The sequence below is a fragment of the Perca flavescens genome, chromosome 1, assembly GCF_004354835.1.
Source record: "Perca flavescens isolate YP-PL-M2 chromosome 1, PFLA_1.0, whole genome shotgun sequence".
Classification (NCBI taxonomy): domain Eukaryota; kingdom Metazoa; phylum Chordata; class Actinopteri; order Perciformes; family Percidae; genus Perca; species Perca flavescens.
In genome coordinates, this window is record NC_041331.1 from 6,139,101 (window position 1) to 6,257,670 (window position 118,570).

General features: G+C 40.8%; 3 protein-coding genes and 1 pseudogene across 6 annotated transcripts; all 4 read right to left on the reverse strand.

The window, feature by feature from the left end:
• Positions 1 to 4,257: 4,257 nt before the first annotated feature.
• LOC114559187 (pleckstrin homology domain-containing family F member 2-like) lies at positions 4,258 to 5,844 on the reverse strand (annotated as a pseudogene).
• A 3,235-nt stretch (positions 5,845 to 9,079) lies between these two features.
• Positions 9,080 to 21,975, reverse strand: pop4 (POP4 homolog, ribonuclease P/MRP subunit). The gene is made up of 7 exons (XM_028576735.1): positions 21,831 to 21,975; positions 16,858 to 16,913; positions 14,394 to 14,623; positions 13,204 to 13,281; positions 13,018 to 13,079; positions 11,522 to 11,623; positions 9,080 to 10,453 (listed from the first exon to the last, which is right to left on the reverse strand). The coding sequence occupies exons 1-7, from the start codon at positions 21,841 to 21,843 to the stop codon at positions 10,317 to 10,319; spliced, it is 678 nt and encodes a 225-aa protein (XP_028432536.1). The 5' UTR covers positions 21,844 to 21,975; the 3' UTR covers positions 9,080 to 10,316.
• A 4,714-nt stretch (positions 21,976 to 26,689) lies between these two features.
• On the reverse strand, positions 26,690 to 75,515 carry tpcn2 (two pore segment channel 2). Its single transcript, XM_028584223.1, has 25 exons — positions 75,115 to 75,515; positions 62,475 to 62,530; positions 61,446 to 61,522; positions 60,816 to 60,993; positions 60,515 to 60,631; positions 59,254 to 59,360; positions 50,044 to 50,116; positions 48,195 to 48,294; positions 48,029 to 48,094; positions 46,707 to 46,771; positions 40,988 to 41,079; positions 40,733 to 40,814; positions 39,629 to 39,718; positions 39,202 to 39,321; positions 39,018 to 39,077; positions 37,944 to 38,072; positions 36,826 to 36,875; positions 35,585 to 35,684; positions 34,119 to 34,190; positions 33,135 to 33,208; positions 32,279 to 32,378; positions 30,819 to 30,901; positions 30,656 to 30,737; positions 29,244 to 29,335; positions 26,690 to 29,144 (listed from the first exon to the last, which is right to left on the reverse strand). The coding sequence occupies exons 1-25, from the start codon at positions 75,263 to 75,265 to the stop codon at positions 29,066 to 29,068; spliced, it is 2,295 nt and encodes a 764-aa protein (XP_028440024.1). The 5' UTR covers positions 75,266 to 75,515; the 3' UTR covers positions 26,690 to 29,065.
• A 5,595-nt stretch (positions 75,516 to 81,110) lies between these two features.
• On the reverse strand, positions 81,111 to 114,126 carry nadsyn1 (NAD synthetase 1). Of its 4 annotated transcripts, XM_028579268.1 has the most exons (22): positions 113,773 to 114,126; positions 111,296 to 111,356; positions 108,574 to 108,690; positions 108,181 to 108,234; positions 107,867 to 107,956; positions 104,968 to 105,019; positions 104,729 to 104,817; positions 103,515 to 103,632; positions 102,933 to 103,004; positions 102,704 to 102,835; positions 100,348 to 100,419; positions 96,575 to 96,699; positions 95,517 to 95,565; positions 94,535 to 94,637; positions 92,269 to 92,437; positions 90,602 to 90,737; positions 90,248 to 90,354; positions 89,221 to 89,352; positions 88,089 to 88,158; positions 83,558 to 83,686; positions 82,642 to 82,815; positions 81,111 to 81,373 (listed from the first exon to the last, which is right to left on the reverse strand). In XM_028579268.1, the coding sequence occupies exons 1-22, from the start codon at positions 113,855 to 113,857 to the stop codon at positions 81,338 to 81,340; spliced, it is 2,172 nt and encodes a 723-aa protein (XP_028435069.1). In that variant the 5' UTR covers positions 113,858 to 114,126; the 3' UTR covers positions 81,111 to 81,337. The 4 variants fall into 4 exon arrangements, with proteins under 4 accessions (XP_028435069.1, XP_028435075.1, XP_028435082.1 ...); XM_028579274.1 differs by lacking the exon at positions 102,933 to 103,004; XM_028579281.1 differs by lacking the exon at positions 111,296 to 111,356 and having other exon boundaries at positions 113,773 to 113,854.
• Positions 114,127 to 118,570: the final 4,444 nt, after the last annotated feature.

A 118,570-nucleotide genomic window follows, 5' to 3' on the forward strand; every position in this document is an offset into this window, starting at 1 on the left:
GCATTTGTGGGATGAGCAGCAGCGCTGAGTATGTGGGTTGCGCCCATGAAGAATTTGCCACACAGTCCAGACCTCAACCCCATTGAACAATTATGGGATCAGCTTGGGCGTGCTGTTCGTGCCAGAGTGACCAACACAACCACGTTGGCTGACTTGCGACAAATGCTGGTTGAAGAATGGGATGCCATCCCACAGCAGTGTGTGACCAGGCTGGTGACCAACATGAGGAGGAGGTACCAGGCTGTCGTGGCTGTGTATGGTTCTTCCACACGCTACTGAGGCTCTTGTTTGTGAAATGAATAAATTGTTAAATTGCCAATATGTCTTGTTTCTTCAAACTCCAATCATCCAATCCACCAAACACCAAACAAGTCAATGGCAGAATAACCTGTTTGGCACTGGCAGAGAAGATTTAGCAAATCATTCATGGGCGCAACCCACATACTCAGCGCTGCTGCTCATCCCACAAATGCATGTTCCTTACAAATTGGGCACCATTTGAAAGGGAACTAAACAAAAAATGTCCTTACTTTTTGTGCTAAGCTTATAAGCGAACAGAGTTTGAGAACGGCAACACACAGAGAGCGGAAGAAGAGGAATATGTACTTTACGTTGATCCAGACTAATGCATCAATAATAGCTCTCCAATGCTCCAATGCTATGAAAGAGGGTATTTTTCATAATGAGTACTTAACTTTTGATGGCTGATAGTATTTCTGTACATCAGTAAAGTTTTGGATGCAAGGCTTTTACTTTAAACAGAGCAACTTATATCTGAATACTGTCCCACCACTGAAAAAAAACTTAAAAATGTGAACATAGAGTGTTTATTAGAAACTGCCGAGGGAAAAGCCAGCATCACTTAGTGTCAACCTCTAAGGTTTCAGATAAACGAGAAGGAAGCGAAGCGTGTGTTAAACTATCACACTCGAAATCTTGTGGTTGACTTCTACAGTGCAATAGTTCCTCTTTATTCGAAATGGTTTTTCAAGGAAATGAAGCTGGACACCAACCTTTGTCCAGCAATACACCGAAGCTTCCCTCCACCTATGTTTTGCTTCTTGCTTCTAGTTGGGTTGAGAAAAAGGTCTGCATTGGCTTTTACGAAGAAGTATAAATCAAGCTTTAAGCGTGATATTGTACGAGTCTGTTCATGACAATGGGTTGTTTTGGTGCATTTTTTTTTTCAGTGTCAAATAAAAGAAAAAGAAGAAGAAAGTCCCCTTCCTAAAACTGCTTTAAAAACATGATATGATTAACCAACGTTGCCAACTTGAAAAAAAGTTTGGTGGAAAATCAATCAATCTGGTGGAAAATAGTAAAACTACAATTTTGAACCGCAATTATGTAAAAATATTGCTTATGGACAAATTGAGCAAAAATAGATTTTTGAATACATTCAAACTAAAACTTGTTTTATTAGACTATTACATACTGTGGGCATTCAGTGGCACACTGTGGGCTCAATGGTGCATGCAGTGGTTAGTTACACTGTGGCCACACAGTCTGGTTTGTCATTTATTACCAACATTTTGATGCATTTTTATTTTTTGAGCAGATTTTGTGTCAGAAAAAAACGTCTTTTGTCACGTCTGTTACATTCAAGACCTACACCTACACATTCAGCAGAAGAACTAAAATCCCCCCCAAAAAAGTGACAGACTGACCACATTTCTGTTGCATAAAGATTACAAGATAATTACCTCTTCTGAAGAGTCCATCATGATTTGACAGGATAAACAGTACTAGAAACTGTGTAGAGAAGTTGCGCAATCACCGAAGGCTTGCGTTATGTGGATACAACAACAGTGTTGTCGTCATTTCTTTGAATTCCTCATGGGGCTACAAAAACTATGCACATGCATAGCTTTAAAAAAAACTGCTTTAGAAATATGATATATTGATATTATATTCCACTTTTGTTAAGTTAGAATTTTAACTAACATTGGACCTGATTATAACTACCAAATGTGGTGATTTTTCTTTCCACAGTCTGGGGATACAGTACGTCAATGACTAGCAACAACATTGATTTTGATGCATCAAACACTGCAGTGCTCCATAATGCAGCAGCAATAACCCGAGTGGAAACCAGGAACATAGCATTTAACACACAACATGAGAGAATGTCTCAATCTGGTGGAAAATAGTAAAAATTACAATGTTGAAGCCAGTGCTCTACATTAAAAGTCTGATATAATAGAATATGATTTTATCCTGCAGTGATGATGGGATCAAAAAATGTGACATTAATGGGTTTCTACGAGGACAAATTGTCCTTAAGGGTCTGAGTTTCTGTATATTGGCTACAGTTTATTATAGACTTATCAGAGGAACTAAGGTTGCACCAAAATTCAATAAAAACACACATCCAGATTTAGGCCATCTGCAGTAACACAGCCAAAATTATCAAAAAAATAAAAAGCCAAAGATGTGTTTAGTGATGCACAAGGGTTTAAAATGTGAGTGACTTATTGACAGTGGAGTCACCGACAGCTTACACAACTGTCCTCATTAATGAGAGCACGCTACAGCATGTAACGCATAGCACTGGCACACACAGATTTTTGGCTTCACACAATGTAACAGATACAAACACTAAAAGGCTGGATTCTGCAGTGTTATTAATCTGATCCAAGTGAAACCTCTGCCTGCTGCAGGCCTGTCAGGTGTCTGCAATTCTGCGCTGCCAAAGCACAGACTCCTTTAGCTCAGCAGTGTCAATACGGGTTCTCTAACAAGGCGCCCTTGGGAGCAGGACTGTGGGAAAGGCAAAGTAGCATGTTTTGTACTGCTGTTTTATACACATCAACAGTTTAATCAGAGCAAACATTGGGCACACTATTGGCTCATTTGGTATACCGTGGGCACACTGTGGGCTCATTGGGTACACCGTGGGCACACTGTGGGCTCATTGGGTATACCCATAGACTGTATAATATTAATGGACAGAACATGTGTGACATCACCCATTGGTTTGTGGAGATCTGCTATGAGTCGTCGAGTTTGCCGTTACGGGCGCAGCCATCCTGGTTGCGGATGTCACGATTTTCGACGAGAGGGAGGAGTGAGGGAGGAGCCCTTACACTCTACGTTATGTTACACACTTCACTGGCAATCACATCATAGCCACGCCCTAAAACACCCCCTGCTTTATCGCCAATATTAAAATCAACGAGACCATAATTCAAAAAATGAACATCATTCTGTGTTGCAGAAGACTTGAAACGAGCGATTGAGACCATAAACTCAGTATTAATGTTTACTGAGGTAATAAATCAAGTGAGAAGTGGGTCACTTTCTCATAGACTTGGAATTCAGATAGAATGCAGGTTTAAGGCACTTCCGCATTTGCAGCACTTCGCTGAACCGGATGCTTTGTCCATTAATATTATACAGTCTATGGGTATACCATGGGCACACTTCGACCTCATTGGGAATACAGTTTGGGCATAATGTGGGCTCATTGGGTAAGAAATTACAGTAACTGCTCCTTTAGGTTGCAATACAAACAGACATGTCATTTACATATCAGAACGTCAACATTGTTCAAATCCAGCAGTTCTACTAGAACTTAAAAGGAAAAGCTAACATTACTAGCTATTTAGCATTACTGGCTTTTCCTTTCTAGTTCGCTAGCAAACTAGCATTAGCATGAGTAGGCTACATGATGATTAGATTAGCTCAGCATCTCCAAAACAGTCTCAATAAAAACAAAAACTGACTGCGCAGCTCCATGTGCTGAACAGCGCACTGGCATTATTTCAACAAAAGCGAGCACTGGTAACTGCCTTTCTAACATGTTCCAACATCGGCTGATAACACTCCAATCATCACAGGCAAATATGCATTTTCCAAGTGCTTTATTTTTCATAATTCCAAAGACAAATGTGAGGCTCATGTTAAGTCCAAATGCTCATATGTACACAAACACTGACATATCCTTCTGACACCCAGAAGAAAAAGGTTCATTAAAAAAATGATGTAAGAAACTAATAAACATATTATTTATCAAAAATGTTATTTTTAAATAACTTAACACTTGTAGTTGACATCGGGTCAATCTTTTCCACAAAATGCACAGCACAGCACAGCACAGCACATTTACATAATATAAATTCAATGAGTTTAGATTAATTAATTCAATTTGCTGCAGAAGAAGTGTTCTGTTGGCCACACCCCCATGTGTGTGACATCACTAGAAAGCCCAGGATGTCCTTTCCACAGGAGGTAGTCTTAAATTAAAACTAGTCAGACTAAGGCAGACTGAGGCCTAGCTTTAGTGTTCTACTCCAAATCCTCTGACCACATGGTCAGAGCAAATCAAGGACTTCACAGCAGCAGTGTTCCCACAAACAGCACAATGTGAACAGACAAAGTATTCACATCAATAAATAAAGTATGTACAAAATAGTTTAACTTAATACATTATTGTCTTGTTATGTTCATGACCGACTGCACAAAGCTGCATCAGTGTTGTGTCCATGTTATAGAAAGTCCAACGCCAGGTGCGTTCTGAGTGGCTGCAGCACTCTTGGTGTGCTTCATGTTTGGGGCCTCAAATGGTCTGGTTTAAGGTAGACCAGGGGTCCATCTGGGTCTCCATCCACCTGCTGGGATCATGGTCCTCCATCTGCTCCTCTGCCTCCTCTTCCACACTGGATCCCTCCAGTTCATCTTCATCCGAGCCGATCTTCTCTGTGCTGTCTCCCCTCTGACGAGACCTCTCTTGGGTTTTTGCGTCCGTCGTGGAAAGACTCGAGTGACATGTGGTGCAGACCCTCAACTGCTTAGTCGGGTGAATGTGTTGGATTACCGCTCGCTTCTTGGAGCACGCACCGCAGACCACGAAACCGCATCTCCGGCAGTGGTGTCGCCGCTGGGCCACGGTGAACTTGTCGGAGCAGCGCATGCAGACCGCAGAGGCGTGGTCGGGGATCCAGGTGACGGCGAAGGTGGAGCCGGGCCTGCAGCCACCGCTCTGCACCAGTCTGGACCGCCAGTCCTCGATGTGTTCCATCCAGGCTCGCTTCTCCTCGTCTGAGACGGCTGACACGTAGAAGGACTTGCGTGGTGTGCGGATCAACCATTGGTTCCTCATTGTCACGCTGTCCTCCAAGTCCTCCAGCTGGATGTCCTCTGAAATTATGAAAGAATAGTTTAAGACAAGGTAACAAAGGAACATTATCAGATGGTCACCAAGCATGTGAGCCAGCAGTTACAACCATCCCTTGTTTCAAAATGTCATCTAAACATTGTCACTGCCTGTAGCTGCAGAGATGTAGGCCGATCAGACCGACCACCAATTGTCTCTCAGTGTAAACCTGTTGCTTCTGAATGTTTTGGCCCTTTGTTCTCATTCTTCACCTTTTACTCTGTGAGTCTGAGGATCACTTTTAACTGTCAAAGCATTTCAAAACCCTAAAAATGATGGAGCAATCAAGCCTAATCTTCCTCAGGGAGTTTTTGTCTAGTTGGATCAAGTGTTGAGGAGAAGCAGATGAGTTGCTCACCTAGAGGAATGATCTTCTGTTTTTGTTCCAACGGCCGTTCAGAATGATGCTGCCGTACACCAGCACATCGTTGAAGAGGAAGAAGACTTTAGGCTGTGGCCCCCGGCGGCTCAGCTTCATCAGCCGGCCCTCTCCAATCAGGACCCGACCCGGCTTGGACAAGGGCTTCCCTTTTGGCCCAAATGAGTTCTCCACAGCGTGGATCCGGTCCCGATTATCCTGAGTAAACATGAGCTGTACAGCCATGGTGTCTTAGTTTCTAGTTAACAAGTCAACAAGAGTCCTGTTGTCAGTGTCTTTTCTCTGATAGTTTGTCTTGTCTTTCTGAGGAGACAAGCTGCTGTGTTTAAGTACTTAAAGCTTTGTGGCGCAATGGGAGTTTCCAAAGTAAGTCCAGCTTTAAGACCAGCCCATTCTTCAAGAGGTGACGGGGAGGGAGCTACATTTTAAGTGTGACACAAAACCTTCTACAGAAGGGAATGCCAGCATTTACAGAATGGAAACATTTTGAGAACTGAAATTCTTCATCATGCTTCGTCATGCCTGTTGATTTAATCTATAATCATTTTTCCTCCTCCACTTCCAGCTATCAGTTGAATTTAAAATGAAATTAGCATTCTACACCTTTTAAACATCTATATGATATATATATATATATACACACACACTACCAGTCAAAAGTTTGGGTTCACTTAGAAATTTTCATTCCACTCCATTATAGACAGAATACCAGCTGAGATCAGTTGCATTGTTTTTTTTAACCAGGGCAGCAGTTTTCAGATTACGTTATGTGCTTACATAATTGCTTATGGGTTCTACAATGTTTTCTCAGTTAGCCTTTTAAAATGATATCAGATTATTACACAGAATATGCCTTTGGAACACTGGATGAATGGTTTCTGATAACGGGCAATGTAGATATTGCATTAAAGATCAGGTACTTTCTACAGCAGTCGAGAACCCTTTCGCAATCTACTACATCAACAGAGAGTGAAATCTCTGAGCTGATGATATCTCACGTTTCACAATCAGTTTCAGTGTTGTCTGACTGCTGCAGTAAAAAAACAAGATGACAAACTGACACGCTGCCAACTCGTTTGTCATTTCATGCACGTTAAATTGCTCTTTTCAGAAGTCGGCTTGATCAAGTGATCAAACACAAACGTGTTTGTGCTTCTAGTCCTCACGCCCGAGTCACATCCAAGTCACAGTAAGTGCACACGAGAACATTTTAATCACAATGACTTTATTAACATAGGCTGAGGGGAATTCTATTCTTCCACTGTGCAGTTGAGATAGAGTAGTAGGCATTTTACACAGAAGACAGTTTGACTTGTCATAAAGGGAGAAGCACAGGTGTTGCTAATTACATAAATGCTGGTTCCATTCTATTTAAGTGTCCCAGTCAGTCCTGACAGTAAGACAGTACTGTATGCAGGACCCCGAAACTAATGGAATTCAGCCATCACTCATTTTATTATTTTCACTGCTCTTACATGTCCAAATGTCTGCTGTGAAAAAGACATATAGCTTGGCCAGTGCATTTCAACCAGGAGAGACTTCGTTGCAGACAGTGTTGGGAAGGATACTTTCAAAACGTATTTCGTTACAGAATACAGAATACATGCCCACAAATGTAATTTGTAACGTATTCCGTTACGTTACTCAATCTGAGTAACGTATTCTGAATACTTGGATTACTTCAGGATTACTTCCACATTGAATTGCGTTTTATAAGTGTAGGAATGCGACCATCACATCCAGCTTACTAAACAGGCATATTATGGTGTGTTCTTTTCATTCCAACTGGCTGAATGTGTACCTGAAGAAGCAGATAGATTATTGTAATATGTAATGTACAGTCTTTGGAGATTAGACTCCATCGTTTTATAAAAATAATTTTTATAGGGGTAGAGAAGCCTAGACATATCCCCATCCTCACCCGATGGAGTCTAGACAGTGCCGTCGATGACTGGAGCTGGTAGGGGAGGAGGAGGGTTGCACGCTTTGCCTGAAATAATAACTGCCAGCAGCAGAGAAGAACAGATTTAAAGCAGGGATGTCATGCTGTGATTGGCTCGTGAAATTCACGGCCAATTCTGGTTGGTTTGACTGAAAATTGAACGCCTCGAAACAGCTGATCAGTTTTAGGAAGAGAGAGAAGTGTTTAGTTTAGAAGTCTTCCTGGAAGAATTTACGCTGAGCTTCATTAGTTGGCATTATACACAATACAAAAATATTTAAAAAAAAGTTGCATTTAGAAGTCCTTAGAGGACGTAAATGTCCGTAAAACAAACTGCCATCAAATTACACATTCATATTTTTGACCACTTTTACGGAGTTAAAACTTCAGTGCTGATCATCACGACCAAATATTTGGTCAAATATATTTTCACAATTTTAACCCTTTAAATGCCACTGTTGTTATGGACAAAAACTAAAATAAAAAGATTTTCTTTATACCAAATGATAATGGGACTTTTTTCACAGCCTGGGATATGTCAATGATTATCAACATTGATTTTGTTGCATTTTAATTTTTTTGTGCAGTGTCAGATTTAAAAAAATAAAATAAAGTCCCCTTCCTAAAACTGCTATAAAAATATGATATAGTAATAATGTTCCACTTTTACGGAGTTTGAATTTTAACTACATTGGTCCTGATTAGAACTACCAAATATTCATTCATTTTCAGAATGTTAACTCTTTAAATGCCTGTTTGGTTTTTTGTGGTGATTTTTAATTTTCTTTCCACAGTCTGGGGATACGTCAATGACTAGCAACAACATTGATTTTGATGCATCAAATGCTGCAGTGCTCCATAATGCAGCAGCAATAACCCAAGTGGAAACATAGCATTTACTTGCCTCATAGGATTGAGACAAAAATGTCTCAGTCTGGTGGAAAATAGCAAAAACTACAATGTTAAAGCCAGTGCTCTACATTAAAAGTCTGATATGATTTTATCCTGCAGTGATGATGGGATTAAAAAAATGTAATTTTAATGGGTTTCTACGAGGACAAATTGTCCTTAAGGATCTGAGTTTCTGTAGATTGGCTACAGTTTATTATAGACTTATCATAGGAGCTAAGGTTGCACTTCCAAAATTCGATAAAATAAACTCACATCCAGATTTGTAGTAACACAGCCATAATTATCGGAAAAAAAGACAAAGATGTGCCTAGTTTGAATGTGAATGACTTGACAGTGGAGTCACAAACAGCTTACACAACTGTCCTCATTAACGCTACAGCACTGGGACACACCGATGTTTAGCTTCACACAATGTACCAGATACAAACCTGAAAGTCTGGATTCTGCAGTGTTATTAATCTTGATCTGTAATCTGATCTGAGTGAAACCTCTGCCTGCTGCAGGCCTCTCAGGTGCCCTTAAATAGCACGCTGACGAAAAGTGTTTGTGTCTACTACAATACTGCACTGTGGAAGCACAGACTCCTTCAGCTCAGCTCTGTCAATATGTGGCTATAGACGAGTTCTCTAACAAGGAAACGTGTGAGAGGCAAAGTGTTAGACATCTCCAGGAGCAGGAAAGTACACAGACAAAGAGTTGTATTTGTATTCCAGTAAAGCGTACAGCCAACCATGTTTGACATGTTCGGTTATAAAAAGGGTGCACTGTCCTCTACTGTACAATAAACATCACATAATCAAACTGAATTAGTTAAACAAACTGAATACTGCTGTTAAACAGTGGACATTTTCTCCATCTTGCTCATAATATGACATATTTGAAATGTAATCAATCAGTTCAAGGACTCCCGAGAAAGAAAAAAAAAAAAAGGGATGCAATAAAGTCTCCGGTTTGTTTTTTCACTCCACTGTGAGCAAACTTCTGAAAAAGACTTATTACTGGTTTACTGCTGTTTTGTACTCAACAGTTTAATCAGTGCACACCAATATAAGTTACTCAACAGGGCTGGCATTTTATTACGTATAGCTGGGCTAGGGTTGATTTTTTTTTACTAAAAAAAAAAAAAAAAAGCATGTGTTTAAATCCACATACATCTGATCAAAGATTAGGTTAACAACTACAACCAGGAACAAGAAATCCACTCTGTGTTGTCTGCAGCCGCTGTCTGTACTCAGCCAAAGATCTGTTTTAAAGGAAGAAGCTCCACTCTGTACGATGGTGAGTGGACCGAGTGTTTCTGTAGTTCACGCAACTCCAACAGAGTGACACGTCTTCTCTTTGCAGTTTCAGGGGCCACATTCTCCAGTTCCTCTTTCATTCACATCATATCAATACATTCAGGTTATTAACTTAACGTTTTTGAACCAGGACCTTCAGTATTCGGATCAAGTAGCTCATGAAAAATAAGGCGTGTCAGATTAAGTAGTCTACATCTGTATTACAGTGCGTCAGATACGTATTTGATCAACATTTCATACCCATTTGTGAAAGTTGTCAATATTCAGCAAGGTGAAAACTGAACCAAAAGGTGTAAAATGATCTTTAAGATGTGGTTTTACAGTATGTGGTATGAAAAATAAAGTCAAAAATATGTTTTTGCCTATTTGCTGGGGACCTCCTGGAACCCCCCCATGACCCCACTTTAAGAACCACTTCCATAGACAATAAATAACCACAATGCACCAGCTACACGTTGGTCATTGTTGTGGCAGTTCCTTCCGACTGCCTATAAAGGTCAGTAGAAGTCTGAGAGTCTAATGTCTCTTTCATTGAGGCACACAGCTTCCTGTAGTGATGGCACACAGCTTCCTGTAGTGATGGAAAACAGCTTCCTGTAGTGATGGAAAACAGCTTCCTGTAGTGATGCATCACAGGTCGATGGTTCCTCTCACTTTAAACTTCTTGGCGGAGCGTTCACTGGCTCGCTGCTCAAACTTGCTTCCATAGATGTGGGAGACGAAGCCGTTGACCTCCACTGCAAACACGCTGTTCCTCTTAGGGATCACTGTCCCACAGCATGTGGAGGGAGAGAAAAGAACAGAGGAACTAATGTGTTAACCTCATAATGTATGGATCATCATCACTTAGGGCTACTCGATTATGGAAAAAATAATCATGATTATTTTGGTCAATATTGAAATCACGATTATTTAACACGATTACTCATTAACAGTTGGATATAATGGATAGTGTCCAGGGTATAATCGGTTAGTGTCCTTTATCTCACAGAGTCCTTGGATCAGAATAAAATCTGTTTTACTACTGTGAGTCGGTGCAGCTTTACAGATATCACACAAAACGTTACACAGCTAATGAACAGTTCCACATCACATGTTCACTCACTATGACCACTACTACTCATTACTAAACATTCTGCCAAAATATCAACAATAATGTCGCTGTCAGTGGGCTTATTTGCTAGCTAAGCTTAGGAAAAATCCAGCACATAGACGGTACCTTAGAGTAACGTTACGTGAAACAGGTGATTTAACATCCCTGCTCATTTACATACAGTTTAACAACTAAACTAAAATGATGAGGAACATTACTATGTTTTTTCATGTTGGTTTTAGCAGTATGCCTATGCACCCCCACTAAGCTGGAAAAAGTTTTAAACAGTAAGCGAATACAGTGTGTCAGGGGAATACAACGTCTACTACAGCGGGGGGGCAGAGGGACCGCAGGGTTAGTCACGTTAGCTGTTCTGTTGAGGACAACTGAGTTGGTTTTGCCTTTTTTTGCTCACCAAACGCTGCTGCCATCTTTACTTGTGCTGAGTTTTTAAATTCCAGCGGATGACATGTACACGACTTGCCTCCCTGACTGGCTTTGGGAAGGAGGGGCGGATGTGCGCGTGTCATTCAAAACACAAGACAAAATAAGAGTGTTCTTGCAAATTTTTCGATTATACTATTTTGGTGATCATTGGGAGCCAAAATCGAAATTGAAATCGAAATTCAATTAATTGCACAGCCCTAAAGGTAACCCAGGAAACCCAGTTATCTGACCCACCTATTGACCACCAAGAGCTAAAGGTGGGTTTTAGTGAGTGAGACACATCCAGCTGTCTCACCTTTCAGTTTGTTTTCTTTGGTGATGATTTTGAAGATGTGTTTGAACTCTTGGACCAGAATCCCTGTAGTTCCTACATATGATGGGCACTTAGATCGGACCACTGTGAGAGAGAAAAGGAACAAACCATTAGTAGTAGTAGGTAAACAGCAGTGTTGCGGGATCAACAAAGAGTCTTAATATCACATTAACACTGTACATTAGAGTTGTTTGAATGCCAGCATTGGAAAAGCCTCGGATACCACCTAAAATGCTGGTATCGGTGAGTACACAACGCAAAGCACCGATACCACGTAATTTAGCCACAAACAAAACTGATAAAACAGCTGTTTGCTAACGTAAGCTCTCTGCTAGCTCTCCGCTTGCAGACCAACCACAAATTCTTCTTTGCTGCTGTAAGTGTCGCCCACAGAGCAAGTTGTGCTGGCAGCGACAGTTTTTAGAGGCGACCACATGTGGTCTGCTATAATGCTTTGGTCAATATCCGTTCCACCGAATTTAGGAGGAAAAGAAATTCCCTGGATTACATCTGTGGGAATTGGGAGCTAATGGTCCGTGTCTACAGGCAGCGTCTCAAAAACTCTCAAAAATCTTTTAAAGTGGCATTTGTCGATCTGAAATGAAGACCGATTCAGCAGCTGCATAGCCTATTTCTTACACTAAAATGTTTTCAGAAACACATTTCAGTGAACTATTTTTTATAGTTTCCAAACGAGCCGCCATGTGGGTCAATTTTGAAATCCAGGAGCAGACAGCCCCATGAGTTAAGCGTTGGTCCAATCAGGTGCAGCCATCGCAGCAAGTGTCCATTGCTGGAGGCGGGGTGACCCCTGCTGTGGAGAAACGCCCCCGTGGACACGTCACGTTAAGGGTAACAAAGAGCCTCCATTAGATCTGTGCCACAGCCACGGCTGCTGACCGTGATGGTGAGCAGCCAAATCAGCAGACAAACTACAAACGACTAACTTCTGTTGTTTTTACGACACCTGCACGCACCTGACCCTTTCCCCGGTATCTTTATCTATAACTTCAACCACTGGATAGTAGAGGTGTGAATCTTCACTGATCTCCCGATTCGATTATGATTATCATGTCAGCGATTCAATTCGATATCTCGATGCATCACGATGCGTCAAATGCATTTTTCTATTAAAGCCACGTAGGATATTTAATTCATAGCTTTTGAAGCTTCAAAAAACAAAACATTCTGCAGTGCTCTAATACTAAATAAATTGGATACATAAAACTACCGCACTGAGCACATGGCACTTCCTGAATGTGCAAAACATAACAGAATATGTCAACAGAAATGTTGTTAGGCCTACATAAAATTGTAAACAGAAATAATTGATTATGAGCCTGCCGATTATCGATGCAGCATCGTCCATGTCCTCGATTCGATGCATCGATTATTTGATTCATTTCAACACCTCTACTGCATAGTGATACTGAATAAAGTCATTGTGATGCTCATTTTGGAGAAAACTCGACATGTACCTGTGATGATGGCACCGTGGAAGTCTGCCTTCAGAAGCTTCTGTTGCACTAACTGTGGATTGCTGTAAACACACATGAGACTGAGTGCACGGGTGAAAGTACCAAGAACTTCTGTTGTTTCATTAAATGAGCTCTTGTTGAGGAAGGCCAGGGTTCACGTCTGTGTGGCGCTCCAAACTGACTTACCTCGTTGGTTTCAAACCACCGCACAGGTCGATGACGTACTGTCTCCAGAGTTCATGCAGAGGCAGGAAAAGTTCGTATCTACAATGACAATAATAAAGGACGGTGAGTACACTATTATTCCAGTATTATTCCACTATTATTCCGAATATACATTCCAAATTTGATACAGGTCATGTAATCAGCATATTCTGTTTTAGATATTTAGTCTTCTTTGACTTAAACAGTTGCCGATTAAGTTTGGTATGCTGTTTTTAGAAGCATTCTTTGGACATGTATACAGCGCATTGGGAATATGCGTCTCAACCCGGGTTTCCACCGCAGTTTACAGCCTGTTTTCCGTTTGTGGTCAGCTCTGTGCGTTGCTATGGTTGCTGTACACAAACCAACCAGCCGACAGTTTGCAGGGCTGCGATAGCGATGCATGACCAAAAGAAAACAAGGAGCTACTTTTGGACATTATGAAAGACTTGGATATAAACAGGTTTTTAAAAAAAAAATGAGCAAACATCGCTACGCCAACCTTTTCTAGAAGCTGGATGAAGGAATGAAAGAGGGACGCTGTGTGTTCACACAGTCCAACAAGTCTACCACCAGTGGAACACTTTAGAAAAACATCCTATTTTGCACGGCTACATGTAAACAGGAATATTAGTGGACTAGTCACTTTGATTAGCCATTTAAACAGCTTAGAGGAATATTGTCTATATTGTCGGAATATTATATGCTATATAACGTGTATCACTATCAATTTTGACAATAATATTTGTGATGCCACCATGTACATCACTGTTCCAATCACATTTCTTTCCATATGAAGATCCTTCAGATTGCTCCTCAATGGGCAACATATCGATATATCTATATTGTGATGCGAGACTAGATATCGTCTTAGATTTTGGATATTGTAAAATCCTAATATATCAAGTGTGGTCTTTTCCTGGTTTTGAAGGCTGCATTAGAGTAAAATGATGTAATTTTCTGAACTCAGACTGTTCTAGCTGTTCTGTTATTTGCCTTTACACACTTGTCATTAAATCGACATTTCTGATGATTATTTATCAAAAATCTCATTGTGTAAATAATATTTTGTTGAAGCACCAATTGTCAAGCCTACAACATATCGTCGCAATATCGACATTGAGGTATTTGGTCAAGAATATCCACATTGCCCAGCCCTACACCTCACCTACCTCTGGTGCTCGGGCTTGATCTGGAAGATCTTCCTTTCCCTCTTCTGCCGAGCATTCAGCCCCTTGGCTTTCTTGCTGTTCCTCTTGGACTTGTCCTTCTTGGGCCTGGCGTAGCCCAGGATCAACGCCTTGCGCTTCAACATGTCCTTCATCTCATGGTGTCTGTGCTGCCGAATGCTATTCTTCAGGAAGGCCTGGGCGAAGGCCTGGGCATGAGTCCTGGACAGAGACTGGAAAGGAAGGATGTTTACAGAGATGTAAATTGGGTTGTTTTTCCTCTACAGCTTTGACATAAGCTGTCTAATGATTGTTGAGTGGAAAAAGCAATATAATCTGTCTATCATCCTTTTTCATATTGAATGAAGAAATTCAAAATCGGAAAATTAAGAAACGATTCGTTATTTCGTTATTCCTTTAATGCGTCCAATTTGTGTGAGCAGGAAGCTGCTGACTTATTTGTGTCTTGCACTTGATTAACTTGCAGTAGATACACTACTACACGCTACCTGATTTCATGCAATTTATAATAATAATTTGTGCAGTGCAGGTATACGTCATCATTGCTTCTGGTTTTAGTTGCGGCTTGAAAGATCAGCAGTAATGAGGCCAAAGCTGAAATAATATTTAAGCGCAGCGCTTGGCAGCAATTCTGAGCGCTGCGCTTTGCCAAGGGTAGCACTTCCTCTGTCTCCGGCGCTCTCCCCGTAGGAAAACAATGGCACAGCCAGCGCAGAGCGGTTTTGCCGCCGATCATGTGTCGGCAGCTTGACGTGTGCGGGGACGGCAGGGAGACGTCGCCTCTGCAACATGCTCTGCAACTTAATCAGTTAACATGGATAGCAATGCCGATGAAGAGGTTGCAACTGTGATTACTTTCAAAACACGCCATGCAGACATCGCTCGCTGCAGTTGCAAGTTCGCTGCAACATAATATAATGACGAGCTGAGAGCAGCCGCTCTGAGACATATGTATCATGTAAAGACAGAAAGAAAACAAATTAAAACAATATGTAGCAAAGTTCATGGGAGCTACTGGCGGCCGCTTCTGCAGAAAACGGCAAGTGTGAAAATACCCTAACATTTTAAAGTGCACGTATTATGAAAAAAAGATTTGGGATTTGGGGTGTTATTTTGTGTCTCTGGTGCTTCCACAGGCATACAAACTTGAGAAAAAAAAAAAACATCCATGCTGATTTGAGTGAGATGCGAGTTTCTGAATGTAACCTGCCTTCAGTCTCCAGGTGATCTGTTCAAAATCGCAAGGGCCGTCTACGTCATTGGCCCAAACATTTGGTGTATGCTAACCACTTTAGCTAACACCACATCAGCTGGCTGTTTCTCCAACTTCGGCCTGTACAAGGCAGGATGAGCCGGAAGACTTCTTCTAAACGAGGGCGCACTTCCAAGTTTGCGTGGAATACCTGCAGACGAGGGACATGGAACTCCTCATTTCCACAGCATGCGCAACGGCTGCGGACCGGCTCCGCTGCGTGTCTGCTGCGTGCTCCGCCGTCCGTCAATACCCACCGGGTCCGGATTTGTTGCGGAACGGCTGCGGCCGTGACTGACAGCTGTAGTCATGAGACCCACAAGTTCTCGCGAATTCACGTAGAATATAGCCACAAAACAGTTCATTTCCATCCAGAGGAGTAGAGGGGAAACAACTCCGTGCTGTGTTTTCAAGGTGTAGTGCAGGAAAATATGATCCGCCGTGAGCACGGTGTATTTTATTTTGAAAATTAACCGGATATTTATTTTGTTTCTGTGCTCGACTTCCTGTCACGCACTATCTGCCGTGTGCTGAATTGCTGCGGAGCTCTCCGTCGTCCGTCAAAAGTAGAAGCTCTGCGTATCTGCTGTGGAGGGCTGCGGACTGACGGAACTGGGACGGAGTAGAGACGCAGACGTTCCGCAATCTGCGGAAATGCACACACTGACTTTAATGGAAACCTAATGACTCCGTCGACGTTCCGGAGACGTTCTGCATCCAGTGGAAATTGCCGGTAAGTAGTTCTATACAATTTCTTTTGTAGATTAGGGTGAACTCGTGTGTGTTGTAGCAGTGTTTTGCCATTGAGAACGAGGTGGCTAACCGCTAGCATGCTAGCTACAACCGGCAAAACACAACACACTACAACACACACGAGTTCACCCTAATCTACAAAAGACCTACTTACATGCATAGACGGTAAAAGAAATGGACAATGTGACCCTGTTGTTGCCTAAAAAGTATCAAATTCCCTACTCTCATCCTCATAATGGATTTTTTCATTTTTTCCTGAAAAATGAGAAGAACAATAAACTGATTATCAAAAAGGTTGCAGATTATTTACTATTGACTAATCGACGCATAAAAAAAAGTTTCAGCACTAGATCTAATCTCACTTTCTTCTCAGGAAAGTGTTTGCACAATATGATGGGAAACTGTGTCCGAGTGACGCATCTGGAATACATAGTGACTCACCTCCACACCCAGATCCTTCACCAGATCCTGGGGAATCTTGGCTTGAACAAGCGCTTCTGTTGAACAGGAAAAACAAAAAACTAGTGTTACACACAAGACCTTAGTAACCGGACCAGGATACAGGAGGTGTTGCTGGGCCAACGTGGACCCCCGCCGCCAGCCACAGAGACACATGAAAGGTTCTAGCTTCATCGACAACGTCTATCTTGTTGCTACCAACAATGCTATTACTGCCTCCAAAGCAAAAAGTACAGTTTGGCTGAAACTATTATTTTCCATTATCGATTACAAAAAGTCTATTATTTTTTTCCTATCAATTGATTAATCATGGAGTCGCAGGTTCAAGCTATGTTATACTACAATATAACAAGGAGAGAAACTGCATATTTAAGAAGCAGGGGGCTGACACTGTTTGGCATATGTGCTTAATAAATTTCTTACACAATAAATTATCAAAAATAGGGCTGAAAGGGGGTTAAAATGATCAATTCTCCAATTAAAATCCAATTTTTGTGTGATCTGATATTGAAAATCCATCTTTTTAATACATGCCTTTTCACCATGGATGTGTGTTTTGTGACAGTTAATATTACTAATAATAATGTATACTTTATTAATCCCGCAAGGGGAAATTACAGTGTTTTCACTCTTCTTGTTATTAGATCACATACAGGCCTGAATACACACACACACACACACACACACACACACACACACACACACACACACACACACACACACACACACACACACACACACACACACACACACACACACACACACACACACACACACACACACACACACACACACACACACACACACACACACACACACACACACACACACACACACCCCTAATGGAGTGATGTCAGAGTGAGGGAGCTGCCCATGAAAAGGCGCCCCAAGCAGTTTGGGGGTTCGGTGCCTTGCTCAAGAGCACCTTGGCAGTGCCCTGGAGGTGAACTGGCACCTCTCCAGCTACCAGTCCACCACCACACTTTGGTCCGTATGGGGACTCGACCCAAACCAACTCCCTACAGACTGAGCTACTGCCACCATATCAGTCATTTACAATCATAATTTTGCTGCACATGCAAAACCTCTTCAGGTTAAGCCATTGCATCTGAGGATTTGGGTTTAAAAAACCCAACTATTTTCATCATCATCTAACCAGTTGACTTTGGGGTCGGATTTCCATGTTTCAGAATAAGCCATTGCACGAAAAGCAAACTTGACAATGAGAATGACCTGGGGCCTGTTTCACAAAAGCAGAATATATAAATCCAGGATAACTGATAAAGCGAGGCTTGACCTAGTCTAATCGGTGCATCCTGGCTTGGTGCGTTTCACGAAGGCCGAGCCAGGCTGAGGAGGAGCGACGAGGTCGAGTCAGGCTGAACTAATTCAGATAGATGCGCGTCCACGGCTTTCCTCAAAAGACTGCAAGGTCGATCACAGATTTACTGATGCCAAAATGGAGAATACGCATTGCACATACTTTATACAGAGTGAGCAGCAGCTTCGTGTGGAAGTAGGATGACGTGAAACATATTATTTGTATAAAAAGAAAAGAAACATGGCCGCTGTAATGAAACAGCAAGAGAAAGCGAGGCAGACTATCACGGACCGACTGAATGCGTAATTGTAGCCTAAACATATAAATTTACTGACCACTACTCTGAATTGAAACAGTCATAATCATACCATTCAAGGATTAGGCTACTAATCATTTTCACAAATTAACAGTTGTACTCTTTGCCTTAAAAGTAAGCAGAAGATAACGTTACTCAGGAAATTTACAATGAAGATCAATTTTCTACAACGCTAGAATATGATGCGTTAATATGTCTTTCACTCTGATCCTCCCGCTCTCTCATGGGCTAAAATATAAATTTCCTAAGTTGTATTAACTTCCACTGCTCGCATTTAATGCAAAATGTACAACTGTTGGTTTTTGCAAATGACAGTGACTCATTGAAATGTTTCAGTTAAGAGCAGTATTTCATAAATGTATATTTTTAGACTATCATTCAGTCGGTCTGCTATTATCTGCCACGCTTTTTCTCGCGTTTCATTTTTTTATTTTTATAGAGGCCGAGTTTCCTTCTCTACATATTATATGCCTTGCTCCCTGTATATATGGACATAGAAAATGAAGACACTGAAGAAATTGGACTCCAAAATCTAGAAACTATGAAGATAATTAAGTGATAAAGTCCATGCACACTGTAAACATGAATGGAACATAGTATATTCATCAGTTATTTCCCCCCAAAATATAAGGTCAACAACCATTGAGATGACCTCTCCCTGTTGTTACATGAATGTACAGTAGCCTACATCACTAGATAGTTACTGGTCCAGTGTACTAAGACTATAATTTGGGAGGATTGTACAGTTAGGATATGTTCTTAAATGTTACAATCCTCCCAAATTATAGTCCCAGTTTACTGGACAACATCAATTTTGTGCTGAGAATGCCAAATACAATGCACATGGAAGTGGAACATACATGATCCTTTATTGTTAAAGAATTAAAAATAAAAAAATCAACTAAAATAATTCAAGGTGCATTGGTCAACTATAGAAATGTACAGCATTGTATGTATTGCCCTTAGTAACAGACTTCATTTAAAACACATTTGAAATTGTATCAGCCTTTTCTAATTATCTCAACAACTGCCATAATATATTCATCAAACTTCTAACAACAATATGAACAGCAGTCTTCATACAATATAACAGTAACAATGACTGTCACATGAATAATTATAAATAAAAATATATTTATTTAATAGTCACAACTTTAAATAATAACCGTACTTAAATACACAGCAATAAGCACCTGTTGTATTTTAATCTAGGCTGATAACAATAGGGTAAAACCACTGCTGAGTGATGAGAAAAGACTCCAGGATTAAATAAATCCTGGCTGTTAGCCTGGTCAGGAGCAGGCTAGCTTTACAGAATAAATCTCCTTGGTGATTTATGTGCCTCCGCTTTCGTGAAACCGAATCAAGGCTTAATTCATCCAGGATAACTGGGAAATCCCGGCTTAATCCCTTATCTTGGTTTTGTGAAACAGGCCCCAGAATAGCTAAATGTCAAAATATCAGGTGTCAGGGGGTTGGCAATAAAAACTTTTTGTGCTAACTGACAACAAGGGCCGTTTTTTGAAGGTGGGAAATGTTCTGTGACAATGATGAACGAGCCTTTGCAAAAGCAGACTAAAGAGAGGACAACAGAGACCTTTTATAGAGTAGACAGACGTGTCTGACTAGCTTCTGTCTGTACACACACAGTCAGAGTAGTTCAGAGTCATTTCTACTACTCCACCGATAACAGCAACAAATATCAGGCAACAACAATTTAACCTGCGTCTAGGGCTGGGCTTTATATATGGATATATGAGGCTAGAAATGGTCTATTACAGTAAAGTGATATCCTTTTCTGAAGCTACCAGACTGTTCTAGCTGTTCTATTATTTGCCTTTACCCACTTAAAGGCATGCTATGCAACTTTTCCAGCTTCGATCCCCCTACAGGTTTTCTCATTGGTACTGCAGCTCGCAAGCTGTAGTTCCAAGTAATTATATCCACATTACTGATGACTATTTATCAAAAATCTCATTGTGTAAATATTTGGTCAAAGCACCAATAGTCAACCCTACAATATCGCTGCAATATTGATCTCAATGTAAAAGGTAAAAAATATTGTGATAATTATATTGTAAGTATTGTAAATACTTATAAATATAAATAAAATAACATAATACATATTTATTCCAGCATCCTTTGCACTATGCTCTATAATTAAAATAATTTATCATAAAAATAATTTACTCCTGCACACTTTGCACTCTTCATTGCACTCCTCAACCTGTCTATATTGTTTTCTGTTTATTAGAGCTAGATATCGTCTTAGATTTTGGATAGCGTAATATGACATAAGTGTTGTCTTTTCCTGGTTTTAAAGGCTGCATTACAGTAGAGTGATGTCGTTTTCTGACCTTACCAGACTGTTGTAACTGTTCTATTATTTGCCTTTACCCACTTAGACATTATATCCACATTACTGATGATTATTTATCAAAAATCTCAGTGTGTAAATATTTTGTGAAAGCACCAAAAGTCAACACTACAATATCGTTACGGTATCTATATCGAGGTATTTGGTCAAAAATATTGTGATATTTGATTTTCTCCATATCGCCCAGCCCTACTTTTTATAGTGTGTATATATTGTTTGTTTTTGTTGTTTGTTTTGTATAAGTAAGCATATTGTGAGCAATGTATAATCCAAAGCAAAAAAAAATTGTCCTCATACCTGACAAATAAAGCTGATTCTGATTTGTCAAAGATGTAAAAGCACAGGTGGAAAGAATACCATTAATTTATTTGAAAAGCAATTATCAAATACTTATCCATAGATCTATTAATTATTGTTATAATTTATAGAAAAATGATAAAGTACTAGTAGTATTTGAGCCTTCCACTTTTTTTTCTTTTTTTTTTTAATCTAGTAGTACATTTTGATATCACATCTTAATAAGCCAGGCGTTCTAAAAATGTAAATGAGGTGCTTTCTGCAACTCTTTTACCTGTATTGCAAGGTTTGTCGTGATTACATTGCAACGTTATGTAGCTAACGTTATTGTATATTAACCTTATTGCTCTTTTACCAGCAGTCCAGTATGAAGGTTATACAGATAGCTTTTGGTTAACTTTTGAATGCAGTCTTTGAATTTGACGTTTCTCTGAACGGTATTGCTACTTTTCTTTTCGGAGAGCTTCTTCCTAACAGCATCCCTCCACAGATATAAGATATAGAGTCAAAGTAACGTAGATATATTGTTGGATATGAAACGAGGTTTTAACACGAGGTTGAAGAATGTCGCGTTTATGGCTCAACAACACTCATGAGCTCCTAAAACTGCAACTTTACTTCCCCTCGTGGAAAGTTAAACTCACCGCTCACTGGCATGTTTTCGCAGAATTCAACAGCAGAAAAACTGCTAGCTATCAGCTAGCTATATATCTAATAAGACGGTTGGGATGGAAGCAATCATGAAAACAACACGAGCTCGCTTGATTTTCTTCTTCTTCCGGTGCAAGGTTAGGATAGCTGATTGGTCAGGGTATAGGAGGCGGTCGCAAAATTACGAATCCCACTATGGCCACGCCAAGAACCGCCCTACGAAGCAGCTCGATTGGTTGGGGTTAGGCATTTCACCTCGAGTGGTTAAGGATAGGGTTAGGGGATTGGTCAGGGGATAGGACATGTACATGTAAGCATGGAGCCTGGCCAATAGTAGTGTGTGAACGCAATTGAAGGGCGGGTCTTGGCGTGGCCATAGTGGGATTCGTAATATCGCAGGCGGGTATGGCTGTAGACTGCAGCGTCCCATGTTATGGAAAGCCAAAAGGGTCACAATTCGCACGGCGTTTTGAACGGCGTTTGTGGCTCCACCTGGCGTTTATTAAACGCCACTACATGTCTAATAAACGCCACCTGGTGTTTAATAAACGTCACCACGTGTGTGACGTCAACAGGCGTTTAATTAACGCCACCAGATGCTTATTAGGCCGGTTACACACTGCACGGGTCTCGCGAGCGTGGCGTTTCTGTTGCGTCCCAGCTGCGTGGATTTTTCTGTGTCCTACACACCAGAAGCGTGTCTGACGCAGCGCTGCTCCTACTGCTAGATACAGGGAGGGCTGATCTCGGGACATAGTGCTGACAGATTCAAACTCTGAAAAATGGGTAAGTGGGCTGTCTGTGTAGCTGTAAAGAGCCTATACAGCCTATCTGATGTTGGAACGTCACTCACGTTATCGTAGCCTATCCTACTACCCTTTATATATAGCCTACTGATTTGATTAAAGCAAAACAACATCGGCAGTATTGACTGCAAAATATTTTACATAATATTTCGTACTGTATGACCAGTGCAACATTTGAAAATATTTTCTCTGAAATTTTGTATTACATTTATATCTACATTGATGTCAAAACCTAGACTTCATCATCAACATCAAGATGTCATTTATTAATATGCATTTGTGTCTAAATGACATATAAACATATTTTCCTATTCTATTTTGCCTGGAAACGCTTCCAACACGCTCGCGTCTCGCGTGAAAAATAGGCGTTGGTTCTATTTCTAGCAGGCACGTCTCGAGCCGCGCATTAGACGTGCGTCTCACGCCGGCAGTGTGTAAGCTCTAACCTGTTAACATGGGAGCCGAAATATAAACGGACACGTGGCAGACGCGTGCAGTGTGTAACCTGGTGGCGTTTTGATAATCAACTCCGTCCTGTGGTTTTCACAGCCAATAGATTTGAACTCTAATCACCCAATCAGTAAAGAAGAAGGTCAGGCAACACTAATCAAGCATGGATCTCCTTTGCAGCTTGTTTGAATAGCCCAAAGAAAGTGCACAACTTTGTAGTATGTTAGTTTTGTATTGCCAGACATCAGTAGGCACTGGCTGCTCATACTTTATTTAATTAATCAATCCAAATCATCCTCCCAAAAATGTAATGAAAAGTGGTGAGGAGCTATTTTCAACATTACCTGCTTAAATTTAAGAAGCGCTGTCACACTAAAAACTGACTAAACGCGGTCACACTATGAACATGGCATCACATTTGCCTTTTATTGTACATTTTATCTGGGTCTATTGTTAAAAGGGTTTCAGATATGGTGGTATTTAATTGCTGTAAATACCTGTCTACTACGAGACCAAGAGAGGGGTTAACATGAAGAGTAAGCAGATTTTCAAAAATACTGTACTCTTAATTCAACTACTAGGAACCAAAGAGTAGTTTACCAGAAAATCTGACAACTCTGAAAATCTTGACAAAAAGGATTAATAGTTTCTGTAAAGTGCATGCAACAATCAAACCAAAATAACAGTTTGTCTTATTTCCAAACTACAAAAACATGTTAGTTTGGTAGCTACAATTTTAGACAGTCACAGCTGTCTTGCATACAGTCAGTTAATAAGAATTAGTTATATCTCAATAAAAACTAAATTAGAATTAGAATGGCAGCATAAGGCACTATCACCATTTATTTTAAATCCAGTAAGCACAGTTGGCCCAAAGATGGCTAGATATATGAATTCTGACATCTTTACTCTACTTTCATATCTTTATGCAAAAAACACCCACTGGCGCTAAATTAAACATGCGTCTCATACTTCATTTGACTTATATCATTGGGTGGGATTTAAACACGTCACCTTTCAGGAGACTTACCTTGACACTGGAACAGCAGGTGTTAGATCCCTTAACACATTCAAATACTATGGTTTATGATCTTGACTCAATTGGACATTAAGTTGTAATAATAAATCATTATAAACATTGTAAACATTTTTATTTATTTTTATTCCATGCATTACTAAAAATGTCAAGCTGAAAAATGTACTGACAAACACAAAAGCATGACAGATATAAAAAATGAGATTTATTAAATAACATCAAAAATTCTACACACATCACACGCACTTTACAATGAATGCCATTACATTAAAAAGGTACAATATGCAACATTTCTGCTTTAAAATGTCTAAAAACGACCATACCTATGTTATATATTTTTATAAGTTGTGTTCTTACACTATCCCAAATGTTTCCACCAAATGTCAAACCCAGAGATATCAGTTATTTTATTTTCAGACACGGGACATTTCCTTTAGTCGCCAGTCAGTGGCATCATATAACCTTTCACTGTCTAGTTACTCTAACTTCCGTCAGAACACTGGCACCAAGATGATATGTTCAGGAGTAATTGTAAATCATACAATGTCACAGAAAAAAATTACTCGTAACCGTAATACTGCTTTTTTGCCATACAGCATCATTTTGTGATTAATAACATCCCACTTTTTATCACAGTAATACAACCGAGACTTTATTTATTTTGAAAGTTCAATATCGATACCAGCTGAAAGTTACTACAATGTGCTGGTTGGCAAGTAGCTAACGTTGATGCTAATGCTTTGTGGGTAACATTATGAGGTTACAACATCGTTCAACACGCTAATAAAGTTATTTTTAGTATGACTGTTTCGACCACAGTTAAGAGGACTGGGCTAACCCACGAATAACGTCACTAGTAACGTTAGCTGTATAGATAGACGATTAATCTAATGCTAATTTAGCCAGCTAGCACACCCCGGTCTGTCTGCCTCACTCCCCCGGCGCAAAGACTGCTACTACTTGGAGGGTAGTCTCGCATTGCCAGACCTTCCTCCACAAAGCTGTGAAGGAGGGTCTGGCTAGTCCACACAGCATTCTGGGATGGGAGAAAAGCGTGCTCTGGTTTATTGGCATTTCTTTAAATCAATCACAATCGTCTTGGGCGGTGCTAAGCGCCGGACAGAGCAACAGTGCCTCTACAAAATAGCCTCGGGAAGGAACCTGTTTTGGTGGAACATGTGTACGTTCAAAAGTTGTTTTAGCCGTGCAACAGAAAACTCAGATTGGTCAGATAGTCCAGCTAGCTTCTGGATTTACCCTGAAGAGATTTGAGGAGCAGTTAACCATAGTCCTCATAAATCCACCGGAGTTTAGAACGCCATACAAAGGAAGAGTAAGGTACCGGACATCCAGCCTAAATTTTTTTTTTAAAAACACATCCGGCGGAATTTCCGGCAGCACCGCAGCAATCCCAGAAGTGGAACATCGTTGATTAAGACTACCGAATGAATGTTTTAATTGTTTGTCCATTAGTTTTAGCTAATCATTTGAACTGTTTAATCATCTATGTTGAAGATATATTAATTACTTTTAGCATCTGTGCTGGCTTGCTAACTAGTTTTTGCCAGGCTGACTTAATGTTAATATGTGGATATATTCTTTTTTAATCAAATCATATTTTCTATATTTTTTTTCAAATTAGTTGAGCTCTTAAATTTTCCACGTACCCCATAGCAACAGCAGAAGTAGCTCCCTCCCCGGTTGGGAATCACTGAATCAGGCCACAGGTCAATAAGGAACAAGTGGTTGTTTTTTTGTTTTTTGGCGTGGATCCGGCAAAAAAGTAAATCTTATCATCGTGAGATGATACATTTTGAACATTTCCTTGTGAAATTCTGCATTTAAATGGGTGAAAAGAAAACTGGCACATACATATATGTAGTAACTGTGTATTAGAATGTGCAGTAATGTGCAGAACACCAGGAAAAAGAGTGCAGGAGTGCCAGTGACAAGTGTGTTTCCTGGTGGATGTTTTTCTTGTGTGAGCAGAAATGTACTCTGATAATCGCATTACCCACATTCTACACATGCGGAACAAAAGTCCCACAACAAGTGTTGATTAAATAACAGCCAGCGTTATCTTTTACACTTTGGCCATTTTTTTGGGGAGTTTTTCCGGTAACTACTTAATGACATGACACTGTCATGACACATGAACCCTAACTTGTCATGACAAAAACCGAATGACACTAAAAGAAGCGTTATGTCATAAACGTTTATGACTTGTTTATAATGTTTATGACATCATGTCACTCTTATGTAGATACCTTCAAGTAAAGTGTAACCGTTTTTTACTATCTGAATCGAGGTTCTTAAGACAGAGGTTGTTGTATCTAGCACAGATTGTAAAAACCTCCATGAGCAAAATTTGTGATATTGGGCTATATCAATAAAAAAAACCTGAAAATAAACGTATAGGAGCACCAAGTTCCATGGAAGGAAGTAGGTCTTCGTGGTGAATGTGTCGAACAAGCAGGACTTTCACTCAGGAGACCGGGGGTTTGTGTCTCGTCTGAAATCAAAAGTCAAGGGTCACTTGTTGAAATGAACCGTTTTTTACGGACCTTAGTCCGTAATGAGGACGCAGTTTCACGTTACTCATTTTAAGCCAATCCCTGATTAAGTACTTGGTTACCTAATCTTAACACGTTCTGTTTCACAATGTCGACTACGTGTTTTAAAACTGCCACCGTTACGTTAAATAGAGCGGTCACGTGATTAAAAATGCCACCGCGGTCACTTGTTAAGGCCACATGTTTAAAACGGCCACCGTGCAGCAGTAAGTACAACGGTCATATATGTTGTTTTGGGAGTCATTGACAGTCAACCTATTCTGACGTTTATGTATGAGGACATTGTGACATTGTTTAACCCTCATGTTGTCCTTGGGTCAAATTTGACTCTTTTTCAAAGTTTCTACATGAGAAATTTGGTTTTCTTTCAAGAAAATGCACAGAGGAAACAACCGGTTTGTGTTTCCCCCCCACCAAATAATGTGAACACAGCTTGGTGCTTTCAGACCAGCACCACGGCCGACAGCAGCTGTGCCCTGCAGGAAGGGCACGTTCAGACCAACGATAAAGCGACAGCGATCCGGCGATTTTCCGCAGGGTTGTGCGGCCGGGGGGAGTTTCACTTTAACGGCCCATTTGTGTGACGTCCAGTTGTGTTCTCTAACCCTCGCCAATGTAGCACAAGTAGACTTTATATTTCACACTTACTGTTTTCCGTCAGATCGTTTGTAGATCTCAACATTTCCGAGCGCACTTGAAGGCAGCCTTATTGCCCAGAGAAAGAGAGAAATTAAAGAGACGGAGGGACTGAGGAAACTCCCGGGTAGTTCGCAAATTTTTTTTTGCAGGATGGTAGGGGAAGACTCATCCCTGATTGGCTCGCCCTAACATTCTTACCCTAACCATAACCAATCCCACTGCTCTTGCATAAACCTAACCCTCCTCTTGCCTAAACCTAACCAACCCAACCAGTGCAGGCAATGAGTACTAGCCATTCAGGGTTGAGTTCCCTAATGAATATTCATGAGTCTTCCGCTACCATCCTGCAAAAAAAAACATTTCACGGGCAGTTCTGAACTTGTGTTTGGTGTTCTTTGGCTTTCTTGTGGCAGCGATAGAGGCAGTGATGTTTCCTGTTTACTGTACAGGGCTCCAGCTACATGATTGGCTACTGCAGGGTGAAGTGGGGTTGCGGTTTTACAGGGTGTCAGCGGCAAGGAAAAGGGGAAACTGCTGTTGTGCAACTGCTGTTATTTTACTTCTTTACTTCTTACTTTTCTGTGACACTATACGTACACTCCTGCAGTGCAGAGGAGAAAAGACACCAACCCATCTGGGATGGTCCCTCAAAAAGACAACTTACTGTAAATGTGTTCCACATAGCAAATCACATTGGAAAAATGTTGTAGGTTCCCCGTGTGAGTGGGAGTGCCCTTATAATATTAAGCCTACAGGGGCCTATATTATGCCTATATTGTGCCCTCCTGAAATTGTAATTATTGATTGGTAGTGATAATTGAAATGTACATTAACACTGAATGAGTGTTCTTGTTTTCATTGTTATATAGTCTGGCTCAACAGATATACATTGCTGCGATGAAGCCTGGACATCTGGCACCCCCTCTCACCCACGCCCAGAAAGGTTGTTGATTGGTTTAAAGAAATACAAACAAGCCACAGCCTTTTTTCTCCCTTTCCCAGAATGATAAGCAGTAGCCAGACCTTACGGATGGGTCTGACAATGCCAGGCTAATTATCATAGTGTAGTTCATGGGAGAACCAGACCTTGTGCTTAATATACTGTATTTGGTACCCCTAAAATCGCATTAATGTTTTTAGAACCGCCACTGGAAGCCCTTCCCAAACTCCGTTCAGTTGTTTTCACTCTAGTGAAACTCTCGAGGACGTTGGTGCCACAGCTTGGCAAACAAATCATCAAGTAGTTACATTCGGAAATTTGGATATGCTTATTCTATGTGGCGTTCCTTTAATTTAAAATTGGCAGGAGCTTTTTGTTGTCGCAGTTTGATTCATTTCTTGTGCAGTTATTGCAAATATACTGTATAGTATTACAGTATGGATTTGGCCCACAACCTGTGGTTCTTTAGCTCCGCCCAATCATGTTGATCTCAACCAATGACATGACGTCTGCCTCCACAAGAGCCTCTGCCAGGTAGAAACCTGTGTAGGCTACAGCTTGCAGTGGTTCATGAACAACATGACAAATCATAACATGTGCTTCCTACTTGTTTCAGTAGTAATAAAAATTAAAATACACTAGTATTAGAATGCTGTAATATTGACGCTTTCAGTGCTTCTACCACACAATAGACTCATTTAGTAACAATAAATGATACTGTGTGTGTGTGTGTGTGTGTGTGTGTGTGTGTGTGTGTGTGTGTGTGTGTGAGTGTGTGAGTGTGTCACCAGTGTAGGTGTAAATGGGGGTGTTGGTGTAGTTGACATAGCAATTCCTCTTCAGTTGGCTCCTGGATCTGCTCTCTGCAGAGAACAGATAAATGATTGGACAAAGAGTTAGCTATAGCTTGAGAGCTACATATGTGAGTTATATGACTTAAACCAAAAATAGTGTCAACCTACCTAAACATGAGCTGAACAGAGGTTTCATATCGGATCCTCTCCACATCTGTAACGGAGCATCTGTGACTACGGTCCCACTTATAGATGAAGTTCTGTTAAAAAAAAAGAGTATTTCTGCAGTTTGCAAATTTGAATATGTAGTTTATATCAAAAGATAAGACTGGCATTATTCAAGTGTTTTCTTCAGGTCACCCAAACCAACAATCCCTTTCTTATGTCCATACCCTGTCTGTGTCATTAAAGATGTAAATCTTTAAAACAAATCACCTCACAAATACTTTCATTTAAAAATAAAGGTCAAATAAAATAAAAATGTAGTCTCGCATAGCCAGGCCTATCTCCTCAGCGCTGTGGAGTAAGGTCTGGCTGCACCACAGATACATTCTGGGATAGGAGAAATAAACTTTGGGTTGTTTGCATTTCCTGAAATCAATCACAATCGTCTTGGGAGGCGTTAAGCTCCAAACCCAATAAGTTCTCACTCCGAACTTGGGCAGCGGCTCTCAGCGTCAGATACGACGCAAAAAAAGCACCCTTCGAGGAACCCACCGGGCAGAGCGAGCAGCTACACGACGCTTGAGCAATGGAAGTATAGAAAATGTTTGAAGACCGGAACAAAAGGCAACAATTCAACAAGGTGTGGCTGGACATACTGTATATGAAGCCTTGTAAACTTAATGGCTAAGAAATAAGGACTAAGTATGGTGACTGAGAGCTGGAAAGTGAGTGTGGTTTAAGATCCGGTGGAGGAATACTGTTACTAGTAGGAGTTGTACTCTGATTGTAGTATGAAATTACACAGTATGCTGGTATATGTATTACTTCTTGATGGAAATAATAAAAATTATTATAAAAAAAAAAAAAAAGCTAGGCGGCGCTTGAAGATGACGTAGTATTGAGAGCGACAATGGTAGCGAGTAGTATGAAAGGTGGATGGTTCAGACAACATCGTCAGCAAAAAAGTTCCTTAGCCATCATAGAAAAAGTAACAAAAAGGTTGAAAAAAGCACAAAAACATGTCAACAGCAGCAGCAGCAGAGACGAGAAGCCAACAGGCAAGTGTTATTTACATAAACTTCTGGTGTACTTACAAACTTTCCAATCCATCGTTTTATGAGTAAATAACCTATTTGTAGTTTGGTATCATTTCTGGCATTATTAGTGGGGTCATTTAAGAGATACAAACCTGGGTCCATTAGCCCCTGCGCTAAGCTATTCAGCTGATAACGCTACTCTACGCTAACTCTCCCAATGTTCGACCCAGCTGAAAAAAGCTTCTGGGTTTTTTTTTGGCTCGTGGTCATGGTGCAAAGGACCCTAGGGTGAAATTACTCCGAACCATCACTTTAAGTCTTTTTCTGTAACCGTGTTATGAATGAATGCGTCTGTCCGTGTTGTCCAAGTAAACTGACCTCTAAGATGAGCGCCACAAACAGGTTGACCCACATGACAGAGGAGGTGAGCCACCAACACACAAAGTAGATCTTCGACCACCTGGGGGAAAAAACAAAACCCGTTCATCAACAATCATCCGCGGCATTAGCTGCTGCGCCCGTCAAAGGTTTCCTTTCTTACTCAGTGGTGTATCTGCTGTACGCATCCATGAAGGCCTGCCAGTTGTTGACTACCATGACATCATACAGCAGAATGAGGGATGCCTGACACAGAGGGAGGGAAAGACACGCTTTTTTTACTCTTCTGCACTTTTTTACATCCCAGCAGTCTTCAGCAGCACACAAATATGAAATCGCAGTCCCTAAATCATCACAAAAGTACATCATACTCTTCGTCATCATCATCATCAAATGTCAAACTAACAAATGTCAAAAATTACTTTCAAAAGTGTGACATATTAAAGTAGCTACAAGGAACTTTTAAATGTTTCTGAAACTGTGTAATGTTCCATCTGATGATCATAAATGACCTGTAACTAACAGTGAAAAGAACGCTGGTTTTATATAGTTTTTATTAGTGCCTTTGCTAGAGCAGGGCTGTATATTGATATTATATCGATATCATGATATGAGACTAGATATCGTCTTAGATTTTGGATATCGTAATATGGCATTAGTGTTGTCTTTTCCTGGTTTTAAAGGCTGCATTACAGTAAAGTGATGTCATTTTCTTACCAGACTGTTGTAACTGTTCTATTATTTGCCTTTACCCACTTACTCATTATTTCCAAATTACTGATGATTATTTATCAAAAATCTCATGGTGTAAATATTTTGTGAAAGCACCAATAGTCAACACTACAATATGGTTGCGATATCAATATCGATGATTTACGGCATACCGTGGGTGCTCCGGAGCTCGAGCACCCACGGAAAATACTGAGCACCCACGTGTACCAGACTGCCAGTAGGCTACATTCATTTAAAATTAAACATTGCCGTTGGTGCAAAGTGGAGCGTCTGTCATAGTGTGACTCTTAATTTCCCACGAAGCTGATCGCGGTTACGTGTCAGTTAAACTTTTCATCTCCAATCTGTATTTATGAGAAGTGGCGCTGTCCTGAGTTGAAATATTGCCTACTTTATTATTGATCTGTCCATTTCCTAAGGTTCTGAAATGCAAAATTTTTTTTACAAAGGGCGAGCGCCCGTGAGCACCCACGGAGGAAAACATATATCGGCGCCTATGTATCCAGCCAAATAAAAGGTAGCAGGATATTTCTTTATACAGTATAGGCCAAGATTGTATTTTAATTTTATTTAAGAAGTTATCTGCTGTAGTTATGGCTGATACTGGGGCAGGGCCATCACAGAAAAGAAGGCAATTAAACAAAGGAAAAGCTACTAAAAGCTAAAAAGGGAAAGTGACAGACAACGGGCGAAACCGAGTCACTCTCGATCGGGCTTTAAAACAGATGGAGACAATTACGAGATTGTAAATGATTCAAAAACGAATTTTGCCCGCTGTGGTTGTACATTTTAGGTGAGAGGTCTTGCTAAAAGGGGGAGAAAGTGTGAAACACAAATACCTGAAATCAAAAGAAAACAATGAAGATGTGACTGGACTGTTACGTTACTCACAGCAAAGTCATCAAAGTTATTTGGCCAGTAGCCCAGCTGCTCGTAGGTGCCACACTCCATGCTGGAGGTGATGTTCCCCATGGAGGAATTGGAGGGCACACTGGGAGACACACACACACACACACACACACACACACACACACACACACACACACACACACACACACACACACACACACACACACACACACACACACACACACACACACACACACACACACACACACACACACACACACACACACACACACACACACACACACAGTCAGGGATTTAGGCCGGTTACACACTGGCTGCGGGGCGTGAGCGTGGCGTTTCTGTTGCGTGTCAGCTTCGTGGATTTTTCTATGTCTTTATACACCAGAATAAGCTACAGAATATTTTGTTCTGTATTGACAGGTGCAATATCTGAAAATCGATTTTTCTTTTTTTTTATTACATTTATATCTGCATTTATATCAAAACCTAGAGACTTTCAAACATCAACATGTCATTTATTAATATGTATTTGTGTCTCAACAACATATAAACATCTTTTCCTATTCTATTTTGCCTGGAAGCGCTTCCAGCACCCTTGCGTGTCGCGTGAAAAATAGGCGTCGGTTCTATTTCTAGGCAGGCACGCGTTTTCGCCTGAGACGCCGCGCATGTCACGCAGGCAGTGTGTAAGCTCTAACCTGTCAAAATGGGAGCCGGAATATAAACGGACACGCCACGCAGCTGACACGCTCGCGCGATGCATCCAGTGTGTAACCGGCCTTAGGGTTCTGAACATGATTTAGTGTTTCTGCTTCACGTTATGAGCCGCGTTGTGTTTGGACTGGATGATGTGTTCTTCCTGCCGATGACATCATACCTCATCTCTGGCGGAGGTTTAATGGCTCCTTCAAACAGCCAGATCCCAAAAACAGCAAACACATAGTACACCACCTGCACACATAGCATCAAACAGACAGCCATCAGTCCCCATGTTCACTGCTCTGCACCTCACTGGTGTCAGCTGAAAACCTTGTATCTCCAACACTTAAAGTAGCTTTTGGGGCTGTGGTAAGCAGCCTGGTTTAAAGCTACGGTATAGTGCGTTGTTTCTGTCTCCCCCATGAGGAATCCTAAGTAATGACAACAAAACTGTCGGAGCGTCCACATGATACAAGCCTTCCGTGATCGCTTGCTAGTAGCCAAGGAGGACACGGAGGATTAAAAAAACATGACTTACTCTTCAGAAGAGGTAATTATCTTCACTTGGTTTTCGGCGCTTGAAAGTCGCCGGACGACACCATTTTATAAACATAGCCAGTAGGTTTTTAAAGTTACTAGCCAATCAGATTTACCACTAGCCACATTTTACTTCTTTTACTTCCTTTTTCATCTTCTGTTTCCCCTGTCTCTTCAGCCTTCATCTTTTGCTCTTCTGGTGTCTTAAGTTTTACTTTTCTTTAATTTCAGCGGCTCTGGTTTGTTTCGCGACTCATTTGGCAATGGCTTGAATGACGTTCATTAATATAAAAAAGTTACGCACTATAGCTTTAAGCTTTTACAATTCAAGAGTATCCAACAGCTTTATGAGCTGAAGATGATGATCCCACATCATCATTAAGCCTATTTAAAAGCATGAACATGACCACTGAGACAAGGTTTTCACACAATTGAACATTTAACAGCATTTCAAAATGTTTTTTTTTTATTTGGATTTTTTTCTGCCTGAGCTCCATTGCTCAAATTAATAATTACAAAATGTGTCTGTGATAGGACTCCATTGACAGTAAAGCTTGCTTTTTTTTTTATAGCAAATAGTATGCGTAAATCAGCTGTCTGATTGAAGTATGCTGAAGTCACTCACCATCAGTATCCCTGCGAAGGCTCGGAGGTTTTTCACCAGGTCCAACAGAGTACTCGCGACCAAAGCCATGAGCTGGACGACAAGATGAAAACACATGAGAGGCAAAAAAGACACATAAAGACAGACACATGAACATCTGTGTTGTGTGCCAGTTATCATGGCTATACACAACAGTGTTTCACATAACCTTGCTGTTGGGCGAAAACTTTGTATGTCCAAAACAGTTGCTTTTCAGGAAATGATAAAAAAAATGTATTTGAAAAATTTCATTGAGCTATTTATTTACCTTCGTCAAAGTCAGATGAAATCGCCTCGTCACTGTTTAAATATTTGTAAAAAAAAAAGCCACAGACAGGTGACCTATAGCATTGGTTTATGAAAAAATATGGAGGTACAAGGTTTCTGCCCGATAAATCACAGGATTTATCACGATACTTGTTTTATATGGTTTCTTTGGACGATACAATATTTACTGATATTTACAGAGTCTACCACAATACTATTTCAGTTTGATTCAATTCAGCGGCCTGTGACCGATACAAGACGATACACGAGCCCATTCAACACAATCAGTTACATTTATTTATATTTTTACAAAAAGCAATTAAAGGTTCTCTAAGCAATGTTGGGTGACGTTACTTCTTGATGATGTTCGAAGTACTGTCAAACAAAACAGAGGCTAGCTCGCCCCTCCCTCCTCCTCCTCCTCATCCCGTCCCCTCCCTTCCTGAAACAGTCATGAACGCGCAGTGTAGAAGTAGCCTACGTGCTAACGCTGCTGCGGTGATGGCTCAACCAACTCCTTCTTGTTGGTTATTGGCTGGAACACTGTTTGTTATGTTTGGTGGTGCAGGTTGGCGCGGTTTGTTGCCGTTTGTGGAGCCTGGGCTGTCTAAAGAGAGCGCTTCTTTTATTTATTTTTTTACAGTGTGTTCAGGGGACAGGCAGCTCACGGATAGTGAGGAGATGTTTGCTGTAGGTATGTGACAAAAAATGTTGTAGCCTAAACAACGCGGGACATCGCTTAGAGCACCTTTAATATATGAGTTGGCAATTTAATTACTGAGACCTTCAAGACATTTAAATCAAAAACAAACTACTCTTTTTAAGAAAAAGAATAAATATGAAATAGGAATTTTAAAATGAAAGGCGCATCTTAAAGATGACAATACGTATCGATATTTTCACTTTGTAAGGATGATATTGGAACGTTGAGGATTGAATCGATATATCGATTCAGATCGATGTATCGGTGCACCCCTACTGCCCGATAGCAACGATGTAGTGTTTTACTGGATATCCTTTTGCTTTTATTACAGTTATGTCTTGGCTAAGCTCGCAATAGAAATTATTATAATTTTTTATAATACATTTGGCTGCGCCGAAAAGCCACAAACTGGTATGGGAGTGCTCCTGGGACAGCTTTTATTTGAAGAAGTTGTAGGTTTTGTTTGCCTGCTGTGTACCTTGATATCTGGGATGATGCGCAGGAAGCGGAACACAATCAACATGTTGATCAACCGGAGCATCTCCCACAGAGACATCATGCCATGGGAAGATGGGTCCCTGTTGGAAACACACACACACACACACACACACACACACACACACACACACACACACACACACACACACACACACACACACACACACACACACACACACACACACACACACACACACACAAACAAATGTAGGACAAGACATTCTGCAGGTTATTTAACATTTAGCTTACTGATTTAAAAAACACATGTCAACAATTCTTTGATATTTTCTTGGCCTGCAGCTACAAAATATATCCCTTAGTTAGAAAGAATTCCTGAATCCAAACAAGAAATGGCAACTGCACAGCTAAAGGTGAGGTTGCAGTGTTGGAACATGTCTTTGTACACAGAGTGTGTCTTTGTATTTCACTTTAATTTATCTTTGAAATCTGGACGTTTGATCCAAAGATGTGTAATTTCTGTCTGTTTCCAATGCTCATGTAGACATTAGAAAGACAAATATTTGTGCTCCAGCCTCTGGGAACAGTCTGAATTTAATATTTGCAGACTCTGATGCTATTTGTCTATGTTGTTAGCTGTTAGATTTTGTCTCACGTGTGGATTTCTCTTAGTATATGTGCTCTGTTTTATATTTTTGTCTGTTTGGTCTGTCTGTCTGTCTTGGACAGGTCTCCCTTCTCTAAGGTGATCACCTTGTTAAATAAAGGTTACATTTGAAACGTAGAACGTAGTTTATTTTGATATAGTCCTGACGTGACGTTAATGTGAATCATGATTGCAGAATACAAAAGCAATCCTCACATGAGAGGCACTGAAGTTAAATAGAGCTGCAAAGATTAATCCATTAATCGATTAGTTGTCAACAATTAAATTAATCTCCAACTATTTTGATAATCGATAAGTTTGAGTCATTTTTTTTTTTTTAAAGAGTAAAAATTCTGTGATTGCAGCTTGTTAAATGTGAATATCTTATGGTTTCTTCACTCCTCTGTGACAGTAAACTGAATATCTTTGAGTTGTGGACAGAACAAGACATTGGAGGACGTCATCTTGGGCTTGAAACTAAAAAGTATTTTATAGACCAAGCAACTAATTCATTAATCGAGAAACTAATCAACAAATTAATTGGCTATGAAAGTAATCAGTAGTTGCAGCCCTAAAGTTGGATATACAAAAATAATTGAAAGTAAACACAAACGTACCAGTCAGGATATGGAAGCCTGTAGGTGACATATATAGTGAATTGTAGGACCTGATAGAGAAACAAACACATACGATCAGTGATGAATATTATAAAAGTGATGATAATAGCAACATCTGCTACTTGGGCGGAGTGATTTGCTCGCAACACCTGAGAAGCCCCGTGGTGAGGAGCAGAGAGTAACAACGGTGCTTTTCAGGTGTTGTGCTAATCACTCCGCCCAAGTAGCAGTGCTTCGCCTTTCTGAGAATATAGTTCCCAGTATGTATACGGTTAGAAGATGGCTGTGTCTCATGTGACCTTGTTATTTGTACACGCTGTGACTATACACATCACAACATGTAATTAGGAAAATGTTGGCGTTATTTTGTCACTTTCAGGGAGCAGTAGGCTAGATGGAGCCAGTTACCTCCAGGATCTGTGCTAAGCTAGGCTAGCGGTGGGTGCGTCAGATAGAGTTACAACATGTACGGAGATGAGAAGGGTATGTATGGACTTATCTAACTCTGGGGGATACGGTGAATAAGACAAAGTCCCAATAAGCCGGCGTGTTCCTTTAATGTTGATATGGTGACAGTTGCTTATTTACACATCCATCAATTACTAAGCAACATCAACATTCATTCCACCAGGTAGGGCTGCACGACAGGAGGAAAATATCATGCGATATGCGATAACGACATTACCTGCGATAAATAAACAGATAATAAAGTGTATTCAGTTCGGCTGCTTTCAGTATTCTGCTACAATACAACAAACAGCTTGTTGAATTTAAAATAAATGAAAGGAAATCATTTCCAACATTCTTTCTTTGAACAAACTGAACATTGAATTCAATGTAAGAGCTACCACTTAAAAATGAACGACAGTCACATTTTAAAGTGCAGTTTTCTTTTAACTAACACAAAAATCTTTCGTGATATGTCGCAGCCTTTTGCGATGTCTTTACTGCGACAGTTGATATCACGATGAGGATTTTTTTTTTAAACAATATATTGTGCAGCCCTACCACCAGGTATGATGAGGTAAATGAGGAACAATCCCGGAAATGAATTAATGTCGATATAGACACGATATAAATATGACAATGATAAGAGTGAGTGGGGAGAGCAGGGTTACCAGGAGCAGGATGGTGAGGAAGCCGTCAAAGATGTTATTCCTGTAGGACAGGTATCCTCTCCAGCCGAACGCAAAGATCTTCACGCACATTTCAAACAGGTAGTACAGGATGAAGCACAGGTTGATGATCTGACAGTGGAAGAGTGAAGTCAGTTCATCAAGTAGGTTACAGTATGTTCACATTTTCAACCACGCTGCGATGTTCATTTTAACCTAGAAAAATATTAGATGATGATTTGACTCATTTAAAGACATATTTTGTTCTAACGGGGACCGAAAGAAGAGGCCATTAAAGAAACACTCTGTCTCTCTACTTTGGTTATAAGTTCCAACAATGCAAGTGGTGTAAATCCTTAATATTGTAAAATCAACACAACTAATTATTATACTACAAATTCTAAAGTATATAAGCAAACTTTATGGAAGCCTACAGGGGATGTTATTGAAATGATAATGTGAAAATGAAAATGTAATTAGCATAATTTTTCACAAATGTATGTGTTTTTTTTAATACAAATTTAAATAAAAATGCAATTTTCATTTTTTACATACTTGTATGTTGCATTCCATGGCCATATTAAAATGCTAATCAGGATTCAACACAGTCACAGTCAATTTCAGGCTTACATTTTTACTAAAACGTGTTGGTTAAGGCAGTGGTTCCCAAAGTGGGGGCCGGGGACCGCCAGGGGTCCTCGAGGGAATTCCAGGGGGTCCCCAGCAAAAAGTGTAATCATTATTTTCACTATAATTCCATCCTTAAGTAACACAATAACAGAATGTATGACTATTTTGGTCATGGGTTTCATACATTTTATGTCATAAAGAAACTAAAAAGCAAAATTCCTATCAGATGGGGGCCCCTGGGAAGAAAAACTATCATATGGGGGTCTAATGGTCTAATTTGTGTCAGTTTAGGGGGGGCTTGACATGAAAAAGTTTGGAAACAAGGGCTCATTTTGACCTGATGGTGGTGCTACAGGAAAGGACAGGGGGGGTCACCTCCCTCTGTGGACCATGAACCTCTGCAACACATTATATGACATATCATTATATGATATGTTATGTGTTCACCTCCATGATAAAGTTGTCTCTCTCTGCTGTGGACTTTTCAGAATTCAACACCAGGACGGTCTGAAACACAACACACAAAAGTTATGCAGCCATAGCTTAGTCAGGATGCATAAGTGTGTGTGTGTGTGTGTGTGTGTGTGTGTGTGTGTGTGTGTGTGTGTGTGTGTGTGTGTGTGCAACTTACACATATGCAAATTACATTGCCCAGTGCCACTGCGTTGCCAAGTATTGTGACATAGTAGTGACTGAAGATCACCTGGCATCTCTGCAGAACTGGAGAGTTGTACTGGGGCAAGGGAGGGTGCTGGGGGGAACACACACACACACACACACACACACACACACACACACACACACACACACACACACACACACACATTTTAACCATTTATTTATGTCCACATAAAGGAAAATAGTACAGGGACACAAATATTACAGATGCAGTACAATACAAGACACAACTCATGGACCAGTGGCACGCAGCATATTTTTACAATATCACTCAACAAGCACAAAACTCACATCACGAGGATCTACAAACACAAACACACACAGTAAGAAACATGAAACAGATGTCAAAGTGCAGAATCTTTGAAGCAGCACAGCTCTACCTCTTTAATTTGATCTTTATCCAGGGCATCGAATATCTTGGTGAACTGCTCTCGATCCATGTAGCCCACATCTGCATACTGCTGCGCATCCTGAACTCCACATGGCATTAAAGAAAACAGTTCTAACCCACTCAAAAGCTTAGCTTATGGTAAGATTTATGATGTATTGTTGTGCTATATATATACAGTATCTCACAAAAGTGAGTACACCGCTCACATTTTAGTAAATATTTCATTATATCTTTTAATGGGACAACACTGAAGAAATTACACTTTGCTACAATGTAAAGTATTAAGCGTACAGCTTGTATAACAGTGTAAATGTGCTGTTCCCTCAAAATAACTCAACACACAGCCATTAATGTCTAAACCGCTGGCAACAAAAGTGAGTATACCTGTATGTTAAATTTCCATAGAGGCAGGCATATTTTTATTTTTAAAGGCAAGTTATTTCATGGATCCAGGATACTATGCATCCTGATAAAGTTCCCTTGGTCTTTGGAATTAAAATAGCCCCACATCATCACATGCCCTTTACCATACCTAGAGATTGGCATGGGGTACTTTCCATAAAATCATCTCTCAATGCAAATCAAACCAGCTATTAGGCTAACCGACATAAAACCAAATGCTATTTTAATTCCAAAGGCCAAGGGAACTTTATCAGGATGCATAGTATCCTGGATCCATGAAATAACTGGCCTTTAAAAATAAAAATCATATGTAATGAAAGTCTGAATATATTAAATGAAATGAAATGAATCCAATGAAATGAAGAGATTCCCTCAAGACATTCCGGAGATGTCGCACTCACAAGAATTGGGACAGACAACCCGAAAACATAATGCCTCCGGCCATGGCTGTCACCGGCAGGGAGGTACAACAAAGGTACTCAGAAGACACATGGAGCGTGGAGTGTGAAGAAGAAAACATATCAGGATATTCCCCTCAGCCTGTGCAGGTATGTAATATTAGTATCGTCTCACATCTAGAATTTAAATCATCATAATTTCCATTGTATTTTGGTGATTGAGGGCCTTTTGACTGTGTGTGTGTGTGTGTGTGTGTGTGTGTGTGTGTGTGTGTGTGTGTGTGTGTTCGGACCGTAGTGATGGCTGCTCTGTAGTAGCACTTCATCTGGACCCTGGACATCACCTTCAGCACCACATCAACCTGCACATGCTCCCTTGACAGAGAAAACAACTCAACTGTCTCCAACTGTCCATTTTATATTTCATGGGAGAATATTCTAAAAGAGCCTGTTTACTGTAAACTGTGCTGGCCCTCCTGCTACTCTGGAAGAAGCAGACAATACAGCTTTTTGAACTGAAATGATGCGTGTGTGTGTGTGTCTCTTACTCGACAGCCCGCTGGGCTCCCTGGCAGCTGAGGACTTGGAAAGCAGCTCGGATCCCCAGTCGTCTCCTGATGATGGACGTTTGGACCGACATCTGGACCAAGACATGAACAGAAAAATTCTCTGACTGTACACTTCTTACTTGTCTTCAGTGTTAAGGCAGGGGTGTCAAACTCATTTTAGTTCATGGGCCACATACCCCTTATTTGATCTCAAGTGGGCCAGACCAGTAAACCACTCCAGAAAGATCAGAAACTTTATCTGCCACAGAGTTTCTTGTCAGCTTGATGTTGGCAAACGCAAGTTGCTTCTGCTACGACAGTGTTCTAAGGCCGTTGTAGGAAATAAATAATGTTACGGACCCGGGAGAGAGGGGTAATATCCAGAGAAAAACTTTTTCAATTTCTAAAATTAAAGTAATACATTTACGGACTCCATAAAGGACTCGGATATTCTCCGAGATTAAAGTGGTAATTACGTCTCTGCAAATTTCATACTTTGCAAAGTCATCCAGTGGGCCTAACTGGACCCTTGGGCGGACCAGTTCTGGCCCACGGGCCATATGTTTGACACCCCTTTGTTAAGGGCTGTTAAGATTTTGAAGATAGTAAGTGAGCTAATTAAGATAAGAGTTTAAAGCTATAGTGCGTAGTTTCTGTCTCCCCCATGAGGAATTCTAATGATACAAGCCTTCTGTGATCACGCACATCCCCCCCCCCCACCCCCCCACCCCTCCTCTACGCAGTTGCAAGTAGCCAAGGAGGACACGGAGGATTAAAAAAACATGATGGACTCTTCAGAAGAGGTAATTATCTTGTCATTTGTATGTCCTCTTCGTCTAAAAGCTGAACACTGCTGTTGTCTTTTCTCAGCGGTGACGTAAAACTCATCACTCAAGTTTTTAGTAGTAAACATAGCCATACTGAGAAATACAGAGAGAGTTTTGTCGAGCTGATCGGCTGAATTAGCTCTCTACTAAGTCATTTGGCAATGGCTTGAACGTAACAGACGTTCATTAAGAAGGTATCTACATAAGAGTGACATGACACTGTCATGACACAGTTATGACACATGAACCTTAACCCTAATTTGTCATGACAAAAACTAAATGACACCTACTAAAAGAACATTTATGATACGTTCATGACAGTGTCATGTCACTCTTATGTAGAGACCTTCAAGTAAAGTATAACCAATAGTTGCGCAATAGCTTTAAAAGCATTCCTATAGACATCACTGAATGTATTGATTGCTGATCATGCACACTGTCCATTTACCAGCCAAATGGACAGGTTTAAATATTATGGTCATAATACTAGCCTATTCTCATGACCTTTAACATAGTTTTCATTCCATTTTTCCATTTACTGGGTTTTAGTTCATAAATGATCTGCTTATTAATTTCTTTCTGAGAGTGAGATGAGAAGATGGATATCAATCACATCCAGCAAGGACACGGTTAGCCTAGCTTAGCATAGCAACCGTCTAACGCTTACTAATGAACATATTAGTTTGTATTAGAACGTATGTATTCCAGTTGTTTAACTTCTACATGAACAGAAATTCAAAACTCCATAGCTCCATATAGACAAGAGATTGATACACCTGGCAGGGTCTAAAAACATGTTATGTCTCTCTATCATTAAGCTTTTTCTATCATTATTGTGAGCAATGCACACTGTATTTGTCTACAATGGGCTTTAAGGAAGCCCTGACAGGTGTGAGTTTTAATAGAATGGTAAGGCCTTTTTATTGACACTGTACAGCTAATGATGTCTCTGTAATGTTTGATGTACATTGTAGGGCTGAACGATTAATGGTTTTCGAATCGAAATGGAGATTTGAAAGAATGCGATTTGCTAATCTAGAAGACCGCGATTAATCGAATGTGCAATATTTAGTTGAACGTTTGGTGTAACATTTGATATAAAAAATGTTATTCCTCTTTTTATTATAATATTTACTGTTTTTTCACAAGACAAATGCTGGGATATTTGTTACATATCACAGATTGTTTACAGCAATGTCCTATTTTCAGTGGATCTTTCATTTATTTCGTATTATGTTATTTAACATGATGGTAGAAGGTGCAATGTGTAGATGCTGCTGTTGAACGGAGACAGCTCAGATATTTCAGTTTGTGGGAAAGTACTGATATTATAATAACTGGATTTTGTGATAAATGGTCTGTGTTTGACTGTTCAATCTTCCATGCTTATTAAAAGAAAAAACACTTATTGCTGGCAATTCTTATCCATGTTATCATCCTTGCATAAGAATATAGAGCAGTTTTGATGGGGTCTCATGTTAGAATGCTCCATGACATGTTTTTTCTGTAATCGTAATATCTGGCAGAAAAATCTCGGATTAGATTTTTTCCCCAAATCCTTAAACCCTAGTACATTGTCAGAATATAATACAGTTACACTCCTGATATATTCCAGCAGATGGCAGTCACAGCTCAGCAACCTGTTCCACTCTCTCTCTCTCTCTCTCTCTCTCTCTCTCTCTCTCTCTCTCTCTCTCTCTCTGGTGAACCGGTGGCCTGGGAGGCATATTTGGCCCAAATCAGATTTTTTTGGGGGGGGTCAAGTGACCAGACTTCTTCAGAAGTAGTGTGAACACTCACATCTTGCCCAGATCAGATTTAGACCACTTCTATATGTTGTCCTGAATCAGACCCAGGTCTTATTCTTTTCAATGCGGCCGCAGTGTGAACAACCAAGGCGGATTTGATGCGACTTTTACATCAATCTACATCGACATTTGTCACAATTATGTGCCATCGGGAATTAGCCCTAGACACAGTAAAATAAAAAATTTGACTAGGCCTGCAAAATGGAGAACAGTGATGGAGCAAGTCAATGGAGGGAGAGTGAGGTATTAGACCTAATCAGTGTATGGGGAGATACTGTACTTCAATCAAAACTAGAAAGGATCAGCACCTGCTCATTAATGTTACGGCTGCCATTACACAAACATTTTGAAATAAACGCGAAAATGCTGACTTCCTCCATAACCTCCCTAACTTTAGTGCAACAGCGTGCTGCGTCTGATGTCATTGCTATTGTTCTTTTGCGCATGCGGGTCAGTTCGAAACCGCAAACAGTTCACACTGGAATCTGATATAGGCCACATTTTAAAAGGTAATGTGAACAGCCAAACAAAAAATTGGATCTGAGCAAAAAAAATTAAGCATTAAGACTTGCGGTGTGAACGTAGCCTTAGTAAGCTGCAAGTATACTAAAGTAGAAGCAATGTACTTGTACAATGTTACTTTACACTTGATGTTCTCTGTGATATATAACCAGATTCAAGAGTGCGCTGAAGGATTGTTTTACATTGTACAGAAATAAATAGAAACTAATCGATGCCTGGAAAATGTATACAAAACACAACACAGCAACACTGACTGCAAAAGCTTTAGCTGTAATGTATTGTATCCATGACTTCTAGTAAATGCTCTAAAACATGCAAAACCACTGTTATGGTCCTGTTTTTAGCCTCTGTCCCAATCCATCAAGAGGCTTTGCCTTCAGCCAGGGCGCTACTGTAAATACTGTACCAACCTGTTCTAAATGACTTGCCTGGTTAAATAAAGGTTAAATAAAGTCCCCGTAAAGTAAAAGCATGCAAATAAATTAGGGCTGTCAGCATTAACGCGTTAATCGTTATGCGGTTAAAGGCCGAGCATAACGTGTACATTTTTTTTAATCGCCTCTTGCCTCACCTTTACTTATCATAGGCTGCCATACTTTGTTGTAACACATCCTGCTGCTGCAGGCATGATGGAGAAATGCAGCAGCAACACAATTCTGAACGGCGCTTTTTATTTTACAAAACTCCCGGACGGCTCAGTAGACAAGTCCAAAGCCATGTGCACATTGTGTAAAGCCGAATAAAAATATCACCGAAGCACGTCAAGCTTGAGCTACCAGCTACGAGCTAAGCATAGTACAGTTAACGTGACTCAGGTTAATGCTAGCGGGCTCAGGCAAAGCACTGTTTTGGAGAATGCTAGTTGCCAACCTGTGGATGAAACCAAATCCAAAAAAATGACTACCGCTCTTGCGAAATGAGTGAAATAATAAACAAATACAAATCTTACAAAGTCAAGTTTTTAAGTCACTTTCTTTGCATTCATTTGATTCCCAATCAAGATCCACTGGTACAAATTGCTTTCCATTGTTAATATGTACTTCAAAACAGTTCTGAAATGCAAAATAATAGAATTTTAATCATGTGATAAAACATGCGATTAATTGTGATTAACTATAGAAATTCAGCGATTAATCAAGATTAAGAAAAAAATTAATCGTTTGACAGCCCTAAAATATATACATGTTTTTTTGTATTCACCAATGACTTCATTCCAGATGAAAACAAGGGTTTCAGGGTTTTTTTCAAACTTTGGAAGTTCAGCTTCAGCTCCTATAATTAGTCTATAATAAACTGTGTAGCCAAAAGACAGATACTCAGACCGTTAAGGACAAAATTTCCACATTGTAACCACAATTTTTGATCCCATGGGCCATGACAGCATAAACTCATATTCTGTTATATTAGGCTTTCAATCTAGAGCCCTGGCTTCAAAATTGTAGTTTGTGAATGATTATTTTAGGTTAAGCACAAATGAATGACTCAATGTTGGGCGTATGCTCTGGCATGTGAAATGACTTGTCAATGTCAGACCTTCCACTGCCGAGGCTGTTTTTTTCCTGGGGACACACCTGCTTTTCCAGCTGGGAATAATTAAGTAACAGCAGTCATGATTTGTTTAGTAAATAAAAAACCCTCTCACATGACTGGCCCACATTAATGATGTCTGACACATATGATCAGAAAACACAGACAGAAATGCAGGCAGGCAGGCAGACACCTAGTAAAGTACTCAAATCCTCTGCTGCAGAAGGTGTCTCCAGGACCACATTTTTCCATGATGATGACACACACACACACACACACACACACACACACACACACACACACACACACACACACACACACACACACACTCACACACACTCACACACTCACACACTCACACACACACACACTCACACATTTTGATGAATCAATTTTGATGAATCAATTTTGATGAATCAATTTTGAAAGAATTAATTATCAGAAATGTTGCTCAACAATCTTCTTTCAATCAACTAATTGATGAAGAGACTTCTGATTTCAGATGAGCAAGGGTACAAGAAGTAGCCTGTCAAGTGATCCTTGCTTTGCAAGTCTAGCTGCAGATGCATGTTAGTGCACTTGGCTAAGACAGACAGACAGACAGACAGACAGACAGACAGCTTCCAGATTTCAGCAAGTCAAATTTAAGACTTTTTAAGACCTTTATGAATGAAATTTAAGACCTACTATATATCACGACATACAAGAACAACGAAATGCAGAGTCACATAGGTACTTGCAAAGTTAATAAACTTATTAAAATGGAATAAAAGGGACAAATTGAAATAATAATCTGTAAATATACAGCGAATTAAACTTGGACGAGCAAAAGAAAGAACGACGCCACAGAATAAAAAAAACATTTCAATGAGCATTAAACGTGGTGTTACATGGAAATTAAGACCTGTTTAAAATAATTTAAGACCTTGAACACAATACTTCAGTGAATTTAAGATTTTTTAAGGCCTAAGATTTTGAAAAAAAAAAAAAACTTTTTAAGATCCCGCGGTAACCCAAACTGTGTGTGTGACTCACCAGTAAATATCCTCTGAACTGGTTATAGATGATAGCTGTCAGTAAGTTCATCAAACAGTAGGTTCCTGCAGGAAGCAAAACAAATTCCCTCTAAAACAACATTTATTTTAAAACACTTTATTCAACAGATTATTTTAACCCATTTATTTTTTGCTTTCACTAGTGATGGAGTACTCGTGTCCTTGAGTCACTATTCTTTGGACTAATGATTTGACTTGGACTTGAGAATGAATGAAATAGGACTTGGAAGTTGGATGAAATTTCTGACTATTTAAGTGTATTGTAGGCAGTGATTGGGTAGTCAAGTCCTGGACTCGGACTCAAGTCGCTATTCTCTAGCCTAGAAATCTAGACGCACCCTATAGCGGCAGCAAATGTAATTTACAGCCAGGTGGGGTCTAGCAACTCTCCGTTGGCTTGCGAGCTGGAAAAATCAAACTCTAGCTGGGCCAATGACTTCGTGTATAGAGTCGCTGGGCGGACTTAACATAATGACGGCAGATTTGTGACGGTTCCGCGTTAATTCTTTGCTACTTGAAAACAAAGGAGATGGCTGCTGCTGCTGGCGAACAGCGGTCTGTCGAATCGGCTTTTGCCGCGACTCTGGAAGACTTGGAGTTCAGCTTTTCTTTGAGAAAAGAACAAAGAACGGCACTGAAGTCATTCTTAAAAAAGGAAGACGTGTTCTGAGTTTTGCCGACCGGATACGGCAAAAGTTTAATCTATCAACTAACGTCACTCTGGTTGGTTGTAGCGCTATCCTATCGCTCGCGGAGGGAATTTGAAAGACGCCCCTCGGATTGAGCCCTGCCAATGGTGAGTTCCCAGACCCAACATCTTGATGTGGGTCTGGCTTGCCAGGCTAGCTATTCTCTGGAATCGTGACTAGACTCTGATTCAAACTAAGGTAATGGTGGTGACTCGACTCGGACCGGACTTGGACTCTTCTTTGGTGACTCGGACTTGGACTCGAGGATTTATAAAATCGGACTGGAGCATTCATGAAATAGGACTTGGAAGTTGGATGAAGTTTTCTGTCTACTTTTATGTTCAATAGGCGGCGATGGAGTACTCAGGTCTGGACTCAGACTCAAGTCTGACTCTAGTTGCTATTATCTCGACTCGTCGACTCAGGTAATGGTGATTAGACTAGACTGGAATTGGACTCTTCTTTGGTGACTCGGGCTTGGACTCGGACTCGAACACTGGGGACTCAAAACTTTGGTGACTTAACTACAACACTGGCTTCAACAGCAACACAATAATGTACTATCCCTTTAAGTCACTTAAGCTAACACACACAACAATCTAGTATCACTTACCAATCACACTGAAGGTGACAAAGAAGATGGAGTAGCCTCTGTTTAGGGAGTAGGCAGGGATCATCACTGTGACAGGACACAAGAAATATTAAAAAGAGTTCCATGACAAAAACAATTAACGGTAATCAGCCAACATGGCTTGTTTATCACGCCAGTGACAATTTACCATCTGGGTTGTTGGCAGTGGTGAGCAGCACCAGCAGAGAGGTGAGGGAATTAGGCAGGGATCTGAAATGTAGCTTCCACTCCTCGTTCTTTTCTGGATCCTGAACACAAACACAGCGGGAGAGTGATCAACAGAGGGGAGAGATATTATATTGTTCTCTCTACACAGGCTTTAATACAGTACTGAAAATTAAGAAGAAAAAATTCTTGCTTTAATGTTCAAAAAACATTTTATTTTTTCTCATATTGTCTTTCTGAATATACCTCTGTCTGAAACGCTCTGTTTTAGCACCTGTCTCTTCAAGCCCCCCTCCTACAAAAGTCCAGTGTGCTCTGATTGGTCAGCATTTCTGGGTCTTTCACATCTGCACTGAGTCTCTGAGTCTCTGCACCGTCACTGCAGCTGGGGAATGACTGTAATGGCACTGTAGCGGCACTTTCTATTTATAGTACAGTTGTGACATCACGACCGTACAGACTCGTTTAAAGACAGTTTCTGAATATGAGCTGTGTGCATTTCTCTGTGTTTTGATACTTTAACAGTATTTACATGGCGAATCAACCTGCTTTATATTTAAAAAAGACATTGAAATCTTTTTACAACACGGGACCAATAATATATAAATGAACCAAAAGAGTAATTACTTCTTCAGTTAGATATGTTAGAAAAGCAGATAACGTGTCTTTTATCACGTCACCTCTGGGCTAGCTGTTGTATTAGCCTCTGTAATTCACTACAGTCTCACATTAAAGCTTTCATCTTTCTATAAAAGTAAAACTTGTTTCAGAGTAAATAAATTAGTGTGTACTACAGCACTGATATTAGAATTCAAACCACTAACAATGTCAAACAAATATGATCCTTAAAGGTATAATATGCAGTGCTTCCCTCAAGAAAAACAATGCATAGACTAATACAAAAGTAATCCCTTTTCAATCATCACTTATGACGAACTAGAAGTGTGTGGTGGTGTCTGTATGCCTTCTGTCTTTTTATTTTGTATTTTGTTGTGTGCAGGATGTTTTTTTGGTGGTAACATAAAGCCTTTGGGTGCCACCAGGGTGTGTAACCCCCAGGCAATAACAGAATGCAGCCCGTTTTCATTCCCCACCGCCGCTTTAACCCCTCAACGTCTCATATCCACGCACAAGTTTTAACTGACCCAGACGTACATTCACTCTTCCCGCGGAGCTGTGGGTGTGTGTATATTTGGGCTTTGGAACATAATCGCTGCCAACCAATGAGAGAAGAGGCTGCTTTTCCTCTGATTCACTGCATTGTTTGGCACTCCCTCTCTTCACTCACTCCCTAGCTCTCTCAACCACCGCTGCTCTGTCTGTCTATGTCTCTCTATCTCTCTCTGGGAGGAGAGGCCAACTTTGAACGCTGTGTTTACCAACAGTAAAGCCATACCTACTACGTATTATATCTTTAATCTATATTATATCAACCAACACTCTCTTCTAATTCTAGAGTCTAAGTTGCTAAAAGCCTAAATATTACATAGTCGTTTCTTATTTTATTTACCATCCCTGTCTAGACAAACACAGTGAACCACATGACATACTATTGAGTAAGGTTGTGATTCAGGGTCAGGTCATAACAAATGGCTGGTGGGATTTTGGTAGAGATTTTCTTACTTAGAATTTCTTGGAAATTGTTTGGGCCTCAAGTATATTTATATACTCACTTTAGGCCTCCACCATCTAGTGAGGTAAAGCTTTGATCTGGTTTACACATATTTTATATCCTATCCATCCAACCTTTCCTGGGTCAGTTTAAGAAAAAAAAACACACACACACACACACACACACACACACACACACACACACACACACCTGAACCCACCTCACTTTTAGCAAACAGCAGCATGCCGATCATAGTGAAGAGGCAGAGGTGGAGTGCCAGCAGCAGGATGACACTGCACACAGAGGGGAACACACACACACGTTACTTCAAGTCAGTGAAGAATCTTAATCTTTCTCTATTTCTCAAAGAAAGAAAGAAAACATAAGACTTTCTTGAAAAATGGTTTATGCAATGGTTTAAATTTCAACTTTATTTCTGAAAAATCCTTTCTTTAGTTCAGTATGGCTGATGGCTCTGAATTCTATAATACCCATGAGCCTCAGCAACTTTGCCTAAAGAAGTTTGTGGCTGCAGTTGGGAACAAAACCCCACCACAGATTCTGAAATGATCCAAAACTGACCCAGAATCTGACAGTGTGCTCTGTGATTTAGAACTGCAAAGATTAATGGACTAGTTGTCAACTATTAAATTAATCTCCAACTGTTTTGATAATCAATTAATCAGTTTGATTCATTTTGTCTGAAAAATTTGTCTACATTCTGTGATGTCAGCTTGTTAAATGGAAATATGTTCTAGTTTTCTTCTCTCCTCTGACGTCATCTTGGGCTTTGGGAAACACTGATCGACATTTTTCACCATTTTCTAACATATTAGAGACCAAACAACTAATCCATTCATCCAGGAAATAATTGACAGATTAATCAACAATGAAAATAGTCGTTAGTTGCAGCCCCACTGTAATTGGACAATTACTACTGGAATGTTCCTTGAAAGTCGTAGTTGAGTTGAGTTTGTGGTGATTCAACGGGGAGAGTTTAAGTCCATCTGTGTCTTGGAAGTGCTCCAAATGTCAATCACCAAACAATGTCTTTAATATTGGTGTCGGAAATAACTGTAACACATCTATAGCACCAATCGTACCTTGCAAACAATCCTCCTAATTGTTCAACTTAATGAAATTCAATACAGTTTTGGAACTGTACCAACTATTGGACACTATAACCCAGTCAGAGAGTGTATAATACAGTGAGGTGGTGCAGTCAGAGAATATAATGTTCCATCTGTGGCCACATTATAGGGAAGCAGCGACCCGCTGGGAGAAGTGAGAGTGCTCTAGAATCAGTGGTGGCCGTTATTTTTTAAAGATTATATTTATTGCCTTTATTTATAGCGCAGATTAAGTCAGGAAAGTGGGAGAGAGAGGGGGATGACATGCAGCAAAGGGCCGCAAGGACTGAGCCTCTGTACATGGGGCGCACCCTCAACAGGTGAGCTACCCAGGCGCCCCGCATTTTTATTTGTTAAGTGGTGAAAAAAATAAGTGACGATAAGTGAGCCAACTGCTGGTGTCACTGTAGTTTCAGTTTGTACATTAAGTAAAGTGGTGCTGAGCTCACCATTCAGCCCCCCCTTCCTAAACGCAATAATAACAAGTTAACTCAAATACCTTTTAAAGGTCTCATGGCATGAACGTTTTATGAGATTTTTTAACATTAATATGAGTTTCCCCAGCCTGCCTTTGGTCCCCCAGTGGCTAGAAATGGTGATAGGTGTAAACTGAACCCTGGGTATCCTGCTCTGCCTTTGAGAAAATGAAAGCTCAGATGGGCCGATCTGGAATCTTCCCTATATGATGTCATAAGGGGACAGGTTACCTCCCCTTTCTCTGCTTTGCTCATGGCTTTGCCCGGCAAGAGAATTTGGCCTGCCCATGAAAAAATGAGCTATGACTGCAAGCTGGTCAAGGCCACACCCCCACCCTCCACCTTGCCCCCCCTCTCCTCCTCAATAGCATTTAAAGCTACAGACACAGAATTTCAGGAAAGAGACTTCAGATACAGTATTAGGGGACCACTAAGGCCTATATAAAAAGAGACTTCAGATACAGTATTAGGGTACCACTAAGGCTTATATAAAAGCATCCAAATATTTTTGAGGAGACCCGCGGTGTGCAGAAGGTGTTCCTGGAGAACGTGATCCATGATTCTGTCAGCTAACATACCGAGCGCGCCATGAGGAAAATTGTGAGCACCATGGATGTGATGTTGACGCACCCTCTACGGCTTCGGATGTTAAACCTGATCCTGAATCACCCATAAACCGCTCTTTTAACCCTTCTGTTGTCGTTCTGTTGAACTTGAAAAACATTTGTTGCTTTTTCGGCCCACATTAATCTTAAGACGTACCAGGATGTTTTCCATGCTTTTTCCCCCACTACCACCAGTATATACACCACTTACACCAACTTATTACCACTAGTTTTATAATACATTTTTTTCTTCGAATTCATGTTCAATAAATGTCATTTATATGATTTTATACCTACATTTTTGTGTTAATAAGCAGATATTGTCAATTATTTTGATTAATAGTTAAAGGTACACTGTGTAGGAATTTCTCTCATCTAGCGGTGAAATTGTATTTGGCAGTGACGAGCGCCTCTCACTGATCTCATTCTCTGTTTCAGCTGGTTTCAGTGACGTGACGCTGGCTCGGAATGAAAATGCGTTGTGGATTAGCTAGACAGGTCGGCTAGTGCTTTATGTCCCTCTCAGCGATTATAGTTTTTCAAAATGGCGGAACGATATGGAAGCCTCCTTGGACTTGCCCTTCCAATGTAAATACAGATAAGAAATTCTTTGGGACGAGGATAAGTCAGATCATTGGCAGAGGTCAGTTTACACCAAAGAGGAGATATTTATAAATGACATTGATTTTAGCTAATAAAATACTTCGATCTACGATCCGATCCTTCATTTTACTTGCGAAGAGTTGTATCCCAGTAGACCACATAGACAAAACACATTCACCAGGACTGATAAACCATGCACTAAAAAATGTGACTGTGAAATACTGTAAATTCATTTTACTATTTTAATATTTATTCTCTTTACTTATATTTCTGTATTGTTTGTTAATCTGTGTCTTCTACCTTTTCTCTTATCCCTTGCTGCTGCAACAGTGGGAACTTGCCCATTGTAGGATAAATAAAGGATTTTGAATCTCGAATCTGAATTGAATGGGACCACCCATGTTATTTTTGGACAATTTGGTTGAAAGATACCCAAATTTCTGTCACAGAAACTTCAAAAACGGGTCAAATTTGACACACTTTAACTGAAGAGAGAGATTTCCCGTTCTGAGTAACGGGCTTTATGACTTACACTTTTAACTAAATCAATGATCATTAAAAAGTAGCTCAAGAGAATGAAGAATGAAGCCTCCTTGAGCAGAAAAGGATGAAGAAAAGGTTCTTTTAAATGGCAAGATGAATTTCAAAGCCCTTCCAGATGGTTCTCTCCACGAGACTAAAGTAATTTGCAAGTACTGTTGATGTGAACTGAGTTACCGCCGGAGTACGCCCAGTCTCAAATAGGCTACCACTTGAGAATTAAGAACTTGAAAAAAATCCCTTTTACAGTACATCTAGAACAGATAAAAAAAAAAGTCATTCATTTGCAATTAATCATGGTGAACTATGGACAATCATGCGATTAATCATGATTAGGTATTTTAATTGATTGACAGCCATGCTTATTACAAATTAACAGTGTTGGGAACGTTTATTAGTAATTAGTTATACTTACTCACTATAAGTTCCAAAAAGTAACTGAAAAAAGTAACTCGTTAGCAGGGAAAGTAATTATGCGTTATTGTTTTACTGTGTAAAAAGTTGCTATATGTCAAAGATTTTTTTTTTTTTTTTTTTAGCAGTTTTCACAAGTCAGTTGAAATGAGTAGAACAGACAGGTGTTTGTACATAACTTACGATATTTATTGCACGTCGACAGCAAGAGGTTTATCCTGCACTTCAAGTATTATCTTTGTAAGAAAAGACAGTTACACCATATAAAGTGCATTTAACTCTAGCAAATTAAATCAAACTCTCTCAACCTGAGAGAACTGGCCAAGTAAACAACCTGTACTTCCAAGTGTTTTGTTCACAACAAAAGTCAACTTTTAAACAACAAAAAAGTGTGTTTAGCTCTGTAGTCTTATTCTACATACCTGCCTGTCATACGGTTGACTTTAGCTTGTGTCATAGGTTTTTGTTGCGAGGCAGAAAGATCTAGCTTTTGCTGCTTGGAGGACTTTGCTCCGAGTCCTTCTTTGGAAGCGATCATCTGTGGTGGAGGTATTGGTGTTTTTGGCCACTAGCTTTGTAGATGCGTGTGTCGTTGTGAGATGCTTCATTAAATTAGAGTTTTCTTACAACAGATGTCAACAAAGTCTTCGCTCCTGGACATAATGTACACATTACATGCACGTTCTTGCCTGTGACCACAATGAATTTGAAGTAGTGCTTATATCTCCACCTTGAAAATGCACACTTTTCATCGGATTGCTCCTGACTCGCCATCTCTGCTGCTTCTCCGAATCTCTGTTTAGCTGTTGTGTGTGTGTGTGTGTGTGTGTGTGTGTGTGTGTGTGTGTGTGTGTGTGTAGCGCGTGCGCTGGCATGTGTGTAAAAACACTGGCTCTGATTGGCTACCATGAAACATGACTCTGCCTTAGCCAATCATAATCGCTTAACTCGTTATTAACCCACCTCCTCACCAGCTGTGAGCCAGGGGTGCGTTTGGATTACACAGTTTATTCAATCAATGCACAGTAACGCACCGCATTTAACGTCCAGTAATGTTAACGGCGTTGTAACCACGGGAAAAGTAATTAGTTAGAGTACCCCGTTACTGAAAAAAAGAACGTCGTTACCTAACGCCGTTCTTTTAAACGGCGTTATTCCATCCATCCATCTTCGTCCGCTTATCCGGTATCGGGTCGCGGGGGTAGCAGCTCCAGCAGGGGACCCCAAACTTCCTTTTCCCGAGCCACATTAACCAGCTCCGACTGGGGGATCCCGAGGCGTTCCCAGGCCAGGTTGGAGATATAATCCCTCCACCTAGTCCTGGGTCTTCCCCAAGGCCTCCTCCCAGCTGGATGTGCCCGAAACACCTCCCTAGGGAGGCACCCAGGGGGCATCCTTACCAGATGCCCGAACCACCTCAACTGGCTCCTTAAGACGCGAAGGAGCAGCGGCTCTACTCACCCTATTTTTAAGGGAGACGCCAGCCACCCTCCTGAGGAAACCCATTTCGGCCGCTTGCACCCTGGATCTCGTTCTTTTGGTCGTGACCATAGGTGAGGGTAGGAACGAAAACTGACCGGTAGATTGAGAGCTTTGCCTTCTGGCTCAGCTCTCTTTTCGTCACAACGGTGCGATAAATTGAATGTAATACCGCACCCGCTGCGCCGATTCTCCGACCAATCTCCTGCTCCATTGTCCCCTCACTCGCGAACAAAACCCCAAGGTACTTAAACTCCTTCACTTGGGGTAAGGACTCAATCCCTACCTGGAGAAGGCACACCATCGGTTTCCTGCTGAGAACCATGGCCTCCGATTTAGAGGTGCTGATACTCATCCCAACCACTTCACACTCTGCTGCGAACCGATCCAGTGAGTGCTGAAGGTCACAGGCCGATGATGCCATCAGGACCACATCATCTGCCAAAAGCAGCGATGAGATCCTCAGCCCACCGAACTGCAACCCCTCTCCACCCCGACTACGCCTCGATATCCTGTCCATAAATACTACAAACAGGATTGGTGACAAAGCGCAGCCCTGGCGGAGGCCAACCCTCACCTGAAACGAGTCTGACTTACTGCAGAGAACCCGGACACAGCTCTCGCTTTGGTTGTACATAGATTGGATGGCCCTGAGAAGGGACCCCCTCACCCCATACTCCCGCAGCACCTCCCACAGTATCTCCCGGGGGACCCGGTCATACGCCTTCTCCAGATCCACAAAACACATGTAGACTGGTTGGGCATACTCCCAGGCTCCCTCCAGGATCCTTGCGAGAGTAAAGATCTGGTCCGTTGTTCCACGACCAGGACGGAATCCGCATTGTTCCTCCTCAACCCGAGGTTCGACTATTGGCCGAACCCTCCTTTCCAGCACCTTGGAGTAGACTTTACCGGGGAGGCTAAGAAGTGTGATACCCCTGTAATTGGCACACACCCTCTGGTCCCCCTTTTTGAAAAGGGGAACCACCACCCCGCTCTGCCACTCCTTAGGCACCGTCCCAGACTTGTACATAGATTGGATGGCCCTGAGATGTTGGATGGCCCTGAGATTGCCCCGCAATGTTGAAGAGGCGTGTCAACCAGGACAGCCCCTCCACACCCAGAGCCTTAAGCATTTCTGGACGGATCTCATCAATCCCTGGGGCTTTGCCACTGTGGAGTTGTTTAACTGCCTCAGCAACTTAACCAGGGAAATTGACGACAATCCCCCATCATCCTCCAGCTCTGCCTCTACCATAGAGGGCGTATTAGTCGGATTTAGGAGTTCCTCAAAGTGCTCCTTCCTCAGTTGAGGTCAACAGCGTCCCATCCTTACTGTACACAGCCTGGATGGTTCCCCGCTTCACCCTCCTGAGGTTTTCCAGAAGCCCCTTGGTGCCGACCGAAAGTCCTTCTCCATGTCTTCTCCGAACTTCTCCCACACCCGCTGCTTTGCCTCTTTCATGGCAGAGGCTGCAGCCCTTCGGGCCCCTCGGTACCTTGCAACTGCCTCCGGAGTCCTCTGGGATAACATATCCCGAAAAGACTCAGTCGGACTTCAGTCGGACAGCTTCCCTGACCACCGGTGTCCACCACGGTGTTCGTGGGTTACCGCCCCTTGAGGCACCTAAGACCCTAAGAGACCACAGCTCCTAGCCACGGCTTCAGCAATGGAAACTTTGAACATTGTCCACTCGGGTTCAATGCCCCCAGCTTCCACAGGGATGCACGAAAAGCTCCGCCGGAGGTGTGGGTTGAAAGTCTGTCGGACAGGGGCCTCCTCCAGACGTTCCCAATTTACCCGCACTACCCGTTTGGGCTTACCAGGTCTGTCCAGAGTCTTCCCCCACCCTCTGACCCAACTCACCACCAGATGGTGATCAGTTGACAGCTCCGCCCCTCTCTTCACCCAAGTGTCCAAAACACACGGCCTCAGATCAGATGAAACGATTATGAAATCGATCATTGACCTTTGGCCTAGGGTGCTCTGGTACCAAGTACACTTATAAGCATCCCTATGTTCGAACATGGTGTTCGTTATAGACAATCCATGACTAGCACAGAAGTCCAACAACAAACAACCACTCTGGTTTAGATCAGGGAGGCCGTTCCTCCCAATCACGCCTCTCCATGTGTCTCCATCATTGCCCACGTGTGCGTTGCAGTCCCCCAGCAGAACTACGGAGTCCCCCACTGGAGTCCCATACAGGACGCCACTCAAGGTCTCCAAGAAGGCCGAATACTCCGAACTCTTGTTTGGTGCATATGCACAAACAACAGTCAGAGTTTTTGCCCCCACAACCCGCAGGCGTAGGGAGGCGACCCTCTCGTCCACCGGGGTGTGAGTATCCCCACTTCCGCCCGTCGCCTCACACCCTGAGCAACTCCGGAGAAGAAAAGAGTCCAACCCCTATCAAGGAGTATGGTTCCAGAACCGAGACTGTGCGTAGAGGTAAGCCCCACCAGATCTAACCGGTAGCGCTCCACCTCCCGCACAAGCTCCGGCTCCTTCCCCCACAGAGAGGTGACATTCCACGTCCCCAAAGCCAGCGTCTGCTGCCCGGGTCTGGTCCGTCGAGGCCCCTGACCTTCACTGCCACCCGTGTGGCAGCGCACCCGACCCCAGCGGTTCCTCCCACAGGTGGTGGGCCCATGGGATGGAGAGGGAGCTGCCACGTTGCTTCTTCGGGCTGTGCCCAACTGGGCTCCGTGGCAAACACGGCCACCAGGCGCTCGCTGACGAGCCCGCCATCTGGGCCTGGCTCCAGACGGGGGCCCCGGGCTTCCTCCGGACAGGGTAACTTCACCTCTTTCTCGTTGGCTCATAGGGTTTTTGAACCATTCTTTGTCTGGCCCCTCACTTTGCCACTTTGCCTTGGAAGACTTTACCAGGAGCACACAGCTCCAGACAACACAGCCCTCTGGTTCATATGGACACACAAACCTCTCCACCACGATAAGGTGATGGTTTCCGGAGAAAGGCGTTATTCCAAACACTGCTAATTAATAATGTATTGGAATTCCTTTTTCAATTAGTGAGTAATGAGTGAAATAACTTGCCCAACACTGTTACTTAGCCAGTTTGCTGACAGTTTTATGTCTCATTTCTACAACTACACTGAGTTTTAGCATACACCATTAACCTGTAATTGTCATTTGTGATCACAGTTAGAGCTGAAGATCTTTGCCCGAACCCGACGGGTGAAGCTATTTGCTTCCGCCTGCTCCTTCTCGAACTAATCCCTTTTATATTTTTATTTTTTTGATTGTTTGTGTTTATTTTGTGTTTTTTTTGTCTTGCAACATTGTTCATTGTTTGAGATAAATAAATAAATGAAATGAAATTAAATGAATGGCCGCGCTTGGGCTTGCGCTCCGGTTTTGCACTGTAAATGATGCATTTCAATTAGCGTGAAAATGGATGCTGAGGAGGTGAAAAGGAGACAGGCCTCTGGCGATTACGTTTTAGTTGCACTGGCAAAGAAAGCAAAGTCTGAGGTGTGGAAAACTTTTGACCATGTGCATAATGAAAAATGACTCATTCTTGACAAAAGGCAAAAGAGCTGTGTGGGGTTCACACTTTTAAAAAGCTGTCAGTCAAAATGTACTTGTCGGGCTCGGGCCGAATTCTGTCGAGCTTGGGCCTTGTCGGGCTAACTTTTATGGCCCGATTACAGTTCTAGTCACAGTGGCCAGAAAATAGGGGCGTTGAAATTTATCATTGCATTGATGCATCGCGATGCGGACGTGGATGATTCTGCATCGGTGCAGTGACAGACCATAATCTATTATTGCCTACTGATGTTGCTTGATGATTTTCCGGTCTCTGCTTTTTTTCTTTTTGCCTTTTGTCTGTTGTCTGCTGTGTTCAGACTCCGCTACATTCAGGAAGTGGCTTTTATAAAAGCAGATGCAATAAAAAGGGGAGGTCATATGTATCTGACTGCTATAATTAGTCCTGATGCATCGTGATATTGAATCGTATTGAATCGTTGACAGGATAATCGTAATCAAATTGAATCATGAGACTAGTGAAGATTCACACCCCTACCAGAAAACATAAGAAAGTATAATAATAAATAGCTTGAATTATGTTGCATAGAGTGACCATGAAGGAGGAAGAAAAGATCACTTTAAAGCAACAGCTCTCAGCTAGCGCTGCCGGTGTTAAGGAGTCAGATACCTGGCGATCTCTGGCAGCGTCCTCTTGATGCACTTGAGTGTCTTTTTCATCAGGGAAGAGTTCTGCAGGAGGAAGAACGGCCGGAGGAGTCGCCGTACTCGAAGTTTCTGATTAACAGAGAGGAGACAGGATCACTTTTCTGAATGCAAGGCGATCATGATTCATTTGAATTCACTAGGCCCTTTTAACACCTGTTGGGAGTTTTAGCTTGGCAAGTTAAACTCCGGAGTGCAAACTCACAAGAACAAGAACATGCAATCTCATACACTACACTATGTGTATATATATATATATATATATATATACCAAAAGATGTTTTATTGTGAAAAAGACCGCAGTAGGTTTTTGAAACTCCCGTTTAAGGGAAATTGTACCCGCCCAAAATAAAAACTCTTCGGATCTACACAATTCACGTGGATGACATTTTCCCATTCAAAACAGCGATTTTCGCCGAAAAGCGACTAGTTTGCAGGTATGATATAATGTCCTCTGCCGTATCCTCATCACTGTTGAGTGTTCCTGCTTGATCCTGTACCTGTTGACTATTTACCCCTTGTGTTGGACCTTTTGATGCCGTGGTGGAGTTCAGTTATTATTTTGGAACGTTCTACCTTGGTTTGGATTCTTGCACTTTAACAGGATTTCTGCGGGTTTCACCAAGTGAAATTTAAGACATTTTAAGACATTTTTATGACCATTATAAATGACATTTAAGAACTATATCACAACATAAAAACAAAACAAAAAAAAAAATCAATGTCAGAGAAACATCGCTAACTTGCACTTCCCCATAGCTGGGGTCTCAAAAGAGCCTTCGGCACTCGACTGCAATATAAGTTGCATGATGGTTTGTAGTAGTAATACAGAAGATTATATTAGGAGTAGCGAAGAATGAACTACAACACCACAGAATAAATAAAAAAAATACATCGTAAAGCGCTGCAGGAGCATTTCAATGAGAAAATGTATACCTGTTTAAATTATTTTAGATCTAGACTCTTTAAGGCCTAAAATTTAGATTTTGAAGTTTTAGACTTTTTAAGAACCCGTGGAAACCCTGTTTAAGACTCACGTAAGCCTTGATTTTTCTGTTATAATAAATTCTACACCTGCATCTACTCCTCGTTGAGTCGTGCATTTTGGGTCCAGAACTCATTTAACTGTCTCAGCACTTGGCCAGCCTTGTCAGCTGGTAATGATGGTACACTGCACTCCTCTAAGCACAACATGCTAAGAGAAGCATGACGGTGGACAGGCTCACCTCATCACACACCATGCTGACAGACAGCACCCAGTCGATGGTGGAGACTGAAATGACTACTGTGTAGCCGATCAGCCATTTGTTCTTTCTGAGTTCCTCCCAGCCAATCATGTAGCTCTGAGGACAAAACAGGTGGAGTGAAGCAGTGGTTCAAACAGGCAATTGGGAAGGTGATAGCTATCAAAAGCAGCAAGATTATTTGGAAACATCACATGTGGCAAAATCCATGTTGAAACCTTTGTTTGAGCAGACAGCTGCCGATGTCCTGGGAGCAAATCTTCTCCACCCTGAATGTGCTTACCTTAACAGCAAGATCAAGAGTAAAGATGATGAGGCAGACCATCTCGATGCTTTCGGTGAAGCCGCAGGGAGGCTCCCAGGGTGGAGAGCGATGCCGGGGGTCCGAGGAAGCGGACAGGGAGGAGGGGCGCTCCACGAATGCCAGCAACAAGACCACCGCAATGGTTAGGCCCAAGCCCCTGGTGCAGGGAAAGATAAATGATGATCTTTTGGAAATTGATCTTAATGCCTTAATTAAAGAAAATGAGGAAAAATACGACCTTTAAGGACACAAATTTTCTTTGTGAATGAATAATGTATCGTAAATAAATAAATGTTCTTCCTGAAAATACAGGGGGCATAAGTAAGTACACCCCTATGTTAAATTCTTTTAGGAGGCAGGCAGATTTTCAAGTTCCCTTTGGAATTAAAATAGCCCCACATCATCACATACCCTTCACCATACCTAGAGATTGGCATGGTTTGATTTCAGTTAGCCTAATAGCTGGTTTGATTTGCATTGAGAGATGATTTTATGGAAAGTACCCCATGCCAATCATCTTTTATGGCCTATAGGCCATAAAACTTGCAAACATCAACTCAGATACAGTTTTATTAATGATGATGATGGCCTGAGCAGGTGAGAACTTACCACTGGCATATCCTGGAGTAGTACCATCGATACAGGCGGAGAGAGCGGGCATCCACCCGGTGGTTGATGGACCGAAACTACAAGCAAGCACACAAAGGGTAGAAGACAGCAGTCAAGACTATTTGCTAATCTTTGGGCTGAGGGAAGGGTCTGACTTTTGCAGCATTCAGTGAAAATAAATTCACATACAATATTTCACATAAAGCTTTTCAGGTTGTGATCAAAGTTCAACAACCTTATTAGGTATGTTTTCATAAACTATAACCTATGGTAGATATTGTTATCCAAGACTTCTTAAAGGTGCACTATGAATCAGCGCAATTTCATTTTTGTCTCAAATCGTAGACATCTCTCCTTGATCCACTAGCTGCCTGCCCCCTGAATACACTGTGAAAAAGATAAGATAAGATAGACTTTATTAATCCCACAGTGGGGAAAGTCCTGTGCTACAGCAGCTCAAAAGAAAATGTACACACCTCAGAATAACACAAACACACATTAAGTAGACATAGGAGAAAAAATATAAATTGAGTATAGGGAATGGAAAAATAGAATAGAATTAGTTATAATAATAATAATAATAATAATAATAATAATAATAAAAAAAGCCTGGTCTCGGGAGAAAACACAAGGGTCGTAAACGTCAAACAAACACTAGAGGCACAGGCTGTGCACCTAAATACAACAAACCACTCTAGCCAATCACAGACAAGATGGTTGAGGGAGGGGGTGGGGGTTAGTGACAGTTAGTCACTTAGTCATGACAGTTACGGAAACATGGGGGGAGGGGCGAGCTTGTTCTGTTTTGTTTGAAATTTCCTTGGAACGTCAACAGAAGTGACCATGCATAGTGCACCTTTAAAGTAAGGTGAATTCATGAAGGAGAATGAGCATGAAGAACATAAGAAAGAACTTTCTAAGGTCCAACTCTACCCACGATATGATACTGTTTTGTTAATGCCTTTGCAAGTTCATTCACCTTTTCTTATTATTTAGCAAAAGACAAATAAGTAACGTCATTGCTCTTACCTGTATGGCATCCTCAATGAATACGACAGCTTGTTGGATGTAGAGGTCCTCATCATCTGTGGACCGTGAGAGTGTGAGTAGGACCATCTGAACACTTCCAAAAGTACAATTAACCTAATCGTAACATACAATATGTCATCTGTGCTCTGAGCACTGTGATCTTCACTGTCCCAAATCCCAATGTGTTCCTTTACTCAGTAAATAACTTGTTCTCTGAGTAAACAGACAACAGAAACTGTCTGAGATATTGATGTCTGTAGAACTGGTTGGACTGGGAGCTGAGGTGGAAGTTAGTTCTTTCCATAAACTGTAAAAATAATGGACATAGCTTCCAGGTCTGAAAAGTGAAGCCAATGTTGAAGTGCCTTAAACCTGCATTCTATCTCATTTCCAGCAGGGGGCGACTCCACTGGCTCCAAAAAGAAGTCTGTTTCTATAAAAGTCTATGAGAAAATGACTACTACTACTTCTTACTTGATTTATTAACTCAATAAAAATGTTCATATTGAGTTTATGATGTTCATATAGTATATTATGGTTCCATTTATTTTTAAATTGACGATGAAGCAGGCAATGCTTTAGGGGCGTGGCTACACACTGACCTGACAATCAGGACAGAGGCTTAGCAATGCTGTATGGCACTGCGTACATTAAAATAGACCTGAACTTGTTTTTGGGGTGTTTTTGACTTTGACTGTGTGTTTTTTACTTCATCAGTTAACTGGAACATTTTGTTGTGTTCAGTAATCTGCCAAACAAGCTAGCTAGCAACCTCTAGCGTTAGCTGGTAACTTAAGGAAGAGTTTGCAGATTTTCTGTACTGCCGTACATACAGATGAATGGCAGCAGTAGTTTACCTGCCGGTATATCTCCGCTGGATGACTCGCTTCATTAAGTATTAATATTCGGCTACTTTCCCTAGCGTTTAGCGTTTAGCTTAGCACAGCGCCACTGCAACCATAAACAAGACTGGCTTGGCTTCCCCAGCTCCACCCTCTCGTCAACAATCCTCACATCCTGTTTCCAAAAACCAAGATGGCGAAGGCAAAATTGCCAAAGTCGAGGCTTCAAAACGGCAGTGCACAAACCAATGGGTGACGTCACTAAAGCTACGTCCACTATTTTTTTTTACAGTCTATGGTTCTTTCTTGACATGTTGGATTGGGAGCTGAGGTGAAAGTTATTTTTCTCTTGAGGCACCATTGGTAAATAAAGAACAGGAACTGGGATATAGCTGAGAGCTGTGGTACAAAATACAAACAAGACTATAGGTCTAAACCCCTGTTCCAGCATAATATCACACCAAATCGGCTATTTGTTAACAATTGTAAGATTTGGACAAAACTGTCAAGCAAACAATGTAGAGACTGGTTGAATGCGTGCTAGTACGAAATGCCGTTAAATAAAATAGAGTAGCATTGATCAGAACAGAATAGGGTGGAAGCTGTCAGAGACTCAGGCTTATACAGCTGTCATGTGATTATGTTTAATGAGTCTAACTTTTCCATCCAGCAGTTACATAGAGACAGACATGATGACTCAGTGCTGGCCAGCCACACTAGCATATTCACACACACACACACACACACACACACACACACACACACACACACACACACACACACACACACACACACACACACACACACACACACACACACACACACACACACACACACACACACACACACACACACACACACACACACACACACTTGGTGCTGCTGACTCAACCCTTCACAGCAGGATGTGTCATGGTGGTGGGTGCCACTGACAGGACAACACTTATAACGGCTGAAAGACCACACTAGCATATTCACACACACACACACACACACACACACACACACACACACACACACACACACACACACACACACACACACACACACACACACACACACCGCAGAGGATAAACAGGTGTGACCTGCACTTCGATCTCACACTTCTTGCAGCAGCCATCGAGAAACAGAATCTGTCAGAGAAAATGCTGCACTGAATGACTTTCAACACCACTGAGATTAATTACAAAACAATATTACAATAAATCCTTACAACATTAATGTTATCTATTAACATTTGTCATGTTTGAATTTAAGTGGCCAACCATATAGTATGACTGTAAATAAGACTTTATTTTGTTGTTTATGGAGTAACTTTAAACTAAATTTAAAGTAAAAAATGTATATAATATACAAATATTAAAGGGTAATTTTAGTATTTCCTTTTTAACCTTGAGTCTATTTCCCCATGCATTGGTGCCTTAGTGACTAATTTGAACAAAGGTCTTTGAAATTGGTCCAGTATTGAGCGAGAACTCTGTAACCGAGCTGCAATGTAATCCTACAGGGCAAATGTGTAACCAGAAACAGCTCTGAAATCGCCATCACCAAACTCACCAGCAGTGTTGGGCAAGTTACTTCCAAAATGTAATACATTATAGATAACTAGTTACTGTCATTTGAGAGTAATTCGTTATATTACAATATTACGGTCTCTGAATTGCATTACACTACTTTTGCGTTACTTTTGAGTTACTTTCACCAAAATACCAGCAGAAGTTTGACTTGGCAGGTAGCTTGTGAGTGTCACCACCGGATCAATAAAGTCTCCTCTTTATCCACTTTAATACATCATAGATTATTCATAATATTTTGTATAGTTAATACGAATATGCAAAATAACTAAAACTATAAAAATAGAGAAGTAAAACATACAATAGGCAAGTAGGAGAAAATGAAAATATTCAATTAAAAGTACCTTACAGTTGTATTGAAGTATGGCATAGTTACTTTACACGGCTGATAAAATGCAATGATATTTACGTGTAGCAAGCCTAAACATTAATTCCAGCTTGCTTCAACGCAGCGTAATAATAACTCCTGAAAATAATGTCCATCTCGCAAATGTATGTAAATGTCTCTGCAGTCATCTCAACCATCAAATACAGCAACGGGAAATAACACTCACAGACCTTTTTTTTTTTTTTTTTTTTTTACCTGTGAAGAAATGTTTTGCGGTGTTGGTGAATTCTTAAAACAACAAAACACCACTAAATGTTGCGTTAAAATGCGTTGGAACTCGCGTTACTGAGATTGTAATGGGTATAGTATTACTGAAATTTAATTAGTAATGCGTTATTTTACTGCGATGCAGCAAAAAGGAATACATTACTGTAATTGCGTTACTTTTGTAACGCGTTACTCCCAACACTGCTCACCAGACTCCATTTAAATAAACAGTACTTTTAGTGTGTAGAGAGTCAGCTTATTCCACATGTAAATGAGTGAATTAAGAGTTTATTTCAACCAAAGCAGAGAGTGTTGGAAAAGTGTGTGTGTGTGTGTGTGTGTGTGTGTGTGGGGGGGCGGGTGTTTCATTTTAAACAAAAAGGATGATTACTTACTCAAAGACTGTAGTTCCCATCAGTCACTATACATAAACATGGGAAAATAGGGTCCAGGTTGAAAAAAAACCTGAAGTTGCCCATCTCATGAGGTGCATGTCTAAAAGGGGGGCATCATTTACATTTCATATTGGTAATACTGTTAAATACATAGACATTATGAAAAAAAAATATTTCTTAGCTGTCTGCCACAGTGGTTTGATCGTTTTGTTTTTATGCTGGGTACAATCGGTTCCTGAAATCACTTACATCCTGTCAGCCGCATTCAATTATATGAGGTTCCACTCCTATCAGCTTCCAGACATCACAGTGTCAGGTCAGGTGACCTCGCAGGACAGTTTATGATGTACACTAAAGTGCTCATATTATGCTTTTTTTGGCTTTTTCCCTTTGCTTTATTGTGTTATATATCTTTTTTGTGCACGTTATGGATTTACAAAGTGAAAAAGCCCAAAGTCCACCCCAAAGAGACTTACCATCTCCAACAGAAAACACTGTTCACCAACTGCTCCAAACAGCTCTATTGTAGTCCAGCCTTTACTTCAAGACAAACGTGGTCACTTTGGAACACACGTTATAATTCTCGCCTAGCTGCTAGCGTGGCGCGCCCTCATACTCTGCTTCTGACTGGCTAGTAGTCCTTACCTAGCTACTGCGCATGTGCGACTCCCAACAAAGATGGGACGTGTGATGCCTCACTCTGTAGCTAAAACAGAGAGCTCAACACACAGGGTGAAAAGAGGAGCTGTACAACAAAAAATGTGTTTTTTTAAACCACATAAACCTATTCTGGTACAACCTCTAAATACAAATATGAACCTGAAAATGAGCAGAATATGAGCTCTTTAATACATACTTTAGTACATACCTGCAGCCCTTTTAAAGTCAAATGCCAAGAAACATAACATGAATAATGTTTCTGTTATAAACTGCTTGTTGCAGCACTATTATTATTACTTAAAATACCAGTGTTGGGAGTAACGCAGTAATAGAACGCATTACTAATTAAATTTTGGTAATACTATACCCGTTACAATCTCAGTAACGCGAGTTCCAACGCATTTTAACGCAACATTTAGTGGTGTTTTTTTTTAAGAATTCACCAACACTGCGAAACATTTCTTCACAGGTAAAAAAAAGAAGCTGTGAGAATTATTTCCCGTTGCTGTATTCGATGGTTGAGATGACTGCAGAGACAGATACATTTGCGAGATGGACATTATTTTCAGGAGTTATTACGCTGCGTTAAAGCAAGCTGTCCCGTCACTGTTCCCGTGGTCAGAGCCAGAGACGGTACGGACAGGTGACGGTTCGTCAGCACGGGCTGCTGACAGATAGAAACATGTTGGGAATTAATGTTTAGGCTTGTTACACGTAAATATCATTGCATTTTATCAGCCGTGGAAAGTAACTATGCCGTATTTCAATACAACTGTAAGGTACTTTTCTTAAAGTGCCCATATTATGAAAAAATCACTTTTTGGGGGATTTGGGGTGTTCTTTTGTGTCTCTGGTGCTTCCACACACATACAAACTTTGAAAAAAATCCATCCATGCTGTTTTTAGTGAGATACGGTTTCTGAATGTGTCCTGCCTTCAGTCTCCTAGTGAGCTGTTCAGAATCGGCTCAGAATGTGACGTCACAGTCAATCTATGACATGTAGCAAAGGGCCGCAGGTCGGAGTCAAAACCGGGCCCGCTGCATCGAGGAGTAAACCTCTATATATGGGCGCCTGCTCTACCAACTGAGCTATCCAGGCGCCCAACTGTAAGGTACTTTTAATTGAGTATTTTCATTTTCTCCTACTTGCCTACTGTACGTTTTACTCCTCTATTTGTGTAGCTTTAGTTACTTTGCATATTCATATTAATTATAAAAAATATTATGAATAATCTATGATGTATTAAAGTGAATAAAGAGGAGACTTTATTGATCCGGTGGTGAAATTCACAAGCTACCTGCCAACTCAAACTTCTGCTGTTATTTTGGTGAAAGTAACTCAAAAGTAATGCAAAAGTAGTGCAAAGCAATTCAGAGACAGTAATATTGTAATATAACGAATTACTCTCAAATGACAGTAAATAATAATCTATAATGTATTACATTTTGGAAGTAACTTGCCCAATACTGCTTAATACTATTGGAATTAAATATACACTCTCCATACTGTGTAGATAGAACTAACATCCTTCATATGCAGGAATAAAAACATATGCTTTTGTAAGCGCATTTTCACACTTGGTCTGTTTTATCCTTCATTTTGTCCCGATTTGATTCTTTCACGATACATGGGTGCCGATTCGATTTGTATTGTGATTCGATAGTGTTGAGTATTGCGATTTTCTTTTTCTTCTTTAACAAAATCAAATGTTGAATCATACACTTCTAGAGACAATATATCATGAAACATTTCTAAAAACTAATTGTTTTCTAAGAAGCACATCACAGTCTGACATTTATTTAATTTGTAAAGAAGAACATAACATGGATTTTTGGAGTTTTGCTGGAAACAGATTTGATGTATTTTTCCGTATAAACAAAAAATATTTAGATCAATCATTTGTCAAAAAAAAAAAAATAATAATTTAAAATTGATTCTGGGGAAAGAATCAATTTTAAAAATTGTCGAAAAAGAAATCATGATACGTAAAGGTTTCCCAGCCATACCTATTAGTAAGGGTGGGAATCACCAGGGCTCACGATACGATATTATTGTGATTTTAAACATATTGCCACATTCTGCGATATATTGTAACGTATTACCTTATTTTCCAACTTCAAATTTTTCCCAGTTTCAAATTATGTCCCCAAAAGGAAACGGTGTCAGCATCTGTTTTATCTAAAAAGATACATTTCTCTGTTTGTTCATCTCACTTTTTTTTTTTATAAATGTATATATTTATTAGGGGTGGGAATCACCAGAGGCCTCACGATATCATCACGATACTTATGTCACGATACTATTGCGATTTTAAACATATTGCCATATTCGGCGATATATTGCAATGTATTACCTTTTTTCCAACTTCAAATTTTTCCCAATTTCAAATGATGTCCCCAAAAGGAAAATTTTGTCAACTTGTGTTTTGTCTAAAAAGACACATTTCTCTGTCTGTTCATCTCACTTCAATTTTATTGCTGCAAAATGGGATTGTTAAGGAGACAAACTGACCAACACATATGTAATAATAGATTGATACTTGTCGTCTGTGTATAGATACAGTATTGCCTAGGGCTGGGGGTAAACAATTATTTATTAAATGATTAATCGGGCGATTTTTATCAATTAGTCGACTAATCTAACGACTAATTGGATGATTAATATAATGATTATTTTTCTGTTGCCCGATTAATAAAAACCATAATGTATCTCAAATAAGTACCAAAAAATTCTTAATAATATACTTTATTATTTTATGCACAGCAAAACATCTTCTGCTTTACACAAAATAAAATATATATATACAAAATACATTATACAAAATGAAAGGCTCTTTTAAAATACCAACATTACTCTCTTGTTCAAAATGTTCAAAGGTTGTAGTGCAAAAAAACACTGTGCATTGCACAGTATAGACATTCCTGAGAGTGGTTAACACAATATAAAATTCCTGTTTTCAGTTTTACAGTCCCAACATAAATCTCTCCTGTACAAACGATTAAAAAAAAATGCAGTGCAAAAACAAACACTGCAGTGCACAGTACAGACATTCCTGAGTGTGTTTAACACAATATAACAGTCCCACCATAAAACCTGGTGCACAATCAAACTGACTCTCTTAACTGCTATTCTGTAAGCTTACATGCTAATGAAGTGTGTGCAATATACTATATTGAGTTAACGCTAACTAACGTTAAGTCGTGACTCGTGAGTTAGCTAAAGTTAGACAGATAACGTTAAAAGCTACTGCAATCTGCTTGCTACCGTTAGCTAGATCTAGCAGCTGTGCACTTTTGTGGTGCTAGGCTAACCAACGCATCTTAGCTCTCTGTGCAGTTTGTTCGTTTTTGAATAGTAGCTAACGTTCACGTTAGCTACTATAGATAGCTGTGTTCTGCAGCCGTAAGCTAGCTACCATTCAAGCCAACATTAGATGATAACTAACGTTAGCTAAACACAGCTGTCTAGGCGCCAGTAGCTAGCTAACGTTAACGTTAGCTACTAACCTAGCACGAACAAACTGCACGGAGAGCTAGAGCTGGGCGATTTGTTTCCCTAAAAAAAATCTGTTATTTTTTTTATAAAAAACTCGATTTATGATTCAAGTCGATTTCCCCCCCCTTCCATTTAAAACAAAATAACTGCGAACTGTAAATATATTTTAAAAATATATATTTATTGTATTAATTATATTTAATTAAAGTGCATCAACATAAACAAAATTGCAAAGGTAAACCCTTTCTCTAACTGAAAAGTCACTGTGTAGTGTGCAACAAAGATTGTTAAACATCCAAATTATTTATACTGTATTTGGATTGAAAAAAAATTTGATTTTTTGAAAACATGAATCGATTTGACCTACCAACTCGATTTTTAAATCAAATAGATTTTTTTCCCAGCCCTACAGAGAGCTAAGATAGTTATCTAGCACCACCGAAGAATTCTGTGAGAAGGTTGCCGTTTCGTCCTCCATTCTGCAATGTTTTGGTCTCTCCCCTTTGTGCATATGTGAAAACTCCAAAAGGCACTCAGAACCCTCTGGAACAAACCGTACTCAGACCAAGTCCGTGTTGCGGTTCTCCTCACCTGTGCATTGTGAACAGGGGCAGGGGAGAGTTCTAGCCAGACCAGGCTCCTCTCCTTAACCTGTCTCTCTTAATTATGCTGTTATAGTTTTAGACTCCCGGGGGACTTCCTTTGACACACTGGGTTTCTCTCTCCTCTCTTTCCATCTGTGTGCATCCCTGTCCCAGAAATGCTTGTTACTAACCTAGCTCTGGGGAGCTTATTCCCCGGAGTCCTTATGGGTTTCTTTTGCCCAGCATGTTTCCTTGGATTAGGTTGGCACCTAAATCATGGTTGCAGCTATCCCGGTGGTCCTGCTCCGCACCCTGCTATGCCCTGTTACACCCTGCTACGCTCTGCAGTGCCCTGCTACGTCCTGCTACATCCTGCTATGCTCTGCTGTGCCCTGCTACGCCATGAACTACTATAAATACTATTTCTGGTCATTGTTCCATTGTCTTTATTATGACTATTATTGCCATTGTTCATCACACCCCCAACCGGCCCCGTCAGACACCGCCTACCAAGAGCCTGGGTCTGTCTGAGGTTTCTCCCTAAAAGGAAGTTTTTCTCACCACCCGAGGTTTCTTCCTAAAAGGACTTTTTCCTCGCCACTGTTGCACTGAATCCTTGCTCTTGGGGGAATTACTGGAATTGTTTGGTCTTTGTAAATTATAGTGTAGATAAGTGTCCTGAGACAGCTCTTGTTATGATTTGATACTATAAATAAAATTGAATTGAATTGAACACAACAAGCTTCAGGTTCTTCTCGCCTTTTGACCTGTATTTATTGTAGCCCTGAGCATCAGAGAAGAGAATAAATCAGCAGTTTACTTGTTACTTGGCAGTAAATGTACAGTGTAGGTTTCAATTTGTCTCTGAATAAATGCTGCAGCTCCTCCAAACCGAAATAAAGTTCCCGGGTTAACGCAACAAAACAAAAAGAGCCGCAGTAGCACGGGAAGAGCAGCAATCAGAAAAAGATTCCGACACCAGAAAGAGGATACGATAGGCCGGGGGAAGCCCGTCTACAAACCAATCGATGACAAGTATCGGGAGACGCCGCTCACAAATGTGATGACGACAGGACGTAGACATATCATGTAGAGTTCTTTAGTATGCTTGCATAACTGCAGTGTGAAACCACAACTAACCGGATCAAATGAATACAATGTAACAAAAACACGAACTTTGGTCTGGACCTTGGTTCGGGCTTTCAGGTGTGAAAAGTACGGTGGCCGACACGCCCTGCAACTTAAGAAAACACATGCAAATAGACAAAACACAAGCAAATTAAGAAAACAACTTCATTAATTTGACAACACATGTGCAGCATTCAGCAAACACGCTGCAAATACACGCAAGAGAGAGAGAGAGACGGGACACGTTCAATCTCAGAACGGGGTGCAACGGTGAGATCATAGACTGTAAATATTAAGTCTATGTTTGAGATAATAAGAAGAGCAAACTATAATTCTACACACGGCTCAAGAAGGGTCCGTGTACTTGGCGGCCAACGGATTTTCGTTTTGAAAGGAAAAAAACAAAAACAAAAAACGGCCAGTTTCCCAATTACCATTAGTAAATAGGAAAACAAAAAATGGAAAACAACCCATTATTCGTTTTTTGTTTTGATATTAAAAAACGGAAAACGAAAAACTATCTCGTTATCCGATTTTCTTTGATGTGTTTGTAGATGGAACTCGGAAATTAAATTTCAACAATTTAATTTTTTTTGCATTTGTTTTCGGGGGTTTGTGTGCTTTTCTTTTTGCATCGTTTTTTTATTTGCAGTGCGTTTGTGTATTTGGTTGTGTTAGTGTATTTGCAGCGCGTTTGCTGAATGCTGCACATGTGTTGTCAAATTAATGAAGTGGTTTTCTGAATTTGCTTGAGTTTTGTCTATTTGCATGTGTTTTCTTAAGTTGCAGAGGGTTTGCCCCTGTCCGTCCACCGTAGAAAAGGCCCTGAGAGGGATGCCTGGATAGCTCATCTGGTAGAGCGTGTGCCCCATGTACCAAGGCTCCGTCCCTGTCGCAGGTTCAACTCTGACCTGCTGCCCTTTGCTGCATGTCATTCCCTCTCTCTCCCCTTTCACATCTTCAGCTGTCCTGCATAATAAAGGCCTAAAATGCCCCAAAAAAGGGCTACATGTGAAAACACACTTATACTTGAATCAATTATACCAACCTGTCCTCATACTGAGGTTACCAGGTTTGCACATTGTCAAAACAATTAATAAAAAAGGTCAAAACATTGTCATAGCACTAAACAAATGGGGACTCTGGGCTGTATTGGTGTCTAGATCCCGAGCTAAAAAGGGCGCAACATTAAAATAAGATGGTCTTGTAGTTGTTGCCATGTGCGTTTTTCACTTTTGGAGCTATAGTAGTAGTTTCCCTCTTTTTCCAGTCTTTGTGCTAAGCTAGGCTAAAAAAATCCCAGGTCTATCGCTATACTGGGCACACAGACGTGAAACCCATCTTTTCCTCGGACTCTGTGTCATAAAGGGAAACAAGAGGATTTCCCCACACATCGCTCTGTTCCTTTCCATTGTCAACCTTCAAAACGTTCTTGTAATTGTTGCCTACTATCAGCATATAGACCCATCCCTATGAAAGTCCTCTAATAACACGTCGCGAACCTGATGTGACATTAGAATTCTATGAAACCTTAGTGGATCCGAACATAAAGTGCCTGACAGTGAGTGAAACCTTTCATCTGAGTCACAGGACACATCACTGCTGCTTTAACTCGATTAGCTTGTTAAGTTTAAAGAGCCAAACAAAGTGGAATACTCACTTCATTTATTACTCAGTTTACTGAGTGCCAGCTGGTGCTAGGCCCTATAGGTGGGGTGTCCTGCAATGTTGATAGGGACTAGTTTTTTAGTTAATAGGCTACTGTACTTACAGGCCTACTTTTATTTGAGTAAAGTCTTGAATATGCCTATAGGACTTTTGTTGCAGGACTTTTGCATTGCTGTGCTTGTACTAAAGCAGGGATCTTCAACAGGGGGTCCTGATACACCAACCCGATGGCCGACCGTCGGCAGAAAATTGGCAGTCGGACTGATCAGTCGGCTGATTTTGAAAGTGTTTTAAAAAATGAAAAAGTCCTAACATGAATCCAACATCGCAAATATAAATCCCCACTGCTTACTGGCCTATAGGTAAGTTATAGTCACTATAAGGTAGCCATCCACAGATACATTAATCATAAGGATTCACTGTGCTACATGTATGTTCAACATTAAAACATGATTTATAAAATCATATCAACAATTATTAGGCTATTTAATAGCTAGGGCTGGGCAATATATCAATATTATATTGATATCGTGATATGACACAAGTCTTATCTGTCCCTGGTTTAGCAATGGCTGGATTACAGTAAAGTGATGTCATTATTTGAATTTACCAGATTGTTCTAGATTTTCTATTATTTGCCTTTACCCACTTAGTTATTATATACACATTAATGATGATTATTTATCAAAAATCTCATTGTGTAAATATTTTTTGTAAGCACCAATTGTCAACCCTACAATATTGCCGCAATATCGAAATTGAGGTATTTGGTCAACAATATCATGATATTAGATTTTTTCCCATATTGCCCAGCTCTATTAATAGCTTAGTAGTCTACACAAAAAAGCTATGCATAAAGGCTTTAGGCCGCCCTTCACGTTATGGTAGGCCCAGTTTAATATACAACTTAATTTATACAATATACTGATGTGGTAGGGGGTCCCTGATCGGTCTCTCTTTCAGTTAAGAGGTCCTTGGCTTAAAAAACGTTGAAGACCCCTTTACTAAAGGCTCTGAATATTAATAAATAGTAGTAAATTTAATCAAGTACTGTACTTATAAGTACACATTCAAGGTACTTGTACTTTGACTTGAGTCTTTTCTTTTCATGCCACGTTCTACTGCTACATTTCAGAGAGAAATACTTTTTACTCCACTACATTCATCTGACAGCTTTAGTTACTAATTAGTTCATTACAAATTTAGATTTTTGCACACAAAACACAAACTACCCAACAATATGGCCTTTAATAAGTCCAGCTGAAATGGTTAAACCATTAAACACTGAGTTGATTGACAGTTTAATTGTTTGGATGTATTGTAGTTTATAAAATGTGAGTATTTTTCTGCATTAAGTAGGCTACTTTTATTTTTAATACTTTAAGTACATTTTCCTGACCCATACTTTTAAGTAAGTAACATTTTCAATGCAGGACTTTTACTTGTAACAGAGTGTGTACCAGTGTGGTAGCCCATTAGCAGGCTTCTTTTGCTTAAGTAAAGGATCTGTAATCTTCCTCCACTACTGTATTTGAGTAAAGTTTTGAATATGACTTTTCATGTACGATGACTTGTACTTGTTGTATTGCTATATAAAGATCAGAATAATCTTCTAATAATCTTTTTTTGTACCGAATAACAAACCCACCAGAGGAAAGCCCACCGACAAGAGAGTGTGCTAATCCACTTGCACTCACCTGTGTCCCCGCCGACCGTGCACAAGTCCCCGGCCACGGCGTACGACGTCCGTCTATTGCCCGAGGCCCCGCGGTCCTCTTCGCCCGTCGAGGAGCCATAGTCCCCGGACACTCCGTTCACACTCCCGGTCAGCAGACTGTCCGTTTCCATCCAGGAAATCAACAAGTTCTGTCCCAAGTTGTGTTTTCCGCTCCCCCGCTGGGAAAGTGAAAGTAAAAGCGTGGTAGGAGACGGGGTGAAATCTGCTCAGGTGGAACCGTGAAGCGGAGTTTAGTCCGTCTGCTCAGCCAGTGACAAACAAGTCAAAGAAAGCGTCAGTCACGGTTAGCTTCAAACAGCACAGCGAGGGAAGAGGAATGCGCTTTTAGGAAGACGCTGCTCTGCTCTGCTCCACCCTCCTGTCCTGTCCTCAAGTATCACTTTACACTTTAAAAACACACACTCCACCTACAGCGCAGTGTACCGTGCTGCAGTCTACAGCGAGAGAAGCGGGAAGATAGGCTCTCTGGTAGTGATGACATGAGAAGGGCCAAGCAAGCAGTAGGTAGATAGAAAACGTAAAAAAATATATACATTTTTTATAAATGTATATATTTATTAGGGGTGGGAATCACCAGAGGCCTCACGATATCATCACGATACTTATGTCACGATACTATTGCGATTTTAAACATTGCCATATTCGGCGATATATTGCAATGTATTACCTTTTTTCCAACTTCAAATTTTTCCCAATTTCAAATGATGTCCCCAAAATGAAAATTTTGTCAACTTGTGTTTTGTCTAAAAAGACACATTTCTCTGTCTGTTCATCTCACTTCAATTTTATGGCTGCAAAATGGGACTGTCAAGCAGACAGACTGACCAACACATATATCATAAAAGATTGATACTTGGCATCTGTGTATCGATACAGTATTGCCATGAAAAATATCGCGTTACTATGCTGTATCGATTTTTTCCCCCACCCCTAATATATATATATGCATATACTGTACAGATGGCTATAAGCAGGGTCGCTTCAACGGGCCCGGGACCCCCCGTCATGTTCTTGTGTAGGGAGCTGTCAGGTAGGGCAGTGGTTCTCAAACTTTTTTCAATAATCTACCCCTTTTGAATTGTTTCTTTAAGCTATAAGGACCAGCGCTAATCATTTTCGTGTATATTAAACCGAAACAGTACAGCGCTGTCAGAGATGGATTTACTAAACAACAGCCTTGGAACTGAAAAAAACAACATTTAAATGCTAATGAGAAAAAGAGACAAAAACTGTAAAAAAGACAAAAACTTGGAAAAAGATGGTAGAAAGAAGGAAGGAAGTAAGGTCAAAATAGTGTCAAAAACTTCAAAAACAGTGACATAAGAAGAAAAAAACTTGTAAAAAGTAGGACAGTATAGGAAGGAAGGCAAGATTAGGTCCAAAGAAGGTGACACAAATGTCACATTTTTGGTTTAGGAAAAAAAGAATTCGACATAGAGAGGAACAATGTTCTGGACAACAGCCTTGTAACTATTAAACATTTTGTTAAATAACTCACATACCCCCTGCAGTCCTCCAAAGTACCCCTAGAAACACTGAGGTAGGGTATGTGGAAGCCCAATGCCGACAGAAAAATAAAAAAAATATGAAATGTTTGGAATGATAAAAAATAAAAAACACTCACTGTATGTCAAAATAATCACATATTGACTTAAAGTTGACTTTTAAAGTCATAAGCAGGCTAGGCTATTGCAATGTCAGAATGATGCAGAGATGTTCACAAGTCATTTTTTGGAAGTCCAAGTCGAGTCTCAAGTCTTTGAGGGGCAAGTCCAAGTCGAGTCTCAAGTCTCTGGCCATCTTCTCTGGATACAACTATAAAGATACAATGTGCCTGTTCCCAGCATTAGCACAAGGCTTTGCGATGGTTAGCTCGTTACCTGTGACGATACATGCTAAATGTAACGTCTCTTTCACATTAGGAAGCGACTGACCTGTCTGGGTGCGTTTGGAGATGCCTGATGAAGTTCAGGGGACATGCAGCTCGTCATACGTTTCCCCAACGTATGCGCCAATAAAGGAAAATAGAAATACATGAATACATTTAGATTTAAAAAGCAATGAATTGCATGAAAACAGGTTGTTGACGAGTCTCGAAGCTCGAGTCAAGTCTGAAGTCTTTTGGGTCGAGTCGCAAGTCACGTCTGAAGTCAGCGGTTTGTGTGACTTAAGCGCGACTCGAGTCCCCCATCTCTGTGATGATGACACTCCGAGGGTGTTTTCACGCTTAGTCGGTTTGCAGTTAGTTAATGAGTTTGTAAACTTGACGCAATTTCCCCTTTGTTCAGTTTCATTTCACACCTAAAATCTAAGCGAACTTTAATGCCTCATTAGTAATTGCGTGGTTTGTAATGACACACTAGAACATCCTCTTTTTGGTCAGATGTGTCTGGGGCAAGGGCAAGACAGTAAATACAGGAAGAAGGTCCTGTGTTCTGGAGGAGTGCATATTTCTTGCATTTCCATGGTAAAACCAGCTCATTTAATTCGACTAATACAACATTGTTTCGCGAGCGACGTAACTACGTCTGCTCCTGGTCACTGAGACTTTGCTCGGCCAACGTGGCACCATGACTTTGCGTAAACATACACGCCACTTTCCTAAAGCCAAATGGCGTGTTATCTGTACGCATTTTGAGCATACACACCACGTGGCGTCGCCAAATTGCTTGTTATCGCGAGAACATCGTCACACGCCTGTAAAAAAAAGAAAAAAAATAGTTGGGTTTAGGAAAAAACACTGGGAAAGGCTTTAGTGACACAAAAAAACGACAAAACACGGAAAAGAGCGACAAAAACACGCTTAGGAAAACAAACGGTTGGGTTTAGGAAAGAAACATTGGGGAAGGCTTTAAATTAAAAAAAAGAAAAATGGCTGAAAATCGGGACGCAGGACGTGAAACCTCCCTCCGTGGACTACGGCGAAAATTCACTCGTAATGTAGGTCAATGGCGGGCGAATTGCGTTGATAAACACGCTAAAAAGTGATTATGCGTCTTGATAACACGCTAAAATGGCATACGAATTGGCGTGTCATACATTCCCCACTTTATGAGATCAGTCTGGCTCTGCTCTGACGGTGTCTGTCTCAAACTTAAGCGGTGGCTGGTTGGACCACGGAGGTGCGAGTGCCGCAGTCTCTTTCTGTGCGAGAAACGCTGCGAGCTGCTACAGTTTGGCTGCCCTGCTGTGTAGCAGATTGCAAAGCACACCGGACTACAGGAGCCATTAGCTCAGACTCAGGAGTACACAGTTGGGTCGGTTCGAGGTCGGATCATGACCTCACCACAAACCATCTGCTCCAGAGTTCGTTTTGAAAGCGTACGGGCGCTTGTTTGGTCCTTTTGGTGCTTTTTGGCCTGCAGCCGAGTGCGAATGCCGCATTGCCAAAACGAACAATACCAAGGGGGGAAACTATACTATACTATAAAAATACTCTGGTGCTTAACAGACCTTTTTTAACAGCAGACAGTTTTGACTTGTCATAGTAGGAAAAGCACAATTGAAGTTGATAACCTTAACGATGGCTCAATTCCATCAAGTGTCCCAGTAAGCTATTTCAGTGAGTCAGCATGCAAAATACCAGGACCTCTCCTAAGTGGAATGCAGCCATCATTAATGGTTTAATACCAGGACCTCTCCTAAGTGGAATGCAGCCATCATTAATGGGTTTGAATACACCTGTGCTTTTCCTACCATGACATGTCAACATGTCTGCCGTGAAAAAGGTCTATGAGGCAGGTGTGAAAGCCCCCTGAGTCAGGCAGTTTTAGGCCAAGATTATGAGATCAAGTCAAAATTTTGAGTATGTCAAACCTTTCACTGTTCATCTCATTGTTTAGAATCAGAATTTTGACTGATTTCAACATTTTTACATTAAAAATAGAGCTACAACCAATGACTATGGACCGTTGATTAATCTGACCACAACTGTTTGAAATCAAGATAACACATTGAATGAATGTAAGAAAAAAAAACACTTATATGTAGATAGTGGTAGATATACAAACACAGTACTAAAGATGAAACTTTATTTCCAGAAAACCCTCAAGCTCTTCCAACCCTTCCCATACATGCTGTCTCACCAACTACAACGTATTCTCATGAACAGGTTTGTATGATACCATAAACATAAAACAGGAAGTACAGCCTCACAGAGCCGCTTGTTATAGGCTTGCCCTAAACAAAAAATATATACTATCTTCAATCCTATTTATGATTTACGCCTAAATAGTTTGAGGCACCAACTGTTATATAGTCTACCTCAAAGGACATACGTTGCTGGGATAAAGCCTGGCACATAACTGGGCTTAGTGCTGCCCAGGACGATTCTGATTGGTTTACAGAAATGCAAACAAGACAAATAGATTTTTCCTCCTATCCCAGGATAGACAACACATTCTCACTCCCATCGCGTAAAATACGGATGCTCGGTCAGGTGCCTATGGCGTTGGTATTAACGCTAAAAGTCTCCTTTGGCGTCATATCTAAACGAGCTTTATCTAAACGCGATTGGTCGGGACTATTGGGGTCACTTTTGACGCAGTTAGGTTAAGGAAAAGGTCGTGGGTGGGCTTACGTTTCCATGACACGCGGGACAAGAACGGGACAGTTGGGTTTAGGAAAAGAAGAACGGGACTGTTGGGTTTAGGAAAAGAAGAACGGGACTGTTGGGTTTAGGAAAAGAAGAACGGGACGGTTGGGTTTAGTAAAAGAAGAACGGGACGGTTGGGTTTAGTAAAAGAAGAACGGGACGGTTGGGTTTAGGAAAAGAAGAACGGGACGGTTGGGTTTAGTAAAAGAAGAACGGGACTGTTCTGTAAAGGGAAAGTCCTTAACATGCAGTAAAAATGTCCCTGTCAGTGTTTTTTTGTATTCTATCTTACGTATCTGGATTAATATTCCTGCTGCATTCATGTGTGTGTTGCATTTTAATGCTGTGGATGTTTGGAGTTGCTATTTAATTTTACGTGCTTTATATACGGTTGGGTAGTTTCATCTACAGCAGGGCATCATATGCTATAACATCACAGGCCCTATTTTAACGATCTAAGTGCACGGCGTGAAGTGTGTGGCGCGGGTGCGTTTAAGGTGCGTCCAAATCCACTTTTGGTAGTTTGATGGCGGAAAAAAGGGTCGGTGCGCCGGGCGCATGGTTCTAAAGGGTTGTACTTAGTGTCTTCATTAATTCATAGGTGTGTTTTGGGCGTAACCAGCAATAAACCAATCAGATTGTCATCTCCCGTTCCCTTTAAAAGCCAGGCGCGTTTGGACCTTGGCGCATTGCTATTATGATGGCGGATTTGCACTGTAATATTTTTATTTGTAATCTTTTGCATGTTTGTGTGCTGCTGCGCTTCCCTGTGTGTGTGTGTGTGTGTGTGTGTGTATTTTACTAATTTGCTGTTAAAATAACAATGAAATGCTGCGCTATTGACTTCAGACCAGGTTTTTGTTGGTCACTGGCGCGATCACTTCCCGCTGCCTCAAGATAGCAATACGCCCAGAATGCACCTGAACACACCTCCCTGTAAGACCAGCACGCCCATGGGCGCACAGATGGGCGCAGGTGCATTTGCTGTTTAAATGACGCGGGTGCTGGATGGGAAATTGACAACTGCGTCGGTCTTAAACTAGCTAAGACACTTGCGTCGGGTGCAAGATAGGGCCCATGTGTTTGTAGTGTCGCTGTCCTGTGAGAACCACGTCTTTTTAAAAAGTTTTAAAACTTTCCATTGTGTCAGAAAAAAAACAAACAGCACATTCATCTGACTTTTTGACAAACATTCAACATCGACACATCTGGCGATACATGGTCTTCACTGGACAGGAAGGGGGGTGGAAAACTGAAAAGTAACTAAAGCCGTCAGACAAATGTAGCGGAGTAAAAGTATAAAGTAGAAAAAAAAAAAAAACACTCCAGATTAGTATAATAACCTCAAATATGTACTTGCATGCAGCACTTAAGTAAATGTACTTCGTTACATCCCACCACTGGGTAGAACAAAGGTTCTATAGAGTCCCAGAAAAGTAATTCTGTCCCCTGCTTGGCCCTGCGCTTGCAAACACAGTACAACGTATTTGGCTTGACTGAAAGCTACACAAAATCACCAAATAATATATGATCTTTTTGATCTCACAGTTGGGATGGGTAATGACAGGACACTGAAGACCTCAGGTTCCTATTGCCGTGGGGTGTTTGCCGTCTCCTGGGACACCTGTGGGAAAGGAAAAGAAACATGGAAACAACTTTATAAAGATCTTTACTCAGCCAACTTTAAAATTAGAGATGGTCTGATACCATTTTTGCTTCCAGATACCGATAGAACTTGCATATTGGTCGATACCGAGTACCGATCCGATACCAGTGTGTCATATATTTTATTATGTTTTAACAGCTGTAAACTACTATCCCTGTATGGATGGGATATGACTTCTATCTTCACTGTATGGCCTGGCTCAGGATTAACTTTTTGTGAAACATGAACAAACACAAACAATGAATGCTACATAACCTTCTTTTTTTCCCAGTTTGACAGTCAGTCATAGTGGAAAAAGAACATAAATAAACTACTTTTAAAGTAGATTTTCTTTTGGGCTAAATTACGTGGTATTGGATCTGTGCTTAAACTCCATTTTTTTTCCCCGATACAGATACCAGCATTTTAGGCGGTATCGGAGGCTTTGCCAACACTGGTATCGGTATCGGAAACAGCTCTAGGTAAAAGCCCAGCTCTACCAAACACTATAGACGACTATCCTCATTCACAGTTCATTGCTGTACAGTATGTCTACATTATTGTCCTTTCCTCTGTCATGTTGTACTTTCCTGTTTAGCTCACATTCTAACATAGCCTGGTCCTACCAAACTCTCGTACCTTTCATTTGTACAAAGTGTCTGGCCACTCTCCATTAACAAGTGTTAACTTGCTTGAAGGCGGGTACTCGGTTGAAGTTTAAAACTATTGGCTCTGCCCAGAGCCACTCTGGATCTGCCATAACCAATCGCTAATGTTTGGTCGTGACGTCAGCTCAGCATCGCTAGCGTTTGCCTTTGCCAACTCCTTCACCACCAACGGAGCGAGCTGGAAAATCTAACTTTTCCCGAACCCCGTGGGGAGGAGGGGCCACGACATCATGGCCACCAACACAACTCGGCAGATTGTTCTTGCTCGTGCTTTAACTTCTGGATATTCGGCACCGTTGCCACAACGGACTGAACGGCTTCGCTCGCATCTTTCTCCGCCGCCATTACGGAACTACAACTCAAACTAGCGCACAACCTCAACGTCATCGTTCTCAGCCACTCCCTCTGTTCGCTGATTGGACCGGTAAAGATTGGCCAGAGAACACCCGCGAATATACCGCAAACCCAGACGACGTACTGAAGGAAAATGAAAATTGAGCGGAAGTACGTAAGAGGGCGGGGCCAGGCTAATTCTAACATGCGAATGAAGTGAAAGGGAAGTTGCTGCCATATTTCTACCTGGTCGATGCACCTGAACTGCCAGGTCCAGCGAGTGTTATAGAGGAAAGGTCGGAGGTCAAAGCGGTTGTCATCGGGGCTGTAGCTCTCGGCGTGGTAGGACGGCGTCACCGTGGTCATCTTGTGGCGGTTCATGGAGTACATGCGGAAGAAGTGCTTCACCTTCTGGGCAACCTGAAGAAAGAAGACGATACACTGTTAATTTTAGGTAAAGGTCTCGCTATCGGCTGCTAAATCATAGACTGTAAAAATAATGGACGAAGCTTCCGTGTCTGAAAAGTGAAACCAATGTGGAAGCTCCTTAAAGCTGCATTCTATCTCATTTCCAGCAGGCGCCGACTCCACTGTTTGCAAAAAAAAGTGTCAGTTTCTATAGAAGTCTATGGGGAAATGAGCCTCCTTCTCACTTGATTTATTACCTCAGTAAACATTTTCATAATGAGTTTATGGCCTCAATCGCTATTTTCAAGTCTTCTTCAACACAGCATGACGTTCAACATTTTGTAAATTATGGTCCCATTCATTTTAAAATAGACGATAAAGCAGGGGATGCTTTAGGGGCGTGGCTTCACGTCACCTACACACTGACCAATCAGGACAGAAGCTTACGTAGCAATGCTAACCATGGTTTGTGGACATTAAAATAGTTAAAAAAAATTAAAAGAAATCTCTGAGTCTTTTGACGCAGACTTTCACTATGTGTTTATTGCGCCAGTTGATATCGCGATGACGATAAAAAAACGATATCTAGTGCAGCCCTAATAGACATAACACACTTGTTTGTCAATATTAACAGAACAGATCCACTATGTAGAGATTATCAACCTATATTGTTTCAAAGCCCCTTACAGATACAGCATTACACGCTTAGCAGACTGGCATAAAAATATCCCACACTGTGAAGGAGTTAACTGACCTCTGTGGGTGAGAGCGCATCCTTCCACATGTGAATGAGTTTACAGAACATACTGAAGGGGCCGCACTTGGAGATCTTCCTCAGTCGTCCAATCACAGATAACTCAGAGTAGGTCATCCCCATGTCTGCCTGAGGACGGACGTGTCAGGTGGTTAGACAAAGATGGATGAAATTAAGAAAAGGAGGATGAGAAATGAAGCAAATGCCGGCTCATGATCCTATGTGCAGAGTCTGACATACATAACTACAGTAGGTGTTCCCTACCATTATAGGAGCAGCACCCAAGCCGTTTTAGGCAGCACCCAAGCCGAATAAAATCAATGTGAGCATCAAAACTAACTAAATGTTAGCTACTCAGAAATACTCAGATCTAATGATAGTTGGACTTCTTTAGCAAGTTTTGTCTTTACGTTTTTTTTTTTATTTATTTATTATCTGCTTTAGCTTTTCCAACGTTTTAGACACAGATACGGTAATAATAATAGTCCAAAATGATGTCAAATTGCAATCTTTGAAATTGAAAAACATCACATTTTCTTGAGGGAGGACCCCTAAAACCTCTCCGCCAAAGATGCGCACCAAAGTCTTCGACAAACCTGGAAAACACTGCACATGACGCTAAAAACTAAATAAATAAATAAATCTACATGTCCAGGTCATCGGGCCGTCCAGGTGATGATCCTTGTAGAGGACATAGAAATAAACAGCTTTTTTTTCTTGTACTGCAGGGTAGCTAGTTGGCCACTGTATCAACAATACAGTATTGCAATGCTTCCCATAACAAACTACATCAACAAGAAGGAAGAGCTTAGACTTGTGCATTATGTATGTGTCATTTTAAACAGAAGGATCGACTTTGGAATAGCCTTTAAGCCTGGAACCAAGCCAACCAGCTACGAGATCAATGGTGACAATAAAATATTTGATATGGCTCAAAAAGAACATTTTGAAAACGCCAAAAAAGGCAAAGGTACAAAACTGTGTAGAGAAACTATCATAGACTTCAATGGCAGCAGCTAGCTGTAGCCGTTCTCGGATGCGGTAAACATTTCCATGTTAACCACAACTTCCACGCTGTAACGCTTAGGATTGTGGGTAGTGTAGTACTGCTCCATAAGATCGTGAATTAAACCTGTTTTTCTTTACAAAGGTTGATTTTATACGGACTCATGGCTTCTACACGTGCAGAAATCTTAGTTTCAAATCTCACCGCTCAGGGGTCAGTCTACCTCGGATGGTTTAGACCAGGAGTCTTCAACGTTTTTTAAGCCAAGGACCCCTTAACTAAAAGAGAGACAGAGCAGGGACCCCCTACTACATATATTGTATACAATTTAAGGGATACGCCACCGTTTGTTGAAATAGGGCTTATCATGGTCTCCCCTGGCTGTAGATAGGTGGGCCAACGCATTTTTTGTGCATGCATTGTTTTGGTCTGGTGCAACACCGGCAGCGCCACCGCTAGTTAGCTTAGCATTGTGAATGGAATCCTGTGTTGCCGGTTAGCATGTTGTGAGTAAGTGAGCCAACAAAAGACAAAAAAAACAACCTAATTACTTGCACTGAGAGAAAAAATGTGTTGGCTCACCTATCTACAGCTAGGGGAGACCATGATAACCCCTATTTCAACAAATGGTGGTGTATTCCTTAAAGTTGCATATTAAACTGGGCATACAATAACCTATATATACATCTTTTTTGCATAGAATACCAAGCTATTAAAACAATAATTGTTGGCATGATTCTATAAATCATCTTTTAATGTTAAACATACACGTGGCACAAGAATTTTAGGATTACCTGTATCTTCGGAGGGCTATCTTAGTGACTACCTTACCAATAGGCCAGTGAGCCTATCATCAGTGGGGATTTATATTTGCTAATAATATGTTAGAATTATGTTAAGACATTTTAATTTATGAAAAAAAGTTTTTGACAATAATTTGGAGGCCCCCCTGCAGTGACTCTGAGGACCCCCTGTTGAAGATCTCTGGTTTAGACATTATGGTTTATATCCTTATGGAGAAAATGAACTGTATTTTTACTTCCAGACCCACACTGTTGAGCTCTATAAAGAGCAGGGCGGCTAACGTTAGCCTAATCTCTGATATAGTAGCATATCGGTCAGCATTAGGTAGGTAGGATTGCAAAGATCCAGGATTTAGCCAAATAATGTGAACATCGACAACTTCTCAGTCCCTCCCCCCGTTCTGCTAAAGCCCAAAATGGTCTCCTAAGCCCCTCCCCCGACAAGGGAGAATGAATGCGTGTGCATGAGCAGTGATTGACACGCAGTTAGACACCCCCCCCCTGGCCCTGATTGGTGCATCTGAACAGGGAGCGGTGGATTTTTGCAAATCCCACTACAGGCAGTAGGTGGTGCCAGAGGAGCCAGATTATTAGGGCCCGAGCGCCGACAGCGGCGAAGGCCCTATTGAAACTGAAGGAATTATTCTTTCTTTCCTTTCTTTCTTTCTCTCTTTCTATTATTTTCCCATCAAATGAATTGGCTTTTTGAGGGGCTTAACATATTCAAAAACTCACCAAATTTGGCGGCCGCATCAAGTCTGGTGAAAATTTACGTATTTTAAGGGTTTCGGGAATAGGCGCACAAAAATGGCTCGCTAGCGCCCCCTAGAAAGTTAAGAAAATTGAGCCCCTGCAGTGCGTTTAACGTAGACTCACGAAACTTGGTACACATATGTAACATGTCCAGATGTACAAAAAAACTTCATTACAGCCATACCTTAAACCCAACAGGAAGTCCGCCATTTTGATTTCAAAGTTCGAAATTAGTGCGATTTTGGCCATTTCCACATGTCGTACTTTAACGAACTCCTCCTAGAGATTTCATCCGATCAACTTCAAACTCGGTCTGTGCCATCTTAAGACGTTAACGATGAAAAGTTGTTAAAAGAAAAACTTTGCGTCATAGGGCGTGGCCGTGGCGGGGCGGCCATTTTGTGCGTTTCGCCGCCGAAACAGGAAGTGGGTGTAACTCGAGTATACGTTGTCCGATTACCTCGAAACTTTTCACGATTCATAAGAGTCCAACCCTGAGGACAAATAAAGGCTGATATTTACTTAAAGTCATAGCGCCCCCTAGTGGCAACAGCAAGTAGGCCTAAAAGTCAAGGTGCTATACTTTAACGAACTCCTCCTAGAGATTTCATCCGATGGACTTCAAACTTGGTCTGTACCATCCCAACACCTTAACGATGAAAAGTTATTAAAAGAAAAACTTTTCGTCAGACGGTGTGGGCGTGGCGTGGCAACCATTTTGAGTGTTCAGCGATGAACAAAGAAGTTGTTGTAACTTGAGTGTACGTTGTCGTGTCTGCCCGAAATTTCTCACAATTGACAAGGGTCCAGGCCTGAGGACACCTACAGGCCAAAATTGACTTTTGGTCATAGCGCCCCCCGCTGGCAACAGGAAATCTGCCTTATATGACAAACCTCATCCGATTTGCATGAAACTCAGAATGTGTGGTCTACGTGTGATACTGAGCCGCCCCCTATAATATGGCCACGCCCATGTACTCAGGCCACCCCCCCTTCATAACATTTGAACCGTTTAAGGTAGAGTCTTGTGTGAGGTGTCATTGAACTCAGCAGAGACTTCTTTCTTCATTGGTGATGGTTTGACCCGCCCCCTATGCTTAAGCCACGCCCCTTTCTTAAAATTTGAACCATTTAAGATAGACCCTTGTGTGAGGTATCAATGAACTCAGCAGAGACTTCCTTCTTCATTGGTGACGGTTTGGCCCGCCCCCTATGTTGAAGCCACGTCCTTTTGAATAAATGCTGACCCATCTAAGGTAGATTCTTGTGTGAGGTATCATTGAACTCAGCACAGACTTCCTTTTTAATTGGTGATGGTTTGACCCGCCCCCTACACTTTTGCCATGCCCCTTTTCACAGCTAATGAACCGTATGACGTACAGTCTTGTGTGAGCCATCGTTGTACTCGGCGGGAAGTTCCCTTTTCATTGTTGACGATTCGCGGCATCTGAGTGCCGCGCAAATGCGCGGTCGCAAGGAGCAGCGTCCGCCGGTAACCCCGACGTGCGCAGAGGCGCGAGGGCCCGTCCATCGCTGCTCGCAGCTTTAATTTTAAAATGACCTGCTTCATGTAGTTCAACTCGAACATAGGGTCAGTTTCAGCAAATATGACAGAAAGTTAGTTTTATAAGGCTTACCTACTGCACCTTTAGGTCTCACTGTTGCAGTTAAAACAATACTTACAAAGTGAATCAGAAAATGTGTAAAGACATTTTCTTTCTTGTGCAATACGTTATTTAATATGTGGAAAGCTGTAAGATGACTGGTTCTTTTTTTATTGCAATTCTGTTAAAGGAGACATACTGTATCTTGCTCATTTTCTGCATGGCTTGTTGAATCCCATGTTTTCTGGCAGCCCACAAGTTGGTTTTATTTTACAATGTGTTAGTTGTACACCCAAATGTATGTGCACAAGCCTTCATGATATGTCCCCTTTCAAAATGTCTAAAGATACATTTCCACGTCTTACCTCGTCTGTTTGTGACACATGTCCGTCTGTCAGTGGCTCCAGTTCAGCTGTGGGAGGTGCGGACAGGATGCTGCAGAGGAAACCAAAACCACACAAGATGCTCCGTTTGCAGGTTCAAAGTATTCAACAAACTTTTATGAAACAATGAGGGCTGCATGAAACCTAAACATACACTATATGTATATATATATATATATATATATATATATATATATATATATATATATATATATATATATATATATATATATATATATAGATAGATAGATAGATAGATAGATAGATAGATAGATAGATAGATAGATAGATAGATAGATAGATAGATAGATAGATAGATAGATAGAGAGAGAGAGAGAGAGAGAGAGAGAGAGAGTAGTAGTACATGCCAAAAGTTTGGACAACTTCTCTATCAATGCGTTTCCTTTTTATTTTCATGACTATTTACATTATCTATTTACATAGATTCTCACTGAAGGCATCAAAACTATGAATGAACACATATGGAATTATGTACTTAACAAAAAAGTGTGAAATAACTGAAAACGTGTCTTATATTTTAGATTCTTCAAAGTAGCCACCCTTTGCTTTTTTATTAATAAGGGAAAAAATTCCACTAATTAACCCTGACAAAGCACACCTGTGAAGTGAAAACCATTTCAGGTGACTACCTCATGAGGGTTTGCAGAGTTATCAAAAAAAGCAAAGGGTGTTTTCAGTTATTTCACACTTTTTTATTAAGTACATAATTCCATATGTGTTCATTCATAGTTTTCGGTGAAAATCTACAATGTAAATAGTCATGAAATTAAAGAAACACATTGAATGAGAAGGTGTGTCCAAACTTTTTGCCTGTACTGTATATATGAATGTTTAAATGTGTACACATGCATGATTGTCAATTATTCAAAAGTAAAATAAACTCAAAGAAATGAAAGTATGGCCAAGACCATAAAAGGAGCCATCTCACGCTGCTGGTGTTTTTAACACATTTTGCATAAACCCTGGCACTACTTTCCCTTCTACCTCTGAAGATTTACTTTTTAGTGAAGGTAAATACCTTCTATACCTTTTGTGTTTGCAATACAAACAGGAACATTAGCCAACAGTTGAGTCTCTGTGAGGCTGAGCTTACCCTGTCAGAGCGGGGAGCTGGAACTGCTCCACACAGTAGAGCAGGAAGCTCTTCAGGTCAGCCTTGCTGATGCCTCCTATTGGGTTGATGTCAGCGCTGGAACAGTCGTACTTTGTGAAATACCCTGTCAGGCTAAGCAGGAGAAGTTGTTTAATGGGAGAAAAAGTTGAGTAAAAGTGTAATCTGCATGTGTATTTATGTTGAATTCTGATTGGTCGGTTTGTACAGTAGATGGGTCGTAGCAGCAGTCATATTGTAACAAGTTGCTCCTAAATCCAAGAATTTAGATGCAGGTTGGCTTTAGTCGCCTAAGCTCTAAATCAACCATCAGTAGCTGTGTCTCACAGCGGGATATCGGACCACCATTTTGGATAGCATAGAAAAATTTTTCCAACTCATGACTGTCACCTTTCGTCTCTGACAGCCCAAAATCCCACAGTGTAAAGCGGCCTTTGGTCTCGTGGAGGCTGTGTCACTTAACTATGGAGGTATATCTATGTCCTATATAGAACTTTTTAAAATAAGAGATGAAATATCACAGACCTGCCTATGGTCTAGGGGTGTCACAACAGACACAGCGTAGCTTACCGGCCGGTAGCATGCAGCTTAAGAAATGAGCTAACGTTAGCTTACTGTTAGCCTGCAGTGGCACTTTTCTAGACACCATGGCTAACAAAAACAACAGAACTGAAAAACCCTCCCACTTCCCCACGTGAGTGAGTTATGGCAACAAACAACGAAGGTAAAGCATGTGGGCTCCGACAGAAACCCATGGTGCATTCGTGTGCACCTTGTTAAAGTAATGATGCATTCACTTGCACCTTGTAAACCCCTACAAAAGTCAAAGTGATGTTATAAAGTTCCCTTCTGCCATCTAGTGGCTCCTATTGTGGCATTGCCGTTGCTGTTGAAATAATGCTATGATAACATGTTAAATCGAAAATTTAATCAAATCGTGACCTTAAAATCAAAAGTCAAATGGAATCGTGACACCCTTAATGTGGTCGGGATATAGCTGCAGTAATACCTCTCATCTACGTTGGCTGAGCCAAGCACCAGCAATCCACCGGGTTTCCCCCGCGCCCACAGACTCAGCTGGGCAAACAGGTAGGCCAGGACCATCCTGACACGAGCCTGCACACACACACGCACACGCACACGCACACGCACACGCACACACACGCACACACACGCACACACACACTTGTTACTGAAGCATCAGTGTGAAGACTGTAGTTAAACCGTCAGAATATGTTGACGACAGATAGCAAGAGTAAAAAGTGATGAAGTGAGTCAGGAACAGACAGGAGTGGCAGAGAAACTGCCATGACGATGAAACCATCATGATGACACAAACAGAGAGTGTGACTGAGTGTCTAACCTGCACATTCTGCAGAGCCAGGTTTTCTCTGTGGCTTCCTCCATTGGCGCGAAACTGAGGCCACCTTCCAGTAACCACTGAGAAGATACCCAGAATGCCTTTCACTGCCATATCTATGTTAATATTCATGTGTGTGCTGCAAACCAAGAGATACATGACAAAAGATGGAATTTTTTTTTATTCCAAAACCAACTTCAAAGGACATTAACAGATAATAATAAACACATCTGTGATCATCCACACAACTCTGAACTGTGCAAGGCAAAGAGATATTTTACAATACTTATTTGCAGGGTGCGATTTGTGAAAAAAGCAGAGGGGGGGCTCTATACCATGGATATAGAGCTACTCGGCCAGCCATGCCAAAACACTTATTTATGAACTTCAACATCCAATGAAGAAATTATCTCAAAATGAAATAGCACAACGTGGTGTCAACATCAAACACATTTTGTCCCCGCCATGGGTACAAATATTTCAGCAGAAGCAGGGTTATATATCAAAGTGATCTATGCTACTAGAGCTGCACGATATGAGGAAAATATGCAATATAAATAACGTTGTTGAATATCACGATAAATAAAGAGATATTAAAGCGTACTCCGTTCTGCATTTCTGCTGCTTTCAGTATTCTGCTGAAATACAACAAATTGCTTGTTGAATAAAAAAAAAAATGAGAGATTTTTTTTATTTCCAACATTCTTTTCTTGAACAAATTGAACATAAGAAAAGGCACCATTAAAAAATAATAAATTTTAAAGTGCCTTTTTCTACTGATAATTTCTTTCAAATAACGTCTCTGGCGATATGTCGCAGCCTTTCGCGATGCGTATGTTGCGCCAGTTGATACTGCGATGACGATAAAAAAAAAACATATATTGTGCAGCCCTAAATGCTACTTCACCAAAACACTCCGCAGCAAAGCGAACTTCTCTCTCCAGCTTGAAAGGCTGTGTTTGATGTTGACACCACGTTGTGCTATTTCATTTCTGGCAGAGAGACACTATATCCATGATACTGAAAGCGGGGATTTCATTCTTGCATGTTTTGTTTTGTTGGGCATGATCAACCCCCCCTCTGCTTTTTTCCACAAATACCACCCTGGATACAGCATGGGGCATCTTAAGGCTCTTATATACTAGACGCAGCCCAGCTGGCGCTTGCAAATGTGACGTCATGAGATCGCCGTGACTTTGCCTGAGTCTTCTCCTGAACAGAGGTGGCGCTAATGAGCAAAGGCTACCGACTTTGCTCTTTCTACTGACTAGAAGAAGAAGAAAAAAGTAAACAACGGCAGAACCGGCAGCAGCATTGACATCAACGCTTCGATTTGATTCGATGACCTACTTCATCAGATCAAGCCTTTCATTCACCATAAAAAGGACTCATCTTAACCCAGTAAGTTTACCAGAGAGACTTGCAGTAACTCTGAGAGTCCTGGCATCCGGTTCCCCTCAAGCTTCGTTCATGCTTCCCGTTTCCTCTTTGTCGCACGCCGCTGAAAAAAAAAAGTGGTGCGCGACCTCGGCTCGCGCGCTATAAATCCGGGCGCGCCGGCAAGATCTACGTCATTTTGACGTCCCGATGGCGCGCACCACCTCGGATGCGTCTAGTATAATTCACGTGTTCCCCTTGAACTAAAGCCCTTCAGGGGGAGTCCCGCCTACCTGCCGATCTGATTGGCCAGCTCTCTGGCCCTGCTGCATGTGTCCTCTGAGGAGTTCTCGCTGGCCATGTAGCAGGTGGTGAAGATGCGAGCGCACAGCTCCCCTGGGTGCTGGGGACGGTAGGAGTCATCCCCCACCACCCTGCGAACATCCTCCAGCACCTGGCCGTCTGATAGATGGAGAGAGAGAGAGAGAGAGAGAGAGAGAGAGAAAAGAAGAGGGGGGGACATGCGTTTTGTTTGAGTGACGACAAGGAAAGACGGGAAAAGTGAGGAGGACGGCATGCAGTGGTGGAATGTAACTAAGTACATCTAGTAGAGTACAAGTTTGAGGTACTTGTACTTTACCAATGTCTTTTATTTATAGCCACTTTCTACTTCTACGATGCTACATTTCAGAGATTTGACTTTTTATGCCGCTACATTAATCTGACAGCTTTAAAATGTGTTACTTTACACATTAAGATTTCTGCACACAAAACAAATGAAGTTTATACAATCTGATGTTTTGATATAAATGAAACTAGCCAACAATATAACGGCCTACAAGTCCAGCTGAAATGATTAGACCATTAAGGCCTTTTTATGGTCGTGCGTAGAATCGACGGCGTACCCCTGCAGACCCCTATACGTCACCGCTGGACCCCACGCTGTAGCCTGACGTGCACCTCTCGAAAATTTTAACTACACGTTGCGGCCACGCATATCGCTCGGCCGTGGCTTGGTAGTAGGGCTGGGCGATATATCGATATTATATCAATATCGTAAGATGAGACTAGATATCGTCTTAGATTTTGGATATCGTAATATCGTGATATGACATAAGTGTCTTTTCCTGGTTTTAAAGGCTGCATTACAGTAAAGTGATGTCATTTTCTGAACTTATCAGACTGTTCTAACTGTTCTATTATTTGCCTTTACCCACTTAGTCATTATATCCACATTACTGCTGATTATTTATCAAAAATCTAAGTGTGAAGATATTTTGTATAGATATATATATAACCTGTTTATTATTTATTCATTTGATTTTGCAACTGTTCACTGAAATAGCCGGTTTCTATGAAACTACTTGTGACATGTCATATTTGGCTTTGACTTTGACTGAACTGCTCTCACTTTGCGGAAAAAAAATATCTGGATATATATCGTATATCGATATTCAGCCAAAATATATCGGGATATGTCTTTTGGTACCAGCCCAGCCCTACTTGGTAGCGTTGCATTTCCCCCGACTCGTTTCCTGGTTCTCCTTCTCCATAAACATCATGAAATCAAGGAGAGGGTTAACTTTTCCTGCTACAGATTTCCCACCATAGTCAGAAAGCTCAGGGGAGACACTTTGTTTCTCTCACTATGACTCTGATGAGTCATAGTCATGCAGTCATGCAGATCCAGATGTTTTGGCTTCCCTTATACAGTCCATGCATCAACCCCCGATAGATACATTCCCTGTTGGTTTGGGTCTGCACATGAGATTTGTTGAGAGTATGGAAAATATATAATACAGTATCACCAGCCTCATCCTTTAAGAACATGTGTCAACAGCCCCATTGAGAGAATGTGCTTTTGCACGAATGTTGACATAATGTTCTATTGTCGGCATCTTGAAAATGTATGCAAATGTGTGTGCTTCCCTGTTGTACTATGTGCTTTAGCAATACTATGTGTCAATACGGTCATGCTAATAAAGCCTCTTTGAATTTGAATGTGTGTGTTTAAAGTGCTCATATTATGCTTTTTGGCTTTTCCCCTTTCCTTTATTGTGTTATATATATCTTTTTTGAGCACGTTATAGGTTTACAAAGTGAAAAAGCCCAAAGTCCACCCCAAAGGGACTTACCATCTCCAACAGAAAACACTGTTCACAAACTGCTCCAGACAGCTCTATTGTAGTCCAGCCTTTACTTCAGAGACAAACCTGCGTCACTTTGTAACACACGTTATAATGCTCGCCTAGCTGCTAGCGTGGCACGCCTTCATACTCTGCTTCTGACTGGCTAGTAGTCCTTACCTAGCTACTGCGCATGTGCGACTCCCAACAAAGATGGAACAGAAGTGCGATGCCTCCCTCTGTAGCTAAAACAGAGAGCTCAACACACAGGGTGAAAAGAGGAGCTGCAGCAACGTGCAGTACAACAAAAATATGGTGTTTTTTGAAAATTAAAACATGTAAACCTATTCTGGTACAATTATGAACCTGAAAATAAGCATAATATGAGCACTTTAAAGTCGATTGAAATGAAAGCTAACAGAATGGTACTCACTGCCGTCCTCTACGGCCTGGCAGAGCAGCACACACATGGAGTGGACGATACAGGCGGTGGACGAGCTGTCCACACCTCCACTCAGAGGCAACAGGAAACCAGCCTGGGACACACACAGAAACCCATCACACTAAACACCCTAAACACTCTGCAACAATCTGCTAACCTAATAGCATAAGAATCCTTTTCTTTTGGAGTAATGTTATTGCATTAGGGGCGTTGAAATGAACCATTGTATTGATGCATTGCGATGCGGATGTGGAGGATTCTGCATCGATGCAGTGACAGACCATAACCGATTTTTGCCTTCTGATGTTACTTGTTAATTGACTCGTGGCTTCATTTTTTTCCTTTTGTCTGTTGCCTGCCGTGTTCAGACTCCGCTACATTCAGGAAGTGTCTTTCTTTAAAAGCAGATACAATAAAAAGGGGAATTCATTTATAACTGACTGCTTGAATTTATGGATGAAAACCATGCGTAGCGATATATAATTATATTGAGGAGGTGACGCATTCTGATGCATCGTGATATCGAATCGATTTGTGACACCAGTTCCCCCCCAGCTATCAGAACGGACAAAAACCCACAAGTTGAATGTTTTTAAGTGTGCAATTTTCTCAATGCAGTTTTTAACTACTTCATTTATCCATTTATTTATTTATTTATTATTGTGTAGAATGTATGAATGAGGTTTTTTTGATTTTTTTTAACTAACAGCACCTTACAGGAGTAGCACTCTGAATTTGTGCGTTGTACGTTTTTAATGATAAAATGACACTAAGGTCATTCTATTCTTTAATTATATTTGTTATTGTGCGTTAATCTGTGTCTTCTACTGTTCCTCTTATCCCTTGCTGCTGCGACAGTGTAAATTTCCCCATTGTGAGATTAAAATGGGAATCCATTCTATATACATAAATAAAAGTTAAAAAGATGCAATACACAGACACACAATTAGACACAGTGTGTGTTCCTCCTCACCTGTCCACTTCTCCTCAGGTAGTCCCACAGCCAGCAGGCCGGCCCTAGACTGAACAACACAGGAGACAACTGCTGCTCTCATTTCTGCACTGGCTTTCTTTCATCGGCCCTGTAACAACGCACCGTAATACAGGGGTCTTCAATGGTTTTTAAGCCAAGGACCTCTTAACTGAAAGAGATGTGGAGCAGGGACCCACTCACACATACATTTTATAAAATAAAGTTGCATATTAAACTGGACCAACAGTAATGGGAAGGGTGGCCTAAAGCCTTTATACCTTATTTGCATAGGATACTAAGTTATTAAAATAATAATTGTTGGCATGATATTATAAATCATCTTTTAATGTTACACATACATGTGGCACAGTGAATCCTTACGAATAACTGTATTTGTGTCTGGCTACCTTAGAGACTACCTTACCTACAGGCCAGTAGGGGTAGGAATCACCAGAGGCCTCACGGTACGATATCATCACGATACTTACTGTCACGATACAATATTATTGCGATTTTAAACATATTGCCATATTCTGCGATATATTGAAATGTATTACCTTATTTTTCCAGCTTCAAATTTTTCCCAATTTCAAATGATGTCCCCAAAAGGAAACTTTGTCAACATCCGTTTTATCTAAAAAGATACATTTCTCTGTTAGTTCATCTCACTTCAATTTTATTGCCGCAAAATGGGATTGTTAAGGAGACAAACTGACCAACACATATGTAATAATAGATTGATACTTGGCGTCTGTGTATCGATACAGTATTGCCACGGAAAATATTGCGATACTATACTACTACGATTTTGATATAATTGACAATCATATGGAGGGTCCCCCCCTTGCAATGAATGAGGACCCCCTAGGGGTCGCAGACCCCCTGTTGAAGATCTCTGATGTAATAAAATATTGAAATGTGGTAGAAATTTATTACATATTGGGTTCAATTATTACATCATGCGTTGTTACAGGCCTTTTCAGAAGCTAGAAGATGACACTGGTGTTTCTGTTAAGAAGAAATACATATTTTGTACCAAATGAAATGTAGGCTGTTACCTGATCTCTTCCTCTGGGGTATGAAAGTGCCATGTTATTGGCTGGTGGGTAGGGAGGAAGATATCATCCCCACTGGAGAAAGAGAAGTCAACTTTGACCCTGTGGCAAGGTTTGGGTTCACGCTCCTACAACAGAGAAGTACGAGAGGGAAATTGAATGGAGTGAAAAAGTGACACATATAAGTGAAAACATACCAAAGCATCAAACAGTGATCGGGAAATAGAGAAAGGTGTTTTCCGCTCTACAAATCTCTGTAGGATGACAGGTTAGGACAGCTGTCCAATGAGGGAGATGCATGGGAGTCCATTGAAATGTCTTTACAAGCCATAATTCACTTGTAATTGAGCTAGAGATGCTAGAAAGTAAAGAATGAATCAATTTTAAGTACAAGTGTGTGACAAATTGGGTGATGCACTCACCACTTGTCCCTTGTGCTTATGTACAAAGTTGGAAACTTAGATGTAGTCATATTTTTAAATATCTAGATAGCTTTTAGCACTGACCTAATGTAGGGCCCTATGAAATCTGTCTTTTTTTTAAATTCTCAATCCCATCGATCCATTACTATGGATATCGTTTGGGTTTTTTCAGATACCGGTGCTAAAACGATACTTTTAATCGGTGCCTTTAAACAGTGCCTGAACCGAAACATAGAGAATATATTTAAAATGTATATAATATTAAAAAAAAGGAGCACAAAACGACAGTTGGTGACATTAAAGAACGGCTTGTTTATTGCTAAGGCCATATAGTCAAAATTAAATGATTGATTAATAATGTAATAACAGTAACTTACAATGACTTATTTCACCAGTAAATTGCTGGTAAATGACAAAAACAAGCACCAGATGGGAAAAGGGTATTTTACAATAACTTTGAATGCACCACAAGGCTGGCGAGTTTCAAGTAAACGCATGTTGTATTTCCGACAACGGCAGCTGCGGACTGTTACGTCCCGCTGCAGCAATGCTTCTGAAAAAAAAAAAAAAAAAAGTCAGGCACCGACATTTTCGTTCTTATTCGGTCTCATTACTACCGTTTACGTTGGTACCCAACCCTAGTTACCACAGAAACTACTGGGCTCTCCATTAATGCTGCTATCAGGCTGGGATTGGCCCCAGCCGGGCCCTTGTAGAAAAAAAAGACACTTGCCACCAGGCTTAACAACTGTTCTGGGGGAAACCCTGTGAGTAATCGTGTTAAGTAATCGTGATTTCAATATTGACCAAAAGAATCATGATTATGATTTTTTCCCCCATAATTGAGCAGCTCTACCCAGAGTGCTGAGCTGCATGTCAAATTAATTGTCAGGTTCCAAGCTTTCAGATGCTGTATACCACTTCTATGTGGAATCTACTGTTGACCTGCTACCCTCCACCCTAAACATCCCCTATCTCCCACGGGGACAAGGGGGCGGAATGCTAAGGGGATCATATATTGTTTGTGTTGTAAATTTGAATTTGTCCTCCATTCTAGTGAAATATTTGAGATCTTTTTGTACATTTGAGCAGTGCTGGATTACTTATCCTGACTCAGTTCTCTCCATTTCCACACCGTGATTTGAGGTAGGGCTGGGCAAAATCTCATTGTGAAAATGTTTTGTGAAAGCACCAATAGTCAACCATACAATGTCGCCGCAATATCGACATCGAGGTATTTGGTCACAAATATCGTAATATTTGATTTCCTCCATATCGCCCAGCTCTAGTTTGAGGCGTAACCTCTAATGGCAGCGATCGGACATGATACTAACTGAGTAGGGATCGACCAATTATCGGAGCAGATATTTGTCAATCAGTACATCATCTGTATCAGCGTGTTATTTGCCTGATAACCGATAAAGTTAATTATTTAAAAGTGCGCTACTACTCTCCGGCTCTGTAAGCCGTCTGCAAGAAAATGTTAGTAAGGCAAAACTTCAGGAAGCTATTTTTGTTTATTTTTATTGATTTTCTTTGACTGTATTATGTTCAAAGTTTCAGTTTTATTACATAATTGCTTAAATCATTAAATCAAACTTATGCGTTGGAGTTTGTAACATTCCAAAATGTTAATTTCGACTGTAAAATTTTCATATTAACTGTAAAAGCATATCGGTTCCTATATATGTTATCGGTTTCATTAACCACTAATAATCGTTATCAATATCGGCCCTGAAAAAACAGTTTCAACCCGTATTACCGAGCATTAAAAATTGTGATTCAGGACTTTTTTTTTGTCTCAGGACGAACACACTTGCTCACAGGTCTGTAACGAGTGAGATAGAGAGAGACGCACCTCGTCATGAGTGCATGATCCCAGAGCAACCTCTGTTCCAGTCTCATTAGCTGTAATATGTGACATACAAAAGTCAGGCCTGCTATTTTACCTCAGGGTCGATAAAGACATACAGTATTCACACTCAACTGTAAACGAGCCACACCTCACATTCTAGTTCCAGCCATTGTGGGCTCATAAATACAGTAAAAACCATAACTTTAGACTACTAAAATATTTCTCTTTGTACCTACAGTGTTTCCTTTAGGATTTTTTTTAGCAGTGGGGGCAGGTCTGTCCGAACAACAACAACATAAAAATCAACATACAGGAAACACTGACCTATATAAAGGTTGTTGTTCAGATGCAGTTGATTATCAATGGGACAAACTCTCCCACAGTTAAAGAAGATGCCTGTCGTGGCCGGGTTGGCTCAGTGGATAGAGCAGGTGCACATGTACTTAGAGGCTTATGCCTCAACGCAGAAGTCCAGGGTTCGAATCTGACCTGTGACAATTTCCTGCATGTCTTACCCCTCTCTCTCTCCCCCTTTCTCACCTAGCTGTCCTGTCAAAATAAAGGCGGAAAAGCCCCAAAAAATAATAATAAAAAAAAAAAGAAGATACCTGTTTCTGATTGGAGGGCAAATATCCATTACTGTAACATGGTTCCCCAGGACACCGCAAACATACAGACGTTACGGTCAGCAGTTCAACCACTATTCTAAATCAGCATGCAACCTAAAGCATGCTAAACAAGCAACCATAGCAGCAGTGTTTATGCTAAATGCTATATTTTACTGTAGTTAACTCTCACTGGTAAAACAAAGCTAACCAAGGGTTGAACTGGTGGCCTAAAGTCCACAGCCACACAAGCAGGGCTCTGTGAGACTAAAAATGCTCATGCTAGTAGCAGGTATAATGCTTGCCATGTTCACTACCTTAGTTTAGACACAACGTAGAGCTGAGGCTGATGGGAAAGCTGTTAGTTTTGCAGATATTGGGCACATTGTATACATTTTTTTTACCTGATACACCCTGTTAATAAGTGTGCTTTAGAGGTGATGGAAGGAAATAATAAGTAAAAAACAAAAGCCACGCAGAGCATGGGAGCAGAGTGTAGAGAGTGGGAGGATTTTGGATGGAGAGTATAGCGGATTTTTTTCAATTTTGGAGCGTTGCCTTATTTCCCCTTTTCTAATTTGGCTCCGGTACCGCTGACACCAGGAGTTGGAAGCACGCCTGAGCCCGTTACTGTGTTACTGCGGCACAGTACATGCGCCCTCCCTCTCCAGGTTGGTTTTTTTTGGGAGGGAAATGTGAGCAATTTGAACAGAGGGGGGTGAAATCTAAGTGAGGGTGCAGGGAGCAGCTTTGAGCGAGTGAACGGATGAAATGAACTGCTCCTTGAGCGATGCGCAAAAAAAAATTCTCACCGTTTCACTTCGCTCACATGCGCTAAAGCCATGACTCGGCAACTTGCACATTACAAAAGGTCGGAGGTGGGTGTTGTCTCACCATGTTCGGCTGGCACACTTCTCCTCTGTAGCTCCGCACATCCTCCAGGTCAAGAGTGGCTGTAATCACCTCCTGCAAAACACCCACACACACCCACACCCACACCCACACACACACACACACACACACACACACACACACACACACACACACACACACACACACACACACACACACACACACACACAGAGATCAGTCTGGCTTGTGACTCAGGAATGCTGTCTGCCTGCTGTCTTACTGTATGACCTGCCCTGCAACAGTTACCCAATAGACCTGTACACACAGGAAACACACACACTTATGTCCACATCTACAATAATATCACAGGTACAAACAGTAAATACTCTTAGGGCATACTCACACTAGGCCCAGTTAAACCGTGCCCGAGCACATTTGACCTCAAAGTCCGCTTAGTTTGAAATAGCAAAAAACTGCTGCTGCAACACCGATGTCTTCTTACTTGATGGTTTTATTTTTTAAGGTGCATAACAGTGACTAATGTTTCGATGTAAGGTTACATCTCATCAGAGTCCTCTTAGTTTGACTAGCGTGATCGCTACGTACTGTGCCCTGGTCGGCTTAAAGAGTTGGGCCGGGGTACGGTTCTGTTGGACTTGGGCACTGTACGCATCAGTGTGCTCGCTAAACGTGCCCGAGGACGGAACTGATGTGCGCTGCATTAGCAGTAAACCTGTCGTTGCTCCCCGAACAACTCAATATAAGCCACAGAGGAAGCATTACAGTGATGGACTCCGTTGTGCTGTATGAGAGGGCTTCATTTTCTGGTTTTCTTCAAAACAAAAAGTTGCGTCGTAATGATGTAAGCGTCCTCTGGCCCGCGATGTAATGACGTAGCTGTGCTGTGGTAGCCTGACAGATGTGGGTCTGGGAACTCAACATTGGCAGGGCTCAATCCGAGGGGCGGGATAAACGGTTGTCTTTCAAATTCCCTCTGCACGCAATAGGATAGCGCTACAACCAACCAAAGCAACGCTAGTTGATAGATTAAAGAACGACTTCAGTGCCGTTCTTTAACTCTATCGTCATTATGTTAAGCCCGCCCACTGACTCTATACACGATGTGATTGGCCTGACTAGAGTTTGATTTTTCCAGCTCGCAAGCCAACGGAGAGTTGCTAGATGACCGTGGCTGCAAATTACATTTGCTGCCACTAGGGTGCGTCTAGATTTCTATGCTAGTGCTCTGGCCCCGACTGTTTAATTGTAGTGTGAGTGCAGCATGGCGTGGGAGTGGGGGAGGGGAGTTAATTGTGCTCGGGTACGGTTCAAGGCAACTGGGCTAAGTGTGAGTTAGGGCTGCACAATTAATCAAATTTTAATCACGATCACGATTTTGGCTTCCCACGATCAAATTTGCGTGATCGAGCGATATTTAAAATGCGTCATTGCGTTTATAGAACGCTCCTTATCAAAGTTTTTGCAAAGCCAATCTAGCGTTCCATAAACCACTGTTTGATCACGTGCCTCCATGAGCCAATCAGAGTTGTTCCCTGTACCGCGCAGTTTAGTTTCTAGATGTAGACAGTCACAAAGGACAGAGTAACGTGAGGAAAAATTCCACAACAGGAAGCAGTCGGTCATCGTAAGTCGGTCACAAAGTTTACCAATTTACAAGTAAACTCAGCATTTTGTCCCGTCTGTTTTGTTTTTCATACAACAGCAGTGACCAGTGCTAGTTTGTGTCTTTTAGCTCATAGCTTTAGCAGCAGACTGTTGGACGTCCCGCTGTTGGAATACAGTCACAATACACCGTTTAGCTGTCAGCATTTTAGCGGTGTTTTATCCAGTTACTACTGTAGCTAACGGTAAACTAACGTTACTTGCTGCGTAATGTGTTATTAGTGCTTACTAGCGTGACGTGCAGCGATGTTTATGTTGCCTCTAATGTGGGTTTCGGAGCATCAGAGTGCAACGCAGACATGTAAGTAGCAGCGTAATGAGCCACCGAAATCCGCGTTGCTATTTCGTCAGGTAGATAAACGTGCATGGGTGGAAAGCGGTCGCACAACAGCTGAAATGGCATACTCCTTCACAGTAGCCTTCAATAAAAGGAGGAATGTAGCACAATATGGATGTAAAAGCAATATGGATGTAGATTTTAACCGATGTAGCACAATATGGATGTAAAAGCAATATGGATGTAGATTTTAACCAAAATTTGTTTTGGTTAAAATCTAAAAATAATCGTGATAATTAATCGTGATCTCAATATGGATCAAAATAATCGGGATTATCATTTTGGCCATAATCGTGCAGCCCTAGTGTGAGTACAATCTTATTTGCAGGTTATGTTTTTTTTTGAGCCAGGTCTTGCTCTTTCCATGTCCGTACACACCACATCGTTCAGTGAGAACTGCGCTCCCTGTGCCACAATGTCTCCGTTGATGACCACCATGGCGCACCCATCGTAGTACACGCGGTCCCCGTCACAGCCCCTCTGGTTGGCATACAGGTAGATGCCTCCACTCTGGAACAACACCAACAATACACTGAATGCAATGCTGATTTTAGTCAAGCTATCGCATGCTGAAGGCAGAAGGTGTGCTCAGCAGACAGGATGTTACGGTGGTACTGTGTCCTGTATTGGTGGTACAACACTGCCCTCTGGTGATCTCTGCTTTGCATTGTCCTGTGTCCTGGATGTGCAGATGGGTGACATATTCAAACAAAAACCTACGTTTATATAAAGTGTCTTGGTAAGCTGCTGGTAGAGCTAAATGATTTCAGGAATATAAGCAATTGCTCATTTTTCAGACCAATATTGCAAATTAGATTTTTTTTTTTTTCAAACTCTAGACCAGTATTTGTCTTCCACGTAGTGTAACACAACAGTGGTTGGCACACAAGGGCCCCTAAACTGACACAAAATAGACCACGGACACCCAATATTTTTTACCAGGGTCCCGCATCACATATTTTCGCTTTTAGATTTTTTATTACAGAAAGTGTATGAAACCCATGACCAAAATAGTCATACATTGTGTCACTGTGTTACTTATGGATGTAATTATAGTGAAAAAAATGATGCCCCTTTTTGCTGGGGACCCCCTGGATTACCCCTCAAGGACCCCTGCTTTGGGAACCACTTTAGTACATCATGTGCTCCTTACCAAGCACATTTTTGTGGACTCCTGGTTAAACACTACCTTGGTGGTGGCTGACTTGATCAGGTTGACTCTTTGGTCCGCTTTGCGGAGCTCGTGGTGGCTGGCGGACGAATTGGTAAAGATTTCGACTCCATCCAGACCCATCTGAATGTGGGGGCTGAGGAAAGAGAAGGAAAAAAAAAAGGTTCAGTCATCAGGAGTGAGGATTGTTTCAGACAGCACATTTTCTGGAACAAACTCCCAGAGAACTGCAGGTTCCCTGTAACTCTCAGTACTTTTTTTGTTGGGATTGACCATTTTTTATTTCATCACCACCCGCTCAGACAAAAATCAAGAAAAGATGACACAGTAACTACAATATTCCAGATCATTCAACAAAATAATAACAAATTAGACAATAAGCCATCAACATATGTAAAAATGACTAAACAAATAAGCCCACCATACACGTCTCTCCCCAGCACAAAGCTTCCTAGGAGCCCTCCAGAAAGCTCAGGTACTAGCTCCATTTTAGGGTGTAGACATCCAATCTGGCAAACCGTTTATATGACATCTTTTCAAACGCTGCCACCCTAGCCATCTCACAAGCCCACTTCTTGATTGATGGCACCCATTCATTCTGGCTGTCATTAAACTAGTCTGGACTCGGCTTCTTATGTGCTTATCCAGCCCACTTAGGATGGACTCATCTCCTACAACAGATCATCTTGGGGCTGAATGGAACCTGGGGTTCCTGCAATCAGACATAGGTTAAACTCTCAGTTCTAGGGCGCCCGGATAGCTCAGTTGGTAGAGCGGGCACTCATATATAGAGGTTTACTCCTCGATGCAGCGGGCCGGAGTTGGACTCCGACCTGCGGCCCTTTGCTGCATGTCATTCCCCCCTTCTCTCTCCCCTTTCATGTCTTCTGCTGTCCTATCAAAATAAAGGCTGGAATTGCCCCATTTCACTCTCAGTTCTTTTAAATCAAAGCTAAGGACTTTACAGTTTGATGCTGCCTTTCTTTGAATAATTGTAATAGTTGTAATTTTTTTACACTGCACGGCTTTTATTCTTCTATTTCATATCTGTTTTATTCTATTTTAGCTGTTTTTATATTCTTACCAGTTCTGAACTGCTCTTTAATGTTTGATGTAAAGCACTTTGAATTGCCTTATGCTAAAATGTGCTATACAATATATGCCTTGTCTTGCTTTAAACAGAAAACGACGACACCTATGCCATCCTTATACACAATCCTGTGTTGCTCTACCTTCTGGGGTTCCAGAGCTCCTCGCAAATCTCAGTGCCAATGCAGGTGTCCTTAGTGGACAGCACGCAGTCACCGAATGGGACAGTAACCTGATGGACACAAACAAACGGGAATAAAAACACTGAGCCTCTCTTTGCTAACATTTATTTGTTAATAAAAGAAATAGCTAGTCTTAGATACAGATAATAATAATAATAATAATAATAATAATAATAATAATAATAATAGGGTGTTTTTACCTGCCCTGTTACCTCCTGGATCATTCTTGGCAGGAAATACTCCTCCACATTCCTTAAAGAAACAAGCAAAAACAAGTGAAATAAAATCACAAAATTGAATCAAAGTGTTGGCTGAAAACATTTATAATCCCAATGATTTTGGTCAATACTGAAATCACGATTATTTAACATGATTACTCGTTGACTTTTTTTTCATTTAGAACAAAAAGACAAAATAAGAGTTTACTTGCAAAACACAATGTGCAAAAAAACGTTTTTTCGTTTTTTTCAATTAATCAAAAATTGTGTTTGTGATCATTAGGAGCCAAAATTGGAATCGTGATTAAGATTTTGAATAATTGCACAGCCCTATCACCTAGCTTGGCTCAAACAATACAATAATGGCGAAACTGTTTTAGCTTCTACAAAAGTGAAAAAATACACCTTTCAAACTCATATCTAAATGCATTTTGTGAATTTAACTGCTGATATAAAAAAATGAGACATTGTGGTTTTAGTAGCGGTTAGCATTAGATACTCCTGTAATAATGGTGGTTGTTGCCAGGTTTGATCACTGTGCCAACTCTGACTTAGATAAAGATAAAAGGTGCAGCTGACTGTTTAGGGCATTAGTGAGTAGCCTGCTAGTTAACGAGCTACATCATGTAAATAACACAGCTTAGGAGTTGTATTTTTTTTAACCCTTCAAACATTAAAGTGCTAAACGTTTCCCCATGTTTCAGTCTTTGTGCTAAACTAATCTAAACCTACTTTTTCTCTGTACTGGACAACATTACTTTACGTCAGGCAATCACAAATTTACAATCTGCTTTTAACATCTTGCAACATAATCTGGTTACTTTAAAATTGGTTCTAAACTCTAACAAAACTAAAGTCATGACTTTCACTAAGGGAAAATCAGCAAAAAAAAATGTCCCAACCATTTGTACACTTTCAGGTACAGAAATTGAAGAAGTATCACATTATAAATACTTGGGCATTATCATGGATCAATCACTGTCTTTTACACTGCATGTCCAAGGTTTGGTTAAAAAACTGAAGTTGAAGTAGAATCAAGTCTTGTTTATCCTTTAAAGCAAAAAAACAACTTGTAAATGCCACATTCTTGTCTGTTTTGGACTATGGTGACATTTTATATATGTATTCGACCTCCCATTGTCTTCACGCTTTGGACACGTTGTTTCATGGAGCCTTAAGATTCATCACAAACTTAAATCTCATACTCATCACTGTTTGCTTTATTCTCGGGTTGAGTGGTTCTCCATCTCAATTAGGCGTTGGATGCACTGGCATCTTTTTATTTATAAAGCAGTACTAGGATTACTTCCTCCTTATCTGAATGCTTACATCCTCCCAAAGTCTACAGGGACATATCACTTGCGTTCACAGGATCCATTTTTATTGTCAGTCCCTAAAGCCTGCACTGACTTTGGCAAAAAGGCTTTTAATTTTGCAGCACCATCTGCATGGAATCAGCTTCAGAATGAGCTACAGTTGAAGGAGTTGGTCTCACTTTATTCTTTTAAAGGCTTTCTAAAAGACCTTGCAGAAAGGCAGTCTGTCTGTCATTGTTTTTAAATTGATTTAGGACCCAGATTTTCTTTATGATGACATTGGTGTTTGAATATGATGAGTGAAAGTGTGTCTATGTTTTTATTTCGTTATTGTCTTTGTAATTATTGAAACCAAGCTGCTGAAACCAAACAGAGTTTTTTCCTGGTTAAATAAAGGTTAGAATGAATGAATGAATTACAAGTTAGCGTATTTCCCAGATTAAAGTTGTTTTAAAGGTCCCATATTGTAAAAAGATAGTTTTCCATGTCCTTTTAATTATAAAGCTAATGGAGGTGCTGTATAAATACCGTGAAAGTATCAAAACAATCTCAATCCACAGAGAAATGCACACAGCCCGTATTCAGAGACTGTGCCTTTAAACAAGCTGTCAGGACTTCCTGTACGGTTGTGATGTCACAACTTTACTATATATAGTTAGAGAGTGCCGCTACAGTGCCGTTACAGTCATTCCCCCGGCTGCAGTGACAATAGAGGTATATTCAGACGGACAGTATGAGAAAAATTTGTTGTTTTTTTTAACATTAAAGCATGTAAACATGTTCTTGTAGAAACCCGAAAGACAAGTATGAACCTGGAAATGAGCATGATACGGGACCTTTAAAGGTCATTAATTTTTACACATCACAAACAGCTTACTCATCATGTGGAGCACCAGTCAACTTTTAGCAGATAGTGTTACTAAATAAGGGCATGGGACTTTGCTGGAAATACACTTTTATGAAGATACACCTACACCTACCACATCTCCACAGAGCAGGCAGCTATGGTGTATCCATTAGGGGTGTCAAGAAGCAGTATCGTACGATTCTCCTACTATTTATTTTTTGCTCTCCATCCCCGCCTACTTGCACGTGTCCGAAGAAGAAAAAAACAACTGATGACACAGTGTAGCTAACCAGCGGTAGCATTCAGCTATAGACGCTGGGTAACGTTAGCTTCCTTTTAGCCTGCAGCTGCTCTTTTTGAGACACCATGGCCAGTGGCGGAGTCAGAGATGACAGAGAAACAACAGAACTGGAAAATCCTTCCACTACTCTGAAGACACCAGTGTAGCAACATTTTGCCCTGCATATCAAGCTCATTGGTTGACCCCACTTCCTGTCAAACACCTCTGTTTTGCCCTGATTATACCCTAGCAATTTAAGTATCTAAGTGTAAGACTCATTGCAAATTAAAGTAATGAACATATAAAATAGTTTGCTAATATTCATCATGTATCAACAATTAGTGTTCTCCCAAATACGGAGAGACAGAGCGATATGAAGGGCTTCAAATATTAACACCACAGAGTCAGAGTGTGGCAGACTTCTGAGTGAGGACCAACCTTAACTGGTTCCACGGTGAGAACCAGCGCAGCTCTCGGTAGTTCCCGTGGTTGGCCATCACCATTTTAGGTCTGATCAACAGAATCTTTCTACAGGATGGAGGACAAATAGTCAGCGATAAAATATGTAGTGATAGATAGATAGATAGATAGGTGGATAGAAAGATATATATTTGTAGAATTCACAGGTCACATTAGCAGTACACAAGCGGAAAACAGGGAATCCAAAGTATATATCCAGTTAAGTTATATAAATGTATAAAAGTAGGTAAACAACATGTCATTCATGAGACCGGACTGGTGTGCTGACGTACCTGTTGAGGAACAGGACCCGACAGTTGTAGCGCACATTATGATGCATGATGGGCCTGAGGGGAACACAACGTGTCACAAAAGGGGACTTCCAAAGTGAGATTTCTGAGGTAAGAACAAACGTGTCCTGTCAGTTTAAATTCAGAAATGGGGGCTGCAAATGTGAATGAGTGTCCCTAGTTCTGAGCCGTCCTCTCAGCCAGGAAAATCTTTATAGAGTCACAGTAGTTTGCAATGCAACAATTGTTACCTTTCGTGATTTATGGGATACACTTACAAATGTTCAGCTATCGGCACACCTGCGCAAAACACTGTGATACTCTTTGTTCAGACAGGACGTCTAGACTGAATACTACTTTTTGGACAGGTCTGACTGTTTAAAAGGTGATACTCACATGCCCACGTCACAGATGATGTCCTGGGTGACAGACGATTCTAGAAGCTTCCTCAGGACCTGGAAGCTGTGGAGCAACGTGTCCGACTCATAGAAGTGGTCTGCACAGCCAAAACCGCTGTTAAGAAAATGTAGTGAATTATAGGGGTGTGCAACAAAATCAATTCATATTCAAATCGCGATTCAAACTCTACCGATTCAAAATCAATTCGTAGAATTCTCAAAATTTTGGTATATTTCATTATTATAATTTCTTTTAATTGTAGGTCTACTGCAATCACATGGGAAAAGTAACTACATTTACATACTGTGAATCATTTTTTGAATCGAGAATCATTTTTGAATCGAATAGTGAGCCTAAAAATCTATATCGAATCGTGACATTTTCTGAATCATGCACCCCTATTGATTTAGAAAAGAGATGTCAGCAAAGTAAAACTGAAACTCCAAACTCTGGCAGTGCTGGCACCACAGAAATAAAATGGATTGAAAGGCCATTTCCATTCAAATCATATGTGTACCGTTGCCATGGTAACGTATTAACTTCCGTATAAGCCGACTTCCAGAAAGTTGCGGAGGTGAGGTTTTGCAGTAACGGACAAACGAGAGGTGGAGTAGTAACGTTACGAGGCAGAGAACCAGCGGCTAAATGAGTCAAATTAACTTTATTCCGCCATTTTCTTGTGTACCAATCAAATGATCACGGCAAACAGTTTAATGGCCTTTCTGTCCATTTGATTTCTATGGCTGGCACCTTATTAACCCTCAGCACTACAAGGCACTGAATATATTTCATTGCTGTTACTGTACGTACACATCGCAGCCGACTTGAGCTTCAAAATTACAGGAAGTCCTTAATTTTCAATGGAAGCCGGCTTCTCTCAGCTGCAAATCCGTCGGCGTCGCATTTTGGGCGTGTTGAGCGACCCGAGTGTCGAGCAGAAAGTTGAAGTTTGGTCAACTTTATGGTAATGAGGTATGACGCGGTTCAGTGGCAAACGACCAGCAACCAATCGGAATACAGATGTCCTTCGCGCTGGCTGATTCCAGAGAACATACGATATAAACTTCCGTTCCTACCGAAACATTAGTTCCGAGAAAATGGAGGAAAAGCTCATCATCGCTGTTGCTGGGTTCCCTATAATTTAGGATATGACTTTGTTTTGCGTATAGGGACCAATTAAAAAAAACACAAGGCATGGGATGAAATAGCTGGGATAGTTGGTGTCTCCGGTGAGTAGGTGAAGTGCGTGATGTTTTTATTATTTAAGTATGTAATGCTAGTCTTCCTTGCTTGATGTGAATGTCCTGCCACGTCAGAGCGGCCAAAGCGTCAAAAGCCTCCCTGCACTTTTTTCAAGGCCAGAGCTTCTTTTGCAGCTCAAGTCGGCGGCGGTGTGTTCGTACAGTTAGTCCAGCAGTTTTAAAAATCACAGTTTGGACCAAGAGAATCATACTATGACATTTCAATATGTCAATATACTCATGCAGGGTTCAACGGTAGTATTTTTTTTTTTTTTAGTTCCCCGAAAAACAATTCTACTTGCTCAAACTCATTATTACTTGCCCTGTGTACAAATAGTTTTTCTTATTAGTGGTTATCAAATAACGACAAAAACTCTACTCTATATAACTACATTTTTATATCTGATCTTTGTTTACAATGTATAAACACATGTTCATGTGTCTTAGATGAGTTTAGGTTTATACTGAAAGTGGAGGCTATTATTTAAAAAAATCTATGAAATTTAATTGCAATAATTAATTTACCGGAGTACGGAAGAGGATTAGGGCCACATGTGGAAAAATGTATGTGAGTTCTGAGATTTAAGTCAGAATTCTGACTTTTTTCTCAGAATAATGACTCTAATCTCAGAATTCTGACCTTTATTTTTTAAAGTCAAAATTTTTGAAGTTTTGAAAAAAAGTCTTTAATCTCAAACCAATACATTTTTTCACATGTGGCCCTAATCTACTTCCATACCGGAGAGAAAGGGATTTCTATCTTTAATTTGTTTGACCGCATCCATTTTAGGTACCCTCATTTCTAATATGTCAGAGTTTAAGTTGGAACATCTGTATTTTTTTTGTTTCTAAAAAAAAATGATGTAGATACTTAAAGAGCACTAACAAAAACAGGACATGCTTTTGTTACTGCATGTCCCTTTTTTAACATTTTGGTAGTTTTTTTCCTCATTTTTGTTGCATTTGTTCTGACTTTTTTGTGGCAGACATTTGTCACCTTTTTGTAAATTTGTTGCTTTTTCTGACATTTTTGTACGCTTTTTGTCGCATTTTTGTTGACATGAAGTCCTACAAAAGTCAGCAAAAGAGTTACTCAGCCATCATAGAATTTAGCAAATCAAGCAAAAGAACCTGTTTCACAGCCTGAATATGAAAACTCTCTGCTTCTGGGGGAATTTCTGATTCTCAGAGTCAGCAAATCTGCTATATTCTGCTTTGAATGACACGTAATTGCAGTTTAAAAAACACTTTCCTGTGTTTTTGGTTTGGCGCACAACTAGGCGGGCCAAAATCTATTGTGAACCCAAATTGATATACGGGCCGGATTTGGCCCGCGGGCCTTGAGTTTGACACATGTGAAGTAAGGTGTAAGATTTCCTTGCCAGACGTGGTGTTTTATTTGCCTCGGGCCATCGGGCAACCCTTACTGTTGAACCCTGCAGTGTGAAACCAAATAAATGCTTTTCCCAGCAGCATACCATATCTCTAGCTCCGGGCCCAGTCTGTATTTGGCTCCGTGAGCTTTAGCAATCTCAATACCTGCAGAGAGACACACACACACACACACACACACACACACACACACACACACACACACACACACACACACACACACACACACACACACACACACACACACACACACACACACACACACACACACACACAAACACAAACAAACACAAACAAAAAAAAACAAACAAACAAACAAACAAACAAACAAACAAACAAACAAACAAACAAACAAACAAACAAACAAACAAACAAACAAACAAACAAACAAACAAACAAACAAACAAACAAACAAACAAACAAACAAACAAACAAACAAACAAACAAACACACACACACACACACACACACACACACACACACACACACACACACACACACACACACACACACACACACACACACACACACACACACACACACACACACACACACACACACACACACACACACACACACACACACACAGAGACAGACAGCAGGAAGGATTATTGTTATTTTGGCAAAAATCATTGTTGGTTCTGTGTGCATTGACCAGTTGTTGGAGTAGTTTTCAGTTCCTGTACTACCGGTTAAGTGGTATTGCATTTCCACAAAGTTAGGAGACTTGTGAGAGACCGATAAAATAAAGGTCACAATGGAAGCAGCAAAGGCAGAAATGTCTTATAGACGTGTCCAGGTTATGGGTAGGTCAACATGACAAATCTGTCTGTCTGTGGCTTCAACTGCATCTATCACAAAAGTAACTGGTGGAAATGTTCATTATCTCTGGAGGGAAACCTTCTGGTTAGTGGAATAAGCTATCTGCTCTAATGATCCAGTCAGAGCCGAGATAATGTAGTCTGGGATAGCCAGACCTTCCTCCACAGCGCTGTGGAGGAGGGTCTGGCTAGTCCACACAGCATTCCGGGAGAGGAGAAAAACATGCTCTGGTTTATTGGCATTTCTTTAAACCAATCACAATTGTCTCGCCTCTGCAAAATAGCCTCGGGAAGGAACTTGTTTTGGTGGAACATGTGTTTACGTTCAAACGTTGTTTCAGTCTAGCTAGCTGTCTGGATTTACACTGCAGAGATCTAAGGAGCAGTTAAACATAGTCCTCATAAATCCACCAGAGTTTAGAACGGCAACACAAAGAAAGAGGAAAGTACCGGACATCCAGCCGGAATGAGGGACATCCGGCGGAACCTCTGGCGGCACCTCTGGCGGCACCTGAACAATCTCGGAAATATAGACTCGATAGAGTATACTGTATATGGTGCAAAGTACTTTCTTACGGAACCTGGTGAGGAAGGAATGCTTGTTTTAATGTAGCCTAATAACGCTCATTCTGTTACTGTGTGGGGGGCTGCAAGCCTGCAACTAATGATTATTTTCATTGTTGATTAATCTATCAATTAGTTATTTCTTATTTGGTCTCTAAAATGTCAGAAAACAGTGAAAAATGTGGATCAGTGTTTCCCAAAGCCCAAGATGACATCCTCCAATGTCTTGTTTTGTCCACAACTCAAAGATAGTCAGTTTACAACTGATAGTATTATATTAAATATATAGTATATAGTATGGTAAATAGCTGACAACTAATGAATTAATCTTTGCAGCTCCAACTGTGTGTTTATGGCTGTTGAATGAATTGTGTGAACTGTTGTAGGGATCTGTGATCAATACTTTGGTGAGTTCCACTGTGGGACTTGGTGACAGATGTACGTAAACTGAAGACTTTGGATAGAAAATTATTATCATTATTTTCAGAGGCAAAAAAGCAAACGTGTCTCAATTCTCTGTTCATGTTGCTAAGTGGTTAATCAATTATTCTTATAAAACCCTGTATTGACGCAATTTGTCACCTGTTTACACTGCAGTCATCTAATTTATTTATTTTTTCACAATTTAAACCCGGACAGTAATGATGCTGAATGAGCCAAAGACATTTGCTTTGTACGTAGAAAAGGTTTGGATTCGCCCCACCAAATCTCACTCCAAGGTTTGGGGAAAAGTTGGCAACTCTGCATTACCACAAAGTAATGAAATACGTGTGGCAGGGCTCCTTTAATTTATAATAAGACATCAGATTTTATAAACTACATGTGTTTTGTGTGCAAAAATCTTTATGTGTAAAGTAAGTAACTAAAGCTGACATATTAATGTAGTCTGACTAGTCTCATAATCACTACATTATGTAGTGATTATGAGAGTAAAAAGTACAATATTTCTCAGTCCAAAGTGGCATGAAGAGAAAAGACTCAAGTAAAGCTGTAGGCTACCTTAATGTGTACTTAAGAACAGTCCTTGAGTAAATGTACTTAGCTAGTTACAGTTCCACTACTGGACAGTATTAATAGAACCAGAAACTAGAAACCTCACGTTACACCTCGCAGCAGTTACAGTTTATACGTGATATATAAAGACACCGCTGTGCAGCAGTAATAACAGTCCGACTTACTCTTCAGTATTCTCTCCAGGTTGCCTTCAAAGTCCAAAGCCCACTGATTCAACGAGCACGTAGCGAGGGTCACTTTCCGTCCCATGTCCGCGGTAGTTGCTAAGTTACAACACTGAGCAACTCACGTCGCGTGAACAAACCAGGCGGACAATGCAAATGATATGGGATATAACGGTAAGCTAGCACAGGTATAGCTAAATACTGTAGCTATAGTTATCTATCTAACGTGAACTGGCTGTCATAAGGACTATGTGGAGTTACCTCAACCTGACCTGGAGAAGTACAAAAAGCCTGTACTCCGCCTCTACTGCTTCTTCTGAGCCGTCATTTTGGCAATTTAGACGCTTCTGAGCACATTACTGCCCTCCACAGGATAATAGATACATTACTTCAAGGCTTGAAAAAAAAAAAAAAATAATAATAATAATAATAATATATATATATATATATATATATATATATATATATATATATATATATATATATATATACACACATTTTTTTGGGATCATTTTTTTATTATTTTTTAGCACCATTTATCATACAGACATACATAACAAATTCCACAATACGTGCCAGGTAATATCAAGTGGTGCATAGAATAAGATGAACACAAATTTTGAAAATATTTTTTATCTACATGTGAAATTTGGATTTGAGTTCTGAGTTTAAAGTCCCTTCATTCATACTAGATATTGTTCATTTTTACATACAATATTTAGATTGCTGACTATTTCAACCATTTGAATGTTTAGTCAGTAGGCCTTCTTTTAGCTAACCATTTTCAGCCGCTTATGCAATACTTTAACTCATTATAACTGACTGATTATTTCAGCCATTCATCCATTTTAGCTAACTACCTGTTTAAAACTTCTGTGCTCACCCCGCAGTTTTTGGGAGTTTGTTCTGTACTGTATATGTGGTGCATAAAAAGTGAACGCTGCTTCTCCCTGTTTAGTTCTGACTCTGGGGACAGAAAGCACAGCTGTCCCAGACCACCTTGCAGGTCTGGATGGTTCACAGTCACAATGTAGCATTAGATCAGAAATAAACCATTCAGTGCTTTATAAGTGCTTTAATGTTGTTTCGCAAACAGTTGCTTATTGATACATCCAGCAGAGATGGAACGACATAAGTATTCATTTTAAGTCGTGCTTCTGGCCACCTGATGCAGGTATAATGTTCAATCTGCTTTAAGCTCTGTCTTTGGTCTCCACCAACTCCTGAGGGAAATATCTGTCTCTTTAGCTGCTAAATGAGCCACTATGTTCACCAGCTAATAGTCTCTAACTGTGTCTGACTGCTGTTTGCTGCTGAGCGGATAGCGTTCAGTGGGTTTATCACAGCTTTGTCTCTGAAAACAGCTGGCTGCCGTAGCTGCTGCCGTTTCATGAGATCAGTAAGACTGAACCGAAACAATAAAGATTACGGGCTGTAAAACCAAAACAATGCTCAAAGCTCTGTAGAGCTGAGGGGAACTGCAGATGGGGTTTAATAGTGCGTTCCATTTAACTCGGAACTCGGAAGCCGGACCTGGGAATGACCCGAGTTGAATGCGTTCCATTTACAAGTCAGAATTTTCATTGTGGGGTTAGCTCTAGCCAGGTTAGCCATTGTTAGCAATACCAGTTAATAACAACGCATTACGCTGTTTTTTGTGCATACAAACAGCGTCAACAGATAAAGGTTGGACAGGACTGTGTGTTTAGAGAGACACAAATAAGACAGAAGTGCTAATAACTGTATGTTACTACAGCTTTCACTGCTGTTTATGCACAGAGCAGCCATGTTGGATTTTGAGCTCGGGGGGGGGTACTGTGAAGTTGTCTGAAAATCCGAGCTCAGGGGGCGGGTTTCCGACTTTGACCTCGGAAATTCCAAACTCTTGAGTACAAATTGAACACACTGTAATTCTCTAATGCTCTGTCACTGCAAGCAACATCTTTCATTCATTTATTCATTCATTCATTAATGTAAACTTACCAGCTTTTACATGAACATGATCAATACTGGGCCTTGAATGCCACCCCAAAATCATTGAATCAGTTGAAACATCATATGAACATAGACTTTCAACTTCATGTCAAATATTTTACATGTGACGATAGTTTAAAAAAAGAAAAGAAAAGGCAAAGCGTTAACAAAGTCACATTTCAAAGGATTGACATTACAATGGAGAGCTACACTGTTTAAGTAATGGACTTTATTTTTCTACAAAACATGCACTTGGTGAGGACAGTGTATAAATGGCTGAAAATAACATTGTGTCATCCGTTACAAAGCTAAGGGTGGGTCAAAGCCATGGAGAGAGCTGACACTGTCAGTGTGATAACACTACAATCACAAACAGTGACTATAACCGTCTGGAGGCGGAGAACTGTCTTCGCTGGAAGTATCCATCCTTTCCCCAGCCATCTCTATCGATCACCTTCTTCCACTTAGCACTTTGTTGTGTCACTAATATAACCAGAGGGGTGTTTTACAAAAGCAACATCACCAGTAAAGCCAGACTTAGCTCAGTCCATCAATTCTGGAGCTTTGGTTTCGGTTGGTCCACCACTTTGGTCCAGACTGCAATATCTCAACAACTATTGGATGGATTGCCATTAAATTTATGGTTCCCAGATGATGAATGACTTTGGTGATCCTCAGAGGTGGAAAGAGTACAAACATATTCTACTTAAGTAAAATTAAAGTATGGACTTTTACTTATGTACACTTAAAATTCCTGGTATTAAAATCTACTCAGGTAAAAGTTAAAAGTAGGTCATTTAAAATGTACTCAGAGTAAAAGTTACTTTTGAACATCGGGGGAGACTTTAATATCTTTTTTATACTTATTATAGCCTGTTTTTTTAGTCAAATCAAAGTCTTTTGTGATTCGATAAGGGCACAAAGCCGCTTTCGATTTAAGTTTGCTGACAGATACTTTGCCAAAGCAATGGCGCAAAACAACATTAGAGAGTTTTTTTTTTTTACTCAGTAAATGATGTGATTTAAAATGTAGCAAAGTACAATACTTCAAACAAAGTAAGTGAAAGTAAAAGTACAGATTGTAAAAAAAACAAAAAAATCAAACAAAACTCAATTACCGTAATGTGAGTAATTGTAATTTGTTACTTTTCACCTCTGATGATCCTCTGACTTTTGATTACTGCCTACAAACTCAATTCAATCAGTTTATTTAAGAAGGAGACATGGCAAATCATTTTATTTTTTTCATCTGTAGTCCCCTAGCCTCGATGCAAAAAAAAAGGCAGGTCACATTTTCACCTTGTCAGTAAAATAGCTCAAAATCTACTAGATGGACTGGCACAAAATGTGGTACGGACATTCATGGTTCCCAGACTATGTACCCTGCTAACTAGCAGGTTGACATCTGTGGTTCAGAGTGAAATGTCCAACTATTGGAGGGATTGCGTTGCAATTTGGAAGAGATGTTTATGCTGTTATACATGTGGTCATCCCCTGACTTTTCAGCGCCACCTTCAGGTCAACATTTAAACGTGTCTAATACTTCGGTTTATGTCCAGATCTCTGCAATCAGCTTCAGCTGTACTTTGAGTTTAGTGCTGGTCAGCAAATGTTAGCATGCTAACATGCTAAACTAAAAAAGTAAAAATGGAAATCAATACTTGCCCAACATCAGCAGGTTACTATTGTTATTGTGAGCTCGTGTTATATTTATTACTAGTTACTACTATAGTTACTGTTATTTTTACAGTCTATGATACTGACATTAGCAAGTAGCTCAAAGCCCCGCTGTAGTCTTAGGGCCCTATTTTAACGATATAAGCGCACGGCGTGAAGCGCATGGCACAGGTGCGATTAGGGCGTGTCCAAATCCACTTTTGCTAGTTTGACGGTGGAAAAAAGGGTCTGTGCGCCGAGCACATGGTTCAAAAAGGTTGTACTTAGTGTCTTCATTAAAGGTGCTCTAAGCGATGTCACGCGTTTTTTTAGGCTACAACATTTTTTGTCACATACAGCAAACATCTCCTCACTATCCGCGAGCTGCTGGGGGGCGGGGGGTAGTGCGCTGAAGCACAGAAGGGAGGGGAGGGGACGGGATGAGGAGGAGGGAGGAGCGAGCTAGTCTCCGTTTTGTTTGAATATACTTTGAACGTCACAAGAAGTAACGTCACCCAACATCGCTTAGAGCACCTTTAATTCATAGGTGTGTTTTGGGCGTAACATACAATAAACCAATCAGAGTGTCATCTCCCGTTCCCTTTAAAAGCCAGGCGCGTTTGTACCTTGGCGCATTGCTATTATGATGGCGGATTTGCACCGTAATATTTTTATTTGTAATCTTTTGCATGTTTGTGTGCTACTGCGCGTCCCTGTGTGTGTGTGTAACAAGCATAGTCTGCGCGCTGTGCATGAGCCTAGGCGCATTTTAACTAATTTACTGTTAAAATAACAATGAAATGCTGCGCTGTTGACTTTAGACCAGGTTTTTGTTGGTCACTGGCGCAATCACTTCCCGCTGCCTCAAGATAGCAATACGCCAAGAATGCACCTGAACACACCTCACTGTAAGACCATCACGCCCATGGGCCCAAAGATGGGCGCAGGTGCTTGCGTCGGGCTTTGCGCTGTGCCGGGTGCAAGATAGGGCCCAAAGTCACTCGATCCTTGTCTTGCTTTAGGCTATCCCGAGTATTTAAATGAAATGAAACGTAATATGTTTGACTCACGTTTGTAGCTTTTTTTTTGCTATCAAAAATACAGACCAGTGTGAAGGTATTAAAACTTTCAGCATACAAATGCTTATTGTCACTTGTACAAACCAAGC

What these genes read in the sequence shown, in the direction of transcription:
- nadsyn1 (XM_028579268.1), bottom strand. Translation starts at nt 113,857, where the DNA reads ATGGGACGGAAAGTGACCCTCGCTACGTGCTCGTTGAATCAGTGGGCT. An exon ending in TCCAGGAGGTAACAGGGCAG is followed by an intron (nt 104,818 to 104,967) that starts GTAAAAACACCC and finishes TGTGTCCATCAG; the next exon opens with GTTACTGTCCCATTCGGTGA. An exon ending in TCAAGTCAGCCACCACCAAG is followed by an intron (nt 103,005 to 103,514) that starts GTAGTGTTTAAC and finishes CTGCACATCCAG; the next exon opens with GACACAGGACAATGCAAAGC.
- tpcn2 (XM_028584223.1), bottom strand. Translation starts at nt 75,265, where the DNA reads ATGGAAACGGACAGTCTGCTGACCGGGAGTGTGAACGGAGTGTCCGGG. An exon ending in AGTTCAGAGGATATTTACTG is followed by an intron (nt 41,080 to 46,706) that starts GTGAGTCACACA and finishes GTCTTGGTCCAG; the next exon opens with ATGTCGGTCCAAACGTCCAT. An exon ending in AAACCTCCGCCAGAGATGAG is followed by an intron (nt 32,379 to 33,134) that starts GTATGATGTCAT and finishes TGTGTCTCCCAG; the next exon opens with TGTGCCCTCCAATTCCTCCA.
- pop4 (XM_028576735.1), bottom strand. An exon ending in GGTGGTTTGAAACCAACGAG is followed by an intron (nt 13,080 to 13,203) that starts GTAAGTCAGTTT and finishes GTGTGTTTACAG; the next exon opens with CAATCCACAGTTAGTGCAAC. An exon ending in CAAAGAAAACAAACTGAAAG is followed by an intron (nt 10,454 to 11,521) that starts GTGAGACAGCTG and finishes GCTGTGGGACAG; the next exon opens with TGATCCCTAAGAGGAACAGC.